This window comes from Furipterus horrens, unplaced genomic scaffold (assembly GCF_987537825.1).
Source record: "Furipterus horrens unplaced genomic scaffold, mFurHor1.1.pri manual_scaffold_4, whole genome shotgun sequence".
In the NCBI taxonomy this organism is placed as follows: domain Eukaryota; kingdom Metazoa; phylum Chordata; class Mammalia; order Chiroptera; family Furipteridae; genus Furipterus; species Furipterus horrens.
The window spans coordinates 155,739,322-155,866,147 of record NW_028327174.1 but is presented as its reverse complement, the minus strand read 5'-3'; the positions used below and the strand labels follow the sequence as shown (position 1 = coordinate 155,866,147).

Sequence of the window (126,826 nt, the reverse complement as noted above, 5' to 3'; positions counted from 1 at the left end):
TTTGCCCCATGGAGCAGAGCAGGAAGTTATTCTGTCAGGAGACCCCAGATTTTCATTTATAAATTACTTGCTTGAGAACAGGCCTCACATAGTTGGTAACTTTTTTTCCTGCCCATGGGAAGAGGACAGAGGTCACCCCACCCCCACCCCCGACACACACACACAGCTCAGCTCTGGGAACCTGCACAGCCTCCACACACATCACTCTGCACTGGAAAGAGGGACCATCCACGAGCTGGACAGCTGGCCCCATAGGTTCTCTCTGCGTTCTCTTCTTCCATCCGGAGGATTCAAGGTGTCCACTGCTGATTTGAGAGGGAAAGGGTGGTCCATTTCTCAGCCAGGCAAGCAACATATATACAACTTCAAAGAATGTCCTATAAGTTACTTATTTCAGACTCAGGAAATATAATTCAACCCATGTGAGCTTCAAGGTGATAATGCCCCTTTCTATGCTTTAACCTTAAGAAGTACCAGGCTTGCCCTGGCTGGGTACCTCAGTTGGTTGGAGCATTGTCCCCATATGCCAAGGCTGTGGTTCCATCCCAGTCAGGGTACATATAAGAATCAACCGATGAACTCATGAATAAGTGGAACAACAAATCTCTCCCTCCCTTCCTTCCTCCCTCCCGCTCTCTCTCTCTCTCTCTCCCCCTCCCCCTCCCTCCTACTCTTCTCCTTTCTCCTCCTCTTCTCTCTAAAAATCAGTTACAAAAAGAAGTGCCACGCTCAAGGAATGGGACAGAAAGTGGTGGGAAGGATAGACAAAATAACCACAATATAAACTACTAGAAGGTGTTCTTGCAGCAGGGGAATGAATGGATTGGGAAGAAAGTATCAAGTTATCTTTGGAAATTGTTATATATCAAAGAGGTCACATCAAACAGATGGCAGACTAAGAGGTCTCTGGCCCCATTCCCCCAGAAAACAATGATTTAACAGTTTTTGTATGTGATTGAAGTTAAGTTGTTATTAATTTTTTAGTAACTACAAGATATTTCATGGAGGCTTTAGGATAACCACAAAGAAAAAATCCTATAACAGATACATAAAAGATAAAGAGAAAAGGATCAAAGCAAATCACTGAAAAAAATAATCAAATAAAAAAGGGAGACAGCAAAAGAGGGAAAGAGGGAAAAAACAACTGCAAAAGAGATAGAAAACAACTAACAAAATGACATTAGTAAGTCTTCATATATCAATAATTACTTTAAATGTAAATGAATTATATTCCCCAATCAAAAGGAATGGAATTGATAAATTGATTTTTAAGAAAGATTCAGTGATATGCTGTCTACAAGAAACTCACTTTAGATTTAAGGACACACACAGGCTGAAAGTGAAGAAATGGAAAATGATAGTCTATGCAAATAGTAACCAAAGAAGCAGAAATGGCTATACTTACAAGTATATCAGAGAAAATAGACTTAAAGTCAAAAACTGCCTCTAGAGACAAAGTAGATTATTATATAATGATAAAGGGTCAATCAGAAGGAAAATATAACAATTATAAATACATGTGCACCCAACATTAGAATACCTAAATGTATAAAGTAAACATGGACAGATCTGAAGGGAGAAATTGACAGCTATGGAAAGATGAGTTTTGGCCAGGATGTGGAGAAAAAGCAATGCTTGTACACTGTTGATGGGAATGTAAGTCGTTACATCTATTATGAAAAACAATATGGAGGTGCCTCAAGATATTAAAACAGAACTAATTTATGATCCAGCAATTCTACTTATGGTTATAAATCTAAAGGAAATGAAAACAGTATTTTGAAGAGATATCTATACTCCCATGTTCATTGCAACATTTTTCACAACAATCAAGATATGGAAACAACTTGTCTACCGACTGATGATTGGATACACATTGTATATATGTTATCTATATACATTATATTCAATAGATATATATCTATACATGTATGTGTGTGTGTGTGTGTATACACACACAATGGACATTATATATATTATACACACAATGCAATATTATTTAGCCTTAAAAAATAAAAAAATCCTGCTACTTGTGACATTACAGATGAACCTTGAGGCTAAGTGAAATAAGCCAGATAAAGAAAGACAAATATTGCATGATCTCACTTAAGTAGAATCTAAATGAGTTAAATTCATAGAGGCAGAGAGTAGAATGGTAGTTTCCAAGGGCTGGTAGCAGGGAAAAATGAGAGAGTTGGTCAAAGGGGATAATGTTTCAGTAATGGAAGATGATTAAGTTCTAGAGATCTAACATACAGCAATGTGACTATAGTTAATAATACTATACTATATACTTGAAATTTGCTAAGAGAAGAGATCTTAAATGTTCTGACCAGAAGGAAGGAAAGAAGGAAGGAAGGGAGGAAATTATAAATATGTGCAATGACAAGTGTATTAACATGATTGTGATTATTTCACAGTGTATACATATATCAAAACATCAAGTTATATAGCTAAATATATGTAATTTTTATTTATCTATTAGATCCAAAAAAAGATGGAAAAATAATTGTAAAGTCACATATTAAAAGTAAAATTTTTTATTACACAAGTTAATCAGAGTTGTACCAGTTTAAATATATTGCAGGTTGTGGCTACAGATTTGTTAAGCAAATATATCAGAATTTTCATATGTTAAAAGAAATGTGTTTTTTTTTTTTTTAATTGGTGGTTTGTAAAGTTACCTCAGTGAAAAGATCTAAATGATGGGTCCATGCAGAGGTGTTGAGGAAAGTCCAGTAGAGGCCTATCTGCACATTTCCCTTCATCCATCCCCATCTCTCCCTTCTGAAGGACAAAGGGCAGGTCCCCATATGCAAGTACTGTGGGAAGTAGACTGAGAGAGGACCATTGCTTCTGGTGAGACTATCACATTTAGTGGTAGCCAGTTGTATGTTCATAGATTAGACGTAATATCTGCCGTGGGGAGGCAAAGCTCCCCTTTGAGACCTTCCCTTCAACACATGGAAGTCCCAAAGACAATTAGTTCCTCTTAATGAGCCTTCTCTGGGCCAGGATATTTAAGATTCAGGCTAGGGGTCCTTTCAAGAAGATGCTCCACATAGGTTGTACTTGGCATTCAGAAAGCTTTTGCTTCCAGATCATCCTAGTCAAAGACGTCTGGCCATTCTACTCCTTGCCACTCAGAGACCCCATGGGACATATGGGATCAGGCCCATAAACATAGCAAGTGTGCATAGCAGAGTAAAGTGACCAAACCTGGCCCCACATTGAGCTTTTGTTAACAAACACTGATCTAGAAAACACTGATTAAGCCAAAACTGAAAACAAACAATTGTTTCTGGTCTAGATTTCACATGAAAATATTTTTGTTTAAATCAATGAAAGTGGTAAGTGAAAAAAAATTGCTATAGTTTTTACTCCCGTAAACACATCTGCTCTAGTCCCAGAATGTTTTTCATTTATCACTTCCACCGCCAGGAAGATAACAAAGCCATTTAGAGCCTAGGAGAGGAAATAGATTTGACTTGGCACAAACCTTTTTGCCAAGTCAAAGAAAGATACAGAGGTTAAGCATATTCTGGACAGTGTTTTTGAATATCTGGTGAACAGTAAGATCAGAGCATTGCAAGAGCTGCCAACCCCAGGACAACTACAAAGACAAGACTCTGGGTCCAGAAGGGTTCAGGCCACAGGACGTGGGTGGGCCTGTGCCAGTGAAGTGTGCCAGAAAGAGAACCAGGTCACAAAAGCTAAATTTAATGTTTTTGATACCCAGGGGAAAGGGCTGGACAAGGAGCAGGTATAAGATGATAGATAAGCCCATGAGACAAGCAGATGGGTCTCTCTGTTGTTATCCCATGTTTGTCAATAGGATTGCTGTGGGAAATAATAGGCATGGCGTGTTACACTATTTTCAGTCCCTTTGATAGTCTAAAACATGATCTTTTAACTATGTCTGGTCATCTGAGACCTATACACCTGGACTTCAGTCTTCCAGCCACACCTGCAAATTCGTAATGACATTTACTTCTGTGCCCCTCCTCTCTCACAATGAATGACACATTCAGAAAACTGCCCCTTGAAGCTACCTATTGTTTTGTAAGGGTGATTGTGAGGATATTGTCTCTTACATCACACAGGGCCTCCTGGGAATTGTAGGAAAGGAAGTTGCAGAAAGAGTTCTGCTTCTCCTGAATAGCTGGTTTATTTTTAACAATTGTGTTGTTCTTATTATTGATAGCATTGCCCACTTTGTTTTGACTGCCAAGAAGTTCAGAGTCAAACCCGCGTCGCACCACCAAAGAACAGAGGATCCTGCGGCACCGTTGTGTATACCGGAGCCGTCCCTGTGCCCTGCTAAGTCCTGCACCAGGTTTCCTTCACTGTGATGGCATTACCTTTTTCTGAATCCTGCAAGCCATTTCTGAGAGGAGAGATAAGGTATAAACAAGTGAATAAACAAATCAGATGGGTAATTGGGAACTGCTATAACAACATAATCAATAAAATAAACTTAAAAAAAAAAGATGGGTAATTGACAGAAGCAACTTGTTTTAAAATAGTTGTGTCCCTGCCTTGTTTTGTACACTTGCCTTGGCTGTCTTTAAATGACTGTATTTACAAAGCAATGTTTTCCATTTGAGGTGAAGAATGTGTCTTTAAATGATCATTGATATGTTTAATCTTGATAGGTTATTCCCAGAATTGGAGATAAAGAACTTCTACTGAGCTCTACAAGAGCATTCCAGGAGTCTTTTCCAAGAAAATACAGACTTCTAGGTAGTTCTAGAAAGCTCCAACAGACCTTGGCAGCAGTGCAAATCAGCAAAGCTGAGTAGAAGACCCCAGAGGTCTGACGTAACATGGGTGAAGTGCAGAAATGGGAGCTGGTGACACTTATCTGTCCCTTCTGCTGCCTCCTTCTTCTGGCCACACCCCATGATTCACCTTCCTCCTCTGGGCCTTGGGTTTCTCCTCAGAAAAAGAAGAAGAGCTGCTTGGTGGGGAGTACTGGCTGGCAGGAGGGACAGGCAGGAGGAGCACGGCACACTCTCTGGGAAGGCAGGCCTCTCTAGATGGATGGGGCTCCTGAGGGAGCAATGCAAGGAGGTGCGAGGCAGGGCAGCAGAGTGTCTGTGACTGGCTCTGGGAGGCTCATCAGCTCCTGACTGAAGCCCAGGGCCTTGGGGAGAAGAAGGTCAGGACAGAATGGAAACCAGAGAATCCGCTTAAGGAAATGACAATATGTGTGAGGACGGAAATGGTCACCATAGGTTTTAGAAATCAAGCAATGCTTTTTTTCCCCCTACTTCTCTCTCCCTAGTACCATGTTTAAAAAATAGAAATATCCTTTAAAAATTTTTTAATTGTGGTAAACTATACTTAACATAATATTTACCATCTTATCCATTTTTAAGTGCATAATTCAATGCCACTAAGTTCATTCACATTATTGTGCAGCCATCTCCAAAGCTTTTTTCTCTATAGCCATCAAACGATAGCTCCCATTCCCCTCTAGCCCCTGGCAACTGCAATTTAACTTTCTGTCTCTATGAATTTGACTGCTCTAGGTCCCTCTTATAAATAAACTCATAAAATTTGACCTTCGGTAAATGGCTCAATTCACATAGCATAATGTCTTCAAAGTTCATCCATGTTATAGTATGTATCAGAATTTCCTTCTTTTTTAAGGCTGAATTATGTTCCATTGTATGAATATGGTATATTTTGTTTATCCATTCAACCATCAATAGACATTTGGGTCTCTATCTCTTTTTTTGGCTATTGTGAATGATGCCGCTATGACCTAGGGTGTATAAATATCTATTCAAATCTCTGATTTCAATTCTTTGAGAGCATCTATCTAAAAGTGGAATTGTTGGATCATAGACATATCTTTTTTAAAACTGTTTTTATTATGGAAAATTTCTAACATCCACAAAAGTAGAGAGGACAGAATAAATATCCCCAGCCATTATTGACTTGTGGCCAATGCTGTTGCATCCAAAATCCCTACTCCCTTCACCACTGGAGTACTTTAAAGCAAACCACAGACACCATATTGTTAAATTCATAAATATTTCAGAGTCTCCTTCTAGCAGAAATGATCTATATATTTCTTAGGGAGTAATGTACATTGTGAGCACCTAATGATTAAACACCAATGTGGATAAATACTCATTAAATATTAATCATTGTTAGACATTTTGTTTAAAAGTGGCAGTCTTTTAAAGAAGTATTTTATTAACAAAATTTTTCAAACACAGGAGAAACTAGAGAAAATTGAACAATGGCTCCCCTGATGTGCCCATCACCCAGCTTCAGTGACTATCAATAGCAAAGTAACACTTGTTTTAAAAATCTAGACATTCAATTGCTTAAGTGCTATTATGACACTTTATTCTCCCAGAGGGCACAACCAGTCTAGAATGGAGCTGAAAGCAGGGAAAACCTTTTTAATTCTGGAAAGGCTTATTATTCATTATGAAAAGCACATATTTAAAAATGACTGAATCTTTGCTATAAATGCTCATAAATATCAATATACATTCTCAGGCACAGTGTGATCTGTGGTTTATCAGAGCTCACTTGTCTTTCCTTCCTGGCTTAAATCCTAGTGACTTTCAGCTTTCCTAACCTAGATGGTGATTTACAGAAGGAACAGGTTACATTTAAATAAAGGCAATGGCTAAGAAGTTAGTATTTCTCCTTTAATCTTAAGCACAGAAAGTGTGTGGTCAAGAATTGGTGCTGTACAGGACAGCTCTACCTGGGATGCAGAGGCAAAAAAACACAGGAGCCTGTCAGAATGAGGAGACAGAGAAGTATGGCCCAGGAGGAGGAGTGGATCAGGGTTCCAGTGGGAGAGGTGAGCGTTGAGGAGATAGCCATCCTGACAGATCAGAAGATGGATGGCCTAGCAGACGCAGAATTCGAAGCACTGGTGATGGGGGTGCTCACAAGCTTGACAGATATGCTTGAGCACGGCAAACGCATAGGAGAAGAAGTGAAGGCTATGCTAAGTGAAACGAAGGAAAATCCACACAAAACCAATGGTGAAGTGAAGGAAACTGGGGTTCAAATCAATGATTTGGAACATAAGGAAGAACAAAACAGTCAACCAGTGCAGAATGAGGAGGCGGGAGTTGAAGAGAATGAGGAAAACTTCCCAAGTTTTGGGAAGGAGATAGACATGCAGGTCCGGGAAGCGCGGAGGGTCCCGGGCAAGCTGGACCCAGAGGGGACCACACCGGAATGCATCATGACTGAGATGCTAAAGGTGAAAGATGGAGAGAGAGCCCTGGGGGCAGCAAGAGAGAGGCAGAGGGTTGCCTACAGGGGGGTGCCTATAGGACTATCCGCTGATTTCTCAGAGGACACTTTGCAGGCAGGAAGGGACTGGCAAGTAGTATTCAATGTGATGAGAGGCAACCTGCAACCAGGATTGCTCTGTCCAGCAAGGCTGTCATTTGGAATGGAGGTGCAGATGGAGTGCTTCCCAGACAGGATGGAGCTAGGGGAGTTCATCATCACCAAACCATTATTATATGAAATGTCACAGGGACTTACTTGAGAAAAAGAGGATCAAAACTATGAACACTGGAATGACAACAAACTCACAACTATCAACAACTGAATCTAAAAAATAAAAACAAAATCCAACTAAGCAAACCAGAATAGGAACAGAATCCTAGGTATGGGGATCATTAGGAGGGCTGTAATCTGGGGGTAGGGGGGATATGGTGCAGGGATTAAGAAGCATGGTCGGTTGGTACAAAATGGACAGGGGGAAGTTGAGAGTGATGTAGGAAGGGGTGAACCAAGGAACTTGTGTGCACAACCCATGGACGTGAACTAGGGGGGCAGGATTGCTGGAGGGGGTGGGCGCTGGGCAGAGGGGAGCAAATGGGAAAGAAAATTGGAACTACTGTAACAACATAATCAATAAAATATACTTTAAAAAAAAGACGATGCTGTACAGATGGCTAACTTCTTATTTAATGTTGAATTTGTATAACTTTAGAAACATGCATTTTCTAGTTATTTTTATAAATGATTGTATTGCTAAGCTTTTGTTGCATAAAAAATCACCTCCAAAATTTAGTGGCTTACAACAACAACCATTAAGATGAAAGAATTTTCCCTATTAGATATCAAAGCGTATTGTCATTGATTCTAAGACATAGTTTATCTTTGAATTTGACTGCAAAAAACTAACCATCTATGGCATTGTATAATTACTCTGCACCAGACAGCAGTTAGGACATATTTATTGTTGCCTTTAGAAAACTGAACTTGGTCATGGCTGTTCACATTATCATACTTCAGCTAAGTGGTGTCAGTGTGGTGTGCATGTGCTAAATTAAGCAATTTTCAAAAAGATTACACCATAATTCAGCATGGAAATGGGAAGTTACTGTGTATCAAGGAAAGTGCTGAAACAGATCAGTTTGGTAGAAAATTGACATTAGTGAAACAAATTTTCATTGTTGGAAAAATGACCTTGCCTAAACAGATATTTCCTTTCAGAGCTATGCTTCATGAGACCTAAGAAAGAATTAGATGACGCTGTTATATTTTGTAACTGAAATGCATGCAAAAGAATTGCTCATCACATACTAAGAAGCTTTTCAAAGTGGGTGTCAGAACTGGACCAAAAAAAAAATCTTATAATCAGTAGTTACACACTCCTTTAAGAAGTGCTACATCTTCAAAGTTCCTGGTGGCTGACAGAAAATCTAAAATACCATAGCCTCAACAAGCTATAAGTTTGTTTCTCTGAGGCAGAAAAGAATTCCAGAGGCAGTCTATAGGACCGCTAGATAGCATCACAAAGTTATTGTGGATACAGGTTTGTTTAATCTAGCTATTCTACTGTTTTCTGTACACGTTTCTTGCCTCATGGTCTAATATAGCTGCTTCATATCCAGCATCATGTCCATATTTCCGCTAGCTAATTGGGTGAAGAAATGAAAAGGGACCAAAGGGCAAGTGCCACCTGACTTTATAGAGCTTCCCAAAAGTTGCCACACAATATTTATTCTAGTTCACTGATTAGAACATAGTCATAGAGCCACTCCTAAGAAGTCATCCTTACCAGTTGCAAGGAACGCTAGTAAATATTTTTCTTTTTTAAAAAGATTTTATTTATTTATTTTTAGAGAGAGGGGAAGGGAGGGAGAAAGAGAGGGAGAGAAACATCAATGTGTGGTTGCCTCTTGTGGGCCCCCAACTGGGGACCTGGCCCACAACCCAGGCATGTGCCCTGACTGGGAATCGAACAAGTGACCCTTTGGTTCTCAGGCCAGCACTCAATCCACTGAGCCACACCAGCCAGGGGTAAATATCTTTTTTATTGCAGGAATCCATGCACCCAATTAAAAATCAGAATTCCATTCTTAAGGAAGAGAAGAGTGAATCTGGACAAATGGCAGTGTCTTACTACATCAAAGTTTTCTAATTTATTGGCGTGGAATTGTTTACAGATTCTCTTTTTATTTATAAAATCTCAATTTTGCAATTATTTTCACTATTTTGATTTTAGTATTTTATATTCGTGTCTTTTCTATTCTTTCTTGATCAGTCATGCCAGCACTTTGTTTGATATTTTTTGTCAAAGTACCACTCTTTGGTATTGTTGGTCTTCTCTGTTGATTATTGTTTTCTATTTTATTAATATATATTCTTTACTATTTCCTTTCATTTGTTTTCTTTAGGTTACTCTGTTATTCTTTTCCTGAATTCTTGAATTTGACACAAATCATTTATTTTTAACCTTTGTTTTTTAAAAATAACAATAAATTTGTATATGTTGCTTTCAAGTTTATACAGGGGTGAGCAAAAGTAGCTTTATAGTTGTAATACAAATAAATAATACAATAACTGATAAGTAATAACAAGAATAAACTGTTTCATGTATTCACAACTGTAAACCTACTTTTGCCAACCCCCTGTATACACTACCTTTGTGGTCACTTAGTTCTAAAAGTTATCCCCAGTGATTTCCTCTTAAACTTGTAAGTCAATCAATAAATTACTTTTTAAGTTTATAATACATGTGTGATTTTAAACTATATTCACAATTTAATTTCATCATGATTAGCAAAATGTCTGAGCTGAAATATCAGTTCTTAGACATGTGCTATGACTTCCTTTGAAAGTCATGTTATCTCAAAATCCAAATCAATTTGCTTGTTAATTTGATCATTAAATCTTTTAAATCATTATTTTTATTGATTGTTTTAAAAAGTACACCTCTATGAGAGGTATGTTAAAATCTTGCACTGTGTTTGTGGATTTATTCACGTCTCCTTGTAATTCTGTCAGTTTTATATTTCATGCTCTATTTGCATTTCTCTACTTTTCACATTACTGTTAATGTCATTCCTATTTTTTTCTGTGAATGCTGAAAGTTATTCAATAATTCTATGCTACACCAAGACTTGAAAAAGATCTTACAATTTTCACATAGTAATAACTCTTCCTCCACCTCCCAACCCTTCAAGTTATTGGTGACCTGAATTTAAATTTACCTTTCCATCTCCCAAAAATAACTGTCCTTTTGGATTTACAACACATACAAATGTAATAACTATAGCAATGATAGCACAAATGAGAGAAATAGAGCTGTAGTTAAGCAAAGTTGCTATATTTTAGCAGAGTTAAGTCAGTACCAACTGGAAGTAGATCATTATGAGTTAAAGATGCAGATTAAATTCCTAGAGCAACCATTAAAACAGAAAACCCTAAAAAACACCTGAAAAATCAATAGATGAACCCCAAACATAAACAACAAAAGAAAAATAGATAGATTGGATAACGTTAACATTAAAAACTTTTGTGCTTCAAAGGATACCAATAAGAACATGAAAATAAGTGGTAATGGAAAAGCATACAATAAAGATTAAACAAACAAACAAAAAAGAACATGAAAAGACAACCACTGAGTACGAGAAAATATTTGCAAATCATGTACTTGATAAGGGATTTATAAATAGAATATATAAAAAACTCAATAATAAAAAGACAAATAACCCAATATAATAATGAGCAAAAAATCTAAAAAGGTATTTCTCTAGAGAAGATAAACAAATAAATGGCCAATAAACATAAAAAGATGACCATCATCATTAATCATTAGGCAAATGTATATCAAAACCAAAATGAGATACCGCTTCTCATCCACTAGGATGGCTAGAATAAAAAAGACAGACAATAACGTGTTGGCAAGGCTGTGGAGAAGCTGGAACCCTCCTTCACTGCTGGCAGGAGTGTAACATAGAGCAGCTGCTTTGCAAAAACAGTCTAGCAGTTCCTCAAAAGATTTACCATAGAGTTACCATATGACCTAGCAATTCTACTCCTAGGTATATACCCCAGAGAAATTAAAACATTATATCCATTCAAAAACTTGTATACAAATGTTAATAGCAGCATTATCCATAATAGCCAAAAAAAAAAAAAAAAAAAAAGTACAAACAACCCAACTCCCCATCAACTGATAAATAAATAAAATCTGGATTATCCATACAATGTAGTATTATTTAATAATAGAAAGGAATGAAGTACTGATACATGCTCCAACATGGGTGAGTGTGACTCACATTATGCTAAGGGAAAGAAGCCAGCTACAAAGTACCACATGTTTTATGATTCTGTTTATTTGAAATGTCCAGAATAGGCAAATCTACGAAGACAACCCCTTCTTCTTCTTCCTCCCTGAAGAACTTGGATATAAATGTCTGGATCTCCAACAGTGACCTTGAAGATGGAAACCAGTGCTAGGAAGGATGGTGAAATTTCCTCTCAGGCACCAGCCATGGAAGATCTACTTCCAGCCTCTTTTCCTCAAGAGAAGAATTCTGTTTAAAGCACTGTTATTTTGAGTGTCCTGATATATGCAACTGAACCCTATCTTCACTGATAAAGTAACTCTACTGAAGAGATGGTGGGAGGGAATGTACCTAGCAATGGGGTTAAGAGACACACATCTTGCCCTGGCTGGTGTGGCTCAGTGGATTGAGTGCTGGCCTGCAAACCTAAGGGTCACTGGTTCGATTCCCAGTCAGGCCACATGCCTGGGTTGTGGGCCAGGTCCCCAGTTGGGGCATGTGAGAGGCAATCACACATTGATGTTTCTCTCCCTCTCTTTCTCCCTCCCTTATCCTCTCTCTAAAAATAAATAAAATATTTTTTGAGAGAGAGAGAGAGATCTTGATAACAATAAAAAATTACAAGACAGTGTCAAAAACAGATAAATCAAGAAACAGCAACATAAACACACTATTTAGAAAAGGGAAGGTGAGAAAAAAGCAAACAGTTAAATGGGTTTAATAGCAATTGCCTCGGAGAGCAGAACTGAGGAATGGGGGACAGGTCGAGAAGGGGCTGCTTCATTTTGTCACAGGTTTTTAAAAAAATATTTCATTTTTAAAATTATATGTACACATTACTTTGATAACAATGAAAATTCACTTCTTTACGAAGAAAAACAAAAACAACTACAAAACATTTTCTCTAGGAATGCACATCTAGGCTGGAAAACTCTCCTTCAACTTAAGTTCAGTCCTCTTAGTTCCTGTCCCTGCTGCATACCTGGCTGGTCCCTGACAGGACAGTCAGAATAGCTGTTTCACATTTAAGGATGACCCACTTCACTCCCTGTTCTCAGACCCTGGATGTCCCACATCTTGAAGACTGCTTCAATTTAATTACCGCTCCCTGCAACATATTAGCCTCACATTGGTGCAGGTGTTACTAACAAAGTACATCAGGGCTTTCATTTCCTTACGCAAGTTCTTCAGCTTTTCACCTCATTCTCTTTTGCCCCTGGTAAATCTAAAGAGAGGAAAATGAATTAATGCACCTTCTCCTGTTTTGACACATTTATTTAATCCCTCCATGTGGTCAGTGCCTAAGATAAAATGGAAGAAAAAGAAAGAATTCCTTCACATAAAGAGATTAGAGCCTAGAGGAGGAGAGAGACCTTCACAGGGCAACAGGCAGCGTTTTGAACACTGTGAAAATGACTCGTTAGAGGGGAAGCAAAGCTGCTCTGGGAGCCCATAGTAGAGCCTCCTAACCCACCCGCGAAAGGCTCCCCAGAGGAGGCAGCGTTTAAGATAATACCTAAAACAAGAACCATGGAGGGAAAGTGGTTGCAGTCCTGAGGAGGTCTAGTTATAGAGAAAGAAGCAGTGGGACTCGGGGCTTCTAGGGATCCTACAGGTGAAGAAAGGAGAGGGGAGGACATGGGGGTACAAAGAACACAGAGGCGCTCAAGGCTCTGGAGAAGCTGCTCTTCAGCTGATGTAAGAAGACAATAAAAAGATCTTGTTACTTGACAGATGTTTCGTGAAGGAAATTTCTATGAGCACAGACCTGACGGTCTGAGCCCTATTACCTGGAATGTACTAAGCCTGAGGCTTCTCCAGGCCTTTCTCATATTTCCCCCCCAAAGCCCCAGAGGGGTTCTAGAAGAATGTGCACCTGGAAATTTTTCTGTGATTGTTTTTGAAAAATACAGGCCACTGAAGAAGTATGTCAAGGTGCTTCCAAGGCTCTGGATAATTATACTTTGAAATTAAAAAAAAAAAAAAAACAGTGATGGTGTTGGTCAGGAGCGATGGCCGGCTCCACTGAAATAAACAAGGGTAGTTGTTGGTCTCATTTCCCTGCAGTACCCCTGAGAGAAAACCCAGGAAAAAGGAGGGCCAAAGGAAGGATCCTAGGTAAAAAAACAACCACCCCCCCCCCAAAAAAAACTGACCACTTGGTATGTCAAAATACCTTGCCCCACGGTAGAGATTCTAAGTTTAAACAGTTGAATCTTCTGATAAACTTGAAGGACCAAGTCGGCCTTGTTCAAAAGATGTGTTCAAAGAGCTGCAGCAACGTGTGTGGGGAAGGGGCCGAGGAGAGGGCTGGGCATGTGAGAACAAAGACTGAATCCCTAGCTTGACCAGTAGGGTTACATTCCAAGTGTCCCAAGCGAGGGCTTGTGCTGTTAACATGCTGACATTCCAAGGGTGGAACAGGGCTTGCAACCCTCTGGGTGCCCTATGAATAGGACCCTAGAGATTGTGTGCGCCTTTTGGCCCAGTTCCTCATTCATCCCATTTCTTCAGGAAAGGGTCTGAAAACTGGAGATGCCTCGACTAGAAACTCAGTCCCTGCTGAGAGGGAACACAGTTAATTGCATAGGTTCACACACTCTGAGTGAATTGACTGAATGATTGTTAGGCACCAGATGTTGGATATTAGTAAAATTGTGTCTTACTGACTGCAGAGCCCGAACAGGGGAAATGCTAAGCAAAGGAAGGAAGGATGAGAGATAAGCAGGGTTTGGGGGTGGTGACCTGAGGAAGCAGGAAGAGAGGAGGGCGAGGCTGAAGCTTCTGCTCCCTTCCTTGTACTGCGACTTCTGGGCTACCCCTTAGAGAGGAGTTCACGTGAAGTACCCTTCTTGGTTTCCAACACTGACGCACAGATAACTTTCTGCTGACAGCATTCAGGGCCTCAGAGTAGACAAGAATGGACCGTTGGGGAGGGGCGATTCCCTTCTGGAGACCCAGACTTCAGAGACTCCTTCTTTCCTTTAACAACATATCCTCCTCCTTCCTCCCGCCAGAGCCACTAGGGCTGGAGGTAGAACGTTGCAGTTGAGGAATAGTATCTAGTTGCTCAGGGCTCTTGGCCTGGTTTGGAGCATTCCTCAAGCTTCTTCCAGATATTCTCTTTGGTCAGGCCTCTCACCTCAATCCCTGGATCAAACACCTTCTTGCTCACACCCAGTCTTTCGTGCCCAGACCCAAGTGCACTGTACGTCCTACATACCATGCACCCATCTGCAGATTCTATTTAGTTTCCTCTTGAACCTGGGTGGGTCTTAAAACTGCTTCAGTGAAGAGAATGTGGTGGAAATAATGATGCATGACTTGCCAGGCTAGATCACAGGAGTTATCACTTCTTCCTGGCTCCCTCTCTTGGAGCACTTACTTGCCTTTAGAACGCAGTTGACATTCTGTGAGGAACTCCAAACCAACTCTTACAGAGAAGCTACATGGGAAACTGTAAGTGGAGAAGAACGCTGCGATTGGAGGGGCGACCACAGGGATGGCTCTGCTGCCAGAGCCAGCTCAGCCATGAGGAAGCAAAGAAACGGGAAACCGGCAGAGACTTGCAAAAGCATAAGGATAATTGGGAATTGACTGTACAGTGTGTAAATGTAGCTTGCCCAACAGCGACCATTTCTAACCTTTATGTTATAGTTACTGGAACTATAATTTTGGCATTTCATAGTCCTCCCTGCTTTTTTAAGAAAGAAGAAAGGCATGTGGGAAATGGGGTTTGGATCAGTGCGTCCCCCTAGGCCTTATCATCTCCAGCTTTCCAGCTTCCTTCAAGGCCTCTCTCCGGTTCTTAGACATCTGCTCCTTTGTGCTTAGCTTGCTAAACCCAGAATTTGTGGCACCATCAGCAATCCCCCCCAAAATATCCCCCAATCAGCATAATTGTTATCAATATTGTTATCATACTTTTGATGTGACCGAAGAATACAACCACACTTAATCCTATTAAGAAGAGTAACTTCACACCACTTCAGAATACACTGTTGTTTCTGTTCATTTGTAGCTCTCCCCACCCCTGATTTCCGCTTGCAGAGCCCAAGACAAGGACCTATGTGCAGGTGCTCTATGTAGGAGGTGATCCTATTACTGGCTTGGGGTTCTTGGATTCTCCAAGAGGGAAAATGAGAGGAAACCCCAGAGAAATTTCCAGATGGATTTTTAAGCTTATACTTGAGCACAAAGTAGGCAGCACAGAGGAAGGCCCTCTGAACTGGTTGGGGAGCTGGCTCTTCTTGGCTATTTCTATAAGCTGGGGACAAAGTGGGCCTGCATGAAAAGGGCAAAATTCCAGACTTCTCCATGGAAAATCGGGTGACTTCCTTTTCCAGCTGCCTTGCCTGGTAACCATGTCCCTGCCTGTGCTGTGAGGGCAAGATGGCAGAGTGCTCATTACCGCCACTCTGGAAAGGTCACATAGCGATCAAACCTTGATCCATCGCAAATGCGGGTCAGTAGTCTCAACATCGGCATTTACAAGGGAGATAAAATCGGCTCTCTCTGCATTTTTGAGTAGGGAGTGAAGGGGTGGTGACATTTTTTGGTCAGTTTATCCCAAGTCCCTTCTGACCACTGGGACTTAATTTGGCTTCTTGCCCACCTGGTATTTTAGGTTACCACATCCAAGTCATGATGCTTTCTCAATTCCAGGAAGCCAGAAGGAGAGAGAAGGGGGGCCTGGAAGGCAGATAAACTAACATAGGGGAGCATTTTTGAGGTGGCTGCTCTAGATAGTGGAACGTGATTCCCTGGGACTTCCTGAGACGCATAGGGAATTTCTCCTCTGTAGGATAATACTGGTCGGTATTTGTTAGTACTGATGTTTGTTAGTATTTGATACTGAGAGTGCTATGTATCTCCAAACACTCATTTAATCACCACCACAACACAGTGAGTCAGGTTTTAATAAGCCCCCATTTCACGGATGACAAAGCTGATGCTTTAAGAACTTCAACTGCCCAAGGCTACAGAGATAAGCAGAACAGAGCACTACCCTGTAACTGCAAAATCTTTTCACCCCTTCGCAACAACTCCTGTGCAAAGTGGGCAGTTTCATTAGTTTCTCTCAGAAGCTCTTGTAAGACACAAAAATTACATTTTCAAAAAATAAAAACAAAAGCAAAAATCCTTTCGGCCCCAAATCAAAAGCCTCTGAAGGAAAAAGTCCCCAAATGTACAATAGAGAATCGTCTGGCAAACTTAGATCCAGGGCTCCCAGCTGGAAGCCCAGCTGAGAAGGAACATTCTCTCTGACCCTTGATAAGCTTCTCCAGCTCACAGTAACTTGAGTGATTATGCAGCTGACAAGATTTCACAGAAACCTTTGGAAGAACAAGCCACTGACCAGTGGCAAACCTAGGCACAAAGAACAAAACTAAGTTTTAGGTCTTTTAAAGAAGACCTGGCAGAGAACAGTTCCTCATGGCCCCATTGCTGTTGCCTTCCTTCATCAGTCAGAGTCCTATTCTTAGTTTGAGGTATCTCAGTTGTTGCCAAAAAGAACTCTCAACCAGCTGAATAATTACAGTGGCCCAGAATAGATCATTTGAAGTGGGGGGGACAGAAGCCAGCAGGTGCTGCTAAATTGTTAAGGGAAACTGGGCAGGTAGGAGCAAGATTCTGAGGATTCACTGAGCTTCCTAGAAATGCCTGTAACAAGGCCTTCATTTTTACTTAGGGAAAAGGTCAGAATAGCTGCTTTTCTGGCGAGAATAATACTTTATGAAGGAGAAGCAAATTCAAAGCACAGAGTTGTTATAGGTGGAAAATAAAGTCTTTATTCATCTTGCCAGATTTAAAAAATAGAAATAACTTTGTTGTCTTGCATTTATAAAATTAATATATTCTCATTCTTTATATTTCAATATAAAAAAGAAAGAAAATCACCAGTAATTCCATCATCCAAAGCTTAAAGATACAAATACTATTTACTTTCTGGCGTTTTTACTGTATGTAACAACCGGAACAAAAAGTTCCCCTGGACTATCTTTGGGGTACAACCTCTGCCGCTAGTTCTCAGCGCAGTGGTTTAGGGGTTGCCTCACTCTCAGCAGCATTGTTGGGTACTCGGAGCTTGTGCTAACCATTGTAGTCCATCGCCCTGGCCAAGGAATTTGGTTCAGGAATGATCATGTGACCCAAGCTATTCTGATCAGACTAAAGTTCGTCTCTTTTTCTGACACGTTGAAAAAAAGATGCTCCCTACTTCCTACCAAACGTGAGCAAGGAACGTAGTCCTGGGAACTACTGGCAGGCATCTTGGAACCATGAGAGAGAGAGCAAGTGCACAGCGCACGGGAGAAAGAGATAGGAAGAAACCAGGCCTTTCAGGACATTACTGAGCCCTTGGAAAGCCTGCCTTTTCAGTTACAGGAACCAATAACTTACTTTATCCTTAAATAAGCTTTTAGTCAGGTTTACAGTTGCTGGGAAAGTATTTGAATCAATATCAGTTCCTTCAGACTTATTTCTATCATATACCCTTAACCTACACCCATACATACGGTTTTACAAAAAAGTAGGGTTTGTAATATATTTTCATATCAAGAAATAGAGGCCTACATAATAATGATTTTTAATGTCTTTGCCATTTCATCTACTTTAAGGTCGTACCCTCTGTTAGGCTTTTCCTGCTCTACTTATCCTCAAGTAACCCTGCCCTCGGTTGCTGTTTATCATGCCTTCCTTTTAGCTTTCATCATAGCACTTACGTAACCCAGTTCTAAAATATTGATCTATCTGTTTATTCTATGTCACCAACACTTAAAATGTAAGCTCCATAAAAGAAGAGATCATCTGTACTCCTTGGTTTTACAACAGTATTATTACCAAGTAGGTGCTCAATAAATGCTTATTGACTGAATGCATAATATTTCACATACATACCATAATTCATTAAACCAAGTTCCTACTGTTGAATATTTAGGTTTTCAGTTTTTTGTTCATAAAACCAGCTCTGAGATATCTTCACACATTTAATTTAATATTATTTTCTTAGGATATTTAAAGTATTTAGAGATAAGGTAAACATATTTTGAAGAGTTTTGATGTATATTGCTATGTTGTCCTGCAGAAATTGTGTACCAATATAACAATAATAATAGCTACCACCTATTCAGTACTATTTGACAGTGTTCAGTGTTTCAGTCCATGGCTGGGAATCTGCGGATGCAGAGGACTGACTGTATGCATTGTTCTACTCTCTCTGAGTATCCTCAGATTTCTGTACCTGCAGGGGGTCCTGGAACCAATCCTGTGGAGACTGGTTGCGATATGTAGTTCAACTTCAGGGCAGTTGAAAGTTATATGCGGATTTTTGGATGTGCAAGGGTTTGGTGCCCCTGACCCCCAAGTTGTTCAAGAGTCAGCTCCATATGCCAGGCCCTGCGATGAGTGCTCCCCTCCTGTACTACAGCATGTGACCCTCACAATCAACCCTTGAAGATATGAGCAACTTTTATACTTAGTTTATAGATGAGAAAACTGAAGTGATAACAAAGAAGCTACCTAGCTAGCCCAACACCACATAATCGGCAGTTTTCAGAGAGAGGCTCAAACACAGGAAGTCTGCTCAGGGGCCAACATTTGCACTCCCTGTGCTTTTTAATTCACTGCCTTCAGAGGCAGCCTACTCCCTAAGCTGTGTCAAAGAAGAAAGGAAGCTACCGTGTTGGGGGGGAGGGTTGGCCTAACATTCTTGTGCTACCTACTCTGAGTCAGTCACGTCCGTAGATTCCTTATTGAATTCTTACAACCACACTTTGCAGAAAGAACTACTGCTATGTCCATTTTACAGACAAGGAGCCTGAGACTCAGGAAGGTTAGGCAACTTACCCCAAGTCACAGGACCAGTGAATGGCCTGCAGACAAATCAGCTGAGATGCCAGCCTTTGCTCTGAGCTGAGGGTAGAGGGTAGAGGTGACTGGCTCTATCTGGGCCTCCCAGGCTGTCTCTCACAGGGCCCCTTCCCTTGCTTAGCTCAATCATCTATGCAGCAAACAAGAAAGCAATGACCAGAGAGAAGGTACTCAACTCCCCTTCCTGTTCTACAGAATAAGCATTGCCATTCTTCTATGTGACCCTCTTTATGCCCAGTTAGTCCAATTGCAGAAGACTGGAGAGCTGGTTTCCTTTCCGCTAAACATTGATTTATTTATGAGATGTTAATTAATTTAGGCCTGAAGAGGAATACAGGCACAGGGACAAGTCCTGCAGCTGGGCCTGAAACTATTATCTAATCTCCTGTTAATGGACTAGACAACATTATGTTTCTTTAGAGAATTTTTCAGAATGCAATTCCCCAGACCAGGTCCACTATTTTGACCTTTGCAATCACTTCGCTAACAAAGGTGGACAGCTATTACCAGCATTGAGGTTCTTGGGTTCCCCAGCATAGAAACAGAGAGGAAATACCAGAAAAATTTCCAGACAGATATTTAAGCTTATGCTTGAGCCCAAGGACAGCAGCACAGAGGAAAGGAAGGCCCTCTGAACTGGCTGGAGGCTGGCGTGGGGCTGCTTTCATGAGCTGGGGACAAAGTGGGCCTGCATGAAACCGTGGGCTTTCCGAAAAAGGCGGGCTTTTGGAATTTTCCATTTCAGGGTCGGTGACTTTTTGTTCCAGCTGCCTTCCTGGGAACTGTGTTCCTGCTGTGTCTTGAGAGCAAAATGGCAGAGCCCTCATTACCGCCATCCCAGAAATATTGCATTGCGGCCAAACCTTGAAGATCTGCAGGCAGCATGCGGGTCAGCAGTTTCGACATCGGCAATTATAAGGGAGATACAATCAGCTACCTGTGCATTTCTGAGTAAGGAGTGGAGGGGTGGTGACATTTTTTGGTCAGTTTATCTCGAGTTCCTTCTGACCACCAGGTCTTAACTTGACTTTCTGACCGTCAGGTATTTTCCATTCCTCCTGACCCGAGTACCTGGGGCTGTCTTATGGCCACCACTCAGAAATCCCATTGTCCTCGTTAAGCTGAGCTTCAGGAGGTAATTTTCTAAGCAACAAAAAAAGATCTGCCACCCTTCTCCAAAATATCTACATCTTATTACAAACCATCTAAACTATCGTAGTCACAGAGAACAGGACCTGAACAGATACTTCCTCTAGAGCCAGGTGAAATGTCTGGCCCATCCTGTAGAGTAAACTGCAAACCTGCCAGGGAGCTGTAGAGTTCCTTCTGTAGGTTCAGAACGCTGGCTCCCCTTGCAGCTGCACAAATGGGGCACAGCACTTGGGTCTGGAAGGGGAATGGGGAGGCAGGGAAGAGGTGTCTGAGGGTTGCGAACTCACTGCCCTCAGCCATCATGAAAGCCATGTTAGTAAGTGAGGCTGTCTGTACAGGGCAGCAGCCACCCAGCTCCAGCCCCTGGTTGTCATGCAAAGATGTGGGCCCAGAAGAGGAGAACATATCATTTTTAAAAGAAAAGCCCCAAATCTCAATGTGTATATAAAATCTGCTCATTTTTAAGTTAAAAAACAAAACAAAACATGTCATTGCCCTGCGTAGGCCAAAAATAAAACATGTTTGTGAAATAGATTAGCTCCGTGGCTTCTGGCAACACACAGCCTCAGTTCTAAAGTGTTTTTAAAAAAATAAAATAAAATTGTAAATAGAAAAGTATACAATATGACCAACTATTTCATGAGATCCTATAGAAGGGGCTTTTAGCCTTGGCTGGTGTGGCTCAGTGGATTGAGGCGCCAGTCTGCAAACTGAAACTGGTTCAGTTGCCAGCCAGGGCACACGCCTGGGTTGCGGGCCAGGTCCCCAGCTGGGGCGTGCGAGAGGCAACCACTCTATGTTCCTCTCACACATCGATGTTTCTCTCCTCTTTCTCCCTTCCTTTCCCTTTTTCTAAAGGTAGATAAATAAAAACTAAAAAAAAAAAGAAAGGAAGAAACTCATTATTATTAAAATTTTTTAAAAAGAAGGGGCTTTAAATGAAAAGGGAGGAAGACTGGACTTGAAGTAGAAAAGTTTGTTTTAATGCAAACCATATTTGTGATTCATTAGCTGAAGGGTTCTGAGCAGATTGCATTAACTAAGTACGGTTTACTTATAAAAGTAGTATTGGCACATCTGCCATTCTTACCATGCAGTGCTGTTACAAAGAACAAAGCAGACTATCAGTTCAGAAAATTCTGATGCAAACTTTTGGAAGGCAGACAATAGATCATATTCAGCACATAGTGACTGTGTTTATCTTCACACAGCAGATTCAGTACATATTTTTAATTACTTTAGCTGGCCAAAATTCCTCCTATAATCCAAATTTAGAGAATTAATCTTTTTAATGACCTACAAAATAGTCTGTGTGACTATTAATCATAATAATTCACATAGTGACTAATTATTAAAACTATTGATCAAAGTTTTCAGACAGTGTAATTACATGTTACTGTATAGATTTTTGTCTGGCAGAGACGCAAATAATTTTTGTCTTGTGGAAAAGATATCTACAAAGGTTATCATTTACTCTTCTGTAGATATTAAGCAGTTTTGGATTTAACCTATACTTTAATTCTAATATTCTTTAATTAATTGCTTATATATACCTGGTTCCTCAAATGCTCTTTAAATAAGTCTTAACATCTTACTTGGCCTTTCATTAAGTAATGAAATGGGCTACGTAAAATCTTTGACATGTGTTCCTTTTATATTTGCATAAGAATCATAATTTTATCCCTTTCTAAACTGTACTTTAATATTAACCTGTCTTAGCAGCTTTTCTCAAGTTATTTTACTAATGTTCTCCAATTTATATCAGTGGTGTCAATATTGAAGTTTAAAGTGGTCACAATATCAAAAAATTGTTATGTCACTGCCTGCTTTTGTGGTAAAAGACAGGCATTGCATGACAATTTATTTTTCCATTCATTCTATTTTTACAACAACGTTTTTGTAATATATGCTGCAGGGCACTGAAGAGGACTGAAAGTAATGAACAGACACACACTCACACGCTCCCTTTAAGGAAACACAGAAGTGAGTGGGGAACAGATTTGTACATTGGTAACTATTGTAGAATACTAGTGGATGCAGATGAAGGGCTATGAAAACTTATTGACCGAATCAGTGTTAAATTTGATTGGGGGCATCAGAGAAGGCCTGACAGAGAATGTGACATATTAGCTGGACCTGGGAGAGTGACAAGGGTTTTGAAAGAGGGTAAAGAAGAGGGAAGGGTATTCCCAGAGGCAGGATAGCAGAGAATTCAAGAAATGCATTGGGGGCAAGTTCTCCTATGAAACTGCAACACACACGGACTCTGTAGGAGTTACCTGTAAAAGAATTTGGGGGTCTGTTGCTGCATAACAAACTATCCCAAAACTCAGTGGCTTAAAACACTTGTTTATCATTTCTCATACAATTACCTATTTAGGCTGGGACTCGGCTACAATGTTTCTGCTTCATATCTCTCTCATCCTGCTAGGGGAACAGCAGCAGGTGGCCTGAGGAGTTTCTTCTCATCAGATAGCAGAAGTTCAAGAAAACAAGTCACATGGTCCAGCCAGAGTCAAGGAGTTAGAAAATAGATTCAGACTCTTTAGTGGAAGAAACAGTAAAGCCATATGTCAAAGGACATACATTCAGAGAGGGGTGAAGAATTGGAACCAATAATGCAGTCTACCACAGGGACAGTAGAAAAACCTTGAATGCCATGATAAAGAATTAAACTTTGTTGCTGAGAGACTAGATATTAATTGTTCTTTCCACAAAAGAGAGAGAGAAAGAATGAGACAAATGATAATGTCCTGATGTGATAGAGGCATTAACTAAATCCAAGATGGTAATTATATTGCTATAAATAAATATATCAAATCAACAGATTGTACACCTTTAACTTCTACAGTGTTACATGTCAATTATATCCCAATAAAAAAATAAAGGAATTAAATTTTGTTCTAGGCAAGGGGAAGGCATCATTGGTTTGTTTGTTTGTTTTTGTTTTATTTAAGCAGAAAGGAGACATTCTGAGATCAGTGTTAGAAAGATGATTCTGCCTGGTAACTAGGTGGAGAACAGAGAGAGGGTTTACAACCATGTGAACTAGGATAGTGGTTGTAGGAAAAGGGACAGAGGGACAAGTTAAAAATAGTTCTTAAGTAGAATAAAGCAGGTCATTATTTGGAGAAAGAGTAAGAAAAGCTAGGACACCACTAGGTTTCTAAATTGCTATGGTAAAGAAATCTTAAACCTGCTGGAAGCAGTTAAGCTCCCTGAGCAAGTGGCAGTCACGCATTGCAAAGGCTCCCAGAAGGATATGTCCCCTCTCTCTCAGGGAAATAGGAGAGCAGACCAAGAAGCAAAGAAGGCAGCACTAGGGACTGACAAACAAACAGCCTTATTCCCCTCTGTAAATGGCTCAGATATCAAGCCCAACTATACATTGAGGAAGTATCTTGGGCTTGAGAGCCAGGAGGTATCCATGAAGGATCCTGGATGTATACTGGCCAGAAAGTCTTCCTTCCCCAGGCCTTCCAGTGGAAATTCTTAAAGGCTTTGCGTGACTCCTCCCACACCGGAAGGGGTGCTACAATGACAATAGTTAATACATTATGCATAGGCAGGGGAATAGCGACTACCATAAAGAATATTTGCCAGGCTTGTACTCTTTGTGCCTACAACAACCCTGGGCAAAAGCCATCCCTGCCTCCAGAGAACTTTACAGGAATATGGAAGTAAAGTTTTACCAGCCCCGAAAGGGAACCTTCAAACTACCATATCTCTGGGGGCCTGGGTGCTCCTTAAAACTTGGAAGGAGGTATCACCAGCAGACCAACTCAACCCTGAATGAAAGGACCCTACCAGGTAGTCCTGAGTACACCTATGGCCGTAAGACTTTTAGGGGTTGATAGCTGGTTCATATTTCCAGGTTAAAGCCCACTCTCCCAATTGCTCCCAATTCAACTCAGAACCAGCTGGAGACCCAAACCCCAGACTATACCTGCAAGCCATGGAGGACCTCAGAGTCCTGTTCAAAAGGTGGAAGCCCTAAAAGGTAAGTTATGATTGATGACAATGTACTAAAATCACCATTGTTCTGGCCCCCATCTTGGAATCTATTAGCGCTGGTTTTCTGTATGAAGGCTTGTTTACTTCCTTCTGGGTGGGACCATATCTATGAGAGTCCGAAATGAAAATCTCTTTGTTGTTTCTATTAACCATTCTCTACTCACCTTCCCCCTGTATAGGGGAATGGGATGAAATTTTTTAGTAAATGCCTCTCAAACCTTAGCAGCAGGAGAAAATCTGGCCCAATGTTGGACATGTCATCCTAACACAGAAACTCCCTCCAGATAGAATATTCATACTGGGGCCATTAACCCCTTTGAAGCCCTGGCCTCTCTTCCAAGTTCCAGCTTTCTAGAGAATCTTTCTGAGGGAGAAATTTTCAAACCTTTGAATTGGTCCCAAATTAGGATTCTACATGCATTCTTAATAGTACCCATTGCTGCTTTGACAAAACTCATAATGCAGATACCAACGATACTACGGAATGTGTTAGTTGGAAATTGAGCCAACCCCTTCAAGGGGTATTAGAAAAATTTCTACTGCCTCCTGCAGGAGGGGAAAACTGAGGAAATAATGTAGGCCACCTTAAAGATCACCTTTCCCCCTTGCCATACGCCCTCCCTAACAAACATAACTCCACCAGTGCCACAGCCATGGTGGCACCCCGGGCCTTGTCTGGCTATGCAGAACTCCCAATAACAGACTAACAGATCACTCAGAACTCCAAGAAGTTATTGCTTATACACATCTCAGCAACTCTAAACATGGGGGTGACTGTACCTTAGGAACCTTGGCACCTCAAGACCTTACTGTTATAAACATAACCCAGGGCCCTGGAAGGCAGTCTCTCAACAGAAAAAATGAGCTTTGGGTCTAGTAGTGACAGAGCTGCCGCCACTATAGCTGCTGCAGCCCCCTGGGGAGGCTTTGCCCCCCACCAGGCCACTCTCAGGGAGCTCACTAAGATTACAGAAGTCTCCAAAGGTGCTCAAGCTGGACAATCAAGACCAGTAGACTCACCGGCAAATGTAGTCATGGACAACTGTCTGGCCCTTGACTATCTTCTACCAGGACAAGGTGGGGTGTGTGCTGTTATCAATAACACCTGCTGTACCTACATAAATAACTCTGCAATAGTTGAAACTAATATAAGGAAAACTTATGAACAGGCAGAGTAGCTAATAAATACAACCAGCAGGACCAAGGAATTAGGGATCCCTGACACCCTGCTCCCTAGCTTAATGTGGCTACTACTTCTCCTAGGTCCCTTAATAACATTGCTGCTCTTATACTTTTAGGACCTTGTTTTTTTTTTAATTTGTTAAATTCATATCTTCTAGACTTAAGCAGTTCCACATCAAATTGATGCTCCAGGGTTTCCACCCAATCTCTGAGAATGATGTTGAAGCTGACCAGCATACAGCATCTGTGGCAGCCTCAGGAGTTCCTCTTCGACCTTTAGACAGAATAGGGCAAGAGTGGCGTGGCTCTCAATAGGCAGGAACGACTGACCCACCTAAGCCAGAAGTTACAGAAGAATGATCTTCACCCGTCAACATACCCCAAAACATTTTTGAGAACCATGTCTCTCAGGGGAAGTTGAGGCAGGAGAGTCAGGAGGGAAGAAATTCTGGGGGGTGCCCAGTACTAAGACAAAGGATATCAGTACTGAACAGATACCCTGTCCTAAGACCGGTTTCTCAGAAAGAATGAAACTCCAGAGGTGCCCCAGGGCTAATACAAAAGACATCGATATTGGACAGAGACCCTGTTCTAAGACCAGTTTTCCCCGCTTTCTCGGAAAGCGCTGAATTGTAGTGAATCATGGTGAATCATGACTGCACCTGCGCAGAAGACGCAACATGACCCCTGCTTCATTGTAGTAGCACTGTAATAAATTAGCATTGTGGAACCCCCTTCCCCAGTGGCCCAATCAAGGAAAATCACGGGAGACCACATGCACAGTAGCTTAAAAGTAATATAACTACTTGTACATGCATAAACTAGCCAGGAAATATCTACCCTATAAACATAGAATCCCTCCAGCCCCTGAGGTCAATCTCTGCTAGGAGTTGGCCCGTTCCCATGTGCCGTGAAGTGTGCTATCGCTTAATAAGTCTGCTCTCTCTCTATTAAAAAAAAAAAAAAAATGGGATGGTGAAACAAACCACTGATAGTGATAATAATTCAAGCTACTTTTATTGAGCATTTATTTTGTGCCAGCTACTTTATCAAATATTTTATGCATACTATCCTATTAAAGTGCCACAAAACTATGACATAGTGTTGCAGTTTTCTATCCCTACTTTATAAATGAAAATAATACTGACATTTAATAATGTTGACTAACTTACCCAAGGTTCAAAGCAAATGACTGACAAAAGGGGTTTTGAACATGAAATCACTTTGATTCCAGAATATGAGCTCATACCCTCCATAGGCCGCCTCAGCAGGACAGAGATAACAAAGCAACCATCCCCTGGTTAGTTTCAAGGGAGGAACTAACATTTGATTTGGGGTTGGGACTGCTTTATATTTTGGCCCATCAAACTCTTTTTAAGTAATAAAATGCCCCTGCATTTATTGGTATGAAACATTTTTGGTATTTTTAAATAGTTGATATTTGCATCATTTACATTTTGACTCAAAATTACATTCATTAGGAAAGCGTTCAGAACCAGGCTCTCCCGTTTCAAACCCTTCCAAAGAATCTTGCTGTGGTTCCCATTTCCTGTGCTTCTAATGAGGTTCGTGTATATTCATCAGTAGTGTTTCTCACAGGTCCTTCGGGTCCCTCTGTACTTCCTATAGTCTCTAACGGAGTTGTTTAAGAATTGGGGGCAGGGAGCATGCCTATGGATGGGGACAAGAGAAGGAAAAGGGGTTGGGAAGTTTCTGGTTGAGCTTCAACCCCTTCCCCTCATTTTTCCAGGTCCCCATTCTCTTCACTCCTCTTTCCTGTTCTACTCAGTGACAGAACTACTCTCATAAGCTTGACTCATCTCTCCCAGGATTTTTATCAGTCAGTCTTCTACCCCTATCACCCTTCTTAGAAAGTCCCAAACTCGGAAGGACAGAGGAACTTGGATTTTGGCTCTCTCTGAGGTGGAGCAGTATCTGAGGATGGTGCAAAAGCAGTGAAAACACAGCTCACCTTTTATTGCACAAAAGAAATTGCAAACTACTACTATTGCCATGCAGTCACTAGTTTGGGGAATGTAAAGTGTGCCAATTATATATATAATAAAACATATGTGTATATATATGATTAAAATAAAAATAACAATGAGAAAAGCGTTATCTGTATCTCCCTATTTATACACATATATTTTATTGCCGTTCCACCTTTTTATTTTACTTAATTTTTTATTGATTTTTAGAGAGGGCGGGAGGGAGGGGGGAGAGAGAACGAGACATCCTTTTGTTGTTCCACTTCTTTTTTTTAATGTTTATTGATTTTAGAGAAAGAGGGAAAGCGAAACATCAGTTGGTTGCCTCCTGTATGTGTCCAACCAGAGATTGAACCCACAACCTAGGTATGTGCCCTGAGCAGGAATCGAACCCCCAACGTTTTGATGTACAAGATAATGCTCCAACCAAGCCATACTGGCCAGGACTATTGTTCCACTTATTTATGCAGTCATTGGTTCCTTCTTATATTTGACCTGTCTAGAGGCTGAACCCTCAGCTTTGGGGTATCAGGATAACACTCTAACTAATTGACCTACCCAGCCAGAGCCACAGCCTTTTATTATAATCTCACTTTATTTCACTGAACATTATTTTAAAGTGTCAAAGTTTATTTTTATTGGGATTTCTCAACCATATTACTTAATCTCTTTGTTTTCTCTTAATTCTTAAGACTTTTCTACTCACTAAAATTAAATTTACTTTAAATAAAATATATATAAATGTATCATATAAAATCTATACCTGTGCGTAAATATATGTAATTCTCCCTTCTTCTGGTTCATTCATTCATTCATTCATTCTTCAAAACTGGACAAGTCCAGCTGCAGCCTGGCCTATAAGGTGAAGGGGATGGGGTATTGTGATGGTTAATTTTATTGTTGACTTGGCTGGGAGAAGCCACAGGAAGCACATTATTTGGTCAAATGTGATTGTGGGTGTTACTATAAGGGTGATGAGAGGATGAGAGTAACATTTCAATGAGTGGCTTTTGAGTAAAGCAGGTGGTCCTCCCTGATGGGGGTGGGCCTTGTCCAGTCAGTGCAAGGCCTGAATACAGAGCTGTCCCCAACAGAGCAGGAAGGAATTCTGCCAGCACGCAGCCCTGGCACTCTCCCTAGGATCTAGGATCTGCCCTGGATCTCGAGCCTGCAGGCCTCCCTTGCAAATTTTGTCTTTACCAAGCTCCAAAATCGAGTGAGCCAATTCCATGCTGTTGGCTGTGTTTCTGCAAAACCCCAACTAATACAGGTATGGAGGCTCCCACCCCTTCTCCCTAGGGGTAACCCTCCAGTTCCTCTGTCCTCTCCCCCAGCCCATCCTAAGACTCCCTACAGAAAAACTTCTCACCATGGAGGACTCGGTAGATGCACCGCCCAGTCACCATACTGATAGTGTCAGGCTCCTCCGCCCCAGCCTTGGGGCCTCATGCCCTGGGGGCTCTGACTCTGCCTTTTTCTCCTTGAAGGATCAGGTGCGGACAACCTCTCCCCCACCAACGCAGGCACCACTGCTCGCACAGAGCTGCCCTTAAAGCCTGAAGCCAATTGAACAAATAGCCCAGCTCCCCACGGCCTTGGTGGGAAAACCGAGGTACGTGTTTTTTATCCTATTCACCTGCGTTTCTGGGTGGGATTAGGTACCGGTTTCCCATTGCACAATTCACCTGTACTTCCCAAACGACTGACACTCAAAGCCTAGTGTTGGGGTCTGCCACCCAAATTAAGAATCTCCTGCAGCTCCTAATTACTGCTGTTCATTCACCAAACAAAAGGGGGGTTGACAGAAACAGTAAACTGGGGGGTGAAAGTTATGCATCACTTCTCTTAATTGGCAGAGGCTGAGCACGCTGCTTGCGAAGTATGACTACAGTGTGGACACCTGCATTCTCCGAGCAGGGGGTGGGGTGGGGGATGTAGCCCAGAGACCTGCGGAGAGTGCAGAACTTCCAACGTCCCACGTTTTATCCTACACATTCGTGTGAGGTTTGTGTTCTGTTGCACGATCTACCGTTTTACTAGCCACCCTACCCATCGCCAGCAATCTCTGATTTTCCAGGATGGTGGATCCATATTTATCTTGGGGCTTTGTGCATATCAATATTGCTATGTGGGAGGTATTGGCCCTGGATACTCTAGAATTGATCTCTGGATTAGCCAGACTGCAGACTGACATTTCTACACTTGCAGTTTGGGGTGCTTTCTCCGGAACTTGTACTGAGCAGCATTGGAATTGTGCGACTGCCCCATGTGGAAGAACACAGTAAGACACACTTCCAGAATCATCCTTGGAAGAAAATTCTGGAAGAACTCTCCCCCTTAGGGACATGGTAATCAGATTGCATACCGGTCCTATCTTGTGCCTCACAGTGGCCTCTGGAAAGCAGAGGAACCCTGATAAGACTATAGTGAACACTATCCTCACTGTGGCTTTGTCTTCCCTATTTTAATATTTCCCTCTGTTCATTGGCCTAGTACTCATTTTTTCTTAATTACACACCATATATATTGTAGACCACCTTAAATCCTTCCCAGAACAAAGTAGGATGTCAGTTATAAAGGGATGGGGGGCAGGCACTGGTTGTCCACTGGGAACGCCACAGAACATTCTGGGAAGTAGAGTCCTGGCCTGTCTGCACCACTAAAGGTATCACAAAAAAGCCCTGGAGCCAGATGACTGCCCAGCTCTTGCTGAAAAGCCAGCCTCCTGTCCTCCGGTCCCTGGGTTTGCAAAAGGGCTCATTCCTGCATTTAAAGGACATAAGCAAACTGAATCTTCATGTATTTAGTGTATTTTTTCTATCCACAAGAGGTCACTTTTATTTATGAAATATGAAGATTTGAGTCAGTGCCTTGAGGACTGCTCAGAAATTCGAGGTACTGCACTAAGTAGTTTATGAATTACAGCACCCATATTGATAAGACACAGCCAAGGATACAGCTATAGTATAACTCAGTTATGAGTAAGCTGAATTTCTAACTCAACTAAAACAAGCTTAACCCCTTTGTGTCACCTCATGTTATAAATGACCCTTAATGAAACCAAGACTCTTTTCCTAAATTCAGTGTATTTTTGATTCACATAAGTCTAAATCCCTAGGCCGTCTTGCTTAAATTCTAAACATATTTCAGCCTTTAAAGAGTGAATATACGAGTATAAACTGATGCAACTTTTCTAGGAAGCAACTGGCAATAAATATACAGAGCCTTAAAAATGTTCCTAATGCTTTTACTCAGTAATTCCACTTCTGAGAACCTACCTGCAGAAACTAATTGAAATGCTGATCGCTGATGTACAAAAATAGATTATATATAAAGAAGTATATTTCATGTAAGAGGCAAAAAACTAGAAACAACCCAAATAGCCCACATAGCAGAACTGTCTACTTATGAAGCCGTCATACAACGTATTATTTTAGTTATTAGGAATGATGTTTGCGTGAGTTTTAACTACCTGAGAGAAATGTTCTTGATAGAATGTTAAATAAAAAAGGTAAGAAACAGAACTGCAAACACAATTTATCCCCAAATACAACAAACAGACACATCCACAAAATACGTAATTGGAGGAAATCTGAGTGATGGGGTTATGGGTAATTTCCATATTTTTTTAATATGTCTCCATTTTCAAACGTTCAGCAATGGGCATGAGCATGTTGTCACTTTTGTGATCGTAACTGAAATAAAAGTTGCATTTAAAAACAGGAATTAGTGTAGACATCCACCACAAAACAAATTATTGATTGCAATGTCCTCCTTTTTATTAAATTATAAAACTGTTGTCAATACACACACTTTTGGAAAAAAATTTGTTTTTATTGAGTGTCTGCTTTTGTGGAACACAAAAATTTTCTATGCCAATTTCTTGGTCGTCAAGCTATTGAGCACTGGTAGTCAAACTACCAAGAATAGCTATTATATATAGTCAGAAGTTATGGAAAATATTACAAAGACAAATGCCTCAAAAAGATGACACAGTGCAGAGAAAACCATAGCTGTTAAACTGGTATAAAAATTTAGTCAAAACATTTTAGTCCATTATGGCTTTGCATAAAGCTTCAAAGGAAGAAAATTTAAGACACTTCTCATCAAAGGCACTTAAAAGTTGTAATAAAATAGTTCTTTGAATTTAGTGGGAGTCCGACAGTATCTTTATTCCTTTTTTCACATTCTGTCTCACACTGATACAGTCCTTGAATACAGCTATTAATGAAAAATAGTTATAACTTCTTAATATACATGTTAAAAAATATGCAAACAGAACACAGATTTTGGTCCACTGAAAAGCAGGCAACATTATGAGACTGTAGTGTTTCTCTTAATTCTGAGCAAAAAGCCATCAACTCCCCAGACCCAGTCCTACAAATTAGAACCCTCAGTCCTGAATCTGCACGGGCTGTCCCCTGCGCTCCCCATGAGGAAACGGGAGCTCAGGTCCCACCACATCGCCACAGAGCGTTTTAACTGGAAGAACTACCCCATGGCTCCGCAGGAGTGTTGCTCTGAGGTGGTGGCAGCAGGGCGGGCAGTACAGAGTCAATTCTCAAGACCCCTATAATTCCGTGTCCCGGTACTGGGAAGGCTGGCCGTAATAGCCGCGCTTTGAGTGCTCTGACAGCTGCTGGCGGTATTCTTCCTCCTCCACGTCACTGCCGTAACTTCCTCTGGCATCTTGATAGAGTCTGGAAGGACCTTTCTGTGGCTCGGGGGGTCTGAAACTTACAGATTGAGAGGGCTACATGCACAGCAGACAATCACCCAGGACAGACTGCTCACCTCTGGGCCACACTCTGTGCTAACAAACCAGGGACACTCCTGGCCTGGCTGCAGGTTCACAGAGAGATGGGAGTGGGGACTGGAGTAACAGGCCAAGGTTGATGCTCACTTGGGTAGTGAGGCAGGAAGCCATCTAAGTGCCCCTGACCTAAGAATTCCCCAGCTGGACAAGGGGTTGCCTTCCCCACCCCTACATTCATTGGCTATAAGTGCCACTGTTGGATTGGTAAAAGAATTGGCCCCTAGTTTTCTGTTGCTGTAAAACTAGACTCTAACTTCCAGTCAGAATAGCCACAAGAAACGTGATTTATTTTTTTCCTATTCTCAGAAGCAGGAAATGATCCAGTGTTAAAACCTCAACAGGAAGACACTGTGGTAATTCCCAGCGCTTAGGTAGCATTTTAAAATGCAGCATCGTACCAACACCAGGCAATTGATTGTCGTCTTCCCTTCAGACCACAGCTCAGCACAAGCGGCCTGACTTTGCTAAGTGATGCAAAGGAGTTAAGGAGCATGGCTAAAAGCCAGAAAATAGCAGTGACAACATAGGTCTAGGCCCCAGGAATTTTGCTCATGTACTATCCTAACACAATTTAACATATCTGTGCTCCAGTGTGTCAAGGGAAATTGAGTCAAAATGCCGCTGATGATGCTGTCAGGGAGTTTCAGCACACAGGCAAGGTTACCATGAAATCGTGACTCTTTTATCTTTACAATTAAATTTGTCCAAATACGTAAGGTAATCCTTTGACCAGGGGGGCAGGGTAGGAGGAGGTAAAGTCTTATTATTCTGAAATGTAAATGAAGAAAATTCTTTCCTGGGAGTCCAAGTTCCAGGTAAGCCCCTCTTGTAGACCTGTGTCTGCTGAGCAGCCCTTACCTTGTGTACTGGGGCGAGCCAGGGTCTGGCTTGTGGGTTTTGATTGGAACTGCATAGATATCAGGATGCTTCTGAGCAATTTCAATCTGTGGTGATTAAGAAAAAAAACAGAGTAAGAAGGAAAGAACGAGACACTGGACAATCAGCTTGCTGGCTTCCTGCTGGTCCCATTTTCCAATCCCATTTTAAGGAGAAGAAGAAAAATAGATATGACTCTAGTTTCCATGCTTTTGTGTGATGCCTAGTGGTACATGCCAAATAGGAAAAAGTTTTAAGCAATGAAACTCTGCCACATGCTATAACATGCATGAACCTTGAGGACATTATACTAAGTGAAATAAGCCAGTGACAAAAGGTCGATTATGTAATTCCACTTATATAAGGTTGCTGGTATAGTCAAAATCCCAGAGGAAAAAACAGAATGGTTATAAGAGACGATGGGGGTGTGTGAAATGAGGAGTAATAGTTTAATAGGTACAGAGTCTCAGTTAAGAAGGATGAAAAATTCTGGAGACAGATGGTGGAGATACAGTATTCCCTCACTTATCGTGAGTATTACGTTCTAGACCCCCCTGCGAAGTAGAAACCTTACATTTATTCTATACTCTTAAACCTACGTACCTTTAACCACATACGTATACAGTACCGCAGAATCCCGCGATATAGCGAAAAATCCGTGATAATTAAACATAATATTTTTTAAAGTCCCACGATACAGTGAGGCTGCGATAAGTGAACTGCGATATAGAGAGGGACTACTGTAGTTGCATAAGAATGTGAATGTACTTAATGGCAATGAACACTTAAAAATGGTTAAAATGGCATATTTTATATTATGTACATTTTATCACAATAAAAAAAATGCTAAGAAGCACTGCTGTTGCTGTGGCAGACGTAAATGAAGAAAAATCCCACATCCTCTGGGCAGGATATGCTCCACAGATTTGTATCTAAATTCTTCTTATACTTTTGAAAGGTTATGTTTGCACATGGTACAAAAATACAAGCATTATCAAAAAGTACAACCTTGGCCAGTGTGGCTCAGTTGGTTGGAGCGTCGTCCTGTAAACTGAAAGGTTGCAGGGTCGGTCCCCTGTCGGGGCACATATAAGAGGCACCTGATCCGTGTCTCTCTCACATTGATATTTGTCTCTCTCCCTGCCCCTCTCTCTAAAATCAATAAGCATGTCCTCGAGTGAGGATTTAAAAAACAAGAAGTACAATCTATGGGCCTATCAATTTCAGAATCCAAGGTTTCCTAGTTTTCTATGACAACTCTCAGAGGAAATTAAAACACAGTTACCAAACAAAAATAACAAATGTTTTAATAAAAAATAACTTCTGACAGGCAATGATTCTCGTCATACTTCATACTCCAGAACTCGACAAAGCTTTGAAGTACAAAAGGTAGACTCTCATTCACCTGAATTGTTAGGCCTTCTTGATTGGAAGAAAAAGGGATGCATAAAAAGCCGACAATTTGGAGATGACACACAGAGGATGTGCCTTTGGTATCATGCGTGTGAACATCCCTTTTATGTCTGTACAGTGGGAGGACTGCGAATCATTTTAATTAAATGAAACATTAAAGATTCTTATTGTCGACATGCAAAAAGAATCCAGTGGTTTAAAATCAATTACCCGTGCATTCTGTGCCTCCTGGAGCTCCTGCATTCTCTGTAATCTTGCCTTGTGATCCATCTTCTCAAATATTTTTACTTTGCCCAGGACAGACTTGGGTGTGTTATCTTGCTCCACACTGCTCTCTTCTGCCTCCTCATTCTCTGGGGGAGGGACGGGAGTGGAGGGCTTCAGGATAGGCTTGCTGAAGGAAGGTTTTGCTGCAACTGGAGGAGGATGACCTTTGGCAGATGCCCCAGGAATTTCGTTACCGACAGCAGCTGAGGGAGAGTTTGACTTGTATTCATAGGATCTGGAGTAGTCAAAGCACTCTTCCCTATTCTGGGTTCTGGCCTGCAGGGAGCAACGACATATTTTTACCTTCGGCTTTCTTTTGTTTTCACATCAATATTAGTGATTTAATACACTCCATTTCCTGATCAGTTTCCATAGGTGGTCAACAAATACCATCCAACAAACAATATGGGAGGGCAAACAGCCACTGGTTGGGCATTGTGATCCCTTCCTCACTTCTTGCAGAAGAGTATTAGGAGTTCTGGTAACCAAGAGGATGCTGGGGAAGTGCTTAGAGCCCTGCACGTGCTAAAAGTAGATCAGACCTAATTTCGCCCTAGAGGAGATGCAAATTTTGGAGAAGACCTCAGAACCAGTCAGGCTTCAGGATCGAAGCATTGGGCTCCTGAGTTCATACAACGCCAGGGTACATGCCCTGGTGTGAACGTGAGGCCCGTGTCCAGCCATGAATGAGACTGGCGTAGGGAGCGGGAGGGCATACATGCTAATGGCCACTTTCCCTTCACACTTCGATCCTAGGCCTGCTTGTAAATTTTCACTGCTATATTTAAAGAGGTCATTAATTACTTCTGATATCTCACACAATCAATGATTACTTCTCAACTGAACTATTGAGTTAAACAGACAAATCTCATTAGGCTATATGGAAAAGCCTATAATCATAGTTTTGATTCAGAGAAGAGATCAAGAATTATATGACCTATGCCCGTATGTTCTTATATTGATTTTGTGCTGGATAATGATTTGCTTAAAAAATAAGTTAAGCTTCCTCATAATAAGAAGCATTATAAACAATGGTGTGCTGGTTGTTTTCTTTAGCAAATCATCAGTTAAGGATTTTTCTGGTGCATCTAAATCAGATTATGGGTAGAAAACTAAGTGGACAGAAAAAGAAAAACGGAGTCTGAGTTTGGTGATTTTGGGCATGCAGTATTTGTCAAATTTTCTCTTCCAATATCAATTAAAAATGCTAAGTTTTAAAACTACGTTCTCCTAAAACTTTCTTTCTGTCCTTCCTACCTTTTTGCGCTTCCCTAATTTTTGGGTTCACTCAACAGGACAAAAGGTAGGTTCTAATAGAGAAACAGTGAGTCAGAAACACAATTCAACACCATTGTATTGTGTGTGCTCTTCCCTGGGTATGCGGAGAGCTCCAGGGATGTCTGCTTCCTCATCCTTCCCATCCTGGGCTTCCCAGCCACATACCTTGGGTGGCTCTGGTTTGAACGCCGGAGGCGGGCTATTGTCCCTAAGTTGATCTCTGCTAGCAGCCCTCCTCATCTGAGCTCGTGGCTCTGGGCTGGGTCTCCTTATGCTCTACAAGACATAAAGGTTTATTCACAACAAGAACATCACAGCAGAGAGAAAAAAGCACTCGTCTGCTTTGCTGGAGTTCCAAGGACTTGCATAAGTTCAGAATTTGAGGTTCATAAACTTGCGTAAAAGTTCCTAACTTGCATAAGCTGAGATAGTGACCCAATGCTTCTTTACTGAAAAGGCAGAAAACCAGATATACTCAAATTAGCAAATGCTTAAGATAAAAAATTTTTTAATTAGATGCATCCATTGTAGTAGTCTCTTCCTTTACAGTACAAAGGAAAAAGTCAAAATCTAAAGCCTAAAGTCTAAAATCTCTTTTGTCACTCAAAACTTTTAACGTTTTTAAGCATTAGCTATCTGTATCTAGACATTAAGGAGTTAATTTATTCTTTAGAACTTGTCCAGTGGTATATACTAATATATTTTTTTGTCATGGTGGGTTTTATCCCTCCTCTTCACCTTAATTTTTGGTACTTCTTTTTTATAAAGAATAAAGCTAAGTTGCTAAAGGGAACAGTCCATAGCAATCATTATCCAAGTATGTGGATAATCTCATTTATTGTACAAAGATCATTATTCCAGTCTTCTCTGAAATGCAACTAATAACTGCTCCTAACTTTGTGTCGATGTGATTTCTAGGATCACAGAAGCAGTCTAGTCACTGGCCAGTGGATGCACTGTACACATGATCAGACACGTATTTGGTCATGAACTCAATTCAAAAATTGAAATACAAGAGAGAAGGAAACTGATGGGGAAACACTCAGGAGCTTTGGCAAGATCAGAAAGGTTAAAGGGAGGATGGAGAAGAAAAAGCAGGGATATCTAAGAGTACAGAGAGAGAGGCCTAATCAAAGGTTACAAGTAAATACAACAACATTGTATTTAACAAATAATGTTCCACCTGCAATTTGGAGAGCCAGCCCATAAGGCTGTTCGGCTGATCCATATGCCCAGGGGCGCTCAGCTCCTGTCCTGCTTTCCCATGGACCACTACTACAATCATGCAGGCACTGGCTTGGCATGAGACACTCCCTACAAGTCATCTGTTCAACTCTCAATACCTCCACAGCACCCTGCATTAACAGTTGTCCAGAAGAATTCCAGTGAAACACCAGAACCTCCACGTCCTGCCCGTGGCCTCGCAGCCCATGGCCTGCCTCGCCTCACCTCCTCATGCTGCACCGGCTCCGAGGAGCGGGTGATGGAAGACACCAGCGGCTCCTCAGCTGGCTCATCCAGCTCATTGTCAGTGTAGGCGCCTCCTTCGCCGTCGGTGTCTTCAAAGTCACTGATGAGGCGGCTGTCGCAACTCAGATAATCCGCGCCCATGGCGGTTAAGTAGGACATGCGGTCTTCAGGGTCATCATCCATCCCTTCCATCTAGAGGAATGTGTTTTGGAGGGTCAGTGGGGTGTGACATGGCTCCTGGGAGTGGGGACTCAAGAAAATTCCCAAGGGCACAGCCAAGTGACTGAAACCTTGATGTGTTCTACAAAGGGAAGTCGGCCTCATTTCCCTGAAATCACTTGGCTTTAAATCACTATGTTAATTTTTGTGCAGGGATTCAGATAGGGAACCCTTCACCCTATCTATCTTTGCCACCATCCACCTTACATAGAGCTACTGAGTCATGCTTCCTCAGACTATTGTGCTGTCTTCTGGAATCTGGCTTCTCCTCGGCTTCTTCTGCTGGTACTTGTCTCCCAGTCATAAATGCACACTGCCTTGTGCTGCACCTCTTCACTCAGCCACAAGATTCTCACATCCTTGAGGGCAGACGCTCTGTCCTGTTCAACTTGTCACCACGGAGGCTAGCACAGAGCCTCAGCAGGCTGTAAGCACTAGCAGATGCTAGACACCTTGACTAAACATGCAGTTCCCAAAGAGCAAGCCTAGGGCTCAACAATCTCATTGGCAATTGGCTCCTTTACACAACGAAACTGTCCCTCTAAACTAATTCAATTCGGTTGGAACTACAGAAGACGATCACAAAAGGCTCCCAGAACCACCGGAAACTATATACACTCTCTGCATCCTCCCTACGTAGAGATGTGCGTAAGCTATGTCCACAGATGAGAAGCTAGCCAATTTTAGAAGCCTACACAAGATTCCTAATGCCCCCGTATCACCTACTCAAATGCCTAGGGTCCGTTCTCTGCCAATCTTTAAGCAAACGATTCTACCTCCATTTGCTTTCCTTCTTTCTATTAATTTTAACCATGTTTCCTATGTTCCTCAACTTCATCTCTCACCTCCACTCTGAGTTTCCCCATCCTTAGTAAGCTGTGGAGCTCAGCTTGAGATCTTGTAAGCTCTGATTAGTGTGCTTGGAACACAATACTAGTTACTACGTTAAAAGTAAAAGGGAAGTGAATGTAGGGTTGCATGTATCACATTCTGCTTTTCTTCTAAAAGCCCCTTCCCTTTATTACTTTTTCAGAGAATTTATAAAATTGCAAACTTGATTAGCACATATGTTGGAATTCCTTCAAATGGGCATGGCTTTACTACATTCACTACCCTCTTGAGAAAGGATTCAAAACACGGACTCTCACCTCGCAGCAGAGTATCTATGCCACATACCTTTCCTTCGGAGACCCAAACTGCTTCTGCTTGCTGATGCTGAATTGTGTCCTTCAAGCTGCCAAACCAGCTATCATTGGCTGCGTTTAGGTTGATTGTAGCTATAGAAATGTAGGCAAAAAGGTTTGCATCAATTTCCAAAGCAATGTTTACTTAAAAACTCATTTGACATAACTCATACTCATTTCTGTCATATCTGAATTAAAACTCTGGCAAGTGCAAGTTGGCACATATCTGAATAGAAAATCCCTTTAGTTGAGTTTACATTACAAATGGATGTTATGAACCTAAAAATGGATGAATTTCATTTCAGAATGTGTATCTTTCCGAAAAGCTACCTTTAAAAATATACTTTTAAAGAGTATATTTTCAGGAGTAAAGAAAACACACCTAAAACAGATATAAAAGTACCGTATTTGAAAGACTATTACACAGACATAAATATTATAAATAAACTATACACTACCATGCTGTTGTATATCTCCAATAAAATACTGAATATTTAAATGTGTATCATTTTGACAGGCTTAAACGTTTCAGAATACACATACAAATTAACCAAGCTCTATAAGCATACATTCAAGTAATATACATTTTCTATTCAGAACAAAACTTATCTTACATAATAGCACTTCCTATGGGCTGACCAAGCATTTTACAAATACTGTACATGGATTAGCTCGTTTCATGCTCACACAAGTTTTGTGAGGTAGGCGTGACTATCATCCCCATGTTACAGGAGAGAAACTGAAGCCAGTAGTGAAACTAGCCCCGGGCTCCCCCACCAAGTAAGTAAAGAAGCCTAGATGCAAACGCAGAAGTTTGCTTTTACAGCCCATGGCCTTAGCCACGGCACAACGCAGCCCATCGGAAAACAGGAATTTAGAACACCAATATAAAACACCAACCAAGCAAAACATATACAAGTCATTCTTCGGTAATACGTACTTATGGATCTAATGGGGATAAACCAGACAAGCAAATTGGTCCTCATTAATAAATTAAGTCGGAACTAAAATGATCACACTGCAGGCAAATTAGGATTTTTATTTTTTTAACTACAATGTCATAGCCTTTTTTTGGAGGGAATGGCATTCTATGTGATACCCAAAAGAAAATTGGGGCTTCTTGGCAAAAGGTGTCTGGCACCATGCACCATCCGACCTGAAGTCTGCACAACTCTCTACAGATAGCCAAAAAAGAACCATTAAGCAAATTTTGTAGACAACTATGTTTCAAGTTTTCTTCCTAGTAATATACACCATTCTTTCATTTAAGAAGTTCTAACACTGACCTTGTAAAATCCTGAGTAAGCTTACAATTTCCCTGGTTATTAATTATTTATAGCATTAGAATAAACCGATACATTGGACAACTCAGAAAAAATTAACCTTGATTCCTTAGACTTCTGCATCCTTATTATGGTATCTGCCAATGTTATTCTGCTCTTCGGCAAAATGTGATACGATAGTACTTAAATATAGAAGTGACATTGCAAACCCAGAGACAAAATGAGTGATTTGCACTAAATGGATACAGAACATTAGGTTGCCTTTCTGAGCTTTTAGTTGGGGTTGTATGAAGTAAGTATAGTCCGTATTTATCACGAGAAAAACCTAGTTAAAATTGTCATTTATGAAATGCAGAAGATACATGTTCATGCTCCATGATAAAACGAAAAAAAGGTCATAAAACCTCTTACTGAATTCACATTGAATCAAGTATATAAAAAAGAAAACAGAACTTCACTGTAGGTAATTTCCTAAGTCCCATATAAAGGTAACATCTAAGTTGGTAACATTCATCTCATGCACTTGACCTCTCTTTAATAGGTGGGTACACAACTATGATGTTACCTTTCCTTTATTTGGAATCAATACCCTTGGTTTATTGGCTTTTGCTTATTAGGTATTCCAGATTCTTTGATAATATTAGTTAATTCTTATTGCTCCCCACCTCTAGACTAGACCTATGTTCTCTTGGATAAGCTTAGCACATTTCTCAAACTTAAGGAAGTGAAACATTGGCAGATCACGACCGCTCGGCCTGTCTCTGTCTTGGCTGGGAGTCCTGGGATTCTGAGTGTCCATTCTCAGCCTTGGCACGGTGTCTTCACTACTCCCTGCCCAGCAAAGGAGGTTGGGAAGCGCCGAAGCAACAGCACAAGTGGCATGTAAGGCCGGAGGGGGTAGGGAGAAATTGAGCATGGCTGCGAATGGATATGGAGTTTCTTTCTGGGATGATGAAAATGTCCTAAAATTGACTGTGGTGATGGCTATACAACTCTGAGTATAATACAACCCACTGAATTTCACATTTTAAATGGGTGAATTGTAGGATATGTAAATTAAATTTCAAGTAAGCTATTATTGAGGTGGCAGGGATCCCCCCTAAACAGGCAATGGTCAACTGGGGTGCCCAGCCAGACAGCACAGCCTCTTCATCTGCTTCCTGTCTCTACAACCCCCTGGGAAATCAAAAACTGCCCACTGCAATTCTCCCGCTGGTACAAGATCCACTTTCTCCCCCCCAAGTCTTTTCAATGACACAGAATTATTTTTTTTATAACATGTAACATTGAAAGGTAATACAATAAGCATAAAATGGTATTATTAATAATGATCAGGAGCACTTATTCAGTACTTCCAGAGTCCCAGGGCTGAACTGTACAAATTTCCTGTTAATGAAATCCGTGAAAGCTGATAAAAGCACTAAAATATCCCATGGCATTTTAAAAACCCCACAATTTCACACACAGGGCAGCCCTGCCTGGGCCTCTAAGCCCGCCATTCCAGTTCAGTGGTCTACAGACCATGAACCAAGTGCTTTAGGGATTCCAAGAAAACACGGAATTCAAACTTGATGTTTCAAAAAGTAACTTTTTTGACATGTGCATGCAAATGTATCCTATAATAAAAAATTTTAATGGGGGAAAGGGGGAGGAAGAGGCAGCCTAACGTTTTAACTTATGTTGACAAGATAACTTGCTTTTAGGCAAATCTCAGAAAAAAGCTTCCCTTGTCATCTGCACTTAATTGAAGATGAGTACTTTGAGTTTGCAAGGACAGCCATTTTAATATTATCACAATTAACTACTCATCTCTGGGACAGGATTTTCTTGTTACTGTACAAGAAGGAAAAAAAGGATATTGAGCCTAGTGGCAGGCAACATGACCTTTGATTTCGAATGATGTGTTCATCAAAGCAGCTCTACTATTCCTACTTACTGATTCATAAAAATGTAAATTTAAAATCATAAAAAGCCTCTGATTCTGGCCACAACACATACAATCAAGTCACAACCTGGCCAGGCTGAGTGAAACACGGGGAACAGACAGCACTGAGCAGGGCCATCCACACAGCTTTGAAGAGTCAAATCAGAAGTTGGGAACAATACTGTGAAAAGGCCGTTTGGTAGACACTGGGCCTTGCTGGTAACAGTTATTCGGGTTCTGCTCCATCTATCCGTAAAGCGGCATACTCTCATGGTAGGGGCTGGCAACATATGGTGAGAACGGGTCACTTCAAAGTTCTAGATGAAGCTAGATGTTCACAGTGTCTCTGTTTCCACTCCAGCTTGTGACTTGAGTCACCCTAAAGCCTTCAACTCCTTGGTTAGCTTAGGCAAAGCAGTGCTGATTAAGTCACAAGCAGCTATGCCTTGCCCACTGCTAGGCCCAGAGCTGGCCTTCGGCATACAGAGCTGGATAATGTACAGGCCATGCCTTTAAGGATCTCACAATTTATCAGTAGAGCCAAATCAGTTGTTAACCCTCTACATATGGGCTCCTCAAGATTCTTGATCAGACCCATCCAGCTACTGCAACCTATGCTCCAAAGAGCAAATGATGCTGACCCAAAGGCGGATGAAGGGAGTGCCCCAGAGTCCCTGGCTCCTACCGCTGCCCTGCCCTCCCCTCATCCAGCCTCCTGCAGCCTGGTTCTTCCTCCACAACCCATTACTTCCCTTCCTGGTACCTCGTATCTGCACATGAACCCCAAGTTCAGTCCTCTGAGGGAAGCCCCTAGCCTTTCAATGGATTGGAGTTTGACTTAGGGGAGGAGTGTAGTGAGGGATGAAGTAGGCGTAGGATGAACATGTCACCACCACCTGCGCCTCAGTCAAATGCATGAATTATCTGTTACATGGAGGAACTGCACTATGTGACCCTTTCCCACCCTAGAAAAATAGGTCTGTGCTTTAAGAAGTGTAGAATATTGGACACACAAAATTCAGAGACACCTCAGTTTCAGACTGGGCTCAACCATATACCAGAGGTGCGATCTTGCAGAAGTCGCCCAGACTTTCTTACGGCCCAAAAACACAGAGCCCAGGAAAGACTGCATCACTGCTGGCATCCCACTATACTAAAAAGAGTAATAATAATAATTATTGTTGTATTATTATTGCTATTAGTAGTAGCAGTAGTAAAAATAATAGAGGAAAGATTATGTGTGAATATATTAAAACCACAAGCTCTTATGACTACACACTCATAAACCAGTTTACGGTGGCCCGCTCACTCCATCCTTGCATGAGACTGAATTACATCTCAGTTTCACCACAATGGTCAGTAGCGCGGCTCCTTCTTTAACAAGAAAAGCCAGTGACAGTAAAACAAGAGTCTAATGCAGACATTCCTCCACCCCTTCTTCCCTCCTCAGTGTCAGGTATGCTGAATATGACATAGGTTGGCAATGATTGCCGCTGAACCCAAAAGGGCTATTATTATCCTAAAGATATTACATCCAGACGGTCTCCTCATGGGGCTCGCACGAACTTTCAAGACCAAAATGTTACGTAACCCTCTTAAACCCTTAATTATACCATATTCACAGAACTAGTCATTTATATAGGTAATGCATGCCACATTCTTAAATCATTTTACTTTCATGAGTACCATTATCATTTCAGGAATTAAAAAAAATATTCCATTATGGAAAATTTACACATATACAAAAGTAGACAGAACAGTTTAATGAACTCCTATGTATACATTGCCAGTCTTGTCTTGCCTTTACACTATCCACTCTCCTCCCTGAAGATTATTTAAGCAAATCCCAGACATCATGTTATGTCATCTATAAATATACGAGGGTGGAAAAACGCAGGTTTATAGTTGTGGGTACGCAGAACAGAGTCTATTTTTGTACTATTATAATAATAACCTGCATGTCTTCTTTCATAAGCAACTGTAAACCTGCTTTTGCCCACCCCTGTATATTAGGTCATTCATAACTATTTTGTTTAGTAAACATTCCTAAAAGACAAGTACTCTTTTAAAAAGCACAATCACAATAACATTATCATCTTAAAAGCAGGAGTAATAAAACCTTAATATCATCCAACATCCAGAGTGTTCAAAGTTTCCATTGGGGAGACATTTTGTAAATGACGAAACCAAGTTCCTATCAGCGCATGCACGGCTGGTAGACAGAGAACAATGACAAAATCTGTACAGAGAGGTGGGTGCTAGGTGGTACGCTAGGCTCAACCACCAGTCTTGCAGTCCCACACAGAAACGGAAACCTCATCAAAATGACCAATTATTGCATGTTATGGATCTTTTCCAAATTGTCAAAATTAAATATACAAATGCCGTGAGTCTAATACACGCATTTCATAGGATTACCTACCTTTTGAGGAGTCATGAGCAATGTTTCAGATTACTATCTCTATTACTATTCAGATTATTATTTCTTTCATTTTTAAATTCTCCAACTCTCACTTTGGAGCAAGAAGACTGTATTTTAAATTTCACTTACCTGTAAAAAGATGTGCACAAGTTTTTTTAAGCTTATTGGCTTGATCATATAACTTTCGGGAACTTTTGTTGGACGTTGGATTCAACCTCTGTCTCATGGTTTTGACACCTTGTCTAGAGTCGGGGTTGAAAAAAATCACAATCGGGAACCACTGAGTATAATTCAACAGATCCACAGCTTTAGGAGTCACATCCAATAGTGCATGCTTATCCTGTTAGAAATGGGAAAAGATAATGTACATGGTATGTGAACTCATACAGCATGGGGAGTTTGTCTTAACAGGTAAAGATGGCATCAGAGAAAACTTGTCAATTTAAATAAAAAATCAGAAGATGTTTCTATTCACATTAAGTCCACTAAATATATTACCAACCTATTAGAATTCCGGAGAATATGAATTAACAGGTAATTTGGTACAATGCTATGAACCATGGAAAAAACAACACATCACAACCACTGAATATCAAGTAGTTTCCACATAAACATCTTGCATTTAAAAACTTTTTTTTTAATTGCTAACGTTTAATGATTACTAAAACACAGACTCTATTCTCAAACAGACTATAGCAAATCACAGCTCAGTGTTTTCTGACAACATGGCCTTGGGATGGATTTCCTCACCTGTTCAATAATCTGCCTCACGGTGTTTAACCGCACCACCCCGCTGGATTTCTCAGATCCTGCATCTTTTGGTTCCGTTTCTGCAACAGCAAAAAGAAAGGGCAGTAATTTTTTAGACACCAGTGACTACCAAACACTCCAACCCAATGGTGGGACACCTGACATAAGGCACTCCCTAACGAGAGGCAACAGGGATGGCCACATGGGCTGTTTAGCCGAAATCTAATCATGACAAACAGGCAGTCCAACGGATGAGCCAGGTGGCTTGGACTCTTCACAATATCCATGTCACCAAATAATGTAGAAAAAAAAGAACACTAGAAAGACAAAAAAAATCAAATGTACTTCAGGATTTGTGGCTGCATTCTGAATTTTTAAAAATAAGCCATGAAAAGACAAAATTGGAAAATTGGGACAACTGAGAAAAATCCGAAAAACAGTCTACATACTCAGTATCACTGAATCAGTGTTAAACTTCCTGGCTGTGATCATGGTAGTGTGGTTGTGCAAGCGGAGAGAATGTCTTTATTCTTAGGAGATCCACCGGGATAAAATGTGTTAGAATGTCTGCAACTTAAACTTTCAAATGGTTCAGCAGAAATTTTATGAAGTGTGTAAACGGTGTTGATAGGAGGGTGGGGTGCGTATATAGCAAAATGTTGGCAACTTGTGATGGTAACTCCAGGGGATGTGCATATGGGTGCTCATTCTTTCTTCACTTTTTTTCTATAGATTAGATGTTTTTCAAATTAAAATTTTGTGAGGAAAAAAAGAAAAAACACACAGACTTACTAGCAGTTTGGAACAGGTCAGGTAACTCATATGACAATTTTTCCATTGCTATATCGGCTATGGGGCCAAATAAGACCACGGGTCTCTTGAAACCAGCTGAAATGAGACAAGAAAGGCCATGAAAACACATACGCTTCCTAAGCTGTTAAAATAAAAAGCAAAAGTATTTTATGAACTACTGGTAACATGTCTAAATGAAAGCAATTGTATGCTCTCCCACTCCTAATTCGACCCAGCTCTTTTCTGAAAAATATGTCTTCATTCCCCTATTATTAAAATAAACTTCACTATAGATAATATATAAAAACTTCTGAATGGCAGTATAAAAAAATAACTGAGGTTGTGGAAACAGGCCGCCATCTATGAGTTCGCATAGCTGGCCTATTTATAAGTCTTTTTTTGTGTGTTTGAATAAAAGTCCAATTCTATAACCTTGCTTTTGGTCTAAGTGATATAGGTTAAGTTTGAACTTGACAGTCACAATCTGAGAAGAAAGAAAGACGGGCTCAGAGCCCTGTCAGATCATTTCCTGGCCCCACTAGGCTTCCTCACCTTCTCGCAGCAAAACCCTCTCGTAGGCCGGGAACTTGGTGCTAACCGACACAACAGCTGTTAGATCTTCCCGACTCTTCCGTAAGTTCTTCTTCATGCCGGATCTCTGGCCACGCATTCTCCAGAAATCTGCCCTGTCCCCAGCATTGTCCCTCTGGGCATTCTGCACACTGGCCATTTGTTCAGCTCTGAGGGAAGAAACCACAGGAAGTAAATCTCTAGAGCTAGGAAATAGGCAAATGTACATGTCATTAACCAAGTCTACTCAGTATTTCTTATGAACTTGGATTAGGGAAGATGCAGCTTGGCACTGAGGAGGTTTCACAGGGTGGGAAATGTGGGGACTCTCTCTTCCAGGGGAGGCAGACAAAGGCTTGGTCCCCATAAAATCCACCAGAAGTAGCTCGGTAATAAACACACTAGAAGTGGCCCATTCTGACAGGCTGGTATATAGTAAACAGACCCGAAACCCCTGCCAAAATATAAGTGTCAGCACACCATCGAGTGTCCACTGGGGTGGCGGATGAGGGACACACGCTGAAAAGGGGCAACATATCTCTAAGAGCTGTGTGGGTGTGCCACAGCCGCTCAGTACCTGCCCACACGCTGCGTGGCGGTGGACGTTCCTCAGGTCATCACTCAAAGCCAGCCAAGAGCAACAGCCAACTACGTGATGCTAAATAGTCACACGAATCAGCTGGCAGCTGTTTCCCAGTTCTAGGCCACTCCTCATAAACAAGAAGCAGACAACGGGAGAGGACACGAGGACAGATAACGAAGCCATGTGCGGCTTCCTTTTTGAGGGGGATGAGACGGTGGTTTATTTGTGGGGGGAGCGTGGAGTGGGGGCGGGTGGGAGCGTGGGATCTCAGATACCTGCTTTTGTTGGGGATTAAGCCTTTCTCTAGTTCGTTTCCGATCCTCACGGCCAGCCAGTGGCCCAGCTTGCCGTCATACAGGGTGTCGACCACTCGGAAGACCTCCCCCCTGGTGAAGGCCAGGCTCTGCGGAGTTTCCTTCTCACATTCAAAGTGGCTTCTTATAAAAAACGAATCCCCTCGGCCACAAGCCAGTATGTCTCTGTACACTGAAAGACAAACGCATCACTGCATGCTGCATTCTGCTTAGCCAGAGGTCTTTTCTTAAAGAATTATCAGCTTCTCCCATTTCTGATCACCCCCTTTACCTTCTGTCCATTTAGCAAAGCCAGTATACAGACCCTATGGGAAGCATGGCTCAAACAGGAAGAAAAATTCTAAAAACTAGCTTTCTGAGCTGCTGTGATGGTTAAGGTTGTGTGTCAACTTGACTGGCTCACAGGATGCCCACATATTTGGTCAAACATTATTCTGGGTGTTTTCAAAGGAGAGTAATGTTTGAAACGGTAGACTAAGTAAAGAAGATTGCACTCCTTGATGTGGGTAGGCCTCAGCCAATCAGTTGAAGGCTTGAATAGAACAAAAAAATGAACCCTTCTCCCCTGACTTGTGGAAAACTAACTCTTCCCACCTTCAAAATGGGATATCAGTTTTTTCCTGTCTTCAAACTCAGATGAATCAGCTCCTTCTGGGTCTCAAGCCTGTCAATTTTTGGACTCCAACTACACCATCAGCTCTCCTGGTTCTCAAGCCTTTGGACTTGGGCTAAAACTAGATTATTAGTTCTCCCGAGTCTTCAGCTTGCCATTCACTCTGCAGATCTTGGGATTTTCTAGCCTCCGTAGTTGTTAGGCTAATTCCTTATAATCAATCAGTCAATCTCTCTCTACAGTGTACGTGCACACACACATACACACACCCTATTGGTTTAGTTTCTCTAGAGAACCCTAATACAGTTGTCGATCAATCCTCTGACGCAGGGAAGATACGATCAGCTCCCATTTTATAGGTGAAAACAGTGAGATGATAAGGGGAAGCGACTTGTCAGACTGTAAGAGTTAAGGTGGGAGATGACCAGTAGGTGTGGCTGTTTGCATCTATCATATGAAAGACTAAATAATAACTCCAGACCGTTCTTATGGAAGGATCACTGTCCAGAAAAGCAGTTATATTCCAAATAGATACAACCAGTGAAATTATTTCAGTGAGTGCATAGTAAACATTTCTACAGAAAGTTAAATGATACTCAAATTGTCTCCAGAGATTAGATGCTAGAATCCATTTCAATTTTTAATACCCAAATTTACCTATTCTGGTCCCAAGACACCTCTCTGCAGTCTTCCCAGCCCCTACCTCCCCTCCCCCTGCCCCCCATGAAACTAATGGACAAACTTGCTTACCATCAGGTCGGCTCTGAGCTAAAATGGTCACCATTTCACCTTTGGGGATTTCTAACAGGTAGAGAACAGCATCTTCTCGAACCAGGCCCCTGAAATCCTGTGTGTTCACCTGATAGCAAGAGCAAACAGGAAAAACAAAAACAAGTAGTTTATTAAAAGGTACCACCTGAGCTTTTTATCTAATTGTTTTCATCAGGGTCTTCCCAGAAAAAAACTCAGATGTTAAGGTGAAAGGATGAAGAAATACACATTGGTAGGTACAGAATATTCATGGGAATGTAAAGTACAATAAAGAAAATGGAGTAGCCAAAGAACTTACAGGCATGACCCACGGACATGAACAATGGTGTGGGGATGGCCTGAGAGCGTGGGAGGTACTGGGTGGAGGGGGGCAAAGGGGAAAAAATTGGGACAACTGTAATGATATAATCAATAAAAAATATACACATGCTGGCAAACACACATGCTGGCCCAAATGAAGGCACTAACACTGTTTTTACATTAGTTCAAATAAAAGCCTGAAAATAAAGGTTCTGATCAATTTCACCTTTCTCCTAGTTTCTGTGACCTAAAAGGCAGTTAATATGAGTTTAAGAAATTGAAGAGAATTAGCTTTATATTATATAATAGACCAACAGCCTGATCTACAGGCTTAAATATTTAAGCTTCTAACACACACATTTCTGGCAAGAGGCCCACAACATTTATTCGCCACTGATTCAGCAGGGCACACTGTGAATAGTTTTTGGAAGTTAGAAAGCAAGTAAATTTGAAATGTGGAAAAAAAAAACACATTTTGACATCATTGTTTTGTACCTTTAAAACCACTTTATAAGAGAAAAACTACAAATAATTTTTACAAATGCAAAATTTATTTATAAAGTCCTTATTTTAATAATATATTACAGAAGTAAAAAGATACAGAATTCCTATGAAATCTTTTCTTCAATCCCTGAGGACTATACAACGCTTAAACAAAGAGTAATGCTTTATTAACTCATTGATTAATGTTAGAATTTATAATTGAGTGAAAATAAGCATTAGACTAAAACTTACTTGATGCTTTTAAAATAAAGTGAATTACTAAAGCAATCACATTCACTTCTCCTTTGAAACAATGTTTAGCATTTAAGATAACTATCATTTCCATGTGCCCCAAATGAGGGGTCACTCGTCGTCGGCAGCCGTCCGTCTCGAGAGACGATGGTGTAGCTTCTTAAGAGTCTATCTGCACCGCCGAGAATGGCTGTGCAGTCCGACTCGGGAGTGACACGGTATCTGTCTCCTCCCGTGTTGAATCGACATCTTGCGATGACGCTGGAGTGTCCTCTCCAGTGAAGCTGAAGCTACAGAGCCTGGGCAGGGTGATATGGAGGGTCTGCTGTTGCCCATGCAGCAGACCCCCCCTCTCTTCGCAGCTGAAGGGTCCAAGGGAAAGACAGAGTCAATACAGCTTGGCTTCAGGTGCGCCGCAGGAGTTGCCGGTGTTGACTACGTCAAACCGCCTTAGGGACTCCGGCTCCGGATTTTCTGTCGGGGTTTACTCCCTTAGCCTTTCCCCTGAAGAGGTATGCCGCAAGGCAGCGGAGGTTTTTTGGAGTCAGAGTTTTCCTTCTCTGATGTGCCCTGACTGGAAGATCGAACCAGCGACACTTAGCTCGCAGGCCGACGCTCAATCCACTGAGCCAAACCAGCCAGGGGTCACTGCACTTTGTAATATAGCCCTTTCTTATGCATTTGTAGATCTAGATCTGTGTCTACATACGGTATGGCCACTTGTATGTTTTTATATGCATGTATATGCTTATATTTGTTTATTTAAATAAGACAGGGCCATAGGGCTGGGGAAAACCTTAAAGGTCCCTCTGTCCATCTCTATGGAGACCGACTTTCCATCAAGCCAAAATATAGTCAAAATTTAAGCACATATGCTAGCTGCATTGTAAACGCCACATGGTTAATAAGCAATCTTAGAAGTTTGTTTTTCTCTTTTCCACCTCCTAAAAGTTTCTGAAAGAGAAATGACAACCATACCAGCCAAAGAATACGCAGAGATAGGCCAAGCACAAAAGCATGTCTGTTTCTGTTATTTACAAGGCACACACGCAGCGACACACAGCACACTCATGCTTTCGCTCCACATGTCAGGCTGTCACCTGACCAAAGGAAGACCCGCACTTAAACTTGTAATACAAGAAAGGAATTAGTATATATACATAGTTCACACAGATTCAACTTGCCATGAAAAGGAGTTCTGAAACAAAGTAAAAACAAAAAACAAACAAAAACAGGGCAGCACTTTGATACTTTGAAGTTTAGTTGTACAGTCCTCTCCAATAAATATCCTCTTATCTAGTTAATAGTCCACGGGGTCTACCCTGTCTGTTGCACAACTGAAGAGGATTCTGGAACAGCCTCTGTGCCCTACCAGAGCTCAATCTTTTTCACCCCTTTGTAGACCCCAGGATTCCTTCTGTCATCAACAGAAAATTTATTCTCAGCCAACAATGAGGAAGCCAGTTCCCAGTTTCTTCCTCATTGCCAAGGGAAAACAGGAAACAAGACCCTTTCTTAAGTATAAACGCTGCACAGCATGAGTTTTACCCATGAAAGTACCTCTTCCTGTCTTGAAAAACTTACAGAGGTCAACCTGTCAAAACCCTATGTGAAGTCCCTATTTTTTTTCATGGAAATTCAGAAAATCTTTTTTTTCCCTTGAGTACAAAAATAGTTCATCCTTGATCCTTTATGAGCAAAAGCTTCCAAATTCCTCCCTGCCTTCCTGTGGCCCCAATGCCAGTCAGGAAACATGCTTTTTCTTCTTTGGCATCATCCGCCCAAGAGAAAACCAGTATGAGCTGACATTTGGATGGGATTCTTATCAGGAGTACTTGGTAAGTGATGTTTCCTAGGATCATGTGTACCATGAGGTTCACTCGGGTACATTTAGTCTTCTAGGATCCTGACCAGAGCCAAAGAGGGTCTAGAATGTCACTGGGAAGCTTCAGCGCAGCTCATGATCAAGGTTTGTCCTTCCTGTGCTCCAGAAATGAAACCTGAGCTCCTGCAATGGGGCCAAGAGCCAAGAAGGAAGAGGGCTACCAGTCTCGTGCTCTGCTGCCTGCTTCCTTGGGAATTCTGCTTTTTATTCCCCTTTCCTCTGAGCCTAGATGCTCTTACCAGACCCCTTAATAACTCCTACCTAAGAGATGCAAGTTTGCAGAAATTCCAGTGAAGCCGGCTCCCTAGCACTCTGTATTTGTATAGTCAAGAGGTACCTGACCTTCCTGAAATTTATTCTTAAGTCAGTAGGAAATACATTACACGTACCTCATAAAATGTCAAAGCAGAGTTAGTTATCATTTTTTAAAACCAACAGATTATACAAACACCTATTCAGTAACTTAAAAAATACCAATACTGGATTAACCAAGAAATCCTCCTCCTGGACAACTTTAGATGTAAATAACATATTCAGTGGCAGCAACATATTATTTTCCAATGGGTAAAAGAAGGAACATTGACATTCATATTCTGTGCCAGGAACTCTGCTATGTGCCTATTCTAATTTTCCTGGGGTCCCTTTAGGGCAGGTATTCTTATCCCCCATTGAACACATGCAGAAACTCAAGTCTCAAAGTTTGAGCCTGGGTCACAGAACTAATGAGAGGCTGGGATGCAATTCACATCAGAGGATATGATGCCAACACCCACCTCTGTCCAATGGCAGCACACTGCCTTAACCAGCGACAACCAGACATGGGAATCAATGAGAAACCAAGCATCTTTTGGAAGAGCTTCTCCCTAGGCCTTTAATTAGAGCCTCAGCTTCTTTTTGTTGTTGTTGTTAATCAAGCTAATGCAAATCTTTGCAAGGATCTTGAACACTACAAATTCCCACACAGGGTGAGTTTTGGGTTCCAGGGCTGAGAAGACAGGACCCATTTCAGGGAAACCGAGACCTTGCTGCTGGGCGTCAACACACCTGCAGATTATCTATTTTCACAAGCTGGACCACTTCACCCCTCCCTTCTGTAAGACCCCCCAGAAAAACCCACACTTTCCCAGGAACTTCTAGGAACAGGACTGGGCTTTCCTTACCTTCAGAATTTGGTCCCCTTCTTGAAGGCCTTCTTGCTCTGCAGAGGTCCCCTCTTGAATACCGGCCACAAATATCCCGACATCATTGCCACCAGCCAACCGCAAGCCCACGCTGTCTCCCTTCCTGAACCTCACCATTTTGGTGTTGGGGCTGCAATGATTTCAGTTTCAGAAAGGAAACATGGAAGATTATTTTTGTAAAGGGGGACCAACATTAGAAGATAAGAGGTTTAATTTCTTCTATCTATAGAGTGGTTTATGTTCAAGCCCCTCATTCTCCTCATGTAATGTGTAATTCTATCATCCTCAGTACTGTAAGATGAATATTATAGACCCACTTTACCAGTGAAGAAGCAGAAATATAGAATATTTATGTGAGCTCATTCAAGACTAGAAAACCAATAAAGGGCAAGGTTAGGGCTAACAATCAAGGCCATATGAACTATTCTTTCAAAGGAAAGTCTGCCACCACTCCAGGGCTCTTGTCATACGGATGCACAGCCTGGGTTCAAGAAAGCCACGTCCTAAACCAGGGTGGCTGGCAGCTCTTGAACACTGAACCAGTCGTTCTCATTATCAGGTGCAGAGCATGGCGTCACTCCCCACCCCGCACACTGGGATCATGTCACTGCAGCGCCCCCAGAGGCATTAAGCAGTACACGTCACCTATCTGGAGTTACTGATCTGCCAAACTCAAATATCCAGAATCACATACTGGAGAAATAGTGACGTAAGTGAAAAAAACAGACAAAATTAAAACACAAACCACTTTTCTTCTAGAAATAATTTCTCTTTCTCATAAACACTAGCAACAGGGGTAGATTAAGGGTGAATGATTTTATGCAAAATCACCATCTGTAGTTAAAAAACACCATTTTTCTGGATTTCAGTTAGAGATAGAGTTGTGTGGAAGAAGAAAGAGAAAAAAAGGCTGAAAATAGATACCCATATATGGCTTCATCTTCAGGGCTGGGACGAAGAAAAGTTCTTGGCACTGCTTTTGGTTGAGGAGCTGTGGATTTAAAAGCACCTGCCATTACCAACCTGGACAAAAGGAGTTTGTCTCAAAATACAAAGATCTCAAAACCCATGCCCTGGCCAGTGTGGCTCAGTTAGTTGGCTGTCATCCCTCAAACCAAAAGGCTGTGTGTTCGATTCCTGGTCAGGGGACATGCCTAGGTTACAGGTTTGGTCCCCAGTTGGACCACGTACAGAGGGTAGCCGATCAATATTTCTCCCTCACATTGATGTCTCTCTTCCTCTCTTTCTCCCTCCCTATGCTCTGAAGAAAAAAAAAATCACAAAACCCATCAAAATTCAACTCTACTTTATGCTATGTGTATATGTCATCACATCAAACAACAAAAATAATTCTTTAAAGTCAAGTTTAATTTTAAGACAGTAGGTGCCAATGGTTTCTCAAAGTAAGTGAGAAATGAACCTCTAAAATGCAAGGTGCACAATCATATGTACCAGAAGATAGCAATTTTTAAAACTAAAAAACAAAACACAATAATGCTGTTTTCTCATGGATAAATATTTATGCATGTGAGGTCATGATAATAAGTTTAGGGTGGTAGAGGCAAGGTTAGGGAATGGGGCTGAGATCAGAGATGGAATATAAAAGGACCTCAACTAATCAAATATGACAAAAAGTGACCATGGTTAACTAAAATATAAATATGTGGTCTCTCCCTCAAGTTCCTACACAAAATTCCTAAAATCTCATAATTTCCAGGGCAGTAGGGGTGCCACGAGCATCTTTTGCTCTAACATTTGGTGTTGGATCCCGGTTCTTGACAGGGAGCTCATATATCCCTTGGAATTTCCTGGGTGAGAGAGTCCTTTGTTCTAAAGTCATGGATTCTATTAGTAGTGGCTTCTATTTATGAGCTATTAGAAGTGGAAGAAACACTGTTTATTCTGTAAAAACGAGGGTTGGCAAGAAACATAAGGACTTCAAATGCTTGGATCATAATGTCTTGATGCTTATTAACGACATGACTCCCAGTGGGCACCTGGGTAGCCTCAGGATGCAGGTGGCCACCAGAAGGAGCAAGCCATGATTAGAAGTTTGGAACTTTCAGCCTGCCTGCCCATCATCCAGGGAAGGAGGTGGGGGGAGCTGGAGATTAAGTTAATAATTGATCTTGCACATGACAAAGCCTCCACAAAACTATGGGGTTCAATTGCTTCAAGGCTGGTGAACACATGGAGGTACAAGGAGAGTGACGTGGTTCAAGAAGGCATGGAAGCTCCGCACTCCTTCCCCCACACCTTGCTCTATAGAGCTATATATTTCACTTGGCTGTTCCTGAGTTGTGTCCTTTATAATAAACCAGCATTAGCAAGTGAAATGCTTTTCTCTGTTCTGTGAACCAACCATTCCAACAAATTATCAAAGCAGAGAAGAGGGTCATGGGAACTCCCAGTTTAGAGCTGGTTGGTCAGAAGTGAAGGCGATAACCTGGGACTTGAGACTGGTGTCTGAAGTGGGGCCATCATATGGGACAGAGACTTTAACCTGTGGGGTGTGCAGGGGGTCAGTGTCAGAAATGAACTGAACCACAGGACAACACAGGTGGTGTCTGGAGAATTTGAGAACTGGTAGTTGGGGACAAGGGGAGAAACACATTTGGTGTCAGAAGCATTGTGAGCGGAAACAGTTCAGGCTGGGATCAGAAATGGGAGACAAAAGAACCATAACTAATCAAACATAACAAAACGTGACCAATCTGTTGGCATAGAAAAAAGGACTATTATACTTTTTATATATATATATATATATATATATATATATATTTAATATTAAGAGAAAGAGCTCTGGCCAGCATAGCTCAGATGGCTGAGTATCATCCCACAAACTGAAAGGTCACTGGTTTGATTCCAGGTCAGGGCACATGCCTGGGTTACGGGCCTGGTCCCTGGCTGGCGTGTATGTGAGAGGCAACCAATCGGTGATTCTCTCTCACATCAATGAGTTTCTCTCCCTCTCATTCTCCCTACCTTCCTCTTCAAATAAATAAATAAATAAACAAACAAACAAACAAATAAATAAATAAAATCTTTTAAAAGAGAGTGAAAGAGACAGGAATGCTTCTTCCATGTTTCAGAATGATTTTAAAAAATAATTTCTCTCTCTTCTTCCAGCCATCCTCTAGATTTAACAAGTGGGAACCTCTGAAGGTGACTGCTTAAGATGAGCCTTGAGGACCCATGAAAATGAACAACAGGACGTAGATTGGCTGTGGGAGCAGGGCGTGGAGGGCGAGCAGGGGAGAACAATGGGAGAAAAATTGGGACAACTGTAATTGAACAATAAAATAAATGAGGAAAAATATATTAAAAAATAAAAATAAATAAGAATAAAATAAAATGAGCCTCTGCCCTGGCCAGGTTGTTCAGTGGTTAGAGCATCACCCTGCTACACCAAGGCTGTGGGTTTGATCCCAGGTCAGGGCACATACAAGAATTAACTAATGAATACTTACATAAGTGGAGCAACAAACTGATGTTTCTCTCTCCCTCTCCCCCTTCCTCTCTCTAAAATCAGTAAAATAAATTAAATGAGCTTCACCTGGGGCTTCCTCTTGGTATCTGGGTTCCTTGCTGGTCTCTGTGCCAACCGCAGCTGCAATATCCTCCGCACACTTAAAGGGAGTGGGTGTGGTGCCCATCCTGGAACCTCTGCTCTGGATGTCCTCTCTTGAACTTAAGCACATGTCATGTAAATATCAAACAGTGTGACAGATTCACAAATACATATGTATGTACACTCACAGTGATGTGTGTAAGGGAAAATACCCATCATCTTACTTTGGCTTTTCCTTCAGCTTTTCATTTGAGGAATGATAATCATAGTCAGAATACTGCTGCCGTCTCTCCACTGGAGAAAATGATCGGTTGGACTCTATTTCCGAGACATCTGGTTTCAAAAATAAGAAAAGACTTTTTAATGCAATATTTAAGTCCTGTGCCAGAAATTATCCTATTCTCTGGTTACGAATTACGAGGAACAGAAGAGGGGCAGGCAGTAAACGTGCTATTAGTCTTAACAGTCTTCCAGAACTGGAAAAAAAAAATCAGATAGTTGGAAGGGAAAGGCCTTGATTAATAAAGAGAAAGCCAGATACAGAATTTTAGGTTCTCTTTCATTAGTTTCTAGCAAAGCTGCTACTGAAGAGTCAAAATTCAATTACGGGGGATGGATATATATATATAAAATACTTCTCACGCATTAATGCACATACAAATCACCTGAGCTCTGATTAGAATGCAGTTGTTTCGGGGTAGAGGGTGCCTGAGACACTGCAATTCTATCAAGCCCCCAGCTGCTGCTGCTGTTGCCAGTGAGGTGAGGACCATGCTTTGAACAGCAAGGCAAGACACTATAAGCTCCTAGTGTGCTGGGATGATTTCTCTGCACTGCACTCATAGCAGTAACAACTGCTTAGACTTTTGATATAATGGAAATCAAACTCAGTTCTATAAAGCAATCCTTTTAAAAATCCACAACTACCTTAAAACCTGAGAACTTAATATTTTTTTCTAAGCTTTGGTACGCAAAAGCAATACTAGATGGTTAACTAGGAAATAACATTATTACTTATTTTTATTGGTAATTTGGCTAAAAATGTTATTCTATGTATCATTCATATTTGAACAATGAATAGTGTCATATAAGAGAAGAGGTCACATGGATTACTAACCACTGAATACACAATATAAGCCATTCTGACGGGTTCTCTATTCTAGTGTATACCTATTTTTGCTATCCTCCATATCGTCTTCTGTTAGAAATTTTAATAGCCACTTAATACACACACACACAACACACACACACACACACACACACACACGAAAGTGTAAGAATGAGCAATTTACAAATGTATGCGGTTAGTTCTTTGAACTGCTGGTCCATACATTTTTTACTAACAAGTTTTCTTTTCAGTGGCCTAATCAGCGTCCACTGAGAGTTCGTAAGTACACCAGAATTTCCCATTGGAAACCTCATTTCAACAGGCATTTTAATCAGAAAATAACAGCCAAACACTTATCTTTTGGAATTAAAGTTTAAAGGAGAGGCTTTCATTGGAAATTTAACTTCCGGCAGGATGGCTATGCTACATAGAGATGAGAATCAGAAGCAGCGGCCGTCCTTGCTTCCCACCAAGCTCACAGCCTCCTCTGCCTTTACCTTCTATTTCTGAGTCGCTGTCATTTAACGACGGGATGTTGATGAGCGTCTGCTTGCTGTCTCTCCACACCACTAGCTGGAGTTTTCCTCTTGACTTTTCTATCAGTTTTCGGGCATCCATTAAAGACATGTTCTCAGTTACAGTTCCATTTATCTGGGTTTATAAAGAACAGTAATGGTATATGTGATACAACTATTCATGGTAAAATAGAAAATTCATATTTCCTCCTAAAAATGTTAAGACTTTGCTCATCTAATTCAAGCAGACATGGGCTTTAGGATGATTCACTGAATAAAAGTGAATTATCCTTTAAATTAAATATAACTCTGCATGCCTGGATCCCAAAACAGGCGTGAGAAAGCTGTAGTGTACTTAAGTTACTCTGCTAATTTATTTAACTTACAAGCTCAAGATGATAGTCTGGTTTACTACTGGAACATGTCTCCTGACTGGAGAAGTTTACAAAAACTATTAAATATTCAGCATTCATATACTACCAACTCTCCCTCTCACCTTTCCTTGCTTTAGGGAATAGGAGCTTAAACTTCAAACAGGGAAGGAAAAAAAGTACTCATTGAGATATTTTTAAAAACTGACATTAAACTATTACAGATCTCCAAGTCCAGTTTTTCTTATAAGAATTCTCTCACTCCGCTGTTCTTCCCAGCCTTTGTCTTCCTGCTGGCTCCACCACAACAAAGTTTCACTGTGTTCACACTGGAATGTGGAAATGAAGACTGTGAAGCCAAACACGAACATGACTGTCCTCTACCCCTGCCACTCACCTTGAGAATTATGTCCCCTTCATGCAGGTTGCCATCTTTAGTTGCCAGACCGGTACTGGTCATTTCCTTTATGAAGATCTGACTCCCCAGCCGGAGACCATACTCTGCAGACAAAATATCAACATACACGTATTTCACCCACTTGTTCAGAAAACTTTAGTCTGGTTTTTAGGACTATTTTAAAATATTGGTGAAAAATTAACTCTGCATGTGGGCCATTCTGTAAGACAACTTGACCTGGAGTCATCAAAAAGGTCAATGTCATATAAAATAAAAGAGGCAGAGGGACTATTCCAGATTAAGAGACATGAAAACCAAACACAATGCATGACCCTTCACTAGATCCTTGATCCAATGTGGAGAAGAGGTGAGGGGGGAAGGGGATGGGTTACATTATTTTGCAGCAATTTCAAAATGAACTGTACTATAATCTATGAAAAGGAGCATTAATGTTAATGTGATAAAGGCATTACAGTTACGTAGGAGAATATTCTTATCCTTGGGAAATACCTGCTGAAATCAGTAGGTATCTTAAGATAAAGGGGTCACGTTGCCTGAAACTTACTTTCAAGTGGTTCCAGAACACCACTGGAAGACGGGGATTGGGAGTGGCAGGGAGGAGAGAGAGGGGAAAGGAGCAGAAAAGGGGGTAAAAAAGGCAAGAGAAAACAAATGCAGCAAAATGTTAACAACTGGTAAAACTAGGTAAAGGCTCTATGTGAGTATTTGCTATAAAATTAACACTTTTCTAAATAAAATGTTGGGGAGAAAAACACCAATTTAGGACATCTTAATAGGCACAGTCTGCCAACAATGCAGCTGCCTACAGGAAGGCACTGCAGAAAGAACAGCCTTTATCTGTTTAGATTGTGTGGGCTTTGCCACTGAAAAAAATCTCAATGTGTAAAGAAAAGGGGCAAATAATCCAGGCAGAGCAATAAAGTATTTAACTAAAACCAGCATAACTCTGAGGGTTTATGGACTCTGAATTGCCTCAAAACAAAAAACACTGTACTAAGTATGTATATTTTAAAATACTTTAAATACTATTCAGACTATTCTAATACTACTTGCTAAACTTGTAAAAATACATATTTTTAAGGATGAATTTCAGTTATTTTAGGAAGTTAGAAGGGTTTAAAAGAGGCACATTCAAATTTTATTATTACTGTTCTGAACGCAAAATCTTATAATTACATAACAAAGTAACTTTCCACAACTGGGGACAGTTATGAAGTAGGTTTAAGGGTAAGTTTTAAATGACTTAAGGTTAAGTTAGCATCAGATCTTACCATAATGATTAAAAGTGTTAAGGGCCTCCCCCACCCGCTTAGGAAGCTGCCACTCGAGAAAGAATAAGGGTAAGACAGCATCTTCTTTCCTGGATGACAATCCCCTGCTGGCCCAGAGAGACAGCAGAGACAAACTTGAGTGATGACGTCTTTCTCACATATCAACAATTCCTTTATCCTCTTAAAAACTGCACTTGTAAGGTTGGTGTGTTTGTGGGCATCTCATAATTGAATTGAAAAAAAAATCAGTTAACCAGCTTTCAGCACATTTACCAAGAGGCTATTTGGTGCCCATGAAATGTCAACAGCTGGCCATATGAATGGATCACATATTTCTTAATCCAATATAGATCTTGCCTACTGCCCTACTTCTTTAAAGATTAATTTTTATGCAACTCTAGCCAGTGATAGCTAAGTTATTGTGTAATCTCAGCAAAAGGTAGCCAAAAAAAATCTTTTAAGATGTGGAACTTTTTAAAAAAATCAATTCTAAGTTTGAGGAACAAAATGGCCTAGGAGGATTAACATGCTGTATCAGCAAAGGGTCATCATCCCGTTTTTTTCCTGTAAAGTATTACTAAGACCAGGCATGACTTAGACAGTCTCTTAGGATAAACAATGTCTTTTAAAATGTGGGTCACAACCCATTAGTGAGTCTTCTTATCAATTTAGTGAGTTGCAACCAGCATTTTAAAATTAAATATAATGGAACCTCTTGGAATGTATCACATAAAGTTTTTATATGTATATGCATCCATGAAATGTTTGCAAAATGTGGTTCTTTCTGTGGCAGAAGGAGGAGGAGGAGAAAGAGAGGAAGAGAAAGTGGGAAAGATGAGGAAAAAAAGCTTGAAAAGCACTATCTTAGGTAACTCAAGAACCTTGGGTGCAAGTCCTATAGAATGTGCATTAGACCTCTCCGAAGGAGGTCCCATGCCAAATCATCTTTCTCAAAACCTTACTACAGTTCACCTTTCAATCTGGGGGCAGAATGGTTTTTCAATGCTCATAGGTTGATGAATTAATATGTCATATATGGTTACAAAGAGTCTAAAGAATTCTTAAACCTTCCTCAGCACTAAGCTATTTAAAGTGCAAACTCCCAATCTAAAAAGCAATGTTTTCACTTTGCATACTCAGGTGCTCTTCATCTTTTTTCCTCTTGGAAGGAGAACAATTAAGAGAACAAAAGGAAGTAAAAAATCAGAAGCCAAGAATCAATGCAAGGAATATATCAACAGTGGGCTTAAAGCCCTGTTCATTCACCTATTAGTTTCCCATCATCAATGGAAATTTGCGTTCTAGCTCCAACACTTAACTGGCTTCAAGATGTGGGCAAATCACTTCCCCTCTGAGTTTCAGAACCCTAACTTACACTACAGGTGTTAGTAGCTTCACTAGCTGCCACACAGGGCTTTAGTGAATTCTGGATGTGATTAAGCATATGCAAATGCTCCAAGAAAGCAAGGTGCGACAGGCCTCCTGGGCCAGAGCTTACCTCATGTGTGGGCATACTATGGAATTGGGGTTCTTGGGTTCCCCAAGATAGAAATCAAAAGAAAACACCAGAGAAATTTCCAGGCAGATTTAATTAAGCTTATGCTTGAGCATCAGGGAGGCAGCACAGAGGAAAGGAAGGTCCTCTAAACTGGCTGGGGGGCTGGCTCTGCTTGGCTGCTTTATAAGGTGGGGACAAAGTGGGCTTGCAAAAAAAAAAAAAAAGATGGGCTTTTAGAAAGAGGGCATGTGGAATTTTTTCCATGACAGTGTAGGAAAAGCAAGCAGTTAGAAGAAAGATAAAATTCTGCCCCCCTTTTTTTTCCTTTGAGCAGGGAATGGAGGAGTGGTAACATTCTTGTGGTCAGCCTCTCTGGCCTTCCTTCTGGCTACCTGGCCTTAACTTGTCTTCCTTGCCACCTGGTATTTACTCATTCCTGGGGCCCAAGTCCCTATGCTATCTCAGGCATACCAGAAATGTCTCTGAACTTTGATGTTCCCATGTGTAAAACAGGAACAAAGTCTCCTACCTATCACACAAGGTGCCGGTGAGGACTAAATAAAATTATTTCAGCATAGGTCCTGGCATAGAGCAAAAATGCAATCAAGATGCTAGCATATTGTCCTCTACTACGGTTTCATCAATTTAAGCTTCACCAGGCTCACCAGAAGAGCTTGTTAACATACAGGTTCCCAGGACCCACCCCAGTGTTTCTGAGTCAGTGGGGCTGGGCTGGGGTCTGAGGATCTGCATTTCTAACAAGTGTCCAGGTGGGACTGAGGCTGCTTTGAAAACCACTGGCCTAGTAGTTTAAAGCTAAATTTCTGCAGCCCATGCCAGTTAAATGTGCAAGTCAATGAACTTCTCCGTGCTTTATAAAATTAAGATGTGCTAACTCCTACATGAGGTAGTGAAATGAGCTAACTGGTACAAAGCATTTAAGTCAGTGCTTGGCACACAGTAAGTGCCATGGAAGAGTTAGCTATGATTATACTAATGCTTTTCTGCATCAAGCATTACTACCTTCATTTGCTTTGCTTTTCATCAGAAGGACCCCGATGGGCTTGTCTGTTTCCAGCTGGCCTGCATGGGCTGGCCGCCCTCCTGGCTCGCGGCTGGGGCTGCGCGAGTGGAGGTGCTCCCGGCTGCGGCTCCGGGACACCTCGTACCGGGCATCAGGCTGCGCCCTGTGCCGGTACTCCTCCTCTGGGCTGTAGGCCCGGTCGTAGGCCGGGTCATAGATCTGGTCAAGGATCCGGCTGCGGCTGCTATCTCGGCCTCGCCCATAGTCGTGGTCCAGGCCCCGCTCCAGGCTCCGGCCGCGGCTCCGGTCTCGGGCTCTGCCGTAGTCATCGTGGTCCAGGCCCCGCTCCAGGCTCCGGCCTCGGCTTCGGTCTCGGGCTCTGCCGTAGTCGTCGTGGTCCAGGCACCGCTCCAGGCTCCGGCCGCGGCTTCGGTCTCGGGCTCTGCCATAATCATTGTGGTCCAGGCCCCGCTCCAGGCTCCGGCCGCGGCTCCGGTCCCTCTCCCCACTGTGCAGCCGGTCGGGGGGATGCCCCCTCTCTAGGCTGTCCTCCCAGCTGCGCAGCCGGCTCCTCTCGCTGTACCGATCGCTGTACCCACTGTGGGCGCTTCTGTGGTCAAACTCATCCATCACCTCAAAGGCGCGGTCATCTTCATTGAGCTGAAGACCCCCCTGCAAGGGGGCCAGCTGAACCTTCCGAGGCCTCTTGACCACCTGTTAACCAAAACACAGTGGAGACTAGGACAATCACAATTAAACATAAGAGAATGCAGTAACTAAAAGCTCTGGTCCTCCTTCCAGTAAAACTGTGTCCCTACGCCTCAGGTTCCTTATCTGAAAAACCAGAGCAATAAAGACCTCATAAGGTTGAGAATAAAGTCAGACAATGAATATAAAGTTCTCAACACAGTGCCTCCAAAATCTGCTTCTACTCAAAGTGTGAAAAGTTCCAAAGGACTTTAAATCACTGTAAGTTATAAAAATGAAAATCCAGAAAGTAAGACATTCTATATACAACTGCCTCGCTTCTTCCAAAAGTCAATGTCATTAAAGCGGGGGCGGGGGAAAGAGGAATCCACCTAGATTAAAAAGTACAAAAAAGATAAGGGCCAGGTGCAATGACTAAACTTTGATGGAATACCACAGGGAAGAAGAAGAAGTCCATCAAAGAAATCTTAGGCTATGGACTGGAGATTATATGATACTACAGAGTTGTTATTAATTTTCTTACATAGAATAATAGTATAATAATTATGTAGAAGAATATCCTTATTTAGAAGATGCAGGCTGAAGTAAGTAGAACTAAACTATCATGTCTGCAACTTCAAATGGGTCACTAAAAATATGTATGTGTTTACATACACATATGGAGAAAAAAATAAGTAAAATGGTAGAATGTTAACATGTAGAAGATATATAACTGTTTATTACATTAATCTTTGAACTTCTCCTTTTGTTGGAAAATTTTCATAATATAAAGTTGAAAAGAAAAAAGAAATACCTCCTACCCAGTGCATCCCCCTAGTACTGCCCTTAAACTCACTATACTCCAAATTTCCGCTTTGTGGGTTCACTGGCCCCGCTGGAGTGAACACTCCTGCAGCACAGACCTGCTCCACGGCCAAGTGGGAGTTGGTTCAGAGTTGATTCTCAACCAATGTTTGCTAAATGAATGAGAGCAAATAAGTGAGTGATGCTATAGACTACCACTGTGTCCTAAGAAACTCCAGTTTATGAAGGTATAACATCTCGTTTGGACCTTTACAAATGAGGTGAAATTTATTTTCCAAATTAATACTGTTTTACCATTGTTCCCAGTCTATTTAATTCTCATAAGGAATGACTATTTAACTTGGCACTGAAGGCAAACTCACTCAGATAAGAGAATCATTGGTCATAAGAAGTTAGGAGAAAGACTAGAAAGAGGCCGGGAGGAATTATTTACGTCATCCATTACATCACCCTCCTAAAGTAGTGAGGATACAAGGGGTAGAGGCCCCTATATTATATAATTCTGTCAAGTGTTTAAAAGCAAGTGATAATTTCTTCTGAGCAAAAAACACAAAATTCTACAGAGGGAAGCAGAACCAAACCCGGAACTTACAATGGACGCGATCTTCCCGCTTTTTCTCAGCTGTTGAACCGCAAAGGAATGGAGCACCTCCTCCATGGAGGTGCCATTGACCATGACCACCCTATCGTTTTCTCTGCAGACAAAACATAACCATGGGTGGTGAACAGCTCCCATCTAGTCACTGTACATCTTTTATTTAGGAACAAGCAGAGGCAGCAAACTGACCTGAAATGCTTATTAAAGGGCTCAGTGTCTGATGACTCCCAAGGCTTAATCAGTCAACTCAGTCTGAGTTCTGAAGAAAGAACCCAGGAGCCCCTTGGCCCACTTTTGACTGTTTACTGAAAAGCAGTGGGGGAGAAGGACCCAAAACCACAGAATCCCACCAGGAGCCACTTGACAATGGCAAGGTCTGAGCACCAGTGACCTCCTGCATCAGGCCTCTTTCCCTCAGGTGCACAGTGAGCTTCAGGAAGCTTTACATCCTCTTGTGTGTTGGATAGGAGGAAGTCAGAGCTTGCCTCAGATTCTTAAAGAAATTTTGTGGTCACAGAACCCTAACTCTTACTTTATCTCATCCCAAGAACCAGTTGAAAATTTTCTTTGCTCTCTGAAAGATGACTAACTTTGATAGGCCCATAGAGACTTAAAGTGCCAATAGAACCAAAACTTTGGAACTGTCTGGCCAAGCCAATCACATGACTGACTTCAAATTCTGCCCTGAAAAATGATGCTGAGAGACTCAGACACACATATTTCCAATGGCATTGCCTCTTCAGACCAGAAAGGTGGCAGTTGGAAAACTTGTGTTTTCATGTAGTAAATGTTCCCCGTTTCCATCCCTCTTACAAATCAGATAATCATTAAGCCAGAGTATACTCATTAAGTTCTTAATGAATATAAATTAAAATAAACAGTGTTGGGTTAAGTTTTGGGGAGTTGGGGGAGCATGCCAATTTTATACACCATGTTCAGAAATGGCCCCTAAACCCAGGAATGATAGTTGTGACAGTTAGAACTCTCTTCCTAAGAAAATGACAGCTCTCCTTCCTCCAAAGTTTGATGTTCCCAAGGGACTGGTGTGTTATGGTCCCAATTCACATATATATTCAAATATTGGGTTGACCAAAAGGTTTTTTTCCCGTAAGATGGCTCTAGTAGTGCTTAGTTGTCTTTCACTTCATTTGAAACAATTTTGTTAGACTGAATTGTGACAGCTGTCATATGAGCATGCATTAAAAAAAAATCAAAATTGGTGAATTTTTGGGTAGCCATTTTAATATTGAAGAGGTAAGAAAATAAGCAACATTTTCAGCATATGATGCTTTATTATTTCAAGAAAGGTAAAAATGCAACTGAAACACAAAAAAAGATTTGTGCAGTGTATGGAGAAGGTGCTACAACTAATCAAACATGTCAAAAATGGTTTATGAAGTTTTGTGCTGGAGATTTCTTGCTGGATGATGCTCCATAGTCTGGTAGACAAGTTGAAATTGATAGCGATCAAATTGAGACATTAATTGAGAACAATCAACATTAAACCATGTGGGAGATAGCCAACATACTCAAAATATCCAAATCAATAGTTATTGGTGAAAATGAAAAATGTATCTTTTTTCACAGAAAGAATCATATGGACTTTTTGGCCAACCCAATATACGTATATAAAAGCACACACACACACACACACACACACACACACACACATATGCTTTTTAAAAATTATTTTAAAAGTACACACCACCCAAAGCATCCTGTCTAGAGCCAACCAGTGGGGCTGGCAGGGGCTGGGTCAGGAAGAAAACACTCACTGAAGCAGACCATCGGCAGGCCCACCCGGAAGCACGTCAGAAATGACGATGGACGTTTCTCCATTTTCAAAGTGGGGGTTGTCTCTGCCTCCGGAAACTGCAATTCCAAATCCTCTTTTGGAATCCTGCTCATTGAAGTTAAGAGAAAAAAATTAAGAAAAAAAATAGAAACACCCTTTCTATAAGTGGCTTGCAGGATTTATTACAAGCACTTAGTAAAACAAACGGCGAACCAATCATCAGAGACAGCTCGGGAAGAGTGGGCTTACAGGAACAAAACAAAGCAGCCTCATGGTGAGCTGAAAGCTTTATAAAGGGAAATTCCTTATCTAAAAGAAACAGCCTTGTGAAAGCTGGAAAAGATTGATGCAACTGACTGGAGTTATCACTGGATGCTGGCAGGGGATGGAAAATAACATCTGCCCAAACAGGGCTGTGCTATTGGAATCACGAATCATACCTGTCCTCATATCCTTGCCTGAGCTGGAACCATACTTAGAATGTATACTTTTAACTCCCAAGTTAGGTGAGCTGGTGATTCCATTTTAATATAGAGTGAAAAAGAAGTAAATGGATTTTAAAGATTAAATAACATCTGAAGATAAACTTAGTTTTAAAATCTTATGAGACAGCGAAACGGTAAATTCTTTTCTATATGCATATAAAATGTATAAGATGGAAATACAGATTAATCACCTCCATGGCCAAGAAATGTAACAAAGAACCCACAGAATGCAGAATCCTAATTCATTTCATTGTTTAAAAAAACCTAAGCTCCCAGGTATCATCCAGATGACATGGGTTATATGTGTCTATAACCCTAAAGCAGAGTTTGATTATGTAAAAATCTCAGAATAAAACATTTTCCCCCAGGAAAAGCTCCCACGTGGGGCCCACCATGCCCATGGATGACAAACAATTACAAACACAAAACAGTTGGGGCTGACCATTAATCACATGGCTTTGAATTTGGCAACACCATCACCTCATGCCTGGTTCTGCACAGAGTTAGCTCCATCCTCTGTACCAGGCCTAAAATGTCTCTCACTTGCCAACTGGAATCCACAACTCAAGGGGTATGTGAAATGCCAGTGGAAGGGCACAGAGAAGAGTCAGAAGATGACTACAATTGAAAAACAATACCTAAAGCAGGGAACCCCTCAACTGACGAAACCATGATTACTGCCCCAGAAGTTTCAGCATCTGAGCAGTGGTCTATTCTTTTTTTCTACCTGGATTGATTCAATACATATTTATTCAGAAACAAAATTTTCATTAAAGACAGGGTTCGAAGTTGAGGAAGGAAGACTCTGTCTGAGGGACTTACAATTCCTCTAAGAAGTAACAGAGATGGGAGGGATTCAGAGCAGGAAGAAGATCCTTGCAGGGCTCAGGAAAATCACTGCGATGTTGACCAAAGCGGCTGGATGGAATAGGGCTTGGGGGTCACGACTGAAGTTCGAGTCCAGCTCAGCTGCATACACATCACTCACACACTCTTGGTGGCTACACTTGTTTTGAGTGGGGTTATTAATGTCTCCTGTACCTACCTTGAAATCTGCTGTCAGAATAAAAAGGAATGGTACCAACATTTATTGAGCAATGATTATGTGTTGGACTCCCTATATTGGAAGCTGTTTGTATTACCTCACTACCTGTGAACTGACTTTTAAAATTAAGTAAAATATGTTTACATATGGTATTACTCCTACTTTCATATCACTGGGGGTGGGGAGAGGATATTTTGATCTAATTAACTCAGCACCTCTTCATTCAATTAGGAGAGAAAAGGAAAACAACCCATGACTCTTGATTGCTAAACCAATGTTTTAAAATTTAGTTTAGACATCAAACTCAGAGTTTTAAGTTTTCCATATATTTTAATCAAAATAATAAAAGTTGTAGAGGCTACCTTAATGTCCTTAAGACAGTACAGGTTATTTCCATTCCTCTCCTCTTCCTCTCTTTTATTTCTTTCATAACCTCTTCTGTCTGGAGCTAGGTGAATGCACTAAATAATCTCTATAATTTTCTATACTATAACTTAAACAAAAAAAATGTTAATGCGGTAGTATGTAAATTTTTGTTAACATGGTAATTACTGCTAGCTGTTCCCTACAATGCATTATCCACCTGAAGAGGGGAAGAACTGTGTTTAGGTCAAAATAAACAAGACCCATGATCTGGAAACTCAAGAACGTGACTACAGCACCTATGAAACACGCAGCACTCACCTTCTGTAGGGTCACAGTGTACTGTTCCCATATTACTTCTTCCATACCTGGAGCCTGTTTTAAAACAAGCAAAACCAATTTGATTTGATTAAAACCACAAACTTCTCAATGCTAGAAAAAAAACCATAACTCAAAATACATCAGTATAAAGTCCAGCTTACACTTTCAATATACTGAAAGTTGATATGTTCTAGCAACGTTATGCTACCTATTTTCAAATACACTCTCCTTCAGTGAAGTGGCATTCTTAACGATACTGGGAAATTAGTGAAACTCATAGTGAGAGATATACCTTAATAAGAATAAAATATTCAGTGTGTATCCTCCTTTTTATTATCACCACTCCCAAACACTGTCATTATAGACTATCTTAAAAAGAGAATTAGATAGTTTCAAGCAGATATCTTTTCTTTTCTTTTTTTTTTTTTTTTTTTAACAACTGTCCCCTCTCCCATCTCCTAAGCAAGTTTACTGCATGTTTATTTCTCAAGGATTCCGAGGCCTTATCTCAAAGAATGTTCAGTTGAGTAATCCATGGAATCCCTTTTCTCCATCAGTGCTACTGGATGTGGAAAACTGAAATGCCTGCATATATAAACCACTGGGGCTTCAGTCTAACAATATTCCAAAGTAGATGTCTAGAAGAACCAGGAAATAGCAGATATCATTTAAAAAATGATGATAATCCATAAATATGAGCTGCCTTGGGGGGAAATCCTGAAAAAGCCAGAAAGGCCCACAAAGCTCAGAGCCAGAGAGATAAGCCAGCACTGAAGCAGGTATTTCAACAGACGGCTTCTGGGAAGGCAGATAAAACTGTAGGATCCAAACAGGGTGGAGATCAGATCAAAGTAGACAGACCTATTAGGGGTAAAAAAACACCAGGAAGATAGAGAAGGCAGGGACACTGGCTCCTCTCACCCTTGCCTCTGGGTAGAGTGTAAAAACCTAAAAAATATCACAGGAGAATTCCTATCAACAGGCCTGTACTCAACAAAGGTTAGGGACTGAAATTAATATTATGGATATGACTACATCCCTCCCAAAACACTCCAGCACCAAGTGGTTCTGCTCTGGTAGTATCCAAGTACACAAAGACAGATGTAAATTCTCTCCACAGAGCCCAGGCTTCAAAAAATCCCTGAGATACGCATTTGAGGACCATGAGTCCACAGTTTAAACACACACATCAAGACGTCAACATGGGGAGAAACAAGATGGCGGAGGAGTAAGTGGAAGCTACACTAACCTCCTCCCAGAACTAGTCTGGATTTACAACTTAATTTTGGAGAAATCATCTGGAATAACCAACCGAATACCAGCTGGAGAGAAGTCTTATAACCACGGAGAGACAGGAAAGGTCGCTACATCACAACGTGACCGTTAAACTATGTCTGTGGCATTATCAAGGATGTTTAATTTACAGGCAAGAAGAATGTCAAGTGCCTTGCAACTGGATGTCTTTCCGATAAGACAGTCCTACAGACTGGGTTATGTTACATAAATTAACATGTGTTTTCTGTTTTTAAAGGGCATAAGCCTGCAATCTCATTACCTGAGTGATTGTCTGTACGTATAGGCCTCATTTAATCCTGTCTGCACCGCTGCCTCTTGAGACTCAATGGTTTGACTGAACTAAGTGGCTGGGTTGGTGAAGAACGGGGTGGTCTGTGGGCTTCACTTTAAAACTGGTTTCTCTTTTCTGTCCTAAAGGCTTGGACAGAAAGAGCCCAGAGGTCTGAGAGGGGGGAAACCAAAATATTTCCCTCAGCCCAAACTAAGTATAATGGGCAAAAGGGTTTGGGACAGGTGAGATGTACCTGGCACACCTTCCTCCAAAGAAGCCCTTCTTTTCCCTAATGTGGGACATTGAAAAATTAATACCTGTCTTTTATCATCTAGTGGTTATGGATTGAATGATGTCTTTTAACCCTGTTGCCAAATCTGTTGCCCCCAGAATACAGCAAGGATGCCAACCTGTTAAACCAAGCATGCTGTTGTCTGGAGACAGCCAACTGACCTGGAGTCTGCACGATCCTTCCCCATGTGGGAAGGCCACCCTCCCCTCCACACCCCCACTCTTATTAGGGATTTCTGGACCCAAGGGTACGTAGGACGACAACCATGTCCAGCTTGAAGCAGCTAGAGGAGCTCGAGACCTTCGCCCATTGTCCTTTATAAGATTATAAAGGGTCTTAAGTCTGAGAGGGAGGGATTGTTATTTTTTATTGTTAAAATAATTAATTAATTAATTAATTTTTAAAAAAGAAGAAGAAGAATATATGAAAGGGTGAGGCAGGAGAGCTTGTATGTACGACCCATGGGCATGGGCTGGGGGGGGTATTGTTGGGGAAGGGGGGTGCTGGGCGGAGGGGAGTAAAGGGGAAAAAATTGGAACTATTGTAACAATATAACCAATAAAATATACTTAAAAAAAAAAGAGGTCACCATGACTGAGAGTTAAAAAAAAACAAACAAACAAATAAAAAAACCCTGCAGAATCAAATATAGTAAATACCGGAAATACTAGTCACAGACAAAAAAAAAGTATGTTAAATATGCATCATGTTTACCATAAGAAATTAAAAGGGGATATTTAAAGTATGATGAAAGAACAAGAGACCATGAAAAATGACCAAGTAAATGTGGGGGGGGGGGGGGAAGCAAATAAAATTTGTAGAAATAAAAAAAATGTAGTAACTGAAATTAGATAAACAATGGCTTAAAACCACATAGTCCACACAGGTGAAGACACTCATTAATGACTGGGGAGGCAAATGTGAAGAAATTCACCAGAATGCAGCACAAAGCTTTAGAAAAGTGAAACATGAAAGAGAAGAGTGAGCAAGTCTCACAATAGAAATCTCACTTGAGAAAAAGGATATAGTGGCTTGAGAGCACCTAGGCAGAAGAGATTACTAGTGAAAGAACAACAATTAGAATAACAGCCAACTTCTAAGCAGCAGTAATAGAAGCCTTAAGTCAACAGAATAGCTTTAAAACAATATCTGTTGATTTAGAGGGCAGAAAAGGATTTTTTTTAATCACAAAAATTAGCCCTGAGCTGGTGTGGCTCAGTGGGTTGGGTGTTGTCCTGCAAACTGAAAGGTCACTGGTTCAATCCCCAGTCAGGGCACATTCCTGGGTTGCAGGCCAGGCCCCCAGTTGGCGGCATGCAAAAGGCAACTGATGGTGTTTCTCTCTCATACCAATGTTTTTTTCCCTCTCCTTCTCCCTCCCTTCCCCTCACTCTAAAAATAAATAAATAAAATCTTTTAAAATCACAAAAACTAAGACATATTATTACCATAAACCAGCAAAAAAGAATTTCCAAAGGATGCATTTCAGAAAGAAGGAAAATAATCCTAGAAGGAAAACCAAAGATACCAAAAGAAATGAGTTAAGCCTGAACATGTACTGGCTGTATGCACCTGTAATAACATATAATTTGTGAGAGTTAAACAAATAAGATAAAACTAAAGCACTGGGCAATAGAGCATGTAAATCCAGAAGACTTTTGTGTGATTAAATTATCTGAAATGTTTTATTCAGGAGCACAACTAAACTGTTAATTTTAAACTTAACTGACTTAAATCCACACGTTAAAATTTCTGAGGTAAACACTATAGGAATAATTAGAGTCCATAACTTTGGCAGATCATTTGTTCCTTTTGGCAGAAAAGGGTTAGGAAAGGGCAATTTTGTTTGTACAGCAAAAAGGCAAACCAGCTTGCTCTTAAGGAGTTATAACCAATTACTCAAATTAAGAGGAATTTATAACCATTTAGTCCACCACCTAGGCACTCAGTTTTGGGACATTTCCATAGCTAACGCCATCTGGTTCCAAGAGGCCAGAATTCTCTTAAAAACTAAACATTAAAATAATAGAATTCAAATCACCATGGAGGTTAAAAAGAAAACATAAAATCGAAGAGGTAAGAACTAGGATCTGTGATATATGTTTATATCTCACTCAGTCACTTTTGTCCCATATCTCTGAAAACCATGTTATGTACAGGGTAGGCATTCAAAGGTTTTCTTTTCAATAAACCAAGAGGTAGATACACTATCATTCAGCACTCAATTCACAGGATGAAGACACTGATTAGGGGAATTTCTATTATATTCAGTGGCCCTCTGCAGCTTGGATGGCACACTTGAGGTGGTTGGGCTGCAAAGTCGGGTGCCTCTAGTCTGGTGTTCTAAGTGTTCTATGTACCCACTCTTCTCTGGATTTTATTGTTCATGTGTGAAAGAGCGTTTTCCAACATGTAACCTCATGCAGGCCCAGCTGCCTGCTGCTACTAAAGCCAATACTCAAGAGACAGGTGCTGATGTAAAAGAAAGTGGTTTATGTTCAGGTGCCAGCCACCTGGAAGATGGGAAACTCCTGTCACAAAGCCCATCTCCTAGGAAGATGGGGGACTCATGTCTCAAAGCCCATCTCCACATCTCAGTGGAGGCAGAGGCTTTTACTGAGTTGGCCATAAAGTCCATATGCTTTTTTCTGTAAAATAAGAGCCCCTGGCTGGTATAGTTCAGTGGACTGAGTGCCAGCCTGTGATCCAAAGGGTCACCAGCTCAATTCCCAGTCAGGGCACACGCCTGGATCGCAGGCCAGGTCCCCAACGTTTTGGTCAACCCAATATAAGGAGGCAGAGGGGAACAGAGCAAAGAGATCAAGGAGGGAGGTTGAAAAGTTGTCTACGTGCAGACTAGCACAATCCATCTGATGAGGACAGAGATGGTCTGGTGTTTATCATCCCGGTTTACATCATCCTGACTTTACAGCTGAAGGTCAGCATATCTCCTAGAGCTGGGATGCCTGAAGGTCAGGGTCAGTACCTTCTGAAGTTAGTTCCTAGGATTCTTTCACAAACATGCTGTTCATCTACACGCTGTGAGGTTGGCCAAAAAGTCCATTTGTTTTTTTCTGTAAGGTGGCTCTAGTTGTGCTTAGTTGTCTTTCACATCATTCAAAACAATTTTGTTAGACTGCATTGCAACAAGCTGTCACATCAGCAGGCATTTTTAAAAAAATCAAAATTAGTGAATTTTGGGGTAGCCATTATAATATAGAAAATGGAATAAAATATGCAACATTTTTGTCATATTATGCTTTATTATTTCAAGAAACGTAAAAATGCAATTGAAATGCAAAAAAAAAAAAAAAAAAAGGTTTGTGCAGTGTATGGAGAAGGTGCTGTAACTGATCAAATGTCTCAAAAGTGGTTTGTTAACGTTTCATATTGGAGGTTTCTCACTGGATGATGCTCCACAGCCGGGTAGGCCAAATGAAACTGACGGATCAAACCAAGACATTAATTGAGAACAATAAATGTTCTACACATGAGATAGGTGACACACTCAAAATACCCAAATCAATAAAGATTGTTGAATATGAAAAATGTGTCTTTTACTTTACAGAAAAAAAACACACGGACTTTTTGGCCGACCCAATACAGATGAGTCAGAGTACGTACTTACAGAAACAAAGTCAAAAGAATGGCGTGGTGGGTTACAATATCTCTTTACAATTTTCCACTGTTACAAATCCCCACTGTCAATTTTTCTTCTATTTCTATGGAAATTAGATGGTTTTAGCCAAAACATTTAAGAAAATTAAAAAAATCAGGATCCAGTCCAGTTCATAAGTGAAAAATAAAATTTTACAGACAACTCACTGGATTAGTGTATTTGCACAACTGTTTACCGTAGCCTTTATTGAAACCTTTTCCCTTTTTAAACCATCAACTTAAATCCTTTCTGAGTAGAATCCTTATGCTGTAACAACATGAAATCTTGCACATCAGAGACCTTATCCAATTTACCCAACCTGATAGCATAACAGCTGGAGATTGAGACCCTGCTATTCCTTTCAAAACAGAAACAAAAACGAAATCTACAAGTGTAGACCAAAGATAAAGTTTTAAACAAACGAGTATTCTCAAACTAAATCCTCAAAAAGGAGGCACTGGGACACTAGCCTTAGAATCTTATCTCACGCCAACCAAGACCACAAACAACCCAGAGGTCCAGTTGGCACAAAGCCCAAATGGCAGAGACATTATCTCACACCAACCAGTACTGCGAATGACCTTTACAAGGTCCAAATGGCAGAGACAGATTCCCGATGTATACAAAACAGCGAAGATCAAACCAAGTCCCCAAAAGGGAAGCAAGCAAGCAAAAAACTGTAACCAAGACAGAGAACTCTCAAACCTAAACTGACTTCCTCCCGCGGAGGAACTGAGAAACAGAACTAGCAATTAAAAAGCAGTATGATCCCCATGCAGATTTCTCTGAACAGTAATATTTCAATCAAACACACAACTATTAAGACTGGAGTCCATCAACTCCCCAGATTGGAACCTGTCGACTCCCCAGAGACCCGTTTCCTTTCACCAGCAAAGTGTTTAAAAGGCAGCTGATGCCTTCCTTGAGAGGGAGAGCAGGGAGTCCCCAAGATAAAGATCTGAGAAATTCCCACAGTCCCAGCAATGGGGTCTGCCTGCCACAGCATTGGGAACTACCCTCACCCCGGCCCTCCAGGCCTTACCAAGGTTCACATGGTCCCACCTGGAGTCCCCCAAAACTGTAATCAAACCCAGGCCCTGCTGCCTGCCGCTACAAAAGCCAATACTGGAGGCAAGTGCCTGAGGGCTGGGGTCCGTATTTTTTGAAGTTTGTTTCTAGGATTCTTACACAAACATCTACAAGCTACATACTAATCAGAGTCCACACTTACAGAAACAATGTCAAAAGCATGGTGGGGTGGGGAGGTTACAATTTCCCACCACTACAAACACGTGTCAGCATAACATAAGGTTTTCAAATTTTTAATAAAGTTTTCTATGTTTTAAAAAAGTTTTCTTCAAGTGAAATAGTAAACAGAAACACAACTGATCAGAATTGATCCTCCTTTTTCATTTCCACAGAACACCTCCTAATTGCCTGGCACCTCCAGGCTTTGATGAGCCCTTAGTAAAACCAATCCACTACTACTTGGAAATGCCCTCCCTAGCAGGAGAACTTCCCAGGTTCATCTTCTCAGCACTTTACTATACCTTAAAGCTGGCAAATATCAACCAAGTCCATTGCTCTGGAAGTTGTGGTAAAATAAATACAGTTGCCAAACACTTCTTTATTTCTTTACACATTAAGAAAAAAGATCACACAGCATCCTCCCCAAAATACTTATTTAAAAACCAACAGGGCCCTGGCTAATGTGGCACAGTTGGTTGGAACGTCATGTTGTAAAACTGAAAGGCTGCAGGTTTGATTCCCAATCAGAGCACATGCCTAGGTTGCAGGTTCAGTCCCCAGTTGGGGCGTGTGTGAGAGGCAGCTGACCCATGTTTCTCTCTCACATCGATGTTTCTCTCCCTTTCTCTCTCTCTCTCTCTCTCTCTCAGATCAATGAGTATGACCCCAGGTGAGGATTAAAAATAATAATAATAAATTTTTTAAAACCATCAGGAAAAACTAACCAATACCATGGCAACCACCCCTAGGATGCAATGCTGTGGGGTCAAGGGGACCGCAAGTGTCCAAAAAGGGAGTGATTTTTAGGTAAAACGAACCAACACAGTGAAATCAATGGGCACTGAAAATAATTATTTAACTTCCTTCAATTTTTTTTAAAGTTTCTTCAACCTAGTGACTGTGTTTTCAATTAAAGAGAGGTCGTGGGGGTTTTTTTTTTGTTTTTTTTCCTGGTCTGTCCACTGTCGGTGGAAGCTGTGAGAACATAAATTAGTACAAACCTTCCAGGGGGCAAATTACTAGCATGTATAGAAATGTCAGTCTGCATATCCCTTGATCAATCAAGCCTACTTCTAGATGTTTATTCTACAGAAATATTTGCACAAGTACACAAAGACATACATATAAATTTGTTTACATTTGCTTATAATTTTTTAAATAAATAATCCTGAAATATCCAACAATACAAGAGCAGTTACATATATGTATATATAGGGAGATCTATATTTAAATGTCTATTGGGGGGGATCAAGATACAAAACATCATTGTTTTCATTCCTATTTTTATATATGTGTATATATATGTACATGTGCACACATATACATGTATGTGTGTGTGTGTGTGAGAGAGAGAGAGAGAGAGAGAGAGAGAGAGAGGAGAAAGAGCTTATAGGGAAATGACTAGAATAATAAATAACAAAAAATGTTAAATTTCCTCAGGAGCTGTGGTATGGCAGAGAATATTTTTATATGAGCACATTACTTTTAGAATACATTTTTGTTTTAAAAAACAGAAAACTCCCTTTTCAAAGCTTTAGATTTAAATATTTTTATTATTTAATCCAAATAAATGAATTGCTATAATATTTTATTTTAAAATGTTGCCCAAATAGGATAAACCTGCCTTTTGAAAGTCACTGCTCTTCCATCATGAGATTATACTGTCTCTCTTGCTGCCTGCAGGGATGACTTAAATTAGATTTGCCAGAAAGAGGATTAATGTCCTATCGCTACCAATAGGACTAAATCAAATGTTTAATTAATCAGACCTTGCCAGGTACCAAAAGGCCTCACCAACTTGATATGACTCTGATCAAATTGTAAGGGGCTTCTTCCTACCCAGGGTTAAGGAACTGCAACATAAACCATTAACTACTTAAACATAATATTAAAAGAATATATGTTCTGTTAAACTAAGTGATAAATTTAAAATCTTAATTTTAAAGGTAAGAAAATCGGAGAAAAATAAAATTTAATGCCTCCTTTGGGTATTAAAAATACACAATAACTGTGTGTATTTAGTCCACAGAGCTGTGACCTTTTGCAATGGTCTCAGGGGAAACCCTTCATTCATTGAGATTCTTTATTTATTCATTCATTCCCTCATTCATTCATACATTGGAGGGGGGTCAAGGCAGGGGACAGGAGCAGTAATTTGAGAGGTGCATCATGGAAGGCTCAGAAGGAAAGGAAAGGTAGAGAATGAGGTGAGCTCTGGAGGGGAGGGGCAGCAGGGCGCAAGTCTCCTTTTCACCCCCAGAGACAACATTCCCAGCACCCAGAGCATCTTCAGTGCGCTTTTCAACACCTTTTTCTCATCACTTCTCACTTTCCTTGTAAGTAGTGTTAATAATAATCCCCTCAATATTACAAACAGTCTTTCCTGCACGACATGGAAAGTTAAGAGAGATAATTTTTCTACCATAAATAAAAAAGCTTTGTGTTAACAGTAAGGCATTTCCGTGGAAAAATGAAGAGAAAGGGACAGAGACAAATAGTTACTTGATCTTTTTTAAAAATATCCTCTGGTTGTTATAAAGTTTCTTTCCTTAGAAAGATCTTGGCCAAACAGGTAAAATCCTGTATTTTGCATGAAGTATATAGAAACACGCTGAACACCAACCAGAAGGCAGACATACCAAGTCTTCAGTGGCCTAATTCCCCCTCAAGGGGCAACTTTTAGGCTTCTGGTCCACAAACTGATGCTTCCCCCAGTGATGAAGGTCGAAGCTGAAGCTAAAATTAAAACTAGCCCATAAGAGACATGCTGGACAGACACCTCAAGCCATAAAAGTAAACACTCATACATGTGACAGCACTACATTTGTTCGAACTACAGAAAAAAAACATGAGAACAACTTCTCCTCTACCTTAGAAGCCTAAGCACAGAACAAGAATACAGATTTCTGCAGTGTAAGGAAGCAGAAAGGTCTACTCAGAAACAAGAAATTCCCAAACACAAACAGCTTCCACAAAGCAGTGCACTGAGTTTTCCCCAGGAAGCAACACCTGGGACACAGCACACTGGGATCCATAAATCCCAGAGTGCCTATCAGCTTCACACAAGTCTGCTATAAATAAGACAAGGCATTAAAAAGCCCACACGGACTACAGTCTGCATTTCACGACTTGTTACTGGAAACAGCCAGAAGCACAAATCCACCGGAGGAGAAAGGAGTCCCTGTGGGAGGAATTTTGCTGCCCACCCCCCAGCTCTTCCCGAAAGGAAGGGTTGGGAAAGAAAAGGGGGAGAGCCTGCAGAGAGACTCACATGGCCTTTCAAGATCCCCAACTTTTTAAGGGTCTGGATCCACATCCTCTAAAGGACCTGAGGAGTCTTCATGGCCTCCGCGGAGTCATCCATCAGCCAGGCCACTGCCTACACCCCGGGCTGCTCACCCACTGCCATCGTTGCTCATGGTTACGTAAGGCTGGGACAATAGTGGCCCACATTCCCAGCAGATCCTGTTGTCATCAGGCACAGTGACATCCACACAGCAGGGACACCAAACACTTTGAAAAGCACCACTTGTGAGGGAAAAAGAAAGCAGTCTGGATTTGCTTCCCTTTCACAGCGTTCCGCTCCTCCCTGTCTCCCTTGCAGAGGAATGAGAGAATCAGAGTAAATATTCCTATGAAATAATTCAGGGTCCAAGCAGAAATTAAGTAGGACATTTGAGAGCAATACTATAGAAAGGAATAGGTGTAGAAGCATTTATTTATATTGACCCTCTTATACACACACACACACACAAAGTGTAAGCAGGATGGAAATGAGCTGGTAACATTTCGAATGAACTGAAATGCTCATGTTGTATAGAAATTAAAAGGCGTGAAGAGGTTTCACATCCTTGGAGATAAGTAGGTTGTTCGCTTGAGGAAGATAAGACTTGGGGAGTTGGTGCAACTCGGAGCCAAGTCAGGGACACAGTGCTCACTCAGCAGTTTTCTCTTCCCTCCCAACTTTCAGTAAATTTAGCAGATAAAAGAAAAACAAAGGGCCTACTATCTGTTTCTTTTTTTGTCTTTATCGTATGGGGGGTGGGGCGTAAGTGTTGGAAAGCACATTTTAGGTCTCTGAACAGTCAGAAAAGATTGTAAGGGACACCTGGGGTTTGAGAATTGGATGTGGGGTTTTGGAGGCGTGGTCTCCGGGAACCCGTGACCAGTCTCACTACTGCCGTGTGTATTACACTAACGCACCAGAGCAAGCAGTCTGCAAGTGAGGAGAGGAGCATCTGATTTTTGAGGCACAGATGTGTAATAAATTTGGACCATAAGATGGGGACTATATAAGAAGAAATCTGAAACAGAGGCAAGAAGGTGAATTTTAATGGCAGAGGATCTCTGTTCTGTCCCTTAGCTGTGGGGCCTTGGATATCTGTCACCTTCTTTATAAAATGGGGACCATACCACCTACATCATTCACACTGTTGTGCAAACAATCTCAGAGGGCCAATGGTAGCACAAAACAAGGCAACCTCTACAAAGCATGTGCGCTAAACCGCTAGTGTTCACACAGGCACTCAGAACGCTCATGTCCTTCCCTGGAACTTTACAAGGGTCGGTTTTTCATGAGTGCTGGAACCACAAAACAGAATGGGGAATGAAGAAAAGTTCATTTCAAATCTTACACTGAAGAGGGCAGAGAGTACATAGGGGGGCTCCCTGCACCCCAGGTTCAGCCTGGGGCCCCGCAGCTCACTGGGCCCGGGGTGCAGAGATACCAGATGGAGAAAAGGAGGGGTTGCTTAAGGTAGTTCACCCCTCCACTCTGACAGGCCTTAGGAAATCACCTGATCTTCCCCAGCGAGGACATAAATACTTCTTTCCCTTACGTATATGCATCTTCTCCAGAAATCAAAAGCATCCTACAACCTAAGAATTCCAGATTTCCAGAAGTTAGTTTCTTCCCCCACTAATTCTTTTTTAAATTGTGCTAAAACACACACACACACACACAACATAAAATCACAACCATTCCTCAGCGTGCAGCTCAGGAGCATTAGGTCCATTCCCACCGTTGTGCAACCAACCTCTGAGACTCTTCCATCCTGCAAAACTGAAAATCTGTACCCATTACACAGCTCGCTACTTCCCCCTCCTGGAGGCCCCAGGCAACAACCACCATTCTACTTTCTATGAATTTGACTACTCTGGATACATCATTAAGTGGCATCATAAAGCATTTGTCTTCTTGTGTCTGGCTTATTTTATTTAGCATAACGTCCTTAAGGTTCATCGTTGTAGCACATGTCAGAATTTCCTTCCTTTCCAGGACTGAATAATATTCCATTGTAGGCACGGACCACATTTTGTTTCTCCATTCATCTGCCGATGGACACTTGGGTTACTTTCACCTCTTGATTACTGTGAATAATGCTGCCACGAACATGGGTATGCAAATATGCTATCATTAACTTTTTAAGATTTTATATATATATTTTTTAGAGATGGGGAAAGGAGGGAAAGAAAGAGGGAGAGAAACATGGTGTGTGAGAGAAACCATTGGCTGCCCCTCGCACACCCCCCAACTGGGGACCCAGCCCACAACCCAGGCATGTGACCTGACCGGGAATCAAACCAGTAACGTTTCAGCTCACAGGCCTGCACTCAATCCACTGAGCCACACCAGCCAGGGCACTATCACTAATTCTTTATTCATTCAACAGATGTTTACTAAGTGCAAGGTGCCAAGCTCTGAGGAGCAAATGAGAGTCACCAAATGTACAGCACTGGCCTCAGGAAGCTTGGCAGCCAGCATCTGACCTAGTCAGAGTCAGGGCGGAGTGCAGGGCACTCCATGAGCATCTGAACAATGAATTCAATTTGGGCGGGTGGGTGATGGTGGTCAGGGCCCAAAGAACAGCACAGAGCAAAGACCCTGAAAAAGGCAAGGTGGAGGGGCCAGAAAGAATGGCCATCAGAGCCACCGCAGCCTGTTCCGACTAGCAGTTGTTCAAAAAGACATTTTGGGGTCGACTGTTGCAACCATGAAAAGATCTCAGGAATTTAGGGATTTATTTATCCAAGATTCCTAACTTCCACATTCACATATTCAAGAAACATTTACAGAGCAGCAGTTCACTGGCCCCATGGATTGAAAGACAAAGAACACCAAGGAGACTTGATCTCGGGTGGTAAGCACACAATACAATACACACACGATGGACTGTAGAATTGGACACCTGGAACCTATATAATTTTTATTAACCAATGTCACCCCAATAGGTTAAATAGATAGAAAGATAGATGAATGAGTGAATGAATGAACTTAGAACACTAAATCTCACCCTGAGGCAGTCCCAGTCTGTGGGGAAGTGGGACACACAGAGACCATAATCACAAATCTGAATGACAACCGCAGACAAGTAAATATACAAAGCTCCTTCATTCAACAAACATTTCTGGATACCTACACTGTGCCAGACCCTGTTCCAGATGCCAGAGGATAAAATCCTTCCCCACTAGATTTCAATGGAGGAAACATAATAAACAAGTAAACATGTATTATAATCTCAGGTAGCAGTGAGTGCCACGGGATGTGACATTGGAAAAAACTAATCTTAATTAAGAAAATCTTGACAGATCTCCACGGAGAGGGAACAGCAGATACAAAGGCCCTGAGAAGAGATACAAGGTTACTATGTTCCTGGAAGAAAAAGGGCCACGTGGGGCTGGAGTAAGGTGGGTGACAGCGTGATGGCAAGCACAGAAACTGTGACACGGATGGCACAGGTGGAAGTTATACACTGGGATGGGAGGATGGGGTGGTGGCAGATGTGCACCAACCACAGGGAAGGCCCCCCTCTCCCACACAGGCTCAGTGCTGAAGGATCACTAACTTGTTGGGTGGGTGAACCTTGTAGGAAGAGGGAACAGAAAGTGAGCGCCAGGAGGGATAACCTGCGAGGTGTGTTCAAGACACTGCAAGTACTCAGCATGGCCGGGCAGTAAACCATTGACTGACACAGGGTTCTACATTCTCAGATATGTCAAAATAACTTAATCTACAGCGTGGAAGTCTTAAAACACGCCTGCCCTTGGAACAGGAGACAAGATGGTTATGAGAACTGCAAAGAAAAGAAGTCATTAACACTTGGCAAAGCACCATACCAAGGACTCTATACAATTTTTCACCGAATGCCCACAACCCTGTGAGTTAGCTACAGTTGGCCAAAATCTGGAACACTGACAACATCAAATACTGGTGAGGATGTGGAGCAGAAGGAACTCCCATTCTTTGCTGGTGGGAATGTAAAATGGTTCAGCCACTTTGGAAAATAGTTTGGTGGGTTCTTAATTTAACATACACCCACCCCCCCGACACACAAATATATGTATGGGATATATGTCATTTTACTATAGCCAGTAGGTGGCTGGTCACAATCCAAATCCACACCTGCATGAGTCCAATTTTAACAAGCTATGGGGCAAAGAAACGTCAGCAGATAATTACATTACATTTAATATCTCTACGTTCGTAGTTCTGGTACACTAAGCAATAAAGTACAATTATTATTTAAACAGACCTTTCTCATTTGTAATTACAAAGAAGCCATTAATAAGCCAAAAAAGAAGGTGCTAATTTGGCAACACAGACATAGCCCTGTCTACTCTATGATTTTAAACCTAAGTCTGTATAACATTAAAACACAGCTTCACTTTAAAAAACAAACACACATCTACCACCACCCCATGACAGGCACCAAGATAAAGAAAAATTATAAACTGTCAAAAGGTAGGTTAGAAAACCAATTATTAGCCCTGGCTGATGTGGCTCAGTGGATAGATTACTGGCCTGTGAACTGAAAGGTCGCTGTTTTGATTCCCAGTCAGGGCACATGCCTGGGTTGTGAGCTAGGATGTTTCTCTCCTTCTCTTTCTCCTTCCCTTCCCCTCTCTCTAAAAGTAAATAGATAAAATCTTTTAAAAACAAAGAAAGAAAACCAATTATTAATTATTGAAGTGCTCAGCTAAATCCTGCCAGCAGGGTCGGTTGGCCCTGTATGAGTCACACACAAGGTAAACCTGTCCCTCCCACAATCATGGCACCTTCAGATGGCTCACACAGAAAAGAGCGGCACGGTGCTCCCGCCACGTATCGGTGTGCCTAGTTCATCCCCTGAAAGCCAGCGAGGCTACATACAGCATCCTGAGTCTCAAAGACATGCCCTTCCTATCGGAATTGGGGAATAAATGCAGAAAGTTAAAGGCCCTAACCTTTAGAAACTATTGTCAACACCTGGGAGCTTATTAGAAAAGTACAATTTCAAGTCCTATCTTGGACCTGACAGTAGGAATGTGCATCTCCCAAGAGCCCCATGTGATTAATAGGCACATTCAAGGCCGAGAAGCACTGGTCTCGCAGTGCTCTCTGCCACGGGACTTGGTGCCAAGGGTGTGGTAGCCACACGAGGCTGCTGAGGACGTGAAATGTGGCTACTGACATTAAAGAACTGAAGATTTAACTTAATTTATATTAAATTAAACTGTAGACGGCCATATTTAGTATATAACTTATTAACCATATCCTTAGCAATTTTTTAAGTGCTTTCCAATTTTTGACTGCTATAACAGTAAGGCAAACACTGTTGTGCATATGCTGCCCCACCACCAAATTTGGTAGTACCTGTGGATTAACAAATGCACTGATCCATTACTTTTATTTATTTATTCATTTTTAGGGAGTGGGGGAGGGGGGGAGAAAGAGAGGGAAAGAAACATCAATGCATGATTGCCTCTCACATGCCCCCAAATGGGAACCTGGCCTGCAACCCAGGCATGTGCCCTGACTGGGAATCGAACTGGTGACCGTTTGGTTCACAGGCCAGTGCTCAATCCACTGAGCCACACCAGCCAGGGCTGATCTGTTACTTTTAAAAGAAGTTCTAGCAATATACAGATGAGTCAAATGCCATGTTTTTCAAATGTCATTTTAAGAGGGAAAAGGAAAATAAATACTATTTATTTACAGGAACAGTATTTGTTTCCATACTTCAGGGATCATTTTGGTAATCTTTTAAAAAGTTTTCTGGTAAGAAAAACAATTGTGGGGCAGGGGGGACGACTGTGAACTCTGTGTAAGCATGTTGATGAAACTTAGCAAATGACACTGTGAAAACCCTACTTTAACCAGCTCTCAGTAAGAGAAACATGAACTGTATATTAAACTATTAATCTATAGATAAGATTAATGAGTTTACAATTTATAGCTTCAACTACATAAGTAGTTGTTACATATGTAAAATAACATAAACATGATAATTGAATGTGTTCCCGAGTGTTACGTTTAACACAGTAAGTGTCCACCACATCTCATGGAAATTGAGGGGAAAAAACAAAGAACTCTCGGGTGGTACGAGCACCCGCTCTCATTAAGAGGAGGGAAGAGACAGGAAGGAGAAAGGCAAGCATTGCCTGCATCTACCCCCCACCCAGATGACAAGCCTAACTATTAAAAATAAGGAAAATACAAATCAACAAGCCTTACTAATGCCTTTGTCTTAATAATAAAATAAGAGTAGATGAAATTTAAGCAAGTTACACGAAAATAGGCTTTCCCTAATTTATTTTTCTCATGACAAAATTTAAAGGAAGAAAAAGTCTAGATGTCTGAAACAGCCTTATTTCCAAACTTAGAAAAAGAAACCTCCTTCTTCAATCTAGTAAAAATTCTGTAGGACACAACCCTCCCCTAACTCTGCATTATTTCCCTTTTCTGTAACATAGGAAATTTCAGATATGGGGACGCTTCTTTTTTAAATTCTAAATTAAACAATGTTGAGCTTGTCTCAAAAAAAATCCACTTCTGCCTAGTAACATAAACTGTGGACAGAAATTGTACACAATCTTAAAACATAAAAAGGTACCCGGCATGTCCTTTTTTGCGGAATTTGTAATCATCAGGAAACTAGCAAAGGCCACTGTACAGAAAACAGACAAAATCCACTAGGTGGCGCAATAATGCAGAAATAAAAATGGCGAGACTGCAGCTTCCCTTCAAGCTTAAAATTTCAAATATAACTTAGAGGAAATCAGAAATGGACCTTAATAATCACACAAAAAAAATCCCACCATTATAGCTTTTATAAAAGGCAAAGTAAATCTGCAAATAGCGGGGGAGGGGGATGCTGACTAAAAGGGAAAATTTATACTTTTAGCTATCGTTCATTAACGTTAAATGAAAACACAAAAGCATATTACAATCGATCAACACCCTACAGTGTCTCTGATCCTGCTCTGGGCACTGTGGGATATTCAAAGGAGTTTAAACCATCTGGAAAGTAGAAAACTGTACTTTCGAATTGCTCCTCACTGGACCTAATTATAGGTATGGGAGAACATAATTTTCCAGGAAGAAGTATTAAAGGGGTAAAAGGTTCGCGTAGGAAGTGGAATGCATTCACTGGTCCATTCAAAAAATCCTTACTAAGCACCTCTTTGGTGCCAGGCTTTGTACTGAGCACTGGAGATTACACTGTGGGGATAATAAACATGGTCCTGCCTTCGTGGCAGCTCACAGGCTAATGAGTGTCAGATGTAAATCAAGCAGCCAGCCAACAACTGGAGAAGAAAAAACTGAAGGGAAAACACAGTAAAGTCTAGAATAGAGGAACTGATCAGGGAAGGCTTTCCTCCTTCGTGACTCTGTGGAAGTAGGGTATTGGCCCACCGATCTGGGAGCAGAGAGGGAGGCAGATGAGGCAGCCTGGGTCTCAGGAAAGATTTGGTCTCATTACGAGTAAAAGAAGTAAAAAGTCTGAGGTGAGACAAGTGGATTTTATTTTTATCTATTTGAGTCCAAATTCCTCATTTTACTCAGAAGCAGGGAAACAGGTAAGCCTAGGTGGAGAGCCCCAGCAGAACACAGGAGCTAAGAAAGAAGGAGACGGGGCAGCAGGCTCCACAGGCAGTGACGGCTCTCACAGGGCGGCTGAGGCATGTGGTCCATCCCAGGGTTTAAGCACCAGCCAAGCTCCCCTTTTACTGCGAGCAAAGACTAAAGGGAACTACAATTTCTCAGTCATATTCCAAAGACACCGTTGCAGTACGTTATTTAAGAGTGGCCAAGAAACCTGTATCAGGGCACGTGATGAAAAAACTAGGCATTCTGAGAAATGGATGCACACACCAGAATATGCCAAAGGACCAAGGGAACAAACTGCACCGTCAGTGACCATCCAAAGAACCACAGCAACAAGCAAAACCTGCCTTTGGAAAGAAAAATCAGGTAAGGACTTCTACTGCATTTGCAAAGAAGACGCAAGCCAGGGTTTTGCTTCCCTTTGCGAGTTGGGGCTGAGGAGGATACGGGGCACTATAACACAGCACGCTAAGGTTTCTCCAACTGTTCTAGTGGTCAGCGTTTCAAGTCCCAGTTTGTCACTAACCAGCATATGACCCCTAAGTTCTCCGAGCATCTCAGGTGATAATACACATCTCTCAGAATGGAGCAAGAATTTTATGTGAAAATTTTTATAAACAGTAAAGGTACCACACAAATGCGACATATTTCCTACATTAAATGAACCCCAACTCTAAAGAACAATGTGGCCCTGGCTGGTGTGGCTCAGTTGGTTGGAGCATCATCCTGTACACCAAAAGGGTGGGGGTTCAATTCCCCGTCAGGGCACATACCTAAGTTGTGGGCGAGGTTACCAGTCGGCACAGGTATGAGAGGCAACCAGTAGATGTTCCTTCCTTCCTTTCCTTTCTTTCCTTCCTTCCCTCCCTCCCTTCCTTTCTTCCTATCTGTTCCCCCCCCTCTCCCCCCACCCCTTCCTCTCTCACTGAAGTCAATAAACATATTTTTTTTAATTTAGAAGTAAATAAAAAAGGACAATATGACATAAGTTTAATAAAAGATTTTAAAAATAGATTGCATTCAGTCATTCAACATTTAATTACCTCCTCTGCACCAGGCTTTGAAAACAAAGGCCTGTTGACATAGAACCCAGTCCCCCACCCTCTAGGATGCTAGTTTTTTGGATGCAGAAAGGCTTGGAATAGTATAGAGAACAATGGCAACTAATGCTTACTGAGCTAGGGCACCAGTCACTGATAATGTCTATTAACCCCAAGCCTTTCCAAACCTTGTGCTGGAGGAACATCATTAATTCCTGTTCTGAGCTACATTTCTTTGAGACTTTGAACCCACGAGGGCAGTTTTATTATAACTTTGAAGTTTTCTCTGGCAGGAAAGACTGAATGGTTTGCAATTGAAATAGTCATCAACACAGAAGCAAAACAAACAGCATCCCTCCCAAAGGTGGAATCAGAGAAATAAGAACATCCAAAACCCAGACAGAAATCTGTTATGGTTGAGAGGCATTTTGGTTATACAGCCTTCCTCAATCCTAAAAACAAAAGGCACTTTGAAGTATACTTTCTCCACATTTTCTTTTTTAAGTATATTTTATTGATTATGTTGTTACAGTAGTTCCAATTTTTTTCCCCTTTGCTCCCCTCTGCCCAGTAGCCCCCTTCCCTCCAGCAATCCCACGGGTCATACATGTAAGTTCTTTTCTCCACATTTTCTTGTCCTGATGTAACAGCTTAACTGGGAGGAAGTCTACACTCAGAACTTCCCAGATGGCTCCGTTATCAGTCTCCTGCCTCAATTGAAACAGGCAAACCAGCCCTCCGGCACACACATCCAGCCTTGTCTCTCCTTTGCCTCCACAGCCAGCATCTCTCACAAGTCAGCGTCCTGCCATAAGCAGGCCATGCCGGCAAAAGAGCACACAAGAAACTCAGGGAGTTCTGAGCCAAGGGCCAGTAAACATTTTCTTAAAGGGCTACATAGTTTACATACTTCAGCATCATATAGATATTTACATAACCACTTCGAGTGTAACCATTTTAAAATGTAAGAATAACTTTTAGCTAGTAGGCAGAAAAACAAACAAAAACCAAACCAAACAGGCAACTTGCCTACAGTTTGCCAATCCCTAGTTTAACCTTATACAAAACTTAGTGACAGATGACTAATGCACACGTGTCTGTTCACCAAGACACGGTCTTTCCCTGCAAGGCACACACACTTTTTGATTTTTGCTTGCCTTTCTTGGTTTTCACTTTTATCTTCAACAAGCCTTAGGACTGTCCTTAGCATCCAGTCATTATTTGGGAATAATCCTGTTTTGTTTGCCTATTTATTTCTTTTCCTTTTTATTTTTTATTATTATTAGTTTTTAGATTTTATTTATTTATTTTAGAGAGAGGGGAAGGGAGGGAAAGAAACATCAATGTGTGGTTGCCTCTTGCACGCCCCCAATCGGGGACCCGGCCTGCAACCCAGGCATGCACTCTGACTGGGAATCGAACCAGCGACCCTTTGGTTCACAGGCCAGTGCTTATCCACTGAGCCACACGAGCCAGGGCTCCTTTATAAATTAATAATGGGTAAGTTCTTAGTGGGTACATGATCCAAAAGCTACGTCAATTCAAAGTGAACCACACTTGGTTTTGGTAGCTATGGAACTTCCCTGGTTATATTTTACCTGAACTAAAATCAGAGCTTGTTCACAATTTCCAATCACATTCTGAGGCAGAAGCTGGCCCGAGATCAAAATCTGGCTTCAGATTTTCCTCAAAGTAGATAATTAACTACATGTGTATTATCACACATATCTTGAGCAAGACTCTGTGGGAAGAAATGTGACGGACACAGAAGTCAAACCCTTGGCTCCTCCTGCTGGGAACTGTCTGTATGCCATGAGGATGTGGCACCCATGACCCATGGCAAACACTGCTGTAGAAGAACATTTTTAAAGAGAGTTGTAAACCCTGGAAGCTTCTACTACCCACCATGAAGTCTTTCCTAGAATCTGATCAAAATTATATATCCAGCACAAACAAACGGCTGAGTAGAGAACCAAGGATCAATATTCACTTAGTGTCAGTGTGAGTAGTCTGTCCGTGGAAGCCCATCTAGCTCCTCCATCCTGGGTCCTGAGGGAAGAAAGCCATGCAGTGAGGCAGTGACAAAGGCAGCCTCGGTAGGATTCCGGGGAGGAACAGGAAAGAAATAATGTTTGGAGATTCCCTAGCTCTCTCTGCCCTGTGGGCTGGTGGCTCTGGTTACCCATGTCCTCCATCCCCACCCATCCAAAGGCAAACAACTGGCATTCCAGGATGGCTTGCTCCATCACCAAGATGTTCTGGGCTCCAAAGTGCTTTCTCTATTTTTATCCAGAATCAAAGTCTCACTCTATCAATGCATACGGTCTCAGATACATATTGGAAAAATCTGCCTGTTCTACGTCACACTAATGTGTGAGTGGTCTGGTAACCTAAACCTCTCGGACGTATTTGATGTTTTAAATGACGTACTTTGACCCTCAGGAAACTTGTGATGGAATTCCAACCTTTAACAGGACAAGTTCCCAAACACAGCATGTCTACGATGCTCTTTCTAATTCCACAACCCATGTGCCTTGCGTATATGTTTTTCTTGACGTTTACTTTCTGCAGGGAGGGTTGATGGAATAACACAGTCATTTCTAACTAGAGGCTGTGGACATGAAGAAAGTAGGCTTTCACTTGACAAGACATATTCTCAATATTTCTATAAAAAAATTGTGATTTTAGCTAGTTGTCTATGTAATCTACTTCCCCATAAAGCTGTGTCTTGCTCATCTTGGAGTCTTTGGGGTCTCCTACAGCAGTGGACACACAGGCAGGTCACTGAAGAAGGAAAGCATCTCTTAACAACATTGATCTAGTATTGTCACTCACACTTCCTGGCCGGGGAGTCAGGGGGTAGCGGTGGGGGTGTTCTTCACACTTTCAACGATAATGTTTAAACTCCTAACAATCAACAGAGGGCCTTTAGCTTCTCTCCCTATTTCTTTTCCCATCTGATTCTGAAAAGCAGAAGCTGGGGCAGTGGAGAGAACCTGCAGGTTTCAGATGAGTCAAATGGACCTTGGCTCCAATTCCTTCCCTGTCACACAAGCTGTATGACCCTGGGCAAGTAACTTAACACTTCTGAGCCTCAGTTTCTTCCCCTATAAAACTGAGTTTTAACACCTGCTCCCAATGATTGAGAGTACTCAGGAGCTCTGTTCCTAGGGTCTAACACTATATCAGCCTCGGGGCCTCCTTCCCTCACTTCCCTGGAGAAAAGTGAAGCCCTGGGGCACGGAGCAAAACTAACTGCCTCTGCCTGCGTTCTGGGCTCCCTTGTGAGCAGGCACCTTACACAAACATCAGGAGTCTGCCCAACACTCAGGAACTCGAGCTGGAGGGAGCCTACCCAACACACCCATAATATTTATAGAAAACAACAACACAGCACAGAGCTGTTTCACGAGCTCCATAAATGCATAGTTTAGATTTGTCAGTCCAATAATGCAAAGTTTTTCAGATTCCAATGGTCTCCAACCGGCCTGCAAAGGGCTCTTGGGGAAGGTAGGGAACCTAGGAAGAAAGGGGAGAGAACACACACTCATGCTGACCACAATTCAGTCCTTTGGGGCTCACCTTCTTTTCATTTCCTTCGCCTTCCTTCATTTGCCTGGCCTATGAATGCACAGAGCCAGACCTGCCTGCCTTCAAGAACTCAGAATCAAGGCCCGGTGCAGTAGCTCATTGATTGGAGCATTGCACCCATGTGACAAGGTTGCAGGTTCAGTCCTCAGTCAAGGCACATGCAGGAAGCAACCAATGAATGCAGAAAACAATGGAATAACAAATCAATGTTCCCCTCCCTCTCTCCCTTCCTCCCTCTCTCTGATATCAATTTTTTTAAAAAGGAGTGGGGAAAAAAAACTCACCATCGAGCCCTCAACATTCAACCGAGCCCACTCCCCACATGAGGTGGAATCCAGGCTTCACTGAAAACACTGTGCTCTCATAAAAGGACGGACTCACGCACTAAAGTTTATGTCTAATTGACATTTTTTGTAGTTCATTGTTTCCAAGCATTTGTTTTGATGAAATTCATCCCACTCAAAAAGCTTATGTTGCTTCCCATGAAGATAATGCGCTATCCACATAGCAGACGATACAAACAGAGCCCAAAACCGGAGTCAGAACAAACGAAGCAGAGGGAAAGATAAGACAGCACCCCAGTTTTTATGACACTTCACTGCATAAATCATTATCCCAAATATAAAGCCAAAAGAACAGGTCTGCTAGCTGTCAGGAATGATGTTACCGCTGTTCGTTCAGGACAGTTCATTGCTGGGCCAGAATCCAATCAGGTCAACATTTATATTTAATCACCCAATCACTCTCAAAGACAACTTAGAACAACAATGCAATTGTCACTTGGAGCTCGCTGCGAAGCCCAAGGAGCTCTTTTCCCCACAGTGCCTATGTGTCCTCCCCTTGCGCCTCTCTATTAATAGGCTAGAGATAGCACTGAGGCCGTGCATACTGACTAGAAATATTCTGTGGTAATAAATAGCAAAAGCATCCCCAATTTGCCTTTTGGACAAAGCAAATCACTAAACACGATACTTAAAGATTTAGCAATGCTGAAAGTAATTTTTACTTTTAACCCAGTTCTGGTTCCCCACATTCCATAGGGGAAAGGCCCACAGAGAGAATTTTATCTTTAAAACATGGGTGACTAACCAATTTCTGAAGGTGAGGAGGTTTCTGGGACTGAGGAGGATGATGGTGCAATTTCTCTGCCTTTCTCAATACCCTAACTTTTGTGGAATATCAGTTCATGCCAGAACTTGACTTATACTTTAAAAAAAAAAAAAAAAGTTAAAGGATATTATCAAACAGAAATAAAGGCTGTACTTCACAAAAACACACAAAGCAGCACCAGGCATACCTTCTTCGAACGGTAACACTGCTAGCTGAAATACTGATAGACTCGTCAGACATATATATTTAAAACCAATCATTTTTGTCAAAGGAGTGAATTAGGTCAATGCCCTTAAGAAGCTCCCCTTCGGCTCCATTTTCCACTCTTCAAACAGTGAAGCCCTTTGTCCATTGTATTAGCCACTGTAAACTGTTTGGACATCCATTGTTAGCCCTGGCTGACTGGGTAAGTCTGGCTAAGAAGAGATAAAACAGGGGATTCTGTCCATATAGTTTCAGCGCATTTAACTTTAAGAAAGCTTTGCAAAGGAGCCAGCTCACTCGCACTGCTAAACCAGGGGCTGAAATGAAATTACTGGTCACGCTTATCTTGGATCTTAAAATACTTGCTTTCCTCATTGCTTTAAATTTCTCTGCAAGGTGCCTTTACAAATAACACTACAGATATAAGCCTAAAATAAAACATTAACCAATAAATCACTTGGCCAGTCTGTTTCTAGCTAACCACCTCCCCAAAGCAATAACAGGAAGGTCTCTAAAAAGTAAAATCAGTCAGAGTTATAGGAAAAATTATTTCAATGAAGAAGATTCACAGATATTCTAAAGTAAGAAAAACTCAGTTCTTTCTACATGTGCCATCATTATAGAAAAAATTTTGCCTAAATTGATTCAAGATTTGTAAATGTCTCAAGAGCAATATATTACAGCTCATATTTCATAATATAAGCTAGAAACAGGACAGCTACTCTTGCCAAATGATTCAGTAGACCAGAGCATGCTGAAACACAAAATAGGATACAAATCTAATCTCTTTCCATTTCATTTGTCAAAAGATAAAGACACAGGGAGGAAAAGGGAACATCCTCTTTAGCCCGTGTATAAACCACATTTATATATCACCTTTACTTACATTATTAAGAATAAGTCAAAATGACTTCAAAAACAAAACAAACTGGAGGCAATTCCTACAGGCCCTTTTGGTGACTGGGAGTCTCCCTGCTTCCCCCTTTCCCTTTGCTCCAAGAGGGCCCCTCAAAGTGGACTGGGAGCTTCCCTCTTACCTCTAATCCTTTTCCCTCCCTTCCCTCAAAAATAAAAAAACACTTAAGTTCCATGAAGTTACGCAACAAAGCAGCAGGTCTTAGAATTAAGCCACCTTTCGGTTTCTGCATTAATTTGTAGACTTGCAAGTTATAATTTCTCAAGCATACTCAGAGAGAAAAGTGTCCAGAATCACAGAGCAATAGATGAAGAAAGTGAGGAACAGTGCCTTCTGTCAACGTTAGAAACGCCCAAACCTGTACAACTTCTGTGAGGAGTTTATTTGAGCCAAACTGGCAATTGCCGGGAAGCAAAATCTCAAGAGATTGAGAAAATGCTCCAGAAAATGGCAGTTTTTCCACTTATTTTCTATATCAGAATCACAGGGGAAGATTTAGGGGGTTACATGAAACCCACTGGTGAGAGAATAGGGAGGCAGGAGAAAGCAAAGGGAGGAAATCTCTGGGATTGGATAGAGTAAAATGTATAGACACACACTTCTTTTACACTTGTGGGTATAGGATAGTTAACAGTCAACAATTAACCCAGTAACAATGAGGGGATTTGTGGTCTCTGCTCTGGTGTAGTTGTTGGGCTTTAAGGGGTCTGGAAAAAAAAAGAAATTACTTTGCTATTCCAAAGGCATGTTATCAGGTATGTTATCGTAGATGCAAAAAGACAACAGACAGACTCAGTTACGGTAAAGACTGACCTTTGTTAGGGGCAAATACCAGCCTAGGACATGACTACCTGCCACATCCAACCTATGTGGTTACTTTCGGTCTCTGAGATTTAAGGCCACCATGCAGGCCTCCTCTGAGCTTGTGAGGTTTAGTATGTGGCCCCTTTTGCATCCACACTTTTGTGACAGGGAGGCCTTACGGTGGCATGCATACACCAATAGGTGACCATAAAGTCAAAGGACTGACTCTGAACATGCCTTATAAAAAGCAGTCTTACTACTGCAAAGGCATCATGGTCATCTCACGGTCTTCAGTCATATTAATGATGATACGATAGATTATAACTACTGCCATTCAGGTTGCCACTGCAACCCCAGGAGGTATCTATGAGCTTTGCTTTTATCTCCAAGCTCCCTACCTACCAGCCACCTTGGGCTACAAAGGCTGAAAAGGTAGAAGGAGTTCCTGGCTCTGGGTGGCAGCAGCTCTCTAACTTCCCATGGGGCAAATCTGAAAGCTAGTGGTAGGCTCTTGGTTTCTCACCCCTCCGGCCTTTCCACTGTTCTGTAGCCATCTAATTCTAATATATCTATCTCTTGAAATAGCCAGGAAGTTGTCAGCTTTTCTCACTGAACCCTAACTGATAGGGCAGGCAATGCCCATTTTACATGAGAAAAGTAAATTGCCTAAGGCCAAGGAAGTAATTGCTAAGACAAAAAAATTCAAACCCACGTCTTTCTTACTTCAAAGTTACAAACATATCCCCAAGCCGTGACCCAACAATTCTACTCCTAGGAATTTACAGAAGAGAAATTACATGCATAAATTCACAAAACAAGGTGTAGATTATTTTCATAGCCGTTTTATTCACAGAAAAAGAAACTGACAATAACCCAATTGTGTACCAGCAAAGGAATGACTAAACTAACTGTGGTAAATTCCTATGATTAAAACACTACTCAGCAATAAAAAAGAACTATGGAGTTACATGACTACACAGATGAATCTCACAAAGGTCACGGTGAGCAAACGAAGCTGGACACAAAACCTTGATTTACATGGATCCTCTCAAGGTCAAGTAATACCATTACCCGGTGAAAGAAGTCAGAAGAGAGGTTCCCTTGCAGGTGGGGTGGTAACAGTCAGAAGAGGACCTAGAGAGGAACTTCTAGTGATAGGAAGTTCTATTTCTTAATCTAGGGAACATTCTACTTAATCACACAGGTGAATGCATTCATGTAGAAGTTCATCCAGCTCTGGAACTAGATAGTAGTAGTGGTTGCACATTATAAATGTATTAAATGCTACTGAACTGTAGACTTTAAAATGACTGGTTTTATGTTTTGTGTATTTTATCACAATAAAAAAAATACTAAGCTCTCTGCTTGAGATTTGTGCATTTGACTGTATGAAAATTATGCTTTAAGGAAATGCCATAAAAACAATAATATAGAAAAAGCTTCAGGATGAGGAAGCAGGCTTGGGAGGCCAGACTGTGGATACCACTGTTTCTTTGGGAAAATTTTTCTCCTTTTGAGACAGTTTTTTCACCTTAGTTCTCCAGTAAATTAAGTCAACTTTACCTGCCTCTTCTTGCCTCTTGAGTAGACTTCTGCAACTGTGCACTTAAGCAGTATCAGCAGACTAAATATTTCTCCCAGACCTCTGATTAAAATTCAGATTTAGGTTATGCTAGAAAGAAGGCCACCGATAATCAAAATGAACTCAGAGCCTCTTCATTTCGATGTGTCGCCACTTGCCTGTTTTTAGACTCTAACAATAACACCAGAAGGAAGAGCACAAATGTTTCCAGTTCCATTTCTGGAAAATTTCAATGGGTGTCTAAGATGCCACACATCTCTCTCCCCTCTTAAAACTCACCCAGACACTAAACAGACCAGCCCGAGGCAGGCGAAGTGCTCTGACTGAAGTTAGGCTGAAAAACTCAGAGGTGCCTGAAGGGCCGCTGCAACTCGGATGACAGCGAGTGATCTGAGAATAGTGAACAGTAGGCTCACCTCCGGTGCATTTGTGAAGAACACATCAGGAAGGGCTCCCAGCTGGTCAGCAGGCCTGCCTTCCCTTCCCCGCTCATGCTACAACTAGGTGGTCCCTGGGAGCGCAGTCTGCGGGAAAGGAAGGAGGTTCTGCGGCCTCCCAGTAGGCAGCTTTTACTGGGAAGGGTGGAGGGGAAGAGGAAGAAGAAAATGATTCTAGTGAAGCTAAGCAAGATGGTTTTGGTTGCTGGCTTGGGCTGCAGAGGAAGGAAGAGAATCCAGCACGCCCTGTGCTGGTACATTATTTAAGCTGCAACTGAATAATAGATCTTTCCATCACTTCGTGAGCTAAACAACTATTGACGCTCGTGTTCTCAGTTCGCCTTTGAGGCAAATGCCTTCCAGAGAGAATCCTCTGGATCTCTTTTTAAAAGAAAAAATAAACACAGAAGTTGTTTACAGAGCAGGGAAGCACTTTATGACAAGAAGAATCAATAGAAGTTATTTAGAATGTTCTCTAGGCTTTACAGTCAAACACTTAGAACCCTCAGAAACTTAAGCACCTCAAGACTTCAGAGACCATCAACTATAACAACTCATTTCCCTACCAAAAAAAAAAAAAATGAGAACTAGAATTACGTCTTTTGGCTCAAGTCACCAACTAATTAGTGGTAGAGCTGATGTGCCACTACAGAAATGGCCTGTGTGTAATTTTACACTATTTTTCCCTTACAAACTATTACCCACTCACTACAGAAATGTCAGGAATCCAGTCTTCTAACTTAATGCATCTTCAAGTCTTACTAGTTTATGCAACAAGCCTTCCCCAACCAAGTCAGCTGGATGTGGCACTTAGTAATGTGCCTGGTTCCCCGTCTCCTGGGGTTACTACCAAGATGACTCAGACCAAGGAGGGGTTCCCAGCTGACAGGAAGTGACTGGAAGTGACTGGTTGCAGCAGACGTGACAAGGGCTCTAATAAACATTAGCATGTGCACAGTAACCAATGACAGGCAGGAAGGCAATTGAATCAGCCTGAGTGAGGAAGTTGGGTAAGGGAGGAACAGCTTCTAGAAATGAACTCACTAGAAAGTTCCTTCCAAAGGACTGTTCTTTCCAAAAACAGAAATGATTAGTTTTGCTCAATTAATTCCCTGAAATAAGTTCATTCTGCTTTGCCAGACATATTTGGCAACAGTCTTCCCAGAACTGGGAATGGGCTGCTGGCTTCTCACAGCATACATTCCCCCTGCTCCCCAACAAGTTCCATCCACCCAGGGGTGCACTGCTATGTAAGGCGTAAAAGACACCCCACAACCTAGAATCGGGAACACTTCCTTTCAGACTGTGACCACTAATGGCTCTCTACGAATGAAAATACAGAGCTACATTTGGAACTTCATTTCCTCCTCAGAAGAAACAAAGTCCTAGAAGCTAAAATGTCCTAGAAGAGTTCACTGATTCCTACTGATAACTAGAAAGCATTATTTTCCCTGTTCACCTTCAACACAAGTAACACAATCTAAAGTGCCTGCTGTGTTCTTTCATCTCTATCAAAGCTTTCTTTATTACAATGGCAAAGCTTTAACTGGCTTTTAATCATTATCTCTTCATTACAGCTTAATAACTGTTACCTACCAACAACTACCCCAATAATTCTCTCCGACAATGCATTTTATATGTGTGTGTGTGTGTGTGTGTATAAATTCCCTTCAAACACCTCTGACTTGTGACTGATAGTTACTAACTATAAACATAAAACCACAGTATGCAGTTAGTCCCATGCTCATGTAGGGTACCTATCAGATGAGGCACACTATAATTAAAGTTTCTAAAGATGATGCCATTTTTTCTTGTGAACATAATGTTTATATTTCAGATGGAGGATTAAAGCCCACTACAGAAATAATAATTACCATATTAATTAATTCTAAATCCATGTTTACCTATGCATATAGGGAAAGCTTAGTGAACATTTGTATTCAAAGATGTGACATGAAATGTTTCCCATGATTTATGATATAATTTGAAAATTTTTGGTCTGTCCAGCTTCCTAAAACACAAACACATATCTTATTCATGAGAATCTACCAATACTATGCTTTTTCCACCAGTATCATTTCTGCAACCCCAAATCTCTCCCAGCCACCCCCCCAACACACACACATAGTGTTGGAGGAAAAAGAAACATAAATAGAAACTATAATGTATGAATATTATAATTAGGCTAAACATTAGTCTGAAAGTTAATGTACCTTTCTACAGTCTGCAACTTACGATGCTATGAGAGTGATGAAGTTTCATTATGTTTTTAAGGTTAAAGACCTGATTTAACTTTAACCATCTGGCAGAAGCATTAAACAAATACCTGTACTGATTTAAAATGACTAAAGTACAAGCTACTAATTGAAGGCTTAGGATTTCTCAAAAATGGTGTTCGTGTATAAACACAAGCAGGGATTTCGGTGACAAAAACAAAGTATTTTCTATTCTAGTTTTATTGATGTAGGTGAAATGTCACATCACTCATTTTTCTAGGTTGAGGCCAGGTTACTTTCTTTCCTATCTCTAGACTTCCAACTCCTATGACAACCTTTGGTAAAGCCTACTTTACAGACCAATGTAAGCTACAGTATTCCCTCACTTATCGCAGGTATTACGTTCTAGACTACCACCACCCCACTGCGATAGGTGAAAATCTGGGAAGTAGAAACCTTACATTTACTTTAGTATTTATATATATTTTAAGGTTTTATAAACCCTTCCCAACACTTATAAACCGTTCCCAGTTCCTTATTAACCTTTCCCACTCCCTTATTAATCTTTTCCACACTTTTATAAACACACTTATGTCCTTAAACATGTTTTACACTCTTAAACCTACGTATAACTTTAACAACATATACAGTACTGCAAAACCCCGCGACAGAGCAAAAAATCCACGATAAGTAATATAGTATTTTTTAAAATCCTGTGATACAGTGAGGCCGCGATAAGTGAACCGTGATATAGAGAGGGACTACTGTACATTTTTGAAGTGATATACATTTACACGTGAGGCTGTTTGGTTCTCTCCGTTCTTGAGCACTGACTGATGGTGAGCGAGATGCCCTTAATAAGAGTGGCATCCGTCAGCAGTGCCCTTTTCATCCTATCCTACAAACGTCCTACCAACAAATCTTCAACACTGCACAGTGGCTTATGGGAAGCAGAGAGGGAAAGGGATGAGAATTAGGCATTAAACAGCTTCACGAAGTCTGCAGTACCAACAAGAAAGCTCAGCGGACAAGAGCAAGATGCACGTTAAGGCATCAAGTCCATCAAATTCAACTGTCCTAGCTTTCTGGGCCATTCTGGGCCCAACTCTCCTGACAGTAAGATCGAGGTATACCTAGCTCTCCATAGCTAAATGTCACCTCATATTTTAAGCAGTATTTCCCAAGTTCTCATATTTGCAGGGCTATCTTCACAACTTTTTATTTATTCTCATACCGCTCATCCTGATAATTTACTGTTTTTAAAAAATGGGACTGTTTTACTTAATACTTATTTTTGCTTCATTCTAAGTAATCTAGCCATAAAATAAATGAGTCAGGAGGCTGGCTTTATTCTTAAAGTACAATATTCATGCACAGTAATTGAAAAATAGGATATGCCTTTCTCTGCATGACTTGTAAGTCTGTCTGTAGAGCACACTTAGCAAAACACTGTTTGGGGGTCAGCAGAAGAGGCAGAGAAAATGCTTAATCCAATTCTTAGGTATTCCCCTGACAGTGTAGCTCAGTGGGTTGGGTGTTGACCTCCAAAGCCTGGGTTGCAGGCCTGGTCCCTGGTTGGTGGTGTGCAGGAGGCAATTGAGCGATATTTCTCTCGCTTTCTCCCCCCATTCTCCCCTCTCTAAAAATAAATAAAATCTTTTTTAAAATTCTTGGGTGTTTTTTCAATATGACAGTCCTTAGTCTCTCTTCTGAGCTCACAGTAACCTGATGAAGCCCTGGATGCAATGGCTGGTTGGATCTTGGAGGCACTGGTTATTTAAAAACCAAAAGGAAACCAGCACCTTCACTGGAAGGTCACTGCAGTTCTGCTGGGGCTCTAGCAGTCAATCACCAAGTTCTATTCGGAGAACAGCATATCCTAATTAAGAAAGTGGGAGCAGGCAACTCAGAACTCTGTCTCTCCTGCAATAATGTAAGCAGTATATAAGCTTCATCACTGCTTTTCTAGGTAACCTTCAAAACTGGAACTAGCCCTGGCCGGTGTGGCTCAGTTGGTTGGAGCGTCATCCCGTAACCAAAGGGTTGCGAATTCAATCCTTGGTTGGGGCACGAGTCTGCATGGGAGGCAGTCAATTGATGTTTCTCTCTCACGGGGATGTTTCTCTCCCTTTCTCTCTAAAAGCAATAAAAAAAAAAATGTCCTCAGGTGAGGAAAATTAAAAAAATAGAACTAGCTATGTTGGGATTGAGTACCTGATAACTTTTTTCCATTGTTGTTACAGGCTCTTTATAAAATGTTTAATGTGAATACCACCTCAGAAACTCATAAATGTGCTACCTATATAGGCATCTACGAACAAGGATCATCATAAAAATTCTTATTGGGGTGAAGCAGGTCCTAAGTTGTTTTAGAGGAGATTTCTTTTTTAACCTTAGAAAAGTTCACATAGCCCTGGCTGGTGTGGCTCAATGGATTGAGCGCCAGCCTGTGAATCAGAGCATCACTGGTTCGGTCCCCGGTCTGGGCATGTGCTGCGTTACAGGCCAGGTCTCTGTTTGGGGGCACGTGAGAGACAACCATACATTGCTTATTTCTCTCCCTTTCTTTCTCCCTCCCTTCCCCTCTCGCTAAATAAATAAATAAATAAAATCTTTAAAAAAAAGAAAAAAGTCCACATAAACATTGAATTTTTTAACCCATAAATAGGTGTTAAAACGGGACTTCTGAGTCTTTGTTTCTGACCCATAAATATCTTTGGATTTAAGATCAAGAAACATAATCATTCTGCCCCACCCATCCAATTTTCTAGGGAAAATGCCTCTCAATACCAAGGCTGGCCAGTCCAAGGCCTTTCTGACCAGCAATTTTGGCCTGATGATTGCTTAGGATCTAATTAATCAATGAGGCATGTTGTAGGAAGTCAGCTCTCAACCTAGATCAATTAATCTGGGGCCACAATTCCTTACTGGGAATTCTTTTAGGGATTAGGCAAAAAAATTCTCTGACAGCTCACATTTTTGTAAAAGTATGTTGCAAGTTTCAGCAGTGATTACTAACCCTTCATACCTCTTCACCCCACCCCAGGCACACCCACACTTCACACCACTCCCAAATCAAATCTGCATGACTTTTTAAACTACAGTACACAGGACTAAAGTGGCCCCGCCCTAGTTTCAAGAGCATATCTGGCCCTGGCTGATGTGGCTCAGTGGATTGAGTGCCAGCCTGCAATCCAGAAGAGCATATCTGCTTCCCACTATGAAAATCCTGGGAGAGAAAACCTTTGCAAACTCAAAAGGCACTGAAGTTTATCATCTCTTTTGCATTCCCAGGCACTTCTGCAGGAGATAAATGTTGGCCTGTGACCTTCTGTCAATGTACAAAAAACTAGATCGAAAGTTAAACAAATGCAGGCAGAAGACCTAGCAAATGGAATTCCCCAGGGAGTGATGTAAAAATTCACTGGTCTTAAGCATATGAGTGCCTCAAAAATAGTAATATTCCCTGTGTAGAGGGTGGGGGGAGTGCTTATTAGGAAACTGGTAGGTCATTAACACAACAGGGATTTCTATGACTCTCTTTTTTACTCCTAAAGTTCTTACTGGCTGGCATTGAAGGCCTTTCAAGAGAGTATGGGTAACTCCTTTTCCTGGACACCCACCCGGCACCTCCTATGTATACTTCTAGGCCACATCCCTTATCTGCCCAGGGCCCAATACTCACATAGTTTCAGCACTCTCTTGAGTTTGTGTAACTAGCTACCATTTACTTAGCACCCACCCCTTGCCAAGCACCCTACATCACTTCATTCAGTCCTCACTCAATCCTATGGGGTGGGGGCATTTTCTGTTCAAATGCCACCTTTTCTTCCCAGCAAGCATCCCTAGGGGGTGTGGACAGGACATGTGTGCCGCACACTCCCTCCCTCAGCCACAGGTATCCAGCAGAGCAGAGTCGAAAACACAGTCCTCAATTTTCAGGGCTCACAGACTCTTCATGGCAGAAATTGAGTATCCCTCACCCAGGAACCCATCACAGTGATGAACACAGTAGGTGCTTATTAAGATATTAAAAGTTATTAGCTGCCCAGTCCTGAAAAAAAGTTGCAGGCTGTATTTCGGGGAAGAAAATCCCCCTTCATCAATCTCTGGCAGCCACTCTGAAGAAACTCAAGAAACACATCAAATGCCACTGTTGCCTTAGTAAAGCAGCAATCCCTCATCTTCCCAAAGAGGGAAAGCTACAGCATCCTGTCCACATTTCTAACTGGAACTCATCAGTCTTAATTGTCCGCATGCCTCCCCGACAAGACTGTGGCAGAGGCACCCTCTCATCATTTGTAGTCTCCACACTGATGTGAAGCTGTTCATGAAAACTTACTGAAAAATCAAATTGCATTCTTAGGTGGGATATGAAATGGCACTTTGCTACAAATGCAAGTACGTAGTCCTACTATTCACTTAAAACATCTCCTTCCCAGGTGTGTATGCAGATGTTACCCACCAACTGTCTCTCCCAGGGGTGATCCTGACAAAGACAGACCTGTTCTCCAAAGTGACTGTCAGCAGAGACCACCTAACGTCCTGCAGGAGAGGGCCTCTTTCCTTCTCTGCTAAAAGTACCAGGGCGGGTGGAGGAAAGGGAGTGTGATCGCAGGGCAGTTTCTTTGGTGGGAAGAGTCTCTGCTGAGAAATGCAGGGAAACCACAGCCATTACTCAGGGCAGACAGCTGCCAAGGAAGCAGGGCTGCCTTTGAACTGAAGCGAAAATAGAGGTGGGAGGCTGTATTCCATTACTAAGCTCTGGAGTATTCACTCTTAAATTTGTCCACACTTTGAGAATGTTAACACCCTGTAGTCAAAACTCTGATTATTTATAACTTAAAATAAACTACTGTGTAAAAGCAGAAACTTGACAAATGAAGACATAAAAGGGACTAAATGGCAGGTAAGATAATGCCAGAGTAGAAAGCATTCATTATTCTTTCTTTGTGGTTTCTTCCAAAACTCCATCTCCATTCCCCACTGAGAACAACTTTTACTTATATTGCAGAGGCAGCTGACTTAAAGGGAAAATGAAGATCTGCTTTCTAAAGCGTTGTCAGTTTGTCTCCAGCACACATGCCTGTAACTTTGATACCACAGAGTGCGGTCTGAAACAGAAGGAATACACAAAGGCACACAACAGGCGGTAAGACAGGCTGAAGAGATGCCTCCAAGGCAGCCGGCTCCAGGGGAGAGCTCAAGACAGTTTCCCCTCCTCGTGACTTAATCTGAAACCCAAGTGACTTGAGAGTGAGTGAGTGGAGAGAGTGAGAGACAGAATGAATATCCAGGAGTCCTGGAGACCAGCCACGAGCCTTACCCCTGCCCTCAGCCCCTCCTCCGGGTGGGAGAATCCCAGCTACCTAGAGCACACCAGCGAAATCCCACAAGCGCTCCCAGGCTCACTCTTGGTGTCCCTTTTCCTAACGAATTAACGCGAGGGCACTTACATGGTGCCAACCTGACAGCTGCCGCCGGGGTGGAAACCCGCGATCTCCTCGCACTAGCATCTTGGACGCGGGTCCCGCGTGGACCCCGCTCCTCCTCCACGTTGCGGGTCAGTCCTCGGACCTGCCGCCTGGGTGCCGGCCCGCGGGGACCCACCCCTTTGTCCCTCCTCCCGCGGCGGCGGCGGCGGCGGCGGCGTAGGCCCGCCCCCAGCCAGAGCTCAGCGCCTCAGTGCCCGCCGCGGGCCCGGGAAATTCTCAAATGGGCCGCTACCACCCGCGCGCGCGGCCGGGGGGAAGGCTCACCGGCGCCGCGCCCCCGAGGCTCCCGCGGCAGGCGCGTCACGCGCGACACCCGGCTGGGGGCGGGAGACCGCGGCCGCCACAAGTAAACCCCGTGGCTCTAGAGTCCCGCTGCCCCGACGGCCGCACCACTACCCTCCCCGGCCGGCCCGATGGTTCGCTCCGCCGCGAGCACTGGGGCCAGCAGGTCCGGCTCCAAGCGCGCGCCCCGGGAAGCGCTGCAAGTTGTGAGTGCCGCGGTGAGCTGGGCGCGACCTGCTAGTCTACGGGTGCTAACCTTGCGGTCGCACGGGCATCCTATACGAATACTTTTTGGAGAGGTTTACGGAGCCTCTTCAGTTCTCTTCCGAAAGAAAAAAAAAAACGGGGAAAGTCCAAAGTTTTCCGTACAGACTTGAGGCCTGCCCGGCCAGCAAACACGTACACGGCATTCACTTTGCCCCACATTTGTCTGCTCAGCAACTGATTACCCGAATTCCAAGGGTGTAAGGTGTCAGCGTTAAATAACAACACATTATTTTTGAGAAAATATACATCTGGTTATCTCTTAGACACATTTCCAACAACTCCAGTCGATTGAAACTCCCTTCCCTGCATCAGCTTTTAAAAGGCTACCAGTAGGTCACAAGTACTTTACGGGATTCATCTAATTCAGCTCAGTACACTTACTCGTATTAGAAAACTATATACAAAGAGTTGTGCAAGTAAAATCGTCCCAATTTTAAGGGCATGCAAATTATTAGAAGAATCAAAGCAGGTACACTGATTAAAAATATAACTTTGGATTTGAAATGTAAGGAAACTGCCGCCCACCCTGCTCTTCTCTTAAATTCAAAAGCAGAACTCCTCCTAGGCTCACAAGTGGAAGGTAAAAGGTAAAAGGTCTGATGATAGGATACAGATGTCGGCTCTCTCCCTGAAAACTTGCTTCACTTCCTGCCTAATCAAAACAAGTTTGGCAGTTTAAGTGGGAAAACAAGTCCAACAGATGCCTCTCTACAAGTGTAAGGCTTCTAAGGCTTCTGGCCTCCTTTGCAGAAGTAGCTAAGTGCATGCCTCTGAATCAAAAGCACTGAGTAACACTTCCCAGTTTTCTTCAGGTCTCTAGACCTACACGTTTCGGCTGTATCCCTGATGTAGGGTGTTACTCTCCTGATCTAAGCACCATTAAAAAATGTTTCCCAAATTAGGTGGTGCTGACTAATAATTACAATGACAGCATTTGTGAACTGGTCACACCTTAGTGATGAGATTATACCAGCAACATTTAAAAAGGAAGAAAGGAATCCAGAATGTGGCTATTACATTTGCCCAATTATTCCTTTTTTTTCTTTTCTAGAGTTGTGCTGTCCCATATGATTGCCACTTGCCAGATGGATATTTTATATATTTAAATTTAAATTAACTAAAATGAAAGGAAATGAAATATTTAGTTTCTTTGATTCGCAGGCCGGTGCTCAATCCACTGAGCCGCACCAGCCAGGGCAATATCTGGTTTCTTAATCACACTGGTCATACTTCCAGCAGTCAGTCAGGAGCCACATGCAGCTAATGGTAAGCATATTGGACATGTACATACATAATACTCGATCATCGCAGAAAGTCCTAATGAACGACACTGCTCCGAATGATGAACTACTCATATACTAGAAATACCAATGTTCTGGCACAATAAATAGTTCTAATTCAGATCGTTGTTGAAAACATACAATTCAATTGATCAAGTAGCATTGCTAGTGGCAGTATAAATCAATACAACTCTTTGGAGATGCAATTTATAGTCCATATTTTTCACATGTGGAGTTGCACTTAAGTTTAAACCCCACTCTTAGAATTTGTTTCTCTAAAGACTTCTAACCAACAAGAAATTACTGAACACCTGTCAAGCCAGAACCTCCTGATAAAAGACTTAGGCTCTCACTGTGGGAGCTCAGTCTTTGCAGTAGACAATCAGTAAGTAACAAGAAACAGGAAGAAAGGAAGAAGGAAGGAAGGAAGGAAGGAAAGAAGGAAAGAACTGTTTAAGTGTTGACATTTCTGGCAGGCTTACGGTGGTCTGAGGGCTTTCAGAAGAGGTTTCTCACCCAGACTAAGAGGATGGGGTTTAGAGAAGGCTTTCTAGAGATGGGGTTACTTACATAGTCCAAAGGATGGGCATGAATGAGTTTGTGAGACAAAAAGAGTGGGAAAAGCTTTCTAGGCAAAGGGATTAAATAACAAGTGAAGAAACAGGCATGAAGAGAACATGGACTTGCTCTTGAGCTGCCAAGACGTGAGGTTACCCAGGCATGCAGGGCCTGTGTTTTACTGTGAACAAAACAGAAATGAGACTAGACTGGTATTTTATACAGATCACTGTCAGCTTCTTGGAAGATGGATTTGTCAAATGGGAGCTGTGGGGAGGGTGTCAGTAAGAATGACAAGACCAGCAAAAAAAAAAAAAAGCATTACTGTGGGAATGCAGGTAAGAGATGATGTGATGTATTAGTCAGTGTTAGACAAAAGGGAGCCAATTCAACAGAGATTAAGGAAGTATAATCAGCTGACCAGATAACTGCCTGAATAGAAATGAGACAAGGAAGAAAGAAGTGAGTGTGAGGTAACTCTCGGGTTTCTAGCTTAACTAGGTAGATGATAGTGCCTTTTTATCAACATAGAGAATGCAGGAGTGGGAGATCTTGGAAAGGGCTTGAGGAAGAATGAAGAATTTAATTAAGGACTGACTGAGTATCCAGGGCTATGGGTCCTCCAAGCAGAGATGTTCAAGTGGCTACAATGTGCTAGGCATTGATGAGTATTTGGATAGAGAGATTTGGGATAGAGGAACAGATTTGGGAATTATCAATAGGTCAAGAAAGCTGAAGTCTCACAGAACTAGAACAAATAATCCAAAAATTCATATGGAATTACAAAAAATATCCCGAATAGCAACAGCAATGTTGAGAAAGAAGGACAAAGTTGGAGGAATCACACTACCTGATATCAAACTATAATGCAAGGCCACTGTAATCAAAAAAGCATGACCCTGTCATAAAAGCAGACAAAGGATCAATAGAACAGGATAGTGAGCCCAGAAATAAACCCATCCTTTTATAGTTAATCAATATTTGACAAAGGAGACAAGAACATACAATGGGGTAAAGACAGCCTATTCAATAAATACTGTTGGGAAAACTGGACAAACATTTGCAAAAGAATGAAACTAGACCATCTTCTTACACTATGCACAGGAATAAACTCAAAATGGATTAGACTTAAATGTAAGACTCAAAACCATAAAAACCCTAGAAGAAAACACAGGCATTAAAATCTTGGACATTTCTTATAGCAATATTTTTTCCTGATATATCTCTTCAGGCAAGGGAAACAAAAGAAAACATAAACAAATAGGACTACATCAAATTAAAAAGTGTTTACACAGCAAAGGAGACCATCAACAAAATGAAAAGATAGCCCACTGAATGGGAAAACATATTCACCAGTGATACATCTGATAAGGGGTTAATAGCAAAAATTTATAAATAACTTATAAAACTCAACACCAAAAAACCCCCAATCCAATTAAAAAATTGACAAAGGACCATATAGATGGCCAATGGACATATGAAAAGATGTTCAATGTCACTAATCATCAGAGATTGCAAATTAAAACCACAATGTGATATCATCTAACACCTGTCAGAATAACTATCATCAATAAATCCACAAATAATAAGGGTTGGCAAGGATGTGAAAAAAAGGGAACCCTCATGCACTGTTAATGGGAATGCAGACTGGTGCAGCTCCTGGGGAAAACAGTATGGAGTTTCCTCAAAAAATTTAAAATGTAACTGCCTTATGACCTGGCAATTCCACTTCTAGGAATATAGCCAAAGAAATCCAAAACGCTAATTTGAAAGAATATATGCACCTCCATGTTTATTGCAGTATTATTTACAATAGCCAAGATTTGGAAGTAGCCCAAGTGCCCATCAGTAGATGAGTGGATAAAAAAGCTGTGGTACATTTACACATTGGAATATACCCGGCTATAAAACAGAAGGAAATCTTACCATTTGTGACAACATGGACAGACCTGGAGAGCATTACGCTAAGTGAAATAAGCCAGTCAGAGAAAGACAAGTACCATATGACTTCACTTCTATGTGGAATTCAATGAACAAAATAAACAAACAAAACAGAAACAGACTAATAGATACAGAGAACGGACTGATAGCTGTCAGAAGGGAGGGGGTTCAGGGGACTGGGTGAAAAAGGTAAAGGTATTAAGCAAACAAACTCACATACACAGACAACAATATGGTGATTGCAGGGGGTGGTGGTGTGGGGGCAGGTGGAAGAGCGTAAACGGAAGATAAGTGGTGATGGGGGGAGACTTCACCTTGGGTGGTGAATGCACAATGCAGTGTACATATGATGTGTTATAGAATTATATGTGTGAGATCTATATGATTTTATTGGTCAATGGTACCTTAATAAATTCAATAAAAAGTTTTTTTAAAGAAAGAGAGAAAGAAAGCTGAAGTCATAGGAGGGAATGAAACCACAGACACACCTTGGAGATATTGCAGGTTCGGTTCCAGACCACAACAATAAAATGAGTACTGCAATAAAGCAAGTCATAATCCTTTTGCTGATGGAGGATCTCGCCTTGAATTTTTACAAACACATCTGTGAAGCACAATAAAGTGAAGGGCAATAAAACAAGGTATGCCCGTATTCAGAGACACCCTGTAGACTGAAGCTGGAGAGGATTAAGGATAGGATGCGTCCCTGGGGATGCCAACATTTAGGGAGCAAACTCAAGTCCCCTGGACAGACACCAAAGAGAAACTTCCAGAAAGGGGAGAAAAAAACCACTGGAGCCAAGTGTCCAAAAAAATCAAGGAAAGAATGAATTCCAAGGAGGGAAGAATAGCCCACATCAAAGTAACTCTGCAATCAGTTAAAAACAGAACAGAAGATGCTAACAAGAAAAGAACAACTGCTCATCTCGGCTAGGGCTGTTTCAAGGGACAGGGGACTAGAGGTTAAATGACAGTGGGCGACTGGGAAGTGAGGCAGCACTTCACTCTATGCCTACTTATAAGAATGCAGGATGGAAACCATCAAGGTCCAGTGACGAAGAGCTATAAAATGACAGCAAGTCAACTGAATTGGCATAGCAAGCCATCATTTAAAATTCTAATACAGCAACAAGGAGTATGATATGATAATGAAAAAAAACACAAATCTTTTCTACCCTATCATGGCAATGTTGATAACTATATAAAATATTTGGAAAGTATGTAGCAAGATAATTTGATGAAAGGATAGAATTGTATGCATTTTGTTTTTAAATTGTAGTTTTTTGTGGAATAAATAATTTTTCAACACTTTTTGGCATGTATTACAATGTATAGTTCTCTCAAACAATTTGGTCAGAAGACCTCAAATGTAATCAACTACTTTTAAGCAGATTTTCTCAAGAACATTAAGATTTGGGGACACATACACATATATACATACACATATCTGTATATACAGGGTCTGTCCAGAAGGTCTCCAGGCACGTAATATGAAAATAGAGACATTTAGCGAAGAAGATACAAGATACAAGAAACAGTGAACACAGGACAATGAGGTCTCAGTCCCCTTCAAAGTAGGCACCTTGAGACCTCACACAGTTCTCCCAATCGCCATCAGCTGCCGCATTGTATTTTCCTGAATCTCGTCAGTGGTCTCAAATCTCTTCTTTCAAAGGTAATTTTAGTTTTGGGAAAAGCCAAAAGTCGCAGGGTGCCAAATCTGGGCTGTAGCTGAGTCACCTGGGTGATTTGATGTTTCCCAGAAAACCTCTGCATGAGACATGATGCATGAGCAAGTGCATTGTTGTGATGAACCTGACAATCATCCGTTGCCCATAGCTAAGGCCTTCTGAATCATCCAAATAGTTTCCACGGCGAATGTTCAAGCTTAATGCAAAACTGGTTGCACATTCACTGCTCTATCGAGCCACTCAGTCATTTTGAATGCAACAGCCACACAGTACACATGCTCATTCAATGGCATCTACTGTCCCCACTGACTAGTACAGTGAAGGCATCATTGTTCACGCATGTGCATCCCAGTCCATTCTCCTTGGCTGCCAGGTTATATCAATGTCACACAAACCATTCTCGTTATATTAACAATGGCTGGACATTTCCAGACAGACCTCATATTCACACACACACACACACACACACACACACACACATATATTTGCAATATGATTATAAAGTCTCACTAAATGAGAGCAAAGTAGTCTGACATTGAAAAGTTTACAGGTTAACTGAGTCATTTAGTTGGCTTTGTACGCTGAAGAGCAGACTGGAGTTATAAAGACACTCACTCTCCTTCAACAAACATTTCTTGAATGCCTACCACGTACCCTGGGGTGGGTATAGAGAAGAAAAAGGCAATATATAATGAAGGGGGGCTTGCTCACAGTGCGAGAAAGACAAAGACATGTAAAGACTTGATGACAAGGCACAAGAACTGTGCAAGTACAGGTATGACTACAGTGCTGAGGCAGCAGCTAAAACTGCCCAAGGGAGGGACATTTCTCCAGAGAAAAGGCCTGGCATTTCCTCACCTTCCCAGTAGCAGCCTCTTCTCTCCTGACCCCTCTCACCCTTCTCAGTCCAAACAACCATATCAATAACCCAGTATATGCACTTAAAGGACTCCTTCCACAAGCAGCCAGCCAACCCTCAGACCCTATAAAATAACATCCAGGAGAGAGATATCAAAATTTCTGCTCTGCCCTGGCCAGCGTGCTCAGTTGGTTGAAGCATCATCTCATAAACTAAAAGGTTGTAGGTTTAATTCCCAGTCAGGGCACATGCCTAGGTTGTGAGTTTAGTTCTTAGTCGGGGCACATATGAGAGGCAACCAATGAATGTTTCTCTCTCGCATCAATATTTCTCTTCCTCTCTCTTTCCCTCCCTTCCCCTCTCTCTAAACTTAATAAGCATGTCCTTGGGTGAGGATAAAAAAATAAAATCTCATAAAAAAATAAAAACAGCCCTGGTTGGTGTGGCCCAGTGAATTGAGCACCAGCCTGCGAACAAAAGGGTCGCGGGTTCGATTCCCAGTCAGGGCACATGCCGAGGCTGCAGGCCAGGTCCCCAGATGGGGGTGTGCGAGAGGCAACCACAGGTAGATGTTTCTCTTCCTCTCTTTCTCCCTCCCTTCCCCTCTAAAAGTAAAATAAATAAGAATATTTTAAATAAATATAAATAAAAACAAAAACTTCTGCTCTGCCCCTCCCTCATACCTTCACTTGTAGTTATTTAATAATACCCTTGCTCACCTTCAAAGTTGAACTCCATGTGTATGCACCTGAGAAAGGCCATGTGAGTGAGCACACACCAGGAAGGCAGCTGTCTACAAGCCAGGAAGAGGGCCCTCAAAAAGAACCAACACCTTGATCTTGGACTTCTCAGCCTCCACAACTGTGGTGGGGGGTGGGAGGGATGTCTGTTGTTTAAGCCACCCAGGCTGTGGTATTTTGTTACAGCCGCCTGTGCTAAGACTGCCTCTAAATCCTGCATGAGCTGACCTTGCTACCTTCCCCATCCTCAACCCATCCTCCACTCTCCCAAGCTTGCTTCCTGGAGCCACACTGGCCTTTCTTTGTGGCTGTTGCTGTTGAGACCCTGCCAAGCTCATTTCTGCCCTAGTGCCTTTGTTCAAGCTTCTCTGCCTGGACCACAGAGCCAGCTCCTGCTTAGGTTTCTCTTTCCATCTGAAGTAGGAAGCACCTTTGAGGGAGCTACCAGGAAGCAATGCCCTCAGGAGAGAGTCAAGTTGAAGTTGAAGCAAAGACATGGAGTCCAGCTGAGTGTTTTGCTTACTGTGAAAAAAATCATTTGAGAGCACAGTGCAAAGGTGTGAAAAGATGGCGGTCTGCTGAGGGTACGAGAAACCTAGAGAGGAACTACAGCAGAAAGGGAGAGTATCCCAAACAAGCCCAGGAGTCTATTACCCACATCTCTCCCTTTTAGCTTTATTATTATTATTACTACTATTGGACTCTCTTTCTTTCTTTCTCCCTATTCTACTTTATATTCTAATCTTTTAATATTTAAATTTTAATTATAATCTATTCCCCTCCCCCTTCACCCTCCCCTTCTTACCCCTTCTCTCTTTCCTCCCTATCCCCCTCTCCTTTCTCTCCCTCTTGTATTTCTCTCCTTCATTCTATCTTTTGTCAACTCTTCAATTTCAGTTTTCCCTCCCTAATATCTCCTCTTCCTCTTGATTTCCTTCCCTCCCCATGTTCTTTCCCTCCCTCATCCTCTTCTTTCTTCCCTTCTTTCTTTCTAAGTACTTTTAATTTTATTAATATTTTTCTTTATTTTGCCCCCCGCTCCCTCTCCATTCAATTATTCTTGCCTCCCTTTCCCATCTCTTATTCCTCTCTCTATATATTCTCTCTTTCTCTCTATATTGCTATTTTATATCATGTTTTAATCTTCTAATTTTTTAATAATATATATATTTTTAAAATTTTAATCCAGTCTCCCCTCTTCTCCCTCCCCTTCTTCTTTCGTTCTCTTTCCTACCCTTCTCTTCTCTACTTTCTCTCTAACTTTCCTCTCTCTCTTCCTGTCTTGCTATTTTCTACTCTGTACTTTTATTCTTGCCCTGGCTGGTTTAGCTCAGTGGATTGAGCGTTGGCCTGCGAGCTAAGTGTCGCTGGTTCGATCTTCCAGTCAGGGTACATCAGAGAAGGAAAACTCTGACTCCAAAAAACCTCCGCTGCCTTGCGGCATACCTCTTCAGGGGAAGGGCTAAGGGAGTAAACCCTGACAGAAAATCCGGAGCCGGAGTCCCTAAGGCGGTTTGACGTTGTAGTCAACACCGGCAACTCCTGCGGCGCACCTGAAGCCAAGCTGTATTGCCTCCGTCTTTCCCTTGGACCCTTCAGCTGCGAGGAGAGGGGGGGTCTGCTGCATGGGCAACAGCAGACCCTCCATATCACCCTGCCCAGGCTCTGTAGCTTCAGCGTCATCGCAAGATGTCGATTCAACACGGGAGGAGACAGATACCGTGTCACTCCCGAGTCGGACTGCACAGCCATTCTCGGCGGTGCAGATAGACTCTTGAGAAGCTACACCATCGTCTCTCGAGACGGACGGCTGCCGACGACGACTACTATTGGTAATACATTTCATGGCTGCTATTATCACTACAATGAAAAGAAGTTAGAGCAAGTGCAAAAGTGATAAAAACAAAGTAATCAGACCTAGAGGGAGAGAAAGATCTCAGTTCTCAGTGGATGATGCCTTCCGTTCACTCTCCTCTCCCTACCGATGGCACAAACCCCAACCCCCAGCATCCTCCCCATGGTGTTTCTGGGCACATGATGGGTTTAGCTGGCCACAAAACTGACAAAAAATTAGCTGTGTAATTCAGAGTCAGCTGTGGGCTAGATGGCTCATGAGTCTGAGGAGGCCCTGGACTCGTGGTGCGGGGAGTTCTGGTTGGAAGCAGCAGTTGTTTGGACTGGCCACGTGGTACCAGGCTGCCCACGTGCAGACTCCGAGGGGACTTGTCGGGCTGGTCTGGGAGTGCTCAGGCTGCCAGGCAGAGCTCAAGGTCAGCTATGGCAGATCATAATTCAACTCCAAGCTTGGTGATCCTAGAAGCATCCTTTGGAGCACAGTCCAATCTAGACAAAACCTTGCTAGGGAGAGAACTCTGAACTGTGCAGGCTGCCTTAGGTCCTCAGAGGCACCGTGCTCTGTGTTCCCACAGCTTTTATAATTTTACTACTGCTTACACTGCAGACTATATGAAGTCCACACTCTTCCAGGGACAGATGCCACTTCTTAACCCTCCACTAAAAAAAAAAAATGCTGATAAACAATGATCAATTAAATAAATGTTACGTGCCAAAAGCTTTCTGAGAAGAAAAGCAGAGGGGTCATCACAGAGCAGACGGTGGGTGAGAAGCCAGACGCAGTTGGATTTAACGCCCCTTTCCATCCACCACTGCTCTCTGACCTCTTGTCCCTCTACTGCAGTGGGACAACTGCATGGAGTGGGGGAGAGGTGGGCTTTGTTGTTATTATTATTGTTTCCCTTTGGCTCCTTTCTAAAAAAAATTTTTTTATTGATTGATTTTTAGAGAAAGAGAGGAAGGGGGAGAAACATTGATTTGTTGCTCCACTTATTTATGCATACATTGGTTGATGTTTGTATGTGCCCTGACAGAGATCGAACCCGTAACCTTGGTATATTGGGATGATGCTCTAACCAATCAAGCCGCCTGGCCAGGGCCGCCTTTGGCTCCTTTTAACAGAACTCAGGAGGGTTTTTGCTGACACAGCACTTGAACAATGCTGCAGCATCATGCCTGTGAAACTCTCCCCCACTGCCACCAGCCGCGACCTTAGAAAGGTAAATGCCACAAATGCTATTTGATTCCAGCCCATGAGCTAGTAAATTAGAACCCTTGATTCAAATGTGATTCTGATGTCTACCTGGATTTCAGAGCTTCCTCTTCCTAAATAAGTAATTTTTAAAACTAAACATATTAAGTTCACACTTTCACTTTGTAAAAAGGCCCTCCTCTCACAGGCATGGGAGGGACTCTAAGGTGAGAGAGGCCCAGGGGATCGCCTGCATAAGGCACACAGCCCTCAGGTACACCAGCAGGGCCTCTGCCAACCCCTGAATTGCTTTAAAAAAAAAATTATCAACAGAATCCTCTAACCCTGAGAATTCAGTATCCCTGATGGACGCAGATTAAAGTCTTTAGAGTCTCTTGATTTTCAAAGAAGTCTCAGACCTGAAAGGGGCCTTAGAAAACTGCTGCAAACAGTTTTCCAGGGCAGCCATGCAAATTAGCAGGGCCTCTTAAAACAAAGGAAGCTGGGCATGGACAGGGCACTTCCAGGAGGCATTTGATCAAAATGCAAAGTGTGACTGGTAGCATTTCTGTTTCCATAGGACAGAGTCCTAAATTTCTCTGATGATAAGAATCGCCTGATGCAGCCAAGACCTGTCCCCTGAGATTCAGATTCAGTGGGTCTAAAAGGGACCTGGGGAATTGATATTTTGAGCATTCACCCTCAGATGAGTCACATTATGAGGGAGGTTTGGGAAATTCTGCTAAAGGGACAGTGTTAAGATTCTCTGACACAACAAAGGAAGATTACCATTTTGAAGGAAGGTAAACCATTTTGAAGGTCAGAAAATAACTCTTTGCAAAATGCTGTCTTTGGTTTACAAAAGAAAACATCTAGTCCTATGAGTCTTTTTATTAGGTTTATTTACATATATATTTATATACAGACATAATTTGAATTTCAATTATTTTTATAGAAATGGTATTTGTTTATTTACCCAAACCACACAGTAGGTCATAAAAATGTAGCAAAATGTCACTATCCAGAGCAAACTACTGTTAGTAACTGGAGAAGCGTCCTTCCAGGTACCTCCCTGAACAGGTAAGCATGTAGATATCAGTATACAATGCCATACACTTGGGCTATACTGGGCATGCTCTTCTGCTAACTGCTATTCTACGTAAGAGTATTGCTTGACTATTTTTTCATGGCAATATAGGGAGCTATATCATCATTTTTATCTGCATAATATTCCATCTGTATAAATATAATACTATACCCCGCTAAATAAATTATTGTATTTAAAGTTCTTTTTAAAATTGGTATAGAGGACAAGAAAAAAATCAGATGGATGAAACTCCTAAGGTTTGTTTTGCAGTGATAATGAGGATGCAAGCAGCTTGTGAGACTCAGGCACAATTTATAAGATGTATCTATTGTAGATAGTAAGTTAGTAACTGCAAGATGTGTTAAAGATAAACAAAGTAACTGGAGCATCTGTGTGTTAAATATACATGAAAAGAATGAAACAAATGAGAGGGTTACTTATTAATGGAAGGGGATGAAAGGACAAAGTAAATCTTAAATAGTAATCATATTTAATAAAATCTATTTAATTTAATAAACATTTCGTTATTATATTTTAGATACAGCAATATAAAATACTATATAACTTATAATTTTTATTGTTAATGAAAAACATTTTCTATTTAATAAAATATTAATAATATATAAAGCTCAGCTCATATTACCTCCAGATTGAGAGCTTGATCTCTAACTTGATCACCCACTGGTGACACCCAGTATGTCCAATTCTAGCCCCAAATATCCTCTGTGCTGAAACACAAATAAAATACAGATTGCTGGTGAGCTACAGCATTGTCCAGGCATTCTTGCCCTGCATAAGCTGGCTTCAGATACCTTCTGTCTGCCGAGACCCTTGTTCAACAATAACTCTGGTCTTTGTGACCACACCATCATCGGGAAAGCAGACACCGCAGAGACACAGGACATGTGAACATTGCAGGCACAGGGTTCCGCAAGTGTGGACCTTGTACCCTACTTGTATCCCAACCTAATTATATTAATGTGTTCTAATTTCTTTTCCCTTGCTTCTTGCTGTGTGTTTTCAAGCTGAAACAACTGAATAAATGGTGTGAGTGGGCCAGCTGATTTTGGTCTCTGAGCGTTTGTGTCCCATGGTGTCTGGTAAAGCTTGCCTGGCTATGTTACTTGGAGGCCAAGATGGCATCACACTAACTTACACCACTCCTAGAGAAGCACGCAAGTTGTGGAGCCACAAGAAGTAAAATCAGTTTTACAGAAGGTACATCAAATTCCTTGCTAACTTGGAATGGGAGGTTGAGATTAACACAAGAGTGAAATCTTTCATTCGATTTCAGGAATGTATGGGGCTTTCAGCTTTTCCTGCCTCTAAAGTTATCACCTAAGTTTTTAAACAAACCCATCAAGATTTATTTCCAAGAGATCTAGAGCTCTCTGATATTTACATCCTGTACACTAAAATCACATAAAGTGTTTTTCTATTATTTCTTGGAAGAAATCCTACCTATTATTCCCAATTACACTATTTTTTACCTATTTTCTCTCCCCTTGATCTAACTCTGTCTCTGCTGGACCCATCTTCCAATTGATAAAGTACTTTGATTCTTGTCCTCAATCTTTGGAAAGCATCCCTCTTTCTTATTGTATGTATTTTACTGAACTAAAGCCATCAGAAGAGACAAATCTAACTTTAACATACTATAAAGCCTCTTTGAAAGTGTGTTGGAAGAGTTATTTTAGTAACCATACTTAACATCTGAAGTAAAAATGATCATATATAATTATTTTGATTTTTTGAATACCAATAATTATAGTACAATACCAATATCAAATAATAATGGTAAAATAATTACATGTTCTCAAAAATCAATAATTATTTCACACATCAGTATAATTATTATTAGGTGGGGAAATCCTGTCCAAGGTGGTTTGTCTAATCTCACTATACAACTAGATTACCTGTAAACAAATAAAAAATTTGGCTGTATTAGGTGATATCATATGGTATTTGTCTTTCACCGCCTGGCTTATTTCACTTAGCATAACACTCTCCAGTTCCATCCATGCTCTTGCAAAAGATAGAAGTTCCTTCTTTCTTTCTGCTGCATAGAATTCCTTTATGAAAATGTACCACAGTTTTTTGATCCACTCATCTACAGATGGGCACTTAGGCTGTTTCCAGCACAACAGTGAGGGGACTGACTGTGGCAGAGGGGGTGGTAGGTGGGGCAGGGGGGAGCAGTGGGGGGAAAAAATGAAACAACTGTAATAGAAAAGCAATTAAAAAAAGAAAAAAAAACTACATGAAATTAATACCTTAAGAAATAGTATCATGGGTTTTGTTAATGAATATCTCTGTGTATTTTCATTGATAATTCATACTTTAACTATTTTTGTAAATATTGTCTAACTCATAAAAACTAAGACATGTATTGGTATTGGTTAAATTCTCTAATTATTCTTACTTGAGAATACTTTTTAATTTTTTGGGTTAATGTACATATGATTATTTCTATGAATATATATAATTCCTTTAAGTTCCATAATTGTATGTATTTGAAAGTATTTGTATCTCTGTGTGTTTGTGTATCTCTGTATGTACGTATCTGACCCTTTAGCACTGCAACTTTTAATAACAAAGGTTGTATGCTAGAAAAGTATTTAAAAGAAAGTTTAGTAAAATTTAAAACAAATTAAAAACTAGATTTTTTCCAAGTGTATTTTAATTTTGGAAGTCATAATAAAAAAAAATAGGGCATATAAGATGAAAAATATTTTTTGGCTGAATTGAAAACTGCTGTCACCAACAATTCAACAGATAAAATGTGATAATGTACCAAAATCAGGGCTCCAATGATGACACCCCTCCCAACCAGAAGCTAGTTGCAAATTCTTTACCTCAATTTCATCAGGTTACATGGGACTCATACAATAAGCTGCCTCCAGGCTTCCCCCCAGCCAGAGCACCAGGGGCCCAACAGCCAGCCGCTCAGCACTGTGACTGCTGACTGCAAATGAGACAGCAGCTCCCAGCCAGGGAAGAGTAGTGCACCATGAAGACTTCCTTGGGTAGGGCAGTGCCTGGCCCACAAGGCCCCTGAAACCAGTTACTGGACTCTGAAGTGACTGGAACAGGTCAGGGAGAAGGTGTTGGGAAAAATGGGAGGTAGTGGAAAGGAAAATAAGAAGGAATAATTGCAATCCCCTCATCAGCTTTTAATTCTTAGGTTCTGGATTGTCTTCAACATGCAGGAGTATAATTACATTTATGTTTCAGAAGCTAGCTTTTGAGTATTACTCATGTGTGTGCTATACTTAAAATGTTCAGACATCTCAGATTTCCAGATATAGGCCTGGTGGCCAACACTTGTCTTGTTGATTTCATGAGTAAGCCATGCACTCTAATTTTTGTTTGGAAAACATGTTAGACTATAACAAAAACATTCACAAGTAAGGATAAACCCATTCTAGTTTTATTTTTCTTCTACTTAAATGGTATGCAAATTTCTCATGATGAAAGTCTGCTGGAATTGCTAAAATGACAAAGTCTTTATAGACAAGTATTTGAAGCAATGCTCTTTTATTTTAAATACTTAGAGAGGAAAACATGGAATTATTGTGTGGGTCCTGACAAAACCACTTGTCTAAAATCCCCCTGGCTAAAAATTTAGTCGTTGAAATCCCTGAATGCTGAAAATAATCCCAAGCAAATGTACTTATAATACAAGTATCATTTAGGCTGGTTTGAGAAGGAAATTAAGAATAGAACATCTATACTCAGACAACCTGTATATTTACAGGTATTTAACATTTTAATAGCAAAATGGCACATCATCTCAAAAATATACAGCCCATTTCTTTCATGAATTTTAAACGCTTCATAATTTCCCACAGTCTTCTTAAACATATAAGATAGAAAACTGTAATATAAGAGTATCTTATTCAGAAACTCAAGAACCTCCAAGTCACAGGCTAGCCAGCAGCTTAGTCCCCCACCTCCACACCGCTGCTCTTCCCAGTGAACCACGAGGAAACATGACAGAAACGAAGAAGATGCTAGAAGCCAGTAAAGCGCTGGGTGAAAGAGCACACCTATGAAGTCAGACAGAACTGTGTTTCAGCAAGTCCCAGATCATCTACTTCTTCGGTTGAAGCTATGACATTGCCACTATTTGACTGTTTTTGACCCATAAAAATGGCCAGTTTACACGGTTCGGCCTAAGGGCTGTATGGTTTGGGCAGCTTCTGTAAACTCTCCAAACTTCCATTTCTTCATCTCCAAAATGGTGTTATCCACAGTTGTATGATCCCTCAAAATTAGTATGTTGAAGTCCTAACCCCCAGCACCTCAGAATGTGACCTCGTTTGGAGATAGGGTCTTTACTGTACAGAGGTAACCAAGTTATCTAGGGTGGTCCCTAGTCCAGTGTGGCTGGTGTCTTCACTCAAAGTGGAAATTAAGACCCAGTGGGACACTCAGAGGGAAGACAGCCGTCACAAGCCAAGGATAGAGGGCTGGAACACATCCTTCTCCCAACCCCCAGAAGGAATCAACTCTGCCAACAGCTAATGTCAGACTTCTAGACTCCAGAACTGAGACAGTAAATTTCTATTGTTTAAACTACCCAGTTTGAGGTACTTTTTTACTGCAGCCCTAGAAAAGAAGTACGAATTGGAATTACAGTTGGAACTTATACCCTCAGAAGGTGGGTATGAGATTTAATAAACAATACAGGTAAAATGTTTAGCACAGTGCCAACTATACTATACTAGCACCCAAATAAACATAAAGCTTTCACCCTGGCCGGTGTGGCTCAGTTGGCTGGGTGTCATCCCATAAAGTGAAAGGCTGAAGGTTCAATCCCCAGTCAGGGCACATGCCTGGGCTGTGGGTTTGGTCCCTGGTCGGGGAGCATATGGGATGTATGTTTCTCTCTCACATTGATGTTTGTCTCCCCCCCTCTCTCCTGCCCATCCCCTCTCTCTAAAATCAATGGGCATGTCCTTGAGTGGAAATAAAAATAAATAAATAAAAAACATAAAGTTTTCATTGTTATTACTGGAATTACAATGGAATTCTCACCACAAACACAAAGCTTTTCTTCTAGCCTAGTGCAGCATCTCTAGGCCCTCAGATGTACAGTCTCTTCTCCCGAGCTGCTGCTCCCCTCTTTGCACACCTGGCCAACAACATTTCACCCCCGAGTTTCCTCTCAAACATCACCTCCCACAGGAGGCCTCCCCACTTCCTCACTGCCTCAGGCCTGCTACTCACATGCACCCCTTTCCTCATATACTGTGTAGAAAGGAGTGCAGCCCTTTTCACACAGTAATGCAATTACTGATTCCAAATTAGAGTCTCATGTCCCCCAGGACAAGCTGTTATACTCCTCTAGATTTCCCTCAGGCAGTGGTGTGTGAGATGTTCATTAAATGTTGAAGAAGAATCCCTTCACCACAGGCAGGGAAACTGGCCACACACACTACCTACAAACAATCCCCTGCTCTAACGCAGCTGTTAAAGGTTAGTGGTTCTCAAGGCGTGGTCTGGACACCAGAAGCATCAGCATGTTGGGGACTTGTTAGAAATGCAGATTCCTGGACCTCACCTCAGACGGACTGAAGCAGGAACTCTGGACTGGGACCCAGGAATCTGTTTTTTTTTTTAATAAGCCCTCCAGGTGATTCTGATGTGGCTCAAGTTTAAGAAGTACTGTTCTGGGTTTATCCAATTCAATATGAGGAGCTTTGGCTTCTGGTGTGAGCTCCTGAAGTATATTGCTAGAGAGGAAGGAGGCCCTAAGGGAGAGAGGACTGCAGAGGGGCTCCCGGTGCCCAGAAGTAACCCTTTGAGTGCCATGCATAATTCAAAATTTGGATCGACATGAGAAAAAAATTATACCAATATGTAACCTGAGGTACAAAAAAAGAGAACAAAACATAAAATACAAATTATTCCATTGTTATTTACATTTACAGCCATCGAAAAAAGAGTCGCTGGGAACAACGCTGGCACTTTTGGGAAAATTTGTAGCATTGCTCACAGCGACGTTGGCACTCAAAAGGGGTAAAAGTTGTAAGCTTTCAGTTACAACTCACTTTTTCTAAGTCCATATTATGTGATGACATGGTAATAACTCTAAGGTACCTAAATGGCCTAACAATGAGAAGCCATGTCTAGGAAGTGAGCCTCTGTCCAAACTCTTAGCATCCTTTCTGAAAGCAAAGAGGTGAAGATGATTTTGCCATGACAGAAAAGTGATCACAAAGCCCCCTGAAGTATCAAGACACAAACACCAGGCAAATGCTGCTCTCCAGACTCCAAGATTGAAAAGGGGGGCAGAACAGGTAGAGGCTGGTGATCAGAAACCTCAGGTCAAGGGCAGGTTCTAAGGCACCCTCCTGTACCCATGCCAGACATTGCTAATGGATCCCAACATTCTTGCTCAACAAACTTGGCCTATGAATCCTTTCTCCAGGCAGCCACTACCAATTGCTCAGAACTGGCCCTTGAGAAAAACCTGTTTACTATCTGAGTTTAGGTGTTCAGTCTTCAAGCTCTGTAGCGTTAGCACAGTAACCAGCTAGTATTATGGGAATGTCACTGAACTAGAAAGTCAGGGGCTGTGCATTCTTGGGAAAATCCTTTAAAATCATTGAATCTCAGTTTCCTTATTTGCAAAAGGGAGCTGGTAATCCTCTCAGGGTTGTTCTGAGGATAAACAATAAGGGTCAAATGGGTGAAAGCACCTTGACCTGTGCCTGGCAAATAAAAGGCTCCTAACACATATTTGCTGGATCTAAAACTAGGGTGATGTGGAATGCTCTGGAAAAAATCCTCACCACCCAAGCTTGCCAGAGGTTAATTCATCCCGGAAAGGCAGCCTTCAGTGTTGACACATGAAAGAGCTTTGGAATAAGTCAACTGACTTGGGAAACCAAACTGATGTGGAAGGGCATGTGGTCACTAGTACCGGAAATGAGAACCCGGGAGATATGTATCAGGAGGGATTATGCTTGAGTCAGAAAAGCCTTGCCTTCAGCTGAGAGTGTCAGCTTCGACCCCATTTTGCCATATTCCATGCTGTCCCTCTAACTCATTTGACCCAATCAACATATCTTACCTAGAAATCTTTTAGGAAAACCACACCTGGAGTCTAGGCAAATATGTCTTCTTGTGTTTGGAACCTTTGAGAGCTCCATATAGATCATCTCATAAACAAACTTCTCTGCCCTGTCATATCAGTAGAAACTGAAGACTTTCTTTCAAGTGTTCCCATTTGGACAACTAGACTCCAAGAAAGGCCTTGGTAAGTGCCCAGGGTTTGCTGTATGTTCATTCATTTAGCTTTATGTGAACCTTTTTTTTTTTTTAATATACTTTATTGATTATTTTGTTACAGTAGTTCCAATTTCTTTTCCCTTAGCTCCCCTCTTCCCAGTACACCCCTTCCCTCCAGCAATTCCACCCCCCTTAGTTCATGTCCATGGGTCATGCATATAAATTCTTTGGCTTCACCCTTTCCTATATTATTCTTAACTTCCCCTTGTCTATTTTGTACCAACCAATTATGCTTCTTAGTCCCTGCACCATTTCCCCATTTCTCCCTCTTATCCCTCCCAGCTGATAACCCTGCAATGATCCCCATACCTATGATTCTGTTCCTGTTCTGGTTGTTTGCTTAGTTTGTTTTTGTTTTTATTTTTTAGATTCAGTTGTTGATAGTTGCGAGTTTGTTGTCATTTTAATGTTCATAGTGTTGATCTTCTTTTTCTTAAATAAGTCCCTTTAACATTTCATATAATAATGGCTTTGTGATGATGAACTCATTTAGCTTTACCTCGTCGGGGAAGCACTTTATCTGCCCTTCCATTCTAAATTATAGCTTTGCTGGATAGAGTAGTCTTGGTTGTAGGTCCTTGCTTTTCATCACTTGGAATACTTCTTGCCAGTCCCTTTTTGCCTGCAAAGTTTCTTTTGAGAAATCAGCTAATAGTCTTAAAGGTATCCCTTTGTAAGTAACTCTCTGCTTTCCTCTTGCTGCTTTTAAGATTCTCTCTTTACCTTGAACCTTTGGCATTTTAATTATGATGTGTCTTGGTGTGGTCCTCTTTAGGTCTAGGCTTGTTTGGGACTCTCTGCGCTTCCTGGACTTGTATGTCTATTTCCTTTGCCAAATTTGGGAAGTTTTCCTTCATTATTTTTTCACATAAGCTCTCGATTTTTTGCTCTTCCTCTTCTCCTTCTGGCACCCCTATGCTTCGGATGTTGGCACATTTAAAGTTGTCCCAGAGGTTCCTAAGCCTCTCCTCATATTTTTCAATTTTTGCTTCCTCCTCCTGTACTGGTTGACTGTTTTTTTCTTCCTTATGTTCCAAATCATTGATTTGAACCTCAGTTTCCTTATCTTCACCATTGGTTTTGTGTGGATTTTCCTTCATTTCACTTAGCATCGCCTTCACTTCTTCCCTTATGCGTCTGACATACTTAAGCATATCTGTCAAGCTTGTGAGCATCTTTATCACCAGTGTTTTGAACTCTCCATCTGTTAGGTTGGCTCTCTCCTCATTTGTTGGGTTGGCTATCTCCTCATCACTTAGTTCTCCCACTGGGACCTTGATCTGTTCCCTCTTTTGGGCCATACTTCTCTGTCTTCTCATGTAGACAGGTTCCTGTGTTTGTTTGCCTCTGTGCCTTAGGTAGAGCTGTCGCACCTGTTACGCTGTATGGGGCGGAGCCTTAGGTATTCCTCAGTACAAGGTGACCCACTTCACCACATTGTGGCGCTGTGTATGGGGGACGGGTCTGAGAGGGAACAATGCCGCTTGCTCAGCACTCATCCCTTTTCCAGGCACTTCTCCCACTTCTGTATGTGCCTGGCACCTCTCTAGTTGTTGCCCTGGCCATTGTTCCCTGAGTGGGTGGGTCTGCGGACATTCTAGGACCATAGGGGCCCTTTAAACAAGTGGACTCTGCTGAGAGACCGGCAGTTTCTGCCTCCACCCCAACCCCTACTGGTCTGCACAGTCAGAAGCAATGAGGCTTTATTGTCCCCGGCGCTGAAATCATGAGCTGTACGGTCTGGTCTGGTGCTAGGAGTGCTCCCCAGGTGTCCCTCTCAACTTTTTTAAATGTTTGACTATGCTTTCTGCCGTCTTGCCGCTGCCACTGCTGCTGCTGCTGCCATCACACCACGTCCTCTCCGCCTCAGCTCTGCCCCTCCTACCTGTCTGGATGAGTATTTCTTCTTTATATCTTTGTTTGCTGGACTTCCATGCAGCTCAATTTTCTGGAACTTCTGGTTGTTTCTAGTTTTGAGGTAGTTGTATTCCCTCTTAGTTGTGGAGGGAGACGCAGTGTGTCTGTCTAGGCCCACATCTTGGCCGGATGTACAAACCTTCTTTTTTACAGACGAAAGATCTGGGGCTCAAAGAAATTAAGACACGTGCCCAAGATCACACAATGAGAAGGCATGAGCGCTGGAATTTGAACGGCTGGGTCCTATTCACACTCCTCTAAGCTCCAACTCTGACATGTAGCTGGAATCCACCTCACCAGGGACTTAAGACAAGAATGACAAAACAAGTACATTTAAAAAAAATCCCAACCGCTTTCCAGCTAGCCATCATAGACTGGTCTATAATCAGGGGTTATAAAGCATAACTAAGAACAAATACAACCCAGCATCTGTCAAAATAAAATTTAATACCTTGTAAATCTCACTTAATTCGTACTTAAAATCGAATCAGTAAATAGATAATACTCTTACTTAATCTTTCACTAAAAGCTTGTACATAATTAATCTTTAGAAGTATGACTGTTGTCTTTTACGTACTTCTGCTACCTCAAAGATAATAAGAAGAACGTCACCTACCAGGATGGCCTATAACCACAGACACCAAAATACCTCGGTATGCATTATTCCAAACCACAGGAGTTGAACTTATATGCTTTAGCCAGGAGAAACCTCAATCAACATTCACCCAAAGTTATACCTATCAATTCAGACCATAAATGCAGGCAAGATGTTTCCAATCTTTGGTAAGTAGGATGTTACAAATACATCTTCTTTGATATTAAGCAATTCTGATAGAGAATATCAGAAACATTGAAAATGATGGCTTTGATGACCTCAAGGATATGAAATAATTTACATCAAATTTTGGTGGAGGAAAGATAGGTACTAGATTGATGAGAGAGAAAAAAAGGTGGGGGGAAAGCAAGTACCTGGTGAAGCAGGCTATCCGCCAGCGGGAGTCTGTGTTTTGTGGAACACCTGTGCCAGGAGGTACAACTGGGGTGCCAGTCCCACTCACAGGGAGATGACAATAGTGTGGTATTCCGCACCCTGAAAAAGACAGTGTTGTTAAAAATCCAACAAGAATGCTCCTGGCATCATGAGATCTTGAGAAATGCGCTGAAGTTCACCTGCTGTACAATTCACCCATTTATAGTATGGCTTTCAGTATATCCACAGAGTTGTATAACCAGCACCACAACTCATTTTAGAACATTTTCACTATTTCCAAAAAAGAAACTCCTTAGACATTACCCACCATCTTCTAATTCCTTCTCCTGGTCACATCTTGGCCCTAAGGAACCACCAATCTAATTTTTGTCTGTATAGACTTATATCTCTTTTGGAGATTTCATATAAATGAACTTATATAATATGTGACCTTTTGTGCCTGGCTTCTTTGACTTAGCATATTTTCAAGTTTCATCCATGTTGTAGCATAAAGCAAAACTTCATTCCGTTATATGG

The 126,826-nt window shown here is 41.5% G+C and overlaps 1 protein-coding gene across 5 annotated transcripts; it reads right to left on the bottom strand.

Annotated features, from left to right (window-relative positions):
• Positions 1 to 31,538: 31,538 nt before the first annotated feature.
• On the bottom strand, positions 31,539 to 126,354 carry TJP2 (tight junction protein 2). Of its 5 annotated transcripts, XM_090274154.1 has the most exons (24): positions 126,289 to 126,354; positions 116,747 to 116,831; positions 69,326 to 69,379; positions 67,092 to 67,216; positions 65,311 to 65,413; positions 63,206 to 63,920; positions 59,393 to 59,496; positions 58,607 to 58,760; positions 57,226 to 57,334; positions 56,987 to 57,120; positions 54,355 to 54,421; positions 53,410 to 53,560; positions 49,309 to 49,417; positions 47,907 to 48,117; positions 47,031 to 47,218; positions 46,479 to 46,574; positions 45,687 to 45,766; positions 45,066 to 45,276; positions 39,300 to 39,400; positions 37,884 to 38,096; positions 36,600 to 36,710; positions 35,100 to 35,432; positions 33,459 to 33,544; positions 31,539 to 32,520 (listed from the first exon to the last, which is right to left on the bottom strand). In XM_090274154.1, the coding sequence occupies exons 3-24, from the start codon at positions 69,368 to 69,370 to the stop codon at positions 32,355 to 32,357; spliced, it is 3,612 nt and encodes a 1,203-aa protein (XP_090130280.1). In that variant the 5' UTR covers positions 69,371 to 69,379; positions 116,747 to 116,831; positions 126,289 to 126,354; the 3' UTR covers positions 31,539 to 32,354. The 5 variants fall into 5 exon arrangements, with proteins under 5 accessions (XP_090130280.1, XP_090130281.1, XP_090130278.1 ...); XM_090274155.1 differs by lacking the exon at positions 116,747 to 116,831 and having other exon boundaries at positions 126,289 to 126,346; XM_090274152.1 differs by lacking the exons at positions 116,747 to 116,831; positions 126,289 to 126,354 and adding an exon at positions 104,314 to 104,465.
• Positions 126,355 to 126,826: the final 472 nt, after the last annotated feature.

Coding starts and splice junctions, on each gene's coding strand:
- TJP2 (XM_090274152.1), bottom strand. CDS start 104,373: ATGCTAGTGCGAGGAGATCGCGGGTTTCCACCCCGGCGGCAGCTGTCA. Junction 45,767..46,478: donor TGACCTGTTCCAAACTGCTA/GTAAGTCTGTGT, acceptor TTGCTGTTGCAG/AAACGGAACCAAAAGATGCA. Junction 38,097..39,299: donor TTTGGGTCTCCGAAGGAAAG/GTATGTGGCATA, acceptor ACATTCCTCTAG/ATGGAAGGGATGGATGATGA.